Source organism: Eleginops maclovinus, chromosome 21 (genome assembly GCF_036324505.1).
Source record: "Eleginops maclovinus isolate JMC-PN-2008 ecotype Puerto Natales chromosome 21, JC_Emac_rtc_rv5, whole genome shotgun sequence".
Lineage (NCBI taxonomy): Eukaryota > Metazoa > Chordata > Actinopteri > Perciformes > Eleginopidae > Eleginops > Eleginops maclovinus.
The window spans coordinates 10,836,943-10,964,461 of record NC_086369.1 but is presented as its reverse complement, the minus strand read 5'-3'; the positions used below and the strand labels follow the sequence as shown (position 1 = coordinate 10,964,461).

General features: G+C 43.0%; 3 protein-coding genes across 6 annotated transcripts; all 3 read left to right on the top strand.

Annotated features, from left to right (window-relative positions):
* Positions 1-12,591: 12,591 nt before the first annotated feature.
* On the top strand, positions 12,592-69,291 carry nrp1a (neuropilin 1a). 3 transcript variants are annotated; one of them, XM_063912867.1, is made up of 18 exons: positions 12,592-13,083; positions 14,314-14,727; positions 16,104-16,278; positions 32,105-32,286; positions 38,531-38,758; positions 41,210-41,365; positions 43,797-43,963; positions 52,787-52,942; positions 54,799-54,943; positions 58,205-58,536; positions 59,772-59,916; positions 61,951-62,040; positions 62,717-62,767; positions 65,606-65,749; positions 65,867-66,144; positions 66,249-66,345; positions 66,457-66,510; positions 66,626-69,291. In XM_063912867.1, the coding sequence occupies exons 2-18, from the start codon at positions 14,661-14,663 to the stop codon at positions 66,910-66,912; spliced, it is 2,754 nt and encodes a 917-aa protein (XP_063768937.1). In that variant the 5' UTR covers positions 12,592-13,083; positions 14,314-14,660; the 3' UTR covers positions 66,913-69,291. The 3 variants fall into 3 exon arrangements, with proteins under 3 accessions (XP_063768937.1, XP_063768935.1, XP_063768936.1); XM_063912865.1 differs by having other exon boundaries at positions 61,951-62,061; XM_063912866.1 differs by lacking the exon at positions 12,592-13,083 and having other exon boundaries at positions 14,061-14,727; positions 61,951-62,061.
* Positions 69,292-73,047: 3,756 nt separating this feature from the next.
* itgb1a (integrin, beta 1a) lies at positions 73,048-100,494 on the top strand. Of its 2 annotated transcripts, XM_063912755.1 has the most exons (17): positions 73,048-73,383; positions 90,723-90,789; positions 91,147-91,232; positions 92,087-92,330; positions 92,429-92,599; positions 93,333-93,571; positions 93,858-94,013; positions 94,107-94,202; positions 94,679-94,768; positions 94,986-95,126; positions 95,718-95,920; positions 96,002-96,240; positions 96,325-96,547; positions 97,325-97,560; positions 97,723-97,889; positions 98,772-98,849; positions 99,295-100,494. In XM_063912755.1, the coding sequence occupies exons 2-16, from the start codon at positions 90,723-90,725 to the stop codon at positions 98,847-98,849; spliced, it is 2,436 nt and encodes an 811-aa protein (XP_063768825.1). In that variant the 5' UTR covers positions 73,048-73,383; the 3' UTR covers positions 99,295-100,494. The 2 variants fall into 2 exon arrangements, with proteins under 2 accessions (XP_063768825.1, XP_063768826.1); XM_063912756.1 differs by lacking the exon at positions 98,772-98,849 and having other exon boundaries at positions 73,049-73,383.
* A 640-nt stretch (positions 100,495-101,134) lies between these two features.
* LOC134884109 (ras-related protein Rab-18) lies at positions 101,135-111,508 on the top strand. The gene is made up of 7 exons (XM_063912773.1): positions 101,135-101,345; positions 103,399-103,454; positions 108,584-108,645; positions 108,937-109,009; positions 109,969-110,087; positions 110,455-110,521; positions 111,102-111,508. Exons 1-7 carry the CDS (start codon positions 101,278-101,280, stop codon positions 111,269-111,271), a joined length of 615 nt encoding a protein of 204 aa, XP_063768843.1. The 5' UTR covers positions 101,135-101,277; the 3' UTR covers positions 111,272-111,508.
* The last annotated feature ends 16,011 nt before the right edge of the window (positions 111,509-127,519 follow it).

Here is a 127,519-nt window from a genome sequence, read left to right as displayed (position 1 = left end):
ACTGGATGATAGGGGCGGCCTAATGGGAAAAGAGGCGGCAGAGCAGACAAAAAGCCATATAGCTGAGGAGAACTCTGCTTTATATAGGCCTCATTTGGAGAGTTGTTGGATTTGCTGCACACAGTGTGATGTGACACTGATTACCACCAGCATGTCAAGGCAAGATAACCTCTGAGTATGTGTCATGCGGGGTGTGTAGAAGCATTTGTGCCTCAAGGGCCCATTGTGAAGGTGCCAGAGTCAGAGAGGCAAAGACCAGGCCTGATAAAATAGACATAGGCATATCGCTACATCACACACTGGCAGTGAAACAAATGGGGTCACAGAAGGTCAACAACATCACAATGTCAGTCTGTCTGCCTCCGGTATGAATGTTAGTCTCGCAGAAACAGGACATGATAAACCAACAGCTGATTTCTCACACGCCATTACAAATCAAACACAGAATATTAACTCAAACTTCGGCATTTGTTTGAAATCAGTGAGTTTATAGAGCCTGAGATGATTTTGTCCGAAATGAAAGCAACAGTTTAACAAGAATGCAATGTGTTGGGCGCAAGTGTGTTTGTGTTGTTCTCGCGCCAGTCCTCTGTTTTTAAAGCCTTTGCCGGAACCTTGTGGCGATTACACCCAGCCATATGTGTAGTCTGTGAGCACTGCAGCTTCGCAGCCATCCAATCCATTTGGCCTTTATAAAACAGCCACTCTCATCAAACGCGTTATAATTAACCATAAAATATGACTGGAGGAAGTGTGGTGGGTTGTTGCTTTGTCCTCCGTCCAAAAAACAGGCCTGGCTTCCTCCAGCAGGAGGATTTTATGAGACTTCATAGCAAATTAAAACCGAGTACTGTGACTGTGCAGCTCTGTGTGTTTATTTCCTCCCAATATCTTGTAATAAAAATGGATGTAATGGAATCTTGTGAATCATATTACAATTCTTCCCAGAGTCTACCACCAGACTAAATTCTGTATTTGTGTTTTCAGCCCACCCCCCGCAGCTATCTTGAGAATCGTGTCAGAAAAAGTGAAAAGACCATATCAACCGGTGTTTCAGGTCTGTAGCAATAAACATGCACTTCTCCGGGCTCGGCTCTCAGAAAGGTGATGTTCACTGGGGACACAGTGGGTTTTCCTTTTGATAACAGTCTCTGTTTAAGAAGCCACTAAATCTCTGAAAGCTCTGAAACTGGATGTGTTGGTAGTCCCAAACGTCACGCTGTCTACTCTCTATGTTTGTGTCTCTGTCTCCTTTATCTCCCTGTATCTGTTCAACATTCTCTTTCTCTATAACTATAGTTATATACGGTATATGGTGTGTATTAAGTACATCAATTAAACATTTTGGCAGTGCAAACAATGGAAAGAGCAACATACAGAGTGGCAAATGACTATATAACATATTGTGTGTGTGTTCATCGGAAATAAGATGGGGATTCAAATAAAGAAGTCTGCACCCTCTCTGCGCATATTTAGTTGTGACCTCAAAGAATAATTCATTATTTCTACATTATGCTCAAGCAAACTTTGCATCCACCCAGGGTAGAGCCCACTCTGCATCGTTAGCTCTTACATTTTAGTATGGATCTAGTTTAAAACACTTCTTATGTATTTTCAAATACTTAGTACAAATGTGTAAGTATTATAATTCCATCCACTGCTCTCTATTCCTATACACCACTGCACTTTAATTATTTACAACTTCCGTATCCAACCCTGTAGAAATGAACAGGCCCCTGTAAAGCTAATTTTAAGGTTCATAGTTGTATTTGTTGCCTGTACTGTGACATTTACATGGTCTCATGTTCAATGTTCTGCTCTGATTGGTTAGTCGACCTGCTCTGTTGGTATAGGTTAACCATTTAGAGATGTCCCGCCCCTTAGTTCATTTACAATGTGTTGGTGTGCTAGCCAAAAGAAGTGTCAGTGTTACATAGTGATGTCACTATCAATCGAGCTGTTTCAGTCAGTTGGGAGTGTGTTGGAGAGAAACTCCCTCTGTGGGGAACTTGAGTCTGTGGACGCAGTTGAATGTCATTAACAAGTCTAGTGCATCCTTGAAGCCTGCAGTTTCTCTCTAGTCTTAACCAATTGTTCTCTTACCTTAACCAAGTGCCTAACATAACCATAACAACATAAATCAGGCTTTAGTTGCTATGAAAGGATAGTGCTGGGAAAATACCAAATAGAGAACAGGTCTTTATAATGTTTGTATAAATGATGCCTTTCTTTCAGAATGCGTTAGCGGTTTCAAACTATTACTATATACATGTTATTTCTAGGAAATTGGGTTGCCCTAAGGTACAGCAAGTAGCCCCAAGCCTATTTAGTCCTACTGCAGATATGAATCATTAAAAACAGTTGAATAAAAAAAGCATTTCCTGTTTTTAAAAACCATTAACAGGAGGAGATGCATTATATTGGTGGGGACTATTTTCACCTGCGGATTAACATAAATGTGGATCAATAAGTTATATTTACTGCAGTAGGGGGGTGTACGTGGGATAATAGGAAAGTAAACTGTGTGTGTGTGTGTGTGTGTGTGTGTGTGTGTGTGTGTGTGTGTGTGTGTGTGTGTGTGTGTGTGTGTGTGTGTGTGTGTGTGTGTGTGTGTGTGTGTGTGTGTGTGTGTGTGTGTGTGTGTGTGTGTGTGTGATATGGAATGGCCATGTCTCCCTGTGTATGGTTCATTGAGGTGTTTTTTAAAAGTTTTTGCGGTAGCAGTGGAATAATATATCAGGCACGGAGCCAATTCACTCTTGCAGCACCCCAATTTCACAGTAATATGAAACGTTCAATGTTTTGTCTTTCATGGGATAAGACGAGCCTCGGCCTTAATTTGAATAGCCCTGAATATTCTGCAGCATCATTTTGGCTAAATCTTTCAAAGATGTGATTACAGAACACTCCTCTGATCCACTTTCTAGTTTTCTCTACTCCACTCCCCTGCTCTGTCTCTCTGTCTGCAGCCAATTACATTTTTCTCCCTCCCTGTCAACCTCCATTTCTCTCTCCCTCTATTTCTGTCTGCATTCAACTCCAAATCTCTCTATTGCTCTCCTACTCTCTCCATTGCTGTCTCTGCTGAGCACAATTCCTCCCTGCATCTCTCTTTCTACATCAAATTCCATTCCTCACTCTTGATGTATAAACATTTCTCACTCTCTGTCCATATCGCTGCATCTGACTGCGAATAGTTTGATCCCTTTCTCTTCCACCCATCCTGTCTCTATTTGTCTATGCCTGTCTCTTCTTTCACTCCGTCTCTGTCCAGCTGCATCACTTTCTCTCGCTGTCCCTCTCTATTTGTCTGAGTGGACAGGTTGGTTTCTCTGAGGGCTGCACTCTGACACGGTGAAATGGAGTTAGTTTGTTCCTGCAGCAATGGCGGCACTTTGCAGTCAGGATAACAACTCCACATATTGACGGAGTGGAGGTAGTGGACTTCAGGGGTCAGCGTGAGCAGGCGCTTTCTGCTTTATCGTTGGCAGCCAGATTAAATCAATCTCTTTTTAGTTTGTTTATTTCATTTCGCTTCAGCAAGCAGTTTTGGGCTAATAGATTATTTTGTTTGTTGATTTGGCCTTGGTTATATTGCTTCAGTGTATTGCTCGTTTAACTTAACTGTGTCAGAGTAATAAATAACTTTCTATAGACTTCAATTCACTGTAGTGTTTCCCACAGAATTAGGTTATTTCTGTACCGTTAAGGGTATTGTTATTGTGGTGGAAAACCCTGTGAATGGTCTTTCTAAACCTTAATGCTGTTCTCCCACCCATTGGGGGCTTTGCTGGCCCTCTTTTACATGCTGGAAAGGTTTTTTCACTCGTTTTTCTCGTTGGCAGTTATTATCTGTGTGTGGGAGTAGGCTACAGTATGGACTCTGAAGTGGGTCACATCACAACAAATTCCAACAATGAAAAGTTGGGGCGATTCAAAAAAGCAGATTTGTTTTTTTATTTCAAAAGTCTTTGATAACTTTGTCCCATTAAATGGTCGGAAAGGGCATCAAACAATCTCTCAGACTGGTCGTCTTCCTGATGGTCTACTCAAGGTAGGAAACTATTGCCCAGTCAGGGTAAACTGGTCCGTCTGGATCAATAATTCTGTCACAGGCTGGTTCGACCTAGAAATCAAGACCCTTAAGGACAGGTCACCTCAGAACAAGTGCCCTAAAGATGTAACGGAGCTACAGCTATGCTAACGATATCGGTTAGCATTGTGTTTCCTGCTCCAAGTTTCTGATGTCAGTGGATTTTGTTGAGTAAAGAAAACACAAAACAAGCTGAAAATAGCTAATTTCTCTTCTCTGTTTCAGGTAAAACCCAAGGCTGAAGTATAAATCACACCTACGCCATAAGTATCAATGGCAGGACGGTTGCTAAGCACTTGCGTGCGTCTGTTCTACTGCACACTTAGTCTATTCTTAGACAGTAGTTTATGATTGCCTTCCAAATAGGAACATGGCCAGTTAACTTGATGCCAACGATACGCTGTGTCACAGGAGTTGTAACTTCAACACCCTATTATGACTGTCCTTTCAGACAATTCATCATTTTTATGAGATGGAAATAAGTGTCTAGGAATATGATGAAGTAATATAAATGTGGATATTCTCTCTCCAGGCATTTGAAGTAACTAAGCAGATGTACTCTTCTGCACATTTAAGTTACTTCAATACAGATCAAATGGAGAAAGTGACCTTCTTTTCTCCAGTTCACCAGTTATTATTAAGCTTCTACATTAAGATCATATTTGTCTTTAATAATCTATTTTTGTGATAATGTTATAAAACAAAACAGGTAAACCAGACTTGTTATGCGACTCCTTACAAGGAAAGCAGTGTGGAGTTGGGTCTCGGAGTTAGCAGGCCACCAACTGGTGATATTTAATTCCACTCCAACTTCTCACATGGTTCCACTTAAAGAACTGTTCAAGGCCTGCAGGCCTAGAATGATCCAATATTCCACAAAACAGAGCAGAAATTCGGTTCAGTCCAAAAACTAAAAACATCTGAATGCATCACAATGTATTGTCTGTTCTATTTCTCTCATTAATCATTTCAAGACCCCTCAGTTTTATCTTGTGACCCGTTTTAGGGGCCTTACCCTCTAGGTTGGGATATATTGGACTAAAATAGCTAACTTCATAAAGTAGTTCAAACAAATTCCCCCTCAGGCACAAACAGCATTAAAAGTGCAGCTAACACGTTGATGATCAGTATTAACAGTCTGATGATTAACAATCTGCTAAATATTGTCCCCTTCATTAGAATGTATCATTCATTTTCACTTTTTAATTGATAACTTTATTGTCTTATTGCTATATTTGTACTTTTATTTATGTGAATACTTTGCGCCAGAGTTTCTCCTTCAGATGCTTTTGGCCATTGTTGGCACCCAGATTCAGACCCACTGTACCGCAACCCATTCTCATGCATTGTTCATTCATTAGGTCTGGCTACCAGGCATGTTGGAATAAAGTTGCCATAGGGCTGAGTCATTTTGACTTTGTGTGTGACACTGAAAGAAAAACTGCAGCTCTGAACCAAGAAGACCTACTAAAAATACAAAATATGTGACATCCCATACTGTAGGTGAGCTTATTTGTTAAATTGAATTTCTGGTTAAGAGACGGATACAAATGTTATCCATAACTGAACAAGATATTCCTCACTGTTGCTACGCCTTAAAATCCCATTTAGCTGTGCCGTGGAGACCGGGGAGCCTATTAGCTTTTTAGGGTGAAAGCTACATTCATTTAGAAAACTTAATTTTAAGAAGTCTTGCCCATGCACAGCCTTGAGGATGAAAATACATCCTGAGCAGCAACTGAAAGAATATCCGTATTTCTGACAAATTAATCCTTTACTGTGATTGCCTTTCTGTAGCATTCACATTTTGTAGCTACGTGAGAAAACCTCTGAAAGAGAAGAGCATTTAACGTGTGTCAGTATGCTGGTTTCGAACAAGCTTTATTCAGAACTCTGCAACACAAATACATTTGATGTGAAAAGTCCCCTCAGTAGGTCTGCTTTCTGACAGGAAAATCTTTTTAGTGTTTGTGACCATGATTGATCTATTTGGGAATTGTGGTCGTGTGAGCGGCCGTTTGTGTGAATGAGATATCTTACCAGTTGGGTCTGAATCAAACATGACATTTTTCTGCAATGATCTCAGTGGCTCAGCGTCGTAAACCACATCCTGTCATTCTTCTGTAAATAAGCCAAGAATAAATCACCAGCCTGTCACATGATACAGTGTTTTGTTAGCAGCATGACAACATTCAGACTTTGTGACAAAGACACACGTATGCATTTTAAAATAGCTACATGGAAGATATAACATATGTATGTATCTAAACAGTATATATATATTGGAATGACAGAACACATACTGTACACGTGCTCTATATCCACTTACAAGACTCATAAGGCGCCTCCCAACCCTCCAGCAACAGAGACACACACACACACACACACACACACACTGATATACAAAGGCCAGCATCTCATCTTCCTTATTAGCCCATCTCACTGTTTCAGCTAATCTTTACCATCACAGGCAGGCCGCCATTGTTGGGATTTCCTCTTCTTAATTACTAGGACACTGGGCTTTGTGCTTGCTGCGCGGCTGTCTCAGGCTCCATTTCTAACCCCGTTGTGAGTCTTTAACCCCCCTGTGAGTGTAGAGGGCCAGGGGGCAGCTAGGTTTACCACCTGTTGTGGCAATTACTAACCGAACAAAGCATAGTATGCTAGGAGGGGTTTTATTTCACCTGTCAATGCTTGTTTTATTGTAGTCACCATAATTATCCAATGGACTGAAGCTGCAGTAGATGTTTAGCTAATGAAACACAAACTAGCTAAGGAGTAAGTACTTCAAAAAGCGGAACAATGACTGAATAAATTCCACCACTCAAAGAGTAAAGAAGTTAAGAATGGTCATTTTAATGTTGTCCTTTTATCTGGTTTGGGGTTATCTAATCATTTATCCTACCTTAAATGAATGCATGAGAAGTTGAAACTTTCCCTTGCTTTGAACCTTGATGAAGACCTACAAAAATGTCATGTGATTGGCCCAAATATCAAACTATGAGGCCCTTATTTATCTTAACCTTGCACTTGTACGGTCTGTTCAAGTTGGTTCTTTCTCTCTTTTTGAACAAACATAAAGACACGTCTTTGTTGGTTGAGTGGTTTTTAAGAAGCAAACGCACGTCTGTCGACCTCTCATCTCATGGAACAGATAAGCCTCTATTTGATTGAATGTAACTATCCACACATCCGTCGTGCTTTTAAAAAGAAAAAAATCAATAACCGCACACTTTCTTTAACCTCAAACATACCTTAGATTCATAACATGTATAGTATATTATAGAAATGAAGAACTTCAATAGGTCTGAAGGACAACCTTCACAAAAGAGAAGTTGTATGAAAAAAGTTTATTGGAAGATCTTCGGACCACTGTAATGCCAATAAACTGTATACAGTAGAAGAGACACTACTATAGTATAAAGATATCTTTGTATAGATCCCCCTGAGAGAAGAGGGTTTCTACAGCAGTCACCAAGGTGATTTTAAGGAGGGTAATCTCTCATAATTCAAGCCGGATGGATTCACCGGAAATCAAATCAGCTTCCCAGACTGTGAGCTGAGGAGGCAATATCCCAGTGCAATTCTTCATTGACCTACATAGCATTTCTCCCTGACAGTTCTCTCCCGCTCTACACCTCCCCTCCCTCCCCTCCATTGCCCTCATCTCTGGGGCTTCTCCCTGTGCGTTTGATGATGAGCAGCACAGAATTCATCATCTCAGCCTCCGAAGTGGAATAAAAAAAAAACCCAAGTGGAGAATAGAACATTAACCCGAAAAAAAATAAATATATATCAAAATTTGAAATTTGCCAGCCGGTTCGCTCCCCGGCTTTCCCCGAAATGTAATTAAGCTCAGACACAATCACCAATCTGTGTGTCTCCCCAAAAAAAATGATCGCTTGATTAGGTATCGAGGACGGGTAATTTCCATCGGTGATGATGTGAAATTGGGGTGCTGCGAGAGCAAGTTGCATATGTGTGTGTAAGCTCACACATACACACACACACACACGCACACACACACACACACACACACACACACACACACACACACACACACACACACCCATTTGCGGGAAAATGCTGTCACATGTGCAAACACTCATACAGACCCACATGCACACCCAGAGACAGACAGTAGGCTCCCTCATCATTAATTCAGGAGCCATCACTCTCACCCTCCTTCTGCCCCTGAGACGCTCTCCATGCTTCCCGGCAACATTATGCATATTCATTCATACATCCTCTCCGTTTTACTAAATGTCACTGTAAATGTTTCTACTTCCAATGAAGCTATTTCTTTATGTTTTTTCGTTCTAGTCCCTTTACCCCGCCCTCCTCCTCCCCGTCGTCCTCCGCTCGAATGAGGAATATCCCAGAGAACGCTTCAGCCACGTTGTTCTTCTTTCTATTACCATAATGTCTCTAAAACTTCAGAAGCGCTTTATTCAGCCCTCTGCTAATTCCGTTCACACTTAGTTTCACCTCGCCCAAACGCCTCGAAGGAGTAACGCTGCCTTTGTAGCAATTACTCCAGACCTTGATCTGACTGAACCCCCGCACAACCAACACCCACCCCTCGAGAGTCAGCGGTGCAGGGATTTTTTTCAGGGTTTCCTTAGTTTCTTTACCAAAAGTGAATTAAATAGAGCCAGCTGACTTTGGTTTCTTATGTCTTTTCTCCGCTTTGTTTTGGATTCCATTCATCTTTCTTTCCCTTCTTCTCCACCTCCTGTCGTTTCACATTCCCGCAAACACAAAAGTCCTGATAACAAAACCCTGACAGAGTTTGAAGGTGTGTCGTTTGTGCCAGCAAGCCTGTTCAAGAATGTGTGAAACCTTCTTTGGCTAGTTATTATCAGCAGCTCCAGAAAATGTGAAACAGGTACAGCAGCATACCCTATTCACGTGCACAATAACCTTTCAGCTTGTCTTTTACTGCGGTTGTCATGGAAGAGAAACTGGAACATAGCATGATTAGTCAGTAACAAGGTCTTTCTAAAAAGTTCATGGTCTGCACCTCTAATCCACTTTGCAATGCAGTGAAACAAGATGAGAACATGCATTCAAATGTTCCTGCTGGTGAAGGAAATACTCTATCTCTCATCTCATACTGAACCTAAAAGTCCAGAGTGTGAGCCATAGCGATGTGCCTGTTGCACTTTGTGACAGTCAGGGTATTTGTTGTTTTCACACAGGAAATACTGCCAAGATGGATATGGTGTAGCTCATATCATACGGTTGGGTTTCTTTTGTGCATAAATCCAAGAGATTAAATATCCCATGTGACAGCGGCAAGCTAGATTCAGTGTCTCACTGAGATCAATGCAACATTCATTGGATGATATGACGTCAGGACTGGCACCCTGCACCCAGTCATTTTGGGTGCAGAGCTGAAAATATCAGTGCTTGCTGTGCAGCTGCAAGTGAAAAATAACCCAAATCTCTGATTGGTTGGCTCAGTATATTCCCCTCCATTCTGCTAGCTATTACTGCTATGAGAAATATACCCAAGATAGTGATCAGTTCAATGTGGGGGAAGCTAGTGGAGGCAAGAAAAAGTCAAGTTAAAGGTCCTGAAGAGGGTCATATCTGGACTCCTGTATTTTGATGTCGGTTTAGGTCAGACCTCGATTCATTCTTTGGCTAGCTTAGACGTTTGGTCTGATGATCGAAGGTCTGATAAAGATACCACAACTTTATAGAGAGCATTTAAGATTGTGAAAGGAAGTCACTCTCCCTCTTTGTGTGTTGTAATCCTTGATGTTCTTTGCTTTTCTTGGTAGAAAGTCCTGCTGTGCCTGCAGGGTTCTGTACTGTGTGTGTCCCACTGGCTCGCTAACAGCTACATAAGTGATATGCCTAGCCTCCGTGTACTACACCATTAACCTTTTTGGTTTCACTGTTAGCATGTTAGCTGCTTGCGGTTGAATCAGCCATTGCAATGATCCCTCATTCTTAGATACGCTCAGAAATCTTTACAAGAAAACCTATATTAGTTAAATATCCCTACAAAATACATCTATATTAGAAGATTCTTCAACTACCAACGTTGAGAGTCAGCGCAGGATGAATTCACCCTTTGTGTAACAAGCTGAAATGAAGTGTGGTCAGGGTGTATAGTAGTATGTCTTACTTAAATGAAGGTGACAGGCCTGTAATTAATGTTTTATGTTTTCATCGTCCATAAAAAAGTTACCCCAACCTTGATAAAGTCTACTAATTGCCATAGTGCCATCGTATCTTAACCTCAACCAGAACTCTTGGCAGCTGACTCCAAAGACAGACTTTTCAATCAGACACTCGGATGGAATGCTTACACTGACTTGGTGCCAAATGGATTGAACCTGTACATTTCACTCTGACTCACTCAGTTTGGTGAATAAAGGCCAGGCTAATGAAATCAATTCCACTGCTCACAGGAGCCATAAAACGTCTGCTTTTGTACCAGAGCTAATTATTCATCAGGGCTGTACTAAAGATTAGTGCAGATATATATGAAGAAGCAAATCCTTTAAATGGCTCTTTTATTGTTCCCGTACACCTCCCTCCTCATTTCAGATACGGCACGGGCAAGCACCCTTGTGAAATGGCTCCAAGCCATTGTTCCTGTGTTATCCTGAGGACACGAAAGGCTAGTTAGTGCTGCCTTTGATAGAGATGCCCGGCACCATTTTAACATTTGTGTTATCAGCAAGACAGAGAATTACCAAGGCTGGGATGGGAATAAAGCCACTCTGTCTCCCTCACTTTCTAGGAGCGGAACATAATAATGTGCAGGGATTGTAGGCTTATCTGTCTCTTTTGTGTCACAAAAAAATAACTTTTAAAACGGGGGACATCTCAATACACTGTGAATAAAACATGGCAACCTTCTGAATTGACAGCGCTGCTTACATTCCTTGAACACAATGATTTATTACTTTAAAAAAGTAGATGATAATACAAAGTACATGACAATTAATTCACCACTCATATAGAGAGTAATGCTGTTAATGCTGACGAATGGAAAGTCTGACTCAAATGTATGCTGAATATAGTGATTAAGTCTGCAAAAACCTTAAATCAGTGCACTTGTTTGTAAACCCAGCTGTGCAATCTCAGGGCTTTACAGTAAAATGAGCTTGAGGAGTAATAGGTGGCTCTCTGTGAGCTGCTCACCACCTCTGATGCCCCCTACAGGGCAGAAGCCTAAACACCACGGCGAACTGCAGCTGGAAACCTCCAGTTATTGCATCCTAAAACAGCAGAGAAGTCCAGCAGCAGTGTGCCCCAGTGACCGAAAAGGGGTCAGGGAACTTCCACGCGGAATACTGTTTAAGTTTCATTTCCCCTTACTGGAGTTTCACAATGAGAGAAAATATGAATGACCAGAGGTTCTGCTTTCTTAAATGTTAGTTTGAGGGAATGTTAATGATCTGTTGTATCTAACGTCTCTAAGATATGTCATAGAGCTTCTTAGGAATCATTTGCAAATGAGGGTTCATAAATGCATTAATCAATACAGAGTCTTTCATAACTCAAACTCTGGGGATTTCTGGTGTTTTTTTTATAGATCTCAGAATACTTTCATGTCACCTCTCCAGTTCATACATGCCAAGTCCAACACATGCTTCATTTAAATTGCTGTCGATCCTGTTTAAGTCTTTGTTATAACCAAATATAGGGAATTTTAGCAACTTCACTTTCCCTCATGCACCTTTAACGCCACACATGACAAGATCTGCTCAAAATGACATATGCTGTCATTCAAGAGTGTGTGTGTGTATTTGTGGTTCAGGCTGAGGAGTGTGACAGACAGATTGTCCATACACCAACAGAGAAAAGCTTCTTTGTTCATGGAAACAACAGTGAGTATCTCAAGGGCCCCTATAGACTCCCAGCAGACCAGCCTATATAGGACCTCTATGATATGTGTAAGATATTTTCTATAGGAAGCTGTATGGAGCTCGATAGTCCCTTCAATATCACTTCAATAACCCTACAATGCTCCCAGGGACTTACATGATTACTTTGATGTTCCTGTTGCATCCTTAGAAAACTAGTTCCTCACCAGAGCAGAAGACATATTTTCAGTGAGTGATCAAAAATGTAAACTGATCTCATTCAAGATGGCTCACAGGCTCAAAGACGCCATCACGTTAGTCTATTTTCTGTCTAATGTGACTTTCTGATGTAAATGCTACAGGCTGAGAGAGAGGCAGCTGGGTAAAATCTGCATCTCTATTGCAGACACCCCTTCCACACACGTCAACACACACACACACACACACACACACACACACACACACACACACACACACACACACACACACACACACACATACACACACACACACACACACACACACACACACACACACACACACACACACACACACACACACACACTCACATGCATGACGACGATCACGCGCGCCCGTGTACTCATCTCTCGTAAAGGGGCGTGTGGGTCTGGCAGGGACTCAAACCCTCTGCATTTGCATCAGCGGAGGAGCCGAGAGCGGTGGCGCAGGGAGACACGGATCGGAGGAAAAACTTATATTAGATCAACCAGGACTTTTCTGCATTATTCTTTTAATCCCTTTGACAATTCTGGAACTGCTCATTTTTACCCTCACTGTTGCTGGATTTCACATGTGACAGCGCTGAATGACAGGCAGCGAAACAAGCGAAGAGAGCAGCGGGGAGGAGGCTAGTGTGTACGCGGAGAGGAGAGCGAGTCTCCGGGCATCGGCTGTGCGTATTTGCGCGCTGGGGACCTACAGGACCGATTCAGACTGCGCTGTGGTTCTCCACCGGTGTACGAAATAAGGATTTGGCGGCTGGAAATAACTTGACTTGCTTCTGTGGTGCTCTTGAGAAGATCTGCTGTCATTTTTTTTACAGAATCGCAAGAAGCATATCGGATCACTCTGCTCCACGCATGTTGGAAGTGGGGAGAGGAGAGCCGGATGTCTGCGGGTTTGCGAGTCCTCAAGACGCAGGTGAATGCAACTATTTTTATTTCACTTACGGATAGGAATTGAGGAAATATCGCTGCGTTTAGAATGCACTGAAACGAGCATGGACCTTTAATCATTTTCCCGTAATTCCACAAACTATTGTAGGAATTTGGCTCATATGATCCTCTATTGTTTTACAACCCTTTATTTTTTTGGGTTTCAAAATATTCAGATTACAAATGATGTATATCAAAAGCATGTTTTATGTATCGCCACGTAATATATTCACGCAGGATTGTGCACTATGTACCGGTTGAGCTTTGTTGGATAAAAGCCTGCTCTGTTCCTTTTGGTGCGGAGTGACCCAGTAAGGGCAGCCTTGAGTAAATGACTCGAGGCTTCTTTAATTTATGCTTTAATTGATTTCTCCTAAATTACAGAGTGCCAGTTTAATGGTGTCACTGTTGTGGGGCAGACAATCAGGGCATCTGGATCACTACTGGTGCATAAAAGAAACCCCTGAGAGGAAGGGAAAAACACTTTCTATTATTTAACTCCTGTGCAGAGAAAAACGGGGCCTACAATAAGCACTGCAGTACAGATATGGTCCCATTTGAGCTGGCGATCAGTGTTTTGAAGGATTGAAAAAAAAAAAAAGGGAATTTCTGTAGAGTTCAGTGTATCACATCAAATGATCTGTATCGGGTATAAGGAGGGCGGCCCGAGGAAATACCCCATGTATTTCCTATCATCTAGGTTCATAATATTTACAATAAATCTACTTATTTGTATCATCTGTATAAGCCGAACAATGTTTGAAAATGTTCCGGGGGGGGGGTCCTGTTCTGTTACATCTCCTATTAATGTCTACCTCATTTTTTTTATAAGAGGAAAGAGAGAGGGAGGAGGGAGGGGGGGGGGGGTGAGTGAGTGAGTAAAAGCGAGGGAGAGGAAGAAAGAGAGGGAGTCATGTCACTTAACGGACTGCTGGTACTCTGTGACTCAGTGTGCAGCTCCGCTTACATATAAAGACACCGGGCTTTTCTCACATAGGTTGGCTATTTCTAATCAAGCCAATCATCAACCTCTCCCAGTCCACACTGAGCCTATAGAAGCGAAGTGGTCACAATTTTGGGGAAGGGGTGTATCCATGCTTTTATAGTCTTGTTTATATCAGTAACAGTGCGTTTAGACAGATAGGGGAAATGTCCAGAGCGCACAGCAGCAGCAGCACACATTCCTAACCTGTTCCCGTCTCTTTTCACTCCACAGCCAAGGATTACCTGCATCCAGGGTACAATTTAACGGAGTAAGGACACAATAAAAAAGGAGTGTGACGTTTCTTCATAAATCTTGGCTTCTTTGAAGAGGATATGGCACGGTCGGCGCTGGAGAGAGGAGCGCAGCCGGCGCTGGAAAGGGGAAACAGGAGCTGAACGACAGGATGCAAGCGACCTGAGTCCGCTCTCAACTTCGTTAAAAGAGACACTTCTGCTTTATTTTCTCGAGTTCAGAGACAGAGAGAAGATACTTGCCACAAAAAAAAACTGTTGGAGGAGTTTAATTTCGGAGTTTTTTTTTTGTATGCATAATTTTATTTTTGTGGAGAGGAAACAAGGATGCATTGTGGATTAGTCTTTATCCTGTTCATGGGAATCCTTTTGGTGGTCAAGGCTTTCAAAAACGGTGAGTGTGACATCTGATATCTGTATAAATACAGCTTTTATGTACTCTGCAAAGCCACTAATCCCAATATTTCTCTAAAGGATTAGCCTTCTTTGATCACCGCTGATCTTTTTGGCAAACTTGCAAGCGCTCACCTGCCCATTCAGCCAGCACCTTGGAAAATCTGTTTTATTGCATTTCAACATCCTTAGGCGTTATTGCTCAATACTCACGTCGGGAAAATTATTTTGGCCCTCTTTAATTCTCTTCCTTTGCTTAAATAATGGTTATTTTGATATTCCTGTTACACTGTTATTTCTTACCTTGTTGCTGGTAGTGAGTTTTGATATTCCCTGATACATTAAAAATATAACTTAATATCTTTTAGTTTGTATTAAGGTTATTAGGCCTGCTTGTTATTATTTTAGGCTTGTAAAATGTATCATAAACTGTTTTTAGAGCATAGGCCTACCGTTAATCCGTTTTTGTGTGGCTATCGGTTACGGTGGTCAGTGTTTTGGCGGAGTTCAAAAAGTCAGCCCGATTTACTGAACTTCCCAAGTTTGTATTATTCTTCGGGCAGCAGTTTCGTTTCTACGTTGCGCTTTGATCCCATACTCGTGTTATATTCCGATTAAATTGGTTTTAAGGAGGCTGTGCAGGTTAGAGCAGCAGATGGTGAACGCGTTGATGATTAAAGGATGAAAACGCGATGATAAATATCAGTAGCGGGGCCTTGGAAAACAAAGGATAATCCCCTTTTAGTGTTGAAACTCATACTGTATCAGAACGTTTAAAGGAACATAATCTTGTGACTTTTGGTTCCGGCAGAACAAACACTTTTTTTCAGAAACTTCTCCATTATGACTTTTTATATGAATCGTTCACACCCAGCGCGTTTCCTTTTTTTATAATGTGTTTTTACCGGACTTGCTTTACCTTGTTATAACGTCATTAAGTATGCCAGGCATGAAAAATAAACATAAGAGCTCATCATATACAATATGATTATTATTATTAGTATTATTATTAGTAGTATTATTATTAGTAGTAGTAGTATTAGTATTATTATTATTTGTAGTAGTAGTAGTAGTAGTAGTAGTAGTAGTAGTAGTAGTATTATTATAAATAACAACTACATACTTTCGCCAAATCAAGCTCTATGCAGACCCTTTACCATGACTTTATCTTAACCAATGAAACACTGATAGATAGATAGAGAGAGAGAGAGAGAGAGAGAGAGAGAGAGAGAGAGAGAGAGAGATTAACTGAAACTTTTCTATCTGTAAACTGCCATCTAGCCATTGTAAAAATGGCTAGATGGCTTAGAAGCTGCAGAAATGTGGAATATGTTTATTTTCCTATTATTAAAGAGCTCACTTTGTTCTCCTCTGCAGATAAATGTGGAGGCAACATCAGAATCTCAACGGCCAACTACCTCACCTCGCCCGGATACCCCCTCGCTTATCCCCCTTCGCAGAGATGTGTGTGGGTGATATCGGCGCCTGGTCCTCACCAGCGGATCCTCATCAACTTCAATCCGCATTTCGATCTGGAGGACCGGGAGTGCAAGTAAGTAAACCGTGATCTCGTCTACGAAAAACAGATGTGCTTTTGGTATGAAATAAACTCAATCATTCAATCAGGTCCTGTCCCTTGGGCACCAATCTGATCTAAAGTCAGTTGGTTATAAAGATGGATGAATTGAAACATCTCTGAATATACTCTTTATGGTTTTATCCGTTGAATATGGGTGGATTCAATAACAGTTTTATTGTAATTAAACTGTCTGAGAGCTTTTTAAAGTGCCCATTTGGCCCCCATACTGCACTGTAGGGGCCACTACACCATTCGACCCGGCGTTAAAGATGCTCGCACATACATACACATCTATAGGTTTATATTTGTGTTTATAGAATGTACACATGAGGGATTCTTGTATGTATGTGACACTTTTCCCCCCTTTCCCCTCATGCATATTGCACATGAAACTGCGCCCTCTAGTGTCCACAGGATTGCTGAAATTGTCAATGCAATCCTGCTCTGGCACCTCACAGGGCAGCAGGAATGTCTCGCCCCTGCCTTTTGGTTTTGGAATGTCCTCCCTTCTTGCGTCTGGAGGAATGAAGTCACTGGGGTATTTTATTGATTTGAATTGGAGTACTTTGAAAGAGGCATTGAGGGAGAGTCGTGGGTCCAAAAGCTCACCACAGGCCATTGAGTGTGATTACTTTATGCACTGCAAGAAGAAAATATCCTTCTTAAGGAGCCAACCCTCCAAGAAAGTAAGGAAAAAAAACAAAATAGTTTTAGCTGTTTTTCATCAGGCACTTTTTCATTAGATTCAAACTATGTTTTTAAGGTGAATTTCTCAGTGACAGTTAGTCACTGATCCTTATTTGACTTGTAAGCCGCGAGCTGTCGCATCCAACAAAAGGCTAAGCGGCTAACCTGTTGTCGGATAGATAGTTTAAGCCGATGAAACAGGAGACAGACAGTAATGTGATGAGCCTGTGTCAGGGTGGGTGCCCTGAGGTGAGCGTTGCCTGGGCAGACTGCCTCGCTCTGATTGCCTGTCTTTGTGTGTGTGTGTGTGTGTGTGTGTGTGTGTGTGTGTGTGTGTGTGTGTGTGTGTGTGTGTGTGTGTGTGTGTGTGTGTGTGTGTGTGATTGTGTGTGATTGTGTGTGATTGTGTGTGATTGTGTGGTTTTGGTGCGTGTGTCGGTGCCTCTGCCCTGCTCTGTCTCAGCTGTTTGTTTACGCTGCAGGGCTCGGGAGAGTACAGGGCTTTGCTGGATCCTGTTACTGTATCCTCACTCCACCCAAAACCTGGACCCTACGCTTCTTTTGTGCTCCTTCAACGGCCCCCCGTATATGTCCACAGGGCTTGGTTTTTTAATCCCTGATTTCAATCCCACTTTAACCTTTCTTTACTGCTGTCAAAGATTCACGGCTGAATGGCGCTCTCTGTTAAAAGCTGGATGCTCCTTGACACTTCTTTAAGGTTCCGATTTCATCACCAGAGGGACTATTAAACTGTCCGAGATCCTCAGTTATAAAGAGAGGGAGGACGGGACAGCAGGAGGGGGGTTAGCAGTAACAATGCTCACACTAATCAAATTAGTCAGGAATGAATTTCCTGTTCCTAAACACACGCAGAAAAGAATTTTGTCGCTGCAGGCTCAAGGAAAGCTTTTTTTTCAAGTTGAAAGGAGGGCAGGCTGTGAGTTAAGTGATCCACCCATGTATCATTTACAAGTTAGCTCCGCGCTTTCATTTAGCTGCCACTGAATTTGCTGATTGCCAGCTTGTTGTTAAATATGTTAGCAGATGGAGTTTGTGTGTGTCGCGTCTGTGAGCCTCTCTCTTCTCTCTGCTATTTCCGTATTCATTACATTTGGAGCAGACACAACCATTGTAATACCAATACTGTGGTCAGAAGGTTATAAACCGCTTGTCTAGAGGAAACCCTTACAAATTTCAGTGGCAGACGTCTGCAACTAAAGTAACTTTCTGATTCATGTGGGTCACGCAGAGATTGCACCGGAAAACAGAGTCACCCTGACCTACTGATTTCTTCTATTTTTAACTTGGTGTAGTGTTTCATATTTAATGCTTTAAATGGAGTGGTTTTTCATGGGAGTTTGGTTCCACTTCCACTCCAACATGTATTCCACCTTGTGTGGCTTTAGCAAGGACAGGTAATGAAGTTAAACTTATTTTCCTTTTTTCCTCCTCAATTGCAAATTACCGTGCTATGTAACACAAGAGTGGGTTATTGTGCTAATCGCTGACAAGGCATGTCATAGGTAACTCGATTATGGGGGGGGGGGGGGGGGGGGGGGAATAGTTCCTTATGTATCTGTAGTCAGTAGTTGGGTGTGATTTGTGTTGGACCCATCAGACTCACTGTCACAGCTCCACTCACCAAATCAGCCCGTACATAATGGAAACTGATGAGAGCCAGAATGACTTCCTTATCTGATGGACTGGCAGAGTGGGCGGAGGGGGTGGGGGTCGCAATGCATGCTTCAGTGCACTGCCTTGCAATCTAATTAGTGGGCAAATGGAACACATATGCACCACATGTTCCCCTACATGGCTCTTATCAGCAAACCAAACAAGAAGCACTCAAAGTGGTGCTCGTAAAAAGAAAAACAGCCTTTTACTGAGTCTGGCCTGGGTGGTGTTGTTGCACGTGTGTGCTACCCTTGACAGGTTTGTTTGGGGAAGTGCAGGAGCCTGTATCCTGAGAGCTGGGGGAGGAAAACACTTCATCACAGAGATAAGGGGACTAAGTGAGCCCTGCGATTCTGAATGCGGAACGTGTTTACCTTTCATGCACCGTTGTAGACTTTCACAGAGTGGAGTTTCGTGGGCGGCCTCGCTGCTCTCACAGCTAATGAAGTTTGAGGCAAAGTCAAAGCCCGCATCAAGGCAAATATTTGAAGTCAATTCGCTCTGAAAACAAGTACAATGCGTAAGCAAGTGAAAAAATGAAGTAAATAGATGTGCTCTGCTCTGCTCCGAATCGAAACAAGTGACGGACAGGATTGACGTCAGGCACACTGGGGGGCAATTTATCTAAGATCTTTCTGTGAAATCTGAGAAATGGGCTGTAGGTTGTTCTCTCCATCTCCTGCTGACTGGAGGAGAACAACTTTCTGTAGATATGATGTACCCCTGACAACACCAGGAATCATTGATGCCATCAGATTTGCTGACCAAACCAAAAAACTGTTCTTCAGCACACTGAGATTCCTTGCAGTCAGTCAAGGCTGCACTGTTTGTTTTGGAGCAGAGAGAGGGGTTAAAAACAAAAGGGAGGGAGAGACTGTCTCCTCTTTCTCAGCTCTCCCTCATTTCTTTGCTTTTCTCTCTGTCTGGACGGTATTTTTCTGGACCTCACAGAAATTCCAGTGTGTGCAGTAGATAGAAGGGGGGGATGAGATGTATGGATGGCTGGTACTAGGCAGTGGAGATATTTGAGGAATGCCTTCTCTAGCAGCCACTTTGTGGGGGAGATCGAGGGAACAGTCGGCGAAAGCCTCCCACCTCTCCACGCTTCAAAAGTCTTCGAGCCCCCCTGCCTTCAGGTGGCTGTAACTCAAAGCTTGGAAAAGCTCTATTACCCCATTTTTAATTGTAGTCTTTCTGCCCCTTCCTGACCAATCTACCGCTGAGCTGCCCCTGTGGAGCTGCTTGGCCTGCTGGGAAGGCAAACATTTTCTGCTGTGCAACCTCTACAATAGATATCCTGCCCCTCCTGGCATTCCTGACCAAGCCTGAGATGACTAACAGGAGCTTGGGAAAGGGGGAGCAGGGGTATTACCCTACGCTGGATCCATAGTTGGCTCTCTCTTTGTTATGTGGAATCCCACTAACTCCACTCATATGGTCATAGAGTCCAACAAAGAGTGCCACCTGTTTCTAGGAAGTGAGAGTGGAGGACAGAAGGGGCTTTTGGGGAAGGATACTGTTGGCCACTTTCCCTAATTCTCCTGTTACCCTGCCACCTGAAAAGCATGAAACAGATCCATGATCGAAACTTCAAAGCTGGGGAAGGAAAGAGCAGTAACTCTTTACTTAATCTGAAACCTCCTCCTCTCTCACGCTCCTCTACAAGGCAACCGTGGGCAAATAAGGAGAAGTGGTTGTGCGTGACCATTTATCAGCCGTTGTCATGGAGGAAAATAAATAAGGCAGGAACGCAACATGAGCCTTTTCTTAACAGGCCTGTAGCGGTACAGGCTTTTAAAGAGGGGAAGTGCTGTGACCTCTGGGGATGAGGGTGCGGGGCTTTGGAGTGACATGGATTGTTGGAGATAGTTATGGCCTGTTAGCGAACATTTATTTCGGTTGTCAATGTGCGCTTCTTTTCATAGTACATGTCAGGGAAGAATCCATGCCGGTGGAGTTCAAAGCGGCGCTGCAAAATAGGCACAGCAAAATAAGCAGTGCGTAGGGAGACGCAGCTTCATTTAACTACCAGGTTTGACAAAAGCTGCTGAAATTATGCACCTGGTACTTTCTGAAGCGATAGACTCCAACAGTTCATAACAATGAAAATCAAATTACGCCTGGAATAACATTGAAACAGTGTACTTTGAAAGACTAGCTTGTCAGCAGCGCATCAAATCGCAATCCACTTTGAATATATCTTGTTTTGCACTTCACGGCAATTATACCAAACCTTATTTTGTCAGCATGGTAAAACTTCAAGAGACAAGCACTTTGCATTTTAAATTTCTGTTTACAACACATTATCCCATTTTCTACCTACAAAACGTTATGGCTTCGAGGCAGGTGAGCCAGTCAAAGCTGCGTATAAATGTGAAGTGTACCCCTTGTTAATTAACCAGAGGGCAGAAGAGACGGAACAGCAGACAGAGATGTTGCACAGGGAAGCCGTTGACCTTCACTCACATTACCCTCCTTCCTTCCCATCTCTTTTATACATAAAGGGTGGCTCCCTGGCTAATGAGCAGGATTAAAGTAGGTCTGTGCACATGTGAGCTCGCATGGTGCAATTCATGTGTGTGTGAGTGAACGAGGGGGTTGAGGGTCTTTTTTTCTCATCCGCCGGTAAAGTGTTTCACCTTGGCCGCGGCTTGGAAGGGCAGCCTGATTGAAAAGCTTTCTGGCCGTGGCATCTGCCATCCTCCCCGCTGTTCTGTCACCACTTTGATTCATGCACAACCTGACCACAACCGGGAGGAGAGCCACTCTAGCTCGCAGCGGGAGGGAGGTCCACTTCAGAGCAGAGGAGTAAGAAAAGGTGGAACAAGGGAGGGAGTGAAGCTCAGAGAGAAAGAGAGAAGAGACAAGGCCAGTGCTCATAAATAACACGCTGGATTTCAATCCTCGGTCACATATCTGCGGCAGCTCAAAAGCATCATACGCTCTCACGTGTCCGCCTGTTTTGTTTTTCATCTCGATGTGGGAGTCAGCATCTCATGTTTGCCAGGGATTGAGTGTCACTAAGCTGTTTCTGGCACAAGGATGGTGAATTCTTTTTTCCAGGCCCAAAGCACTACAAGCTTCCAGATATGGAAGTTTCTTGTGGAAGAGAGCCGCGGCCCACACAGCTTGGATGTCAATCGTATGGTCTTTTTCTTTCTTTTATCCAAAACAGATTGTGAGAAAAGGAGCCGTATGGTGAGTCTCATGATTAGAGGACAACATTTTGTAATCTCGGCTCTCTATCTGGACACACATTTATTGATTGTAAGAAAATTCATACTGATTTTCCTTCCAGCGCCAATGAAAAAGCATCAAACACAGAGGCTATGATTCAATTATGCGTTTCTTTTTCCAAAGGACAGTTGGCAATAAGTACTGTCTCCCCCTTCCTCCGTCTCGTATAATATAATTAGCAACAGGTTTTCGCCTTTTTTCCTTCCATCAAATGCTGATTTCTCAGTATATGAGGCTGCATGGAAAACAACAAGAAAGGATAAGGAGGGTGAATGAATGAGGAATATTTTGAGTTCATGGTATGTGGGAGGCCTTTCAGTAGTCAGGGGTGGATAACGTTGAAACAGTACCTCCCAATGTCTTACTTATCCACCTGTCCCAGGGGAGAAGGGAAAGAGAAGAGGCTCTTTAGTTGAATAGATGAGGGAGTTCTGGACACTTTAATGCAGCGTGTCCAGGCTTGTCAGACATGTTTCGTTCAGTGGTCTAACCTTGAATGGGGCTCATGAGTATGATTGATGTGGCCGCGGTGTTACGTGGTCTGTTTGTTGCCCTAACGCCACAGCGCTTACAGATTCACAAGGGGAGGCAGGTGGGAGGGGGGCCCCGGCGACCACAAGGTTCTTTATTCAAACAATCAAGGAAACCCCCAGAGGGGCACTTGGTGAAGCGAAGTTTGTTTGCAGTGGGTAAGAGGGTAGGTTGGTAGGAAGTAGAGCCAATGACCCTCCTGTCTTAGCCCCAGATCCCCGGGGTCGTTTTCGGTCACTGTGTTTGCACACAGCGGGCCGTTGGCTCGATGGTGTTCCTCCACCACTCAACAGGGTGTGATTCGACCGGAGCGGAAAGCAGACAGTGATGGATGGGCGGTACCCCACTGCTCTCTGATTGAGTTAGAGCCACTCACAATCCAGCGCTTTGTTTGCTGTTCACTTGATCTCTCCTCACTAAATTGCCAACATTAGTTGTGGTCTTTCTTTTTTATAGCAGCCGCCACTTTATTTATTTTTTTCTCACGGCTTCATTTCTTTTGTTGCATGGCAGTAATTGTAAAAAAGGATTGTAAATTCAGCCCCACAGCAACCTTCCATGGTATTATCACAGCAGGGTAGTGCTGAAAGAGTTATTAGTTGCTTGTACCTCTGGTGCCAGTCAAGCCGCTCCAGGTTGACCTCTGCCTGGACACGGATAAGTGACAAGTAGGCCTGTCTTCGATGCATTCTTAGACAATCTCCCTGAGGATTTCACCAAAAAAGCAGAGGGAAATGAACCTTCTGGACTGACTTGCCTCCAAGTTGGCAACAATGTTTGATTATTGGGCCAGTAAATGGAAGAGTCACCTTGCCCTCCAAATTCTGGCAGTGGCTGGCCGGCCATCAGCACTTAGATCGGCTCTGCATTGGCAAGCATCCAGCTACACTGCTCGGCACCGCGGAAGAGATAGACCTCTTGGCATGTGGCCCTCATAGCACGGCCTATTTGGCTTTGGAAGTGCTGCGTCATTGGAAAATCAAAAGTTCCTTGCTTGCAGTGAAAACAATACAGCCATCAGAATGAAATTAAGGATATGTGTTTAAACGGTAGATATTGGGTCAAACAGCTGTTCCACATTCAAAGGAAACTCTGGCAACAACTGATCAACCGGCCATGCTGGCAAATATGTGCCTATTGTAAAAACACTTGTTTTTATCGCCATCCTTTTTCCTCTTTCCTGTCAAGAACCAGAAATAGCTTGTTTTGTCTCAAGGTTACGTGTAGTTTAAGGTCAGGTAGCTGATTGTCCACATTGTATATACTTAAGCAGACAATCCCAATCCTCCATGACGCTCTATCAGGGCCTGATCACAGCCAAGTGATTGTGTGTCCATCCAGATGACCGGGTCACACGGAGCATCCAACCCAAACTGCTCTCTGACGCCCCCCCCCCCCAATCCCCCGCCGCCTCCACAGGCTGCAGGGAGGACAGAGAAAAGAAAGAGGACGCTAGGGGGGACGGATGAGGCGTTTAATTGAATAATTCCCAGTGCAGTTATTACCACCGTTGCCCTCGAGCTTCAAAGATGCTTCTAAGCCATCCAAGATAATTGTAGATAGAAAGAGAGCTTGCTTTATAACTCTGAACCTATTTTGGAATACTGTTGGCACCTGGTTGCCAACTACCTCTATCAGATTTGCACACTACTTCTCTCTTTTGTTTCAGTTCCGTTACTTTATCAACTGCTCCACTAACATGCCTTAAAAGTCGTACTTTATCTCCACCTCGCCAGTCGGTTTCCTTCTAACCCACCCACACCACGCTCTTTTTTCCTTCCTGCCCATTGTGGAGAAGAGAATTTTGAGCAGCACCCAGAGGCTTTACCTTTCGTTGACCCCAGTCTCAACTCCCCTCCTCCTCCCCCTCCCTCAGCTACTCTCCTCCTCAGCTCCTTTAGCCGTCTTTGAATATCACATGCTCCTTGCACACACAGCTCATTACCCGACGGGGAGCACCGCTCGCTTCTCACAAGCGTCAGAAACAGATATATGCTTGCATTTTTATATATCCCTCAATTTTGGGGAGCGCATATTGTTGTTTTTGAGCCTGTAAATGGGAAATTATGTAGCGTTCACTTGTCTAATTTTAGTCCCATGTTACGGTCAGTAGGTCACTAGTACAACGTTGTTGGCAATTATTTCTATGTTTCCTCCTGTTTTTTCTTCACATGGTTCCAGCATGTCGTCCTCAGTCATATACACATCCTACACATTGTAGTCATGAACAGGATATCCAGTTATATTCCGTCCCCTAACAAGCACCCCCTTTATTAGGACATACCTAGAATAAATGGGTTACTACTCTCGGAATCCTTTGATTGGGGTTAGGATCCTGGTCTCTTCTGGAAGTTGCCTCTTTTGAGTTTGCGATCAAAAAGTCCAATTGATAGTTTTACATCATCCTAGACCGCTACAGACAGCAATTGACCATTCTGCCTTGGAATGCGTTTCAGCTGTTGTGCATATGAGAATAAAGTTTTGAATCTTGTAGGCTTTTGTAAAGTAAAGCAATGACTCAAGTAGGTGCCAGCCAAAATATTGTAACAAACCCTGCTAAAGGGGCCCATAATGCATTGAGATGAGTCTTATGGGCCTCTAAATGTCCATTATATGATAGATTAAGATGAAATAGACCAATACTTCCTCCCTCAATGCAGGTTGTGTGTGTATCTATTCACAGGAGTAGACAACAAGAATAGGGTGATGACCGCGAGTGTAAAAAAGGACAGTGTACGCGTCAACCCTGCTGTGCCTCTTCGACCCCTTTCTCGCAGTGCCCTGTTATTTTTACCCTTGACTTTTCATTGTTGTAACGGCGGTGTATCATCTGAGCCGTGCCACAGACCCCTGTGGAGGACTCTCTATTCCCTCACCTCTGCCTACCCTGTCTCTTGTGTAATCAGAGATCCTCTCAAATGTCAAGGTGGGACAAATGGGAACCATTCCCTCTTGCAATGGCCCCAGAAATGGTTTGGAGTGCTTCTTGTTCCCTCCCTTTCTTTTTCTCTTCCCCTTTGAGGTAACACACAGGATCTTATTGGCATGCTTCTTTCCTTGAATCTTTCAGACTTTTATGCAGATGTCCTGCTTTTTGTCTTGGTCCTTTGTAAATGATATCACAGAGTTTCTTTGTGGTGTTAACGTGTTAGCACTTTCAGAATATGGGTGTATAAATGACTGAATCATTGAGAATGATCCTATAATACGGCCATTTTTATTCCATTGCTTAACTTCTATGAAGTGTTTCTTAGAAATCTAACCAAAGGGGGTTCATTTGCGAAAGCATACATTCACAAGTGAATATTCAAATCTGCACACTAATATGCTTACAGATCGCTGCTGTACGCTGAGCAATTTCATTTCCGAAGCTCACTTAGCAGGGAAAAGTGCTAAATGTGTATTTCCATTCTGCCATGGGCAGTTTTCTAATTAATTGCACATTCTTGCTGTATTCATGATAACAAGATGTGTGATGGGGAAAATGTGGTTAGATTAATATTCTCATCCCTGCCACAACTGTAGCTTTTATATACAGCTTTCATATAGTCTTGAATTGCATACATCAGATTGATGCATCTCATTTATTATTATTACAATAAATGCTATATTTGTACAGCAGAAGTTGAATTGTTACTTGTTACTTTTTGTGAATACATGTTAACAGCCTATCTTTTTTCATTTTCAATTCAAATGGCACCTATTTGATATTCTAATATTTGTTGATTTTAACTATTAAACATAAAAACAGTTCAACATTAAAATGATTAAACAAATGCAAAACTATACATGAAGATCATTTTGTAAAAAGAACCTCTGGGTTAATTAGCAGCTCCTTGGGTTTTATTTAATCATAGTAAGCAGTTTAAGGCAAAGTAAGATAAATGACTTTGTAAAAGAAACTGCATCTTTTGTTTTAAGTACTTCAGATTTCTATAATCTCGTTATTGTGACCTATTGGTCATGCTTGGCCCTTTTAATGAGGCAAGAAGGTCAAAGTGTGCATAACAGGATGACTGGAAATATGCACAGCTCTGCTTTAGCCCTGTAGGCATGTCACAGTCGCCCATGGGAATAGAAAGTCAGCTGAACATACTACAGCTTCGCCAGGGTTCAGAGGGCAACAGGCCTTACATGTGAGGTGAGCACGGGGGATTTAGATGGCCTGCTAACAATGAGCGCTTTTGTGGTCTGTTTTATTCTCCTGATTGTTTTTAGCTGCTTACCCCTCACTCCCCGCCTTCGTGCAGTTCAGATCTCTGTGAGCCTGCTCTGTGCTGAACAGAAAGGATCCCCCTTGGGGCAGAATTCTCCCTGTGTCAGTCTGTGCTCATACCTCCGGATAAAGGATTATTGTGCATTTTGAAAGGGTGGGGGGGATGCAATAATTGGGTCTAAATAGCCAAATTCATTAATTTGATTGTTGGCGACAGCAGATCTCTCGACAGTGTAATTAGGAGAGCTAATGAATGGAGGCACGCTAAATCCATCAATGCTAATGATAATTGCCGTTCAGGAAAACGAATATGCTTTGCAAACATGTGGCCGAGGCCGCCACAGAATCAGAAACAGGCATCTAAAAATATGAGCGCGTTGAGTATAACCGTATGGGGTTGACACCCAAAGAGGCCAGTCGGAGGGGTGCAGCTGGGCCGTGTGGGTGGGGAATATCCATCTTTTTTATCTTCAATCCATCCATGTGGCAGCGTGGTTGCGAGCAAAGCAATCATGCCCTTCTCCCCTTGTCGACAAGGAACCACTTCTGAACCCATCAGCTCTGATTGGTTGGTGGTTTTTCCTGCTGGGTGGGTTGCCCAAATTTAAGGCCTTCAACTTCTGCAATAATTTTCTGCAGATTCAAAAGTGGAGACACATCAGTGGAGAGTGTGACCGCTTAAAAAAAAATCTATGTTCCAGCTTCACGGTCAAGTTCTGTTTTAGCAATTTGACCATCAATGCAATTCTTAATGTTTGCAAGTTAATTAGGGTTCATGTTTTCAGCTGAGAACATTAAAATATACACCTGGTTTACAGCTCAGATTTTTTCGTACTTCCTCGTCTGTCAAGGAGAGCTGATGCGGGGCTCATTACAGGAAAGAGGGGACATGTTATTCTAGTGTGGGTTAATGAATGTCACATGCACGAGGGAGGCAGTCTGGTAGGGAAAGTAAAGAAAGAAAGACCATTTTATTTCAACAGAGTATGTCCCCTCCAGGCTAGGAAGAAGTAAGTCAGGGATCTGCTTGTCTCGTGCCCCTTGTACAAACATTAATGATGTTTTTTCAAAAACCCAAGTGACGGTTTGTTAGCCGAGACTCGTTAACACGTGAGGTCTCCGGAGTTTTCTGACAGCTGACAACAAAGTCTCTTTTCCTGCTAACCCCCCTGGGCCTCACAGAGCTGTCCCAAGTCTGTTGTTCGGGCCTCCCCACTTGTGTTACCCAGGGATGTTTTGACATGTTGTAGGTGACATGTTTTCGTGCGATAGCAATTTATACTGTGACAGCCGCAGAAAGAGAAATGCCAGAGTGAAGTGCAAGGCATTTGTTCTATACGCAGCTGAACCAAACAGAGTAATGGCAAAGAAAGATCTCTTGTTCTGGGGGTTTCCACAGCATGCTTGAGCTTATAAATGGTCTGATTAAGAAATCTAACCAATTGTACGAGGCTTATCCAGTCTGTCATAGCGTTATTCCATTGCCTCGGATTGTATTGCCTTTATAGAACCATATCAAGCAGACATTTATAGAGGGAGGACAGATTGTTTCCATGGGAAAGCTTCAGGCAATATAACCGTTATATTGTTAGGCCGCTGGTTTGTCGCCTTCTCTTTGGCTTTGCAAGGAGGGCTAATGTTCTCGTTTGACACTAGCGGATTGCTTTCTCTCTGTGCCTGAAGAAAGAAGGCAGGCTAATACATTTGAGTCGGTGAAGCGAAGGTCGTTGAGAATTACATTCACTCCCCCCTTACCCACCCAGCCCTCTCTTTTTTCTCTTTAATTTCCCTACTGGATTGGCAAACCATTTTCACTATTAGCACTGTGCTAGGCAGCTCACTGTGTGTGTGTGTGTGTGTGTGTGTGTGTGTGTGTGTGTGTGTGTGTGTGTGTGTGTGTGTGTGTGTGTGTGTGTGTGTGTGTGTGTGTGTGTGTGTGTGTGTGTGTGTGTGTGTGTGTGTGTGTGTGTGTGTGTGTGTGTGTGTGTGTGTGTGTGTGTGTGTGTGTGAGCCTTTCAGTTTGGGTGTGTGTTGTGGCGTGCTTGCAGGCCCACCCAGACCCAAAGCAGCCTAGACAGATACATAGGTGCATGGCTCAACATGATTGTACTGTCATGAGGAATAAGAAGAACAACAACAAGAGTGATACAAGATAAAAATCCCCCCGCGCGGCCCTGAGAAAATAAATCCACGTTTAAATTGGAAGGTCAGGAGGACCCCACTTCTGTGGGGCCACCTGGGGTTTAAAAGTAGGCCATGTTCTTCTTTTATGATCCCAAATAGATGTTGTTAACCGTCCCCAATGTTCTCTAAGGACTCAAACCTGGAAGCGATCCCCACAGGTGTTTAGAGTAATGGATTAGAGCTACTTTTACACAGCGGGCAACAGGAGAGCCTTTTCAGAGCTCAAACTGCCCCACCAAGCTTTTGCCCTAATGTCTTCCAGATGATAAGGGCCTGGATGGATCTGTGTTAGCAGAGCAAAGCGTGTGGGCCTCCTGGCACACAACCGCTCGAGCTCTGCCTCACACACCAGTTATTCAGGCACAAATAGATTTTGGAGAAGGAGGTCCCTTCACTGTTTTCCCCGCACACAGAGCACAGCGAGAACCCCCAGGGCGTATTCTCTCTTCTATGTGCGTCCTCTCTCCCGCTGTGCTGCCTTTATGAGGGCAATCCGAGCTGATGAGGTGCCAGGGGAAAATGCAATAAACAGCTTTTCTGGAGGTGTGAGAAGTCAAAATATAAAAGAAGATAACAGTATCCGTCTTGTTTGGATATTGACTAAGGCAATTGTGAAACAGGCGATATGAAAACATTGGTTGCCTGCCCATCTGTCCATGGGCACACAATTCAAAACATACTGTCCTCTACATTATGCATAATCCTCTGTATGTTTGCACATATGTCATGCATATGTACACGCCAGCAACAACACTGCAGAAGCACTTGCTCAGCTCCTTCTGCTGTTCTCTCCTCTCCTTCTTCACCTCAATGATCCATCTCAGCATCAATTTTTTAGGCGCCTGGCAGTGCAAAGCTTTTGGCAGTTGCTGGGTGAAGCAGGGTGGGGGGGATAGCTGCAGAAGCAGAGGCTCTGAGGTGAATTATAAGTCTGCTGATAGAACAGACCAGGGCCACAGAAAGATTGATGCTCTCTGTTGTGAGCTGGGAACCAAAAAGATGGAGAGGATAGGAATCAGGAGAGGAGAGAAGGAGAGGAGAGTTATCGGGAGGCTTGAAGCTTAGAAATAGGAAGCAGACTTGTATTTTTTTACTGCAAAAGGATTAGCCTTGTATCTTTGAATTCATAAACATTGTAACAGCAAAAAGAAACCCAATGCCCTATTCAGCTGAGCCCTTAAAACTAAATAACGACTAACTCCCCAACCATTTAACCGCAAAGTGCAGGGGGGAATAACATTGTAAACTCCATGTGCAACTAGTATTTTTTTACTGTGCTGCAGCTGATAAAGTGACTGAAACAAAGTAGTAATTGTGTAAGCCGAGCCAGGCTGTTGCTACAGCTGGAGAAAATAAGACCAATAAGATCACAATATGGAGGAGTAAACAGAGGCCAAACAACCGAAAGACTTCAAGATGTATGAAGAGCCAAAGCACAGGAAGCCAGATCTTTCCGGACACTTTCTGATGAGATCTGTGATTTTAGAGAGCAGCTTTCTTGCCAGATTCCAAACTTTAACCAGAGTCCCTGAAAATCTTATAAAGGGAAGATGAAGATGAGGAGGCACTTGATGCATGTTGACAGCTCCATATCACCTCAGATCATCCCGTCCGAGCAGAAAGAAGAGTGAAGTCATCCATCCTCTGCACCACCTCAGGGGACACAATTTCAGTGCCACTTCTGTCCAGCTCTACATTTAGTCACTCTCTGTCCTTTTTTTTCTCAATAGCTGCCTTACTTTTTCAATCAAGCTGAAACCCCTTCCCTAAATCACCTCTGGTAACCTGATTTTTGCTTTACAAATATATTTTTTTAAAGTGGAGCCGGTGAAGGAAACCGCTTTTGTTGAAAGAGGTACTAAAGGTTGCGTGTGGATACAAGTACGGCCCTACCTGAGGGATTTGGCCCACCCAGAGCTATCATTCAAAGTGTAAATTGCCTTTTTGTGCGAAATCCTGTGCATTAAGTGAATTCAGAATCGCTAAGGAGTCGTGATGTTTTGACAGTAATTTGGGATTCAAGCAAAACTATGGAAATAGGCCTCTTTTGCCCAGAAGGCACATATTTTCTGCTGAAAGGAGGTGGGGACATGCCCGGCACACCTGCAGCGTATTACACCTACATACATCAGAATTAATTTCAGTATTCACTGTGTGAGTTTTACTTGGTTGCTGATGAAGACTGAGTACCGTCACAGCAGTGAATCAGAGTTTGGGGACGAGAATATTTGCTCGATTAGTGGCCTGCACAGCTAAAAGAACTTGTCAGGAACGTGCGTTATGGCCAATTAGAAACTGTGGATCCTGATCCCGAATCTGCTTTAGGAGCCTTGCTCGCCCTGTCACTTAGTCAAAACACTTACACACCAGATATACAGTGCACAAGTGTAAAAACACCTAAAAGTGCCCTTGACATATAAACTGATAACTACAGGCTGTTAAGACCACCCTCATTGGCCAGTCACTCGAATTTCTCCTCGACCCTCTTAGGTTTCACATGCCAGATTCCGTGTTTGTGTGTCTCATAGCTCCTGTTCCCAGTCCCATTTCGAAGCTATTTTCCTCATCTGCTCCTAAACTCCGACTCTATTAAGCGGCTGCTCCCTTCAATAGCCCTGGGTCTGAAATTCCATTTGACTGTGATGTTTGTGTAGGTGTGTGTTGAACAGCGTTAACACCTTCTCTTGCTGTACACCAGCCTAAGCCAAAGGCCACGATATAATCACTTTCAATTCCCATTTTCTCTCATTCAAGAGGCACACACTGTCAGTGTTATCTCACGGTTTAGCAGGAGAAAGACAACTGTTCGGCGTAGTCATAGCAATTACGTAAACCTGACCTCAGTGCTGCTGGGAGGAGCACACCACCTCTGCAGGGTGTGTGTGTGTGTTTGTGCCAGGTTGATATAATGAAAGCATAACCCGCCCACCTGTTCTCCGAGTTTTAACCTGAGACCTCATTAGTACACAGTGTTTTATTTCCGCTGCATTACCTGCGCAATATGCTGTGTTGCTCCTTGTTTATAGGGTCCTCTGAGAATGACATTCTGCGTGTTTATGTCAATGTGTGCGTGTGTGTGTGTGTGTGTGTGTGTGTGTGTGTGCGCGCTTCATATATGCACAACTTGAGCCTAAAACAGTGATAAATGGATTTCCAACAAATCCAATATACAAGAACGGAGCAAGAACAGAACTAAATGAAAACTAACCCTGGGGGAAATGGTTTTCTAAGGATCATTGTGAATAACAGTTTCCTTTCTCCTGCCTTCAGGTATGATTATGTGGAGGTGCGAGATGGTGTGGACGAGAGCGGTCAGCTCGTGGGGAAGTACTGCGGGAAGATCGCTCCCTCTCCGGTTGTCTCCTCCGGAAACCAGCTCTTCATCAAGTTTGTGTCTGACTACGAGACGCACGGAGCTGGTTTCTCCATCCGATATGAGATCTTCAAGACAGGTGGGTGGCCCTACACAGCTGCTGCTTCCCTTTGTCCAACTTTTTGAAATATTACCTTACATGTCACTTACATCAAAAACGTAGACCTACGACACCAGCTTTATGACATGCTTAGAACATTTATTAATTCATATATTTGTATCAAATTATGCATGCCACATAACCTCGTAAACGTGACTATCGACTTTGTTTTATATAAAATGCACATCATAAGTAATTTTAATCTGAGACAAGAAAGAGCCTCTCTGTGTAGTTTCGTGGTTTATTTGTGATTCAGTCAAGGCACCAGAGCATCAAATTATGCAATCCCAATATGGCAGGCAATATGCTCCATTCAAAAACTAATGAATCACAGTCCCATATGTTCCATAATTGTAGCAGTTTTTATCTGCTGAGAATGATTGTACAATAAGCAGGGGCATAATTTGCTAAGCATTGACTCGACAAATGTTGTTTTCAAGTGTTGGTTTATTGTTAGAAGGCAATCCACAGCAAGAGTATAAACCCGCAATTAGAACCAGTGATGAGTTGGTTGTGGAGAAAGTGAATTCAAGCCACAGAAGGAAGAGCTTTCCCTTCACTGGAATCCAATCAGTCGGAGGTTCCTTCCTTATTGTAAATAAGTCCTCTGGGTAATTTTAGTGGGGGAAACATGTATGATAAACCGCAGATATCCTCAGGGGATGTCTATCTTATCAGGACACAACACCCCAGGAGGAAGGATTTCCTGTTGGTTGGCTGCCTTCCTTTGTTTGGACGAGAAGGCGGAGGAGGAGGCGGAGGAGGACAGCACATATCTGGAAAGTGACTTGTAGGCAGACAGGTGCGACAGACACCACTTTCATTAATTAACCTTAGCAGCAGTCTATGGGATGGCCCCCCTTGACCCCAGGGACATGATGAATGTCCTCCCCTCCCTTTTAATCTGGAATAGTGTGTGTTTGTGCTTGTGTTTGTGTGTCCGGGCTTGTGCATGTCACCATCACGGCAGGGCAGCTGGTGGAGTGTGGCTCCATTTACGAGATCAAAGCACCACTCCACCCCGACATACGCAAACTCATCTGTACACACTCCCTAATACCCCTCCATAGGCCAGTTAAATCTACTCTATTCTTCCCATGATAAACATCGAATTTCCCAGTCTAATGTATTAGCCAACACTGATTATAAATGAGGCGTGTTAGTGGCCCAGTTGTGTAAGGGAGCAAACCCATAGACACTGCGACATTAGGAAATGTGGAGATTAGTGTGGATTCTTTTCTTTTTTTCAGTGAATCAATGGGGAATTTAGGCCTAAGGTGTTGCTGTAGATTAAACTCAGGCGGAGAGGAGCACCATGGGTGTTCCCTTGGTGGAATCCAGACCCTCGTTATGCTTTGAGTTCGCTTTGTGTTTTCACTACTGCTGCGCTGGCTGGCGCCAAGAACGAGGCTCTGAGATCAATTAACAGCCCTGTTTGTGAGAGGGAGTGAGAGAGAGAACCGTGCAGAAAGAGAGATTCAAAGTTAGCTGATTAGCACAGCTTATCAACAAGCAGGGTATTAGCTGGGAAAACATTGTGTTGGCTAACACATGTAACGTTAATGATGATACACAGATGCTCTGATAACGGATGGAGGAATGGGAGGCTCGCACTCGTGCATGCCAATGAAGGGAAATGCAAAGAATGCAGGCTGTTTATCACTGTGATTATAAAGGCGCGGAGATCACTGGAAGTCAACATCAGGGGCTGGTACTGCCTTTCATCTGCTGTTACGTACAAGCAAAGGTCACATGGAAGATAAATATATCCACAAAGCAAACATATGAAAACACATACTGCCCTCAGGGAGCATACGCCAACTTATACAAGTATGTTTACATGTGCAAGTTTACCCACTTAAGCTATAAACTATGTAAATACACTCTCGCACACGTTTCAACATGCTGGCATTTGCAGCCCTGGCTTTCGTCAACAGTAGCCTGCAAAGTGTCTAATTGGAAGAGAACAGGTTGTTTTGCGGCTCTCTATGGCCACTTCCACATCAGGCTCTACCCCTCTCCACTCCTCAATCCCATCCAACCATCTTAATTAGCATGGGCAATTTATTTTATGGCCTGCAAATTGGCAGCCTCGCTCCACTGGCTGAAGTCTGGCAAGAGACGGGAAGAACGAGCTGGCGGGGGAGAGGGAGATAGGGAGGAGAGGGATAAATCTGGGAGTGAGGAATATTTGAGTTGAAGGGAGCTCAAGGATTTGCAACATGGTTGTGTTTGTTGTGTCTTTTGGGACACAGTTGGCCTTAATAAAGTAAAAAGGTTGGGCTTGACTTGATAAACAACAGTCATTATGACACAGCGAGGTAGGGTCACCATACACCACAATCCTGGTGACTGAAAGACTGTGTTTATCCTTTCATCAGACAGTATCGCACTTAAAATCCTCATGTGTTTCTGGAAAAGATCCGTCTTCTTAAGTACACATGCGCACACATGCACGACATATGTTCCCTTTTAACAGCTCTGCGTAAGCTTAGAACCACATCAATACTGGCTGAGGGCCCATTGAAGTGGGCGCAGAAGCAGAGATAGTGCCAGTTGTAGCCCCCCTCCCCTCCCCCATCCAACTCACACACACACACAAGCTCATCTCGTCTCCTCACCATTACTCAGCAGGATGACTAAGTGTATTGGACGGAGGCCCATAACGGGTGAAAAATATTTTCACGCAACAGCCTTGTTTATAATGTCGCTGTGATGCGGGCGCTCTTAGCGTTTGCACACACCTGGGAAAACACTTTCAATGATGTGTGTGTGTTTGTGTGTTGCGTGGGTCCTAACAGAGGGCGCGTTCTGCTTTTACGGACGGCACGCCATGATGACATAGGTCACATCTGGCATGGAGACGTACTGTCATCTCACACACACACACACAGCCCTCATGGAAACCTAAGACAACAAATCTCTTTAAAGGGGAGCCAGAGGGGGACTGAGACAACCTCCCCCCTCCCCGTCCCATTGGCACTTTGTCATCCCCTAAAGCAACGTCACACCGCTTAATGCCATGTCAGTATTGGGGTGCCTCAGGGTGTGTGTGTGGGTAAAAGTAAACCTGCCTTTCCATCTGTTTCATTGGCGGACACTCCACAGGCTTCACGTTAATGTTTGATTTAGTGCTGAAAGAGTTCATTCTCCACCGACAATTAACCCCTCTGTACGTGTGGCATAAAGACTGAGCGAAGGGGAGGGAAGGTACAAGAGCAGAGGGGGCAGTAATGGGGGTGGGGGGCTGTGAACTGGGCTAATGATCAGCTGGAGAGCAACATTGAACATAAACAGTGTTGATTTACTTAGCAGTCCAAGAACAACACCTCCAGCCCCTATGGCTCCGGCCTCTAATAAACCATAGGAAGGAGGGTGGAGATGAATGGATGGAGAAAAAAAAGTGGAGAAAAGCAAGAGAGACAGACAGATTTAAAAAATGAAAATAGCAAGTGGCTGTCACATTTAATGCCTGTTCCTTGGCGCAATGTTGTTTTAATGATTAACGCCCAGTCTCTGGTCTGCTTTCAGCACTTAAAGCAGCAGCTTAATAGAAACATAACGGACAAGTCATCAGGGAGAATAACAGTCGAAAGGCGCGCGCTCCCTTTGCATTTATTTAAGATTTATATCGATCGCTAACACTTGCAAAGATTGAAATCAAATCTCCATTAACTATAATTTGTCTGCTACAAATCGTCCTGTTAAACAAACTCTCATCACTCAGGGAGAGAGTCGGAGTGACATTAGTTTACTCCCCCGTCCACAGGCTCAATGTGAACGAGAGTTAAAGGAATCCATTACTGCCCGCTGTAAATGTTTTAACCCCTGGTCGGAGGTTGCTGGTAAATGTTGAGTGCGTTCAAGGTTACTTCTTTTTACTCTCGTCCAACTTCCTGTCGTAAATTCAGCTGTTGGTTTGAGAGCAGTCTTAGTGTCCTGGGTGAACACACTGTTATATCTCAGATAAAATGGGACAACTTAAGCAGCCTTACCTGAGTTAAAACTCTTTTTATTTACAAACCCATTTCTGTTTCCTATTGAGGCGATAAATCCGCCATGTAGTGAGAGTTAGCATGTGGCTGACAAGAGGAGGTATTTCTCTCCTGAAGCGCCTTGTACAGAAAAAGTGTTACTGCTATCACTGAATGGCTCTCACGCAGACATCAGCACAAAGCATCCTGGATGTAGCGAGGGGGGGGGTGGGGACCGAAGCCCTCTCGTGTGGAGACAGTAGATAAAAGAGATCTGTTGGATGATTATCACGCCGGTGGGACCGACCAGAGCGCTCTGTCTTCTCTCGCCGCTCTGTTTTGTTTGTGATGTCTTCACTCCGTCCTTTTTCTTGAGGGGGGTATAAACACGTTCCGCAACACAAACGCTGACAAAAGTGGAGTTTGAGTCTGCCTCAGTCACGATAATTCAAAAATAGCACAGACACAGTAGGACATAATGGTGATGGGGAAATGTGTAAGTTTACTGGAAATAAGCACCATTAAAGCCATACCCAAGATGTCATAAATAATGTATAAAGAAGTCTTATTTTTAAATAAGTAAATACCGACAAAGAAATAGTGTGTAGTTCACATCAGTCTGGTTTTGTGTGAACCATTCCCAAGACTTAATCTGTTCTGGTGAACTGCTGAGCTGAGATAAGAGTCGTGGTGGAGGCTGATGAAATAGATTGAGAGTGGAGTTCGGAGCCAACATCCACAGGAAATTCAACAGACTGACCTGAATTGCACTTTGGGACTGCAGCTGTCCACAGCACAGAGGGACTCATAGGCGTCTTTTTACAAAGAAGTGGCTAGTATCTACAGTTTTTTCCCCAAATCTGTCTGACATTTCTATACAAATATGCCGAACTGTGCAGACCTGCATCATCCAGCAACCCTCTCATCTCGGCGAACGCTCTATCCGGACAAAATTTCTCCATTTTCCCGAGGTAAATACAAAGGGAAGCTGTGAAATTAATGGTGCCCACTGTTCTTGAAAAGCAGCAGCACTAAATGTCAGCTCTCCTTAGAGGCAAAACGCTGCTTGCCGTGGCTTTCATCTTGGGGAGAGAGAAAATCAACATGGCGCTCGTTCCCTTCACGCACTCCATTGGTGGACAGGCTGAAGTGGGACTGATGGTGCTGAATTAGATTCCCAGCGAGAAGCTTGAGTCACATTGGAAAAAGCAGTTTGCCACATTTATTTAAGGTACAATGAGTGTAGCACGGAGGCACTATCTGCCGATAACTCTCTGCAATTTTGGTTTCGATCGGCCCCATCTGCGCCCATCACGCCGGCTGTCAGACTATCATGAAAATGACATTATCCTGTTCCCATTTCTACCACTAATGGCTCTAAATAATTGCCCTGAATGACAGGAGTCCTCTTTTTTTCCTTAGTTGTGTGTGTGTTAGTGTGAAGCCAGGCTTGGCTACAATATGGCCCAGTGCTGGAGCCTGCGTAGTGAATATGTTTTAATGTCTCTTCCTATCAATCTTAGAAAATGTCCTGCAGCTGTAAGCGTCATTTCTTTAAATCGCATGTCACTCATTCTTATTTCATAATCTTGTGCTCATGATGCTCTGAGAAATGACTAATAATGAACATGTGTTAAGGCTCCTCATCAGCTGAAAGGCAGTTCTCTGGGGAGCCTAGTGAATAAATATGTTTACTTTCCCTTGTGTAAAACTGTGCTTAAGATGTGCTGATGTATGAACAGTCATTGCCCTTTATTTTTATCACTGACTGTCGTTTTGCCTGAGTCTCATATGTCTCACAGACATGGACTAATGAGGCTGTGTGTGACAGGTTTTCGCACATATAAAGTTGTTAATCCATCTCTCCCCGATTCTGATGATTGAGTTATTTGACTAATGTTCCTCTCATAGTCCAGATGTTCCAGATTTAACTCACACAGTGATAAAGTAGAGTGAAGTTGGTGCCCAATGCAAAACAAGGCACAAATCCACACAGAGAATGGTTGAGAGACCCAGATGTAGCCTCTGGTGAATAGAAGAACTATCAAGGTGGTCTCCTGTCTCTAGGCCATAAACTGTCCTCCAATCAATAGAACAGCTGGGAGGCAGAGTTCCTTAAGACCCACCACACAAAGACACCTCAAGCAGATCACTTAACCAACAGTGTTTCAAAAGAATCATCCCCACCCCTTCCTTTATCCAGGGTTCGTCTCATCTTCTCACTTCCCATCTGGTTTTCCTCCCTGCAGGTCCTGAATGCTCCAGGAACTTCACCTCCAACAGCGGTGTCATAAAGTCGCCTGGTTTCCCGGAGAAATATCCGAACAACCTGGACTGCACTTTCATGATCTTTGCCCCCAAGATGTCTGAGATCATTTTGGAGTTTGAGAGCTTTGAGCTGGAGCCCGACCCGACGCCCCCTACTGGTGTTTTCTGCCGCTACGACAGACTGGAGATCTGGGATGGCTTCCCTGGAGGTGAGCAAGCAGGGCTGGTTAAGACAAAGACAAAAAAAAGTCACTGGTTCTCTCTTTGATAGATTTAGTATTGCTTGCTTTCTCATTTCTTAAACTACAGCAAAATCTCACAGATTAGAAAAAACTATTTAAAGCTTCTGCTTAGAAATCTGACTTTCCTGTGAAGGAAAAGGGATGAGGTGGGTGGGGGCCTGGTGGGTTTCAACTCCACTTTTCAATGCTCTTTGAGAAGAAATAAACACCTTTACAGAATAAAGTGGCATCAACCAGACTTGGCAGCGTTCCAAGTCACTATTGGCATAAGTGTGATGTCATCGCTCAACGCCTCCTGGTTATGCAATCCTGACACATTTCCTTTGCATTGATTGTACATCTGGGAGTTTGGTCAAAATCTACGCCATGATATTTAGGTTGCTTCTCTGATGTATGAAAAAGTGAAATTGATCTTGTAAGGAAATGACTCTTGAAAGGAATTTCCTTGAGGTTTCCTTGTTTTTCCCACAAGGAGAATTTGGTCTTAACAAGAGCCAACATCTCCTTTTTGCAAGAATCCCACAGCAATCGAGAAGCTTCAGACGACAATCAAATACTGCCCTAAAATGGCATTTTCAAACCATCTTAAAAAAGCAGGTGAGAGACGGAGTGTTCAAAGCAATTTCGTAATGGCCAGAGATGAGGCTTTGAACTCAGCGAGCAAAAATCACCTCTTGAAGTTTCTAGTTTTTCTTCTGGCTATTTTATCACGGGGTGTACGAGATGAAAGCTTTTCTCACCCATCAGTGGCTGAACTATTCTCTGCTATAGTGTTGCAAGTGATAAGGTTGATGGGTAAAAATCAGCGCCTTTTCAAGTGAGTTTGCTCCAAGTTCAATATTCTCTCAGCTCACATCTCGGTAAATTTGAACTGTGCTTGGTTGACCTTTTTATTCCACAAAGTATTCCTGCTCATTTGTATGTTCTGTCCCTGAGGTGGGACTTTTCAAGTTTCAAGATTCGTATTGATTAATGAAAGACTTGGAGAGCTGAGAAAATGTCACATCATTATCACCTTTTAATACATTTTTAAACTAAAAAGTACCTCAGGAGTGTGGAATTGAAACATTCTGTGCCTCCAACTTATTAAGATTCTGAGATTTCTCACTCTTTCTGAGCAGAATGAATGGTAAGACTCACCAGGACCTTTTGTCCAACAGCCCAGCTGAATAGACTATTCAGGGCAGAAAATGGATTCTACCACTTCGGAATGACGTGGCATCACACCCTTCAAGTGTTATTGTATGTGACAGACACCCTTGGATAAAAATAAGCCATGTGAGCAAAATAGTGTGTGGGCTTTTGCCAGGTGGCTCCTGTGGTGCCTGATGGATCGATAGTGCATTAGGGCTGGAGGCATGCTAGCCGTCGTGATGGGAGATGTCCGTGCAGGCCTGTGTGAAGCACTGGGATTACACCTTTCTGTACAGGCGCTGTGGAAGAACAACTTCCACTCCCTTAGTCCCTCTTCACTAAGGAATGGAGAGGCAGGCAGGGTGCAGACATCAGAGTGAGGCTCTTTAAAATTTCATAGCGTTGGGGAGTCATGCAGATAATCCGAGAGATGGCATTTTTATGTTCAGCCCAGGCCTTTGCAGGTTTAAAAGCACACATAGATTCTCACGCACATACTCCAAGCCTGGGTTATGAAGATTAATCGGAGCGATCCCACCCCTGCCCCGCGAGTCCCCTTGGTCTGGCCTTTGCCTTTCATGTAGGAACTGGGCTGAGAGAGTGGCATGTTTTGGATGACAGGAGGCCACAGGGAGGCAGGACTGTCACTCACCACTGATCACAGCATTACTAATCACAGATAAACTCCGGGTCCCTACACACCAACAGGAACACACACTCACAAATGTGCATGGATCATAGCACACATCACAGGCATAGGGCAAGGTCATTGTGCTTTCTTGCTCTTTCTCCATATTTCTCTGCCTCCTCCTTCCACCTCCTGTTTTCCCTCGCACTTCCTCTATTTTTCTCGGTCTGCTCAGTGAAACATGCTTTTATTGCTCCCTTTAATGCTCCCCTATTGTCTCGACCCAGTCTCCTTTACAAAACTCACTCAGCCAAAGCTGTGTCCGCCTCAAGTCAAAAAAAAAAAGGGTGAAGGTATTTACAGCCAGCATATAGACAGAGACCGTGACCTGCCCACACCACAGGTCCCTCTTCCGCTTTGCTGTTTTTGTGGCGAGCAGGAATTTTGGGAGTCTTTTCTCAAGCGTCTTTATGGGGTCGGGTACAAAAAATGCAGCCAGTGTCCTACCACACTGACACACTAGTTTTCACACCTCCTTGGGGGGGTTGGTAGTTAAACCAATGTGTGACCTGGCTGTGGCACACAAACAAATATTGAGTTAACCCCAGTTTCAACACAGTAACAATGTTTCTGCTTTTCTCTTCTTCTTTTTCCAGTCGGTCCATATGTTGGGAGATACTGTGGGCAGAACACCCCCGGCCGGATCATCTCCTACACCGGCATCCTGGCACTGACAATCAACACTGACAGCGCCATCGCTAAGGAAGGCTTTTCGGCAAACTTCACTGTCATCGAAAGAACCGTTCCAGAGGGTAAGCTGGCATAAAAACACTGAGAACGTTACAGATCTGTGTTTAAATCACAATCCAGAAAGATTTGTTCAATAGAAGAACATCTGCCTTGTATTAGACTGAATTAAAACTGAGTTGCATAAGAATTAGAGGGTAATAAAGTTACCCCCAGAGGAGAAGTACTAAAAGTAAGAAGCAGATGTCTGCAACCGAAGCCACACGTGGTCATATTATGACAAATTCCCACAAGTTTAACAGAGCTGAGGAGTTAATTAAATAAACACCTACTGCTTCTTCATTTGGGTAATGTAGGGTACAAGTCTACCACCCATGGTTTACAAGGCCTATGTTTACACACTGTGAGCCTAGACAGGCTCCAAATGGCGGCTTCCCCACCAGTAACCATCCCCGGACACACATCCCTAGAGCTTTGACATGCAGCATCATCATCCCTGGGCTCGACCCCCGACCCCATTTTGCAAAACGCTCCAACAAAACATTTCATTAAGGAAGACAAGCACTGGTAGCAGTCATAAATCTGTTCAGAGACCAGACCACCTCAAACACACACAGCCAGTCTTTGAAAAGTAATAGAGATGGATAACATTCAACAAATCTACTAATCGTCTCTCCAAAAAGGATTTAGACTTGCCCAGAGGGAAGACAGGCGCTGAGTTAATGCACACACACACACACACACACACACACACACACACACACACACACACACACACACACACACACACACACACACACACACACACACTAAACGACCCCAGCTCACATTAATGAGCCCACCAATGATGTAATTTCTCCCAAGTTTCTTCCTAGTTACTTGACTCTCTTTAATCACACATCTTATATCAGATTACGCAAATCAACTTTTCTCTTCACCGTTAAGATGCAGGGTGAACTATCTGACCCGTGATCAGTAAATACCCTTTCCATGAGCTACTTAGTCTTACATCACCAACCGAGACGTTTCCAAGATCTAAACCCGGGCTGCGCTCTTCCAGAGATGTACCACTTGAATCATTCATAATCCCCTTATGCATAATACACGGTGGATTTTCTCGCCTACGCAAAGCACGGGGAAGGGTACACTCAAGCAGAAAGCTGCTGATGTGATGTGATAAGGTGATGAAAGGAGGCCTTGTCTTCTGTTTTTACCCCTCCCTCCAATCAGCCTCCCAAGCCATTCAACAGCCCTGCCTATCTTCTGAGCTATCAGTCCTGCTTCGGTCGGTAACCGACATGATCAGATACCAAACAATGCCTCTTAGTGCGTTTGTTGATCATGATCCAATTATCCAAGTGCTGCGGGTCTGAGTGCAAAACTTTGACAAGTATGAGTATCAGCTGACGATGAGGGCGAAGAAGTGCAAGACATTGTTCTCGGCGCCATACTGAGACTCCGACAGGATAGCGCACGTTAGCGTGCACGCGCGTATGCAACCGCGCGTTGACACTGTAAGGCACACGCTGACCTGGTGACGGAGGTGTGTTTGTATCATGGCAGATGGGAGGACCATCTGTGTCAGCTCACAGGCAGCAGCCACATAGCAGCTCCTCGTCCTGTTCCCTCTGAGTGTGTATGTGCCATGTACTCACAAGCACATGACCGCATTTTAGGGCAATGCGCCATTTGTCTGTAGAAGCATTGCGTTTAGAGAAGCGGTTTATATGGTCGAAGAAAAATAAGTAAATAAACAAAGGAAAGATTAATGGCCTGCATGAATGTGTGAAAGTGTGTCTTCACATACCTCTGTGCTGCCCAGATCAAAAGGTCATGGTTCGTTTCAACCGTTGCTGCAGCGGTGTCAGTTTGTCTGACCTCCAGGGGTTAGAGAGTCCAGCCCCAAGCTGACCCAGCTGAGTCTTTGGTCCCGGAGCCAAGGATGCCTCAAAGCGGCTGTGGCGGCTGTCCCACGTCAACACAAACAAGGAAAGTCACCTCTTCCCATGGTTGGTTGGGCTATTGAGTGTAATATGTGACCCCAGAATACGAATCCAAGCACACCTAAACTCCCCCAAGAGACCATGATGGGGGAAAATAGTGTGCAAAATGATAAACTGCCCATAGGGAGGTGAGGGAAACAGATCGAGTCAGTGGAAGAAACAACTGGAGTGAAAGTCACTTTAACGCCTAATACTGGAGTAATCTTAGCCCACACTGAATGTTTTATGAAGACATTTTTACGTCTTAATGTGAAACGCTTCCATTCCACCTCCATTAGAAACTAAAGAGGGAGAAGCAGAAAGGATTTACTGAGGCGTCGCTGATGTGTAGCTCTTTTTCCAGCAAGCAGTGCTAAGTGCCTGTCGTGTGGTGTCCTTCTCCCCGGAGACAAGCTCTGAATCTAGGGGACACTGAAAGCTCATGCTGAGTACATTCTGGTGCTTTCAGTGCTCAGGATTCACATCTTTTCCTCTCCTCTTTCATTCCCTTCAGACTTTGACTGTAGCGACCCTTTGGGTATGGAATCAGGAGAGATAACATCGGACCAAATCATGGCCTCGTCGCAGTACAACCCCAGCTGGTCCCCGGAGCGCTCCAGACTCAGCTACTATGAAAATGCATGGACGCCGGCAGAGGACTCGAACAAAGAGTGGATACAGGTACCATATTATTTCTCCTGTCACAGAGATTTTTATTGGGGTTATTTGCTTCAAATCACAGAAAATGACATTGGGTATCAGAGGAGAGGTAGAAAATATCTAAAACCATGGCAGTGTAGGACTATTTCCCAACTCGCCACAGTATGTTTTTGGAGGTGAGTCACAGTCTGAGGGTGTATGGTGTATTGGAAAGGACTGCTGCCTGCTTGAACACAGTATGAGTGTTCGGTGTTTGTCCTTCGGTCTCTGGAGGTGCAGTGTCTCCATAACACTTTTAGGAGACCCAACAGTTTCAATGATGAATCTCTGCCGTCCTTATGGACCTCCGGGTGGTTGAGTCCCCACCTCCCAAAAATTGCCTGTGTCCACTCTCTCTATCACTGTCTACCTATCTGTGTGTGTCTGTGTGTTTCTCTCCCTTTGTCTTCCTGTCCTACCTGATAACTTCCCCTTTCCTTGATAACAGTGGCCGCCTCAGGAGATGCTGGGATACAGTCCAGGCATCCTGCCCAGCCTCTCTCACACACACACACACACACACACACACACACACACACACACACACACACACACCCACACCCAACAGGTTCTGTCATATTTTTCTGTCTGTCGGCTTATCTGCACAAAGCGATCATCACCCTTCGGGGAACTTTATGTGGAAAGATTAAGGATTTAGTTCTTCCATCCCTAGATGGGGATAAGTCACATATCCCAAGTCCACTCACAGCAGAAACCCCCCTGTGACAGAACAGCACTACCTGGCTGCAGTCGGAGCATGTTTGATTTATTAACCGAAAGCCTCCAGGCCTTGTAAATGCCCAGACTGTTTTTCTTCCCTTACTGTTTTTTCTACAGTCTTTGCTTCACTGCTGAAAAGTTTGGCCCCCACATATTCCTCAGGGGATAAATAATAGAGCTGACCCAAAGCCAAATATTTGCTCGGGGAGGGCCATAAGCAAGCTTTTCCTTTATTATTGCAATGAAAATATTGTCCTGAAAGCCCCCGTTGCTCCTTCAGACTAATTGAATCAGTGTTTGAGCATGTATGTGTGTGGGCTTGAGTGCATTTTCTCCTATATGGGTGTGTGTGTCCGTGTGTGCGTTCTTGGCTCTGTGGTGAAGGACGAGGGTTTGGCCGGGTCCACATTGTCCTGCAGAGGAACCCAGCATGCATTTGAGTGGATGAGGAAGAAACATAGCCTACCTAACCACTTCCTCTAGCGGTTGCACAGTCTGTTGTAGTAAAGTATTTTTCTCTCTGAAAGGAGAGCCATTGTTCACCGTCCGATTTGTGTATTGGATTATGACACTGAAGGCCTCTTGATTTCCCTTTTTGTCAGCGGAAATTACAAGTGATCACAATGATTTGTTGCCACTCTAGACTCCCCCCCCCCCCCCCCCCCCCAGCTATAGTATTGATCATATTGAGGATTTGATTTGGCAGTAAAATCTGGATGTGCTCTAATGGGCATGCTGATTTCCCAATACTAATCAGATCAAAACCCTGAATGGGGCTTTTCTTATTTTTAATTTCAGACGCAGCAAAGGAGCCAAGTCTGTGGTTGCCGCATAATTTATGTTTTTCCAACGAGTGCGATGCACTTGTGCAGAGCACTCTGAACTGAAGCCCAATTATCACAAGTGGTATTAAAAGAGTAGAATTCTTCATTCGTCTTTCATTAAGCCTGTCCGTGGTGCTACAACAAGCTCAGGCCCCCTCGCGGCACGTACAAATCATCTCAGTGCGCCGTCAGATGCATAGTAATCAATTCATTATTTATTTCATTATCATTCCCCGACTGCAGTTTGAGGCAGACAGTTTTTTATTATTCATGAAAGGCTGCCTTTTCAATCCTGGGCATTTTCCCTCACTCTGCTTTCCTTCTTTTTTTGCTGAACATAATCCAGATTTGTCATCCATTTTAATGCTGCCTCATTCTAATGCATAGAGAGGAGGAGGGCAAGATGCTAGAGTCTGTTCGCTCTTCTCTGGGTAATTAGATTGGTGTGGTGTGGTTCAGCATTGAGTGCTGGGTTAGCCCGGCCATTAATCAGCCCTTTGGTGTGCACAGAGATGGACAGATGTCCTTTGAAGGGGGTTTGCAGCTTGGGGAGGGAGCAAAGAAAGCTAATAATCCTTCAAAACGGACCTTCATTTCATTTGCTCCTTTCAGATCTGTTCCTTTTCACTCCCTTTTTTCCTCATTCCCCTTGAAAATTCTACAGGTCTACAGATCTTTATCAAGGTAGAGGAAGATGTTCTGCATAGTATCTGCCTGTGTGAGCCATGACATGGGGTCTCTACAGCAGTTTGCAGGAAAAAATTAATGATGCTACAACCCCAGAATATCCAACGTATAGCCTGATCCTTGCTTTATGAAGTCAGACTGGCTCTGCGAGGAAAACCCGAATGCCCCATATCACAACACATTCGTCTTTGAGTTGAAGGAAAATGTATTGGTTGCGTCATAGCCTGAAAACTGACAGTTCGTCGTGAACCGTGACAGGGGGAATTGCAAAAAAGCTGACCTAGAGTGGAGTGGCTTTGTCAAATATCTTCACCGAGAGTCACCCCAGCATCTGAATGATGCAATAAAACCCAAGACTGTGTCTGTCAGGCAGCTGCCATTGATCGCACATACACACAACATGAATAATTGAAACTGTCTTGGAGAGAACCCAAGCATCAATATCTGAAAGCCTCTTTATTGAGAACCTCATAATGGCTATACTGTACAGTACGTTATCCCATATGCTAGCTTGAGTTGATTTTGCTCTCCATATCTATAATTTAGCTGCAAATGCTCCTGCCATTATCTTTAATCTTCTTGCCAGGATGCATTATCCCTTAATTACCTCTTTGGTATTTATGTATGTATCAGACCTGACTATGATAGATTATATTGTTGAACTATAAGAAAAGATGTTCCCTTTACTTTTGTCATTTGAGGAATGCTTTCATGTCGCTTGTCTGATAGATTACAGCACTAAACATGAGAAACATGTCAGTGTTTGTTTGCACAATATGGTCCTTTATCTGCTGCATATGGTTCATAAAAACATCTGTATTTAAATTGGACTTTAAAACATTTCGGGGGGGGACCATGTAATTCCATAAGGCAAACAACTGTGAAACAAGGGCCACTTAGCAAAGATAACAGGTTGAGTTCCACTGCCTGACCAAGCAAACAACCACTAATCACACACTTCCTCGATAAAAGCACTGCCCCGGCCACAGTGAAGTTTTCTTTTCCACTGCCTCGAGTGCAACATCAGACGCTAAATCGTCTCACTCTGCCGTATCCTGCTTTTCTATTCATTCAAATGTGCTTTCAATTACCCCAGGTCAATGAGTTGCAGAAATGCCCCCTTCTTTGCGATTGCCTCTCTCTTCACTTCTGTCCCCGTTCCAGGGCTTACCGCCGCGCCGAGTGATGAGTAATTAGAATATGGACTTGTAATTAACAGCAGCTTCTCAGTTGATGAAGTCTAGCAAGAGCTGAGAAGCGTAGGCTGGCATACGGCTGCCGGTGAGATCATCATCACGTCGTACAAATGGAAACAATGGACGCCGTCTGTGCCTCCATACTCCCATGCCTCGCTCTCAATTGGAAAATCAATGAGAGGATAGAGACACACACTCGAGTGAAGTAGCCCAAAAGTGGGACTAGAAATCGAAACATGAGCGATGGCATGATGTAATGAAACAAAACTGCTGCATTTGTACCCTGAGAAGAATTTAGCCGTAATCAGTGTCATTTTCAGTGTCTGCACTATAGACTACAAAGCCTTAGAGCGATGGAGTCATCACTGAGCGGTCACCGGCAGCTGTGTATCCTGGGGAAGGATCATCAAGCGGCTTCCAGACATGACATACCTTTAGGTCACCCTTCTTTCCTTCCTTATCACTGTTTCTGAGTTTCATAACAGTGACTCAGAGCAGTGTCATGTGTGTGTTGCAAGGGTGGGAATGACCCTGGAGTTAGAGTCTTAAAAATGATTCAGAGGGAAGGAAACCATAAAAACCACCCTGTTAAAGACTTCGTTCTTAAAGCTGTTTAATCACCTTCCTCATACAACAATTATTTTATTTCACAACAGTTTTCCTCCGCCCTGTACATCCCTCTTTGTCTGGAACACAGATGATCGGCGCATGGTAACACATGCATAATTTAATGCCACCAAAGAGGTGTCGGGGGGGCTAAAAATAAACTGTGATCCTGTCAGGTATATTGTGATAAATGGGAGGTCGTGAGTGGAGCTCATAGGTCCTGCAGCATTTGAGTAATACAATTTTCACGTAAGGAGAATTAATTACACTCCCAGGTAATAGAGCTATTTTAGAACTGCAGGTAAAATCTGTGAAATGATTGCTGGTGGTTAGTTTAGACTGCATCTGGGGCTAGAAAGGATCTCCTTATCTTCATACCAAACAATGTAATCAGATTTTGTGTGCAAGATGCTCTGCTTGTACTCGATGATTCGAGGCTATCTTTCTTCTAACTATAAGATCCTGTGAGACCCATAAAGGATTTCCAGATGTTGTTTCCAGGACTCTGTCTATGTGTGCTCTTTAACTTTGGAACACATAGGAGCGCTCCCTCCTTCCTCACTTCCTCACCCTCGCCATTTCTTCTTCTTGTTGTTTTTGGAGTGGGAAAACGAATAAACTCATTCCCTGGAGGCCTCGGTTATTCAGTCAGCAGCCCACACACACACATGGGAACCTGACCCCCCCCCCCGTGTGTGTTGGGGGAAGCTGAACAATTGATTTAAAAGAGAGTATTTGGTAAACTTCACCCAGAGTACGGATTGCCGCATACAGCTTCTTGGCAACTCAATTATAAGCCAATCAAGCAGCGAGAGATAAAGCTTTTGAGCCTTTGCTGTTTCCTTCCCCGACCTTATAAACCACATGTCTCCACACTGCACCCACACAAAAATGACTAGGCTTTAGCCTCAATACATGTCATGAGGATTTGCTGGCTGCAGATCTGAGTCATGCTGCACAGACACAATGCACAGAATAATGGATAGACCTAATGATCACGCCCACGGCATCCGCAACTGCTGGGAGATAATTGTAAAATGATCTCTTCCAACTTGTAGAAACATGTAAATACACAACTACCTGTCTGGCATTGACTCATCCCATACTTATACACATGTATACGCTTCAATTATATGGATTTCAGTATGTTGATCTAATAGTATGACTTTAAACGGCTGATGATCTGCCTCTCAGATTTCATTACTGTCTGAAACCACTGGAGCTGTTGTGAGGTTTGAGTCATCGCTTTGCCTCACAACAGGATGGTAGAGACACCCCAAACACACACAGGACTCAAACATATTTTGGACTATTCTGGAGCAGGAGAAACCTCTTTGAGACAAGGACACATTGAAATCCCTGCCCACATATCAGCCTGTCGTCGCTTTATGGAAAGATTCTGAAAAGTCTGGGTGATTTCTTACCCTGCCTGGCATGTTTATGGTTCAGAATGTGTGTGCGTGTGTGTGTGGCCCTCCGGATATAAGTGCACCAGCATGCCCAGAATGCATGGTGTCATCTGTCTATAGGTGGGCTTTGGTCCAAACACGCACTCTCATAGGAGAAATAACAATATGGAGACAGGCTTTCTTCTGTTGGATCAGCGAAGTCCCAAAATGCACCACATCCCTATAGAAGCTGGATTAGGAATCATAATTCATACCTTTCCTGTCAGTGATTACATCACCCATTAAGCATGATTCAGCCTTTCAGGGCTCCATGACAAATAGTTCATCATGCGAGAGTGATATATTTGCCTGGGATCCGCTGTGCACCGCTTGCCATTTCTAAATGTTAGTTATTGCTTTATGCATAGAGGTCAGGTAGGGCTGTCTGTGGCTCTGGGCTAAAAGGAGTCCCACTAGTAATCATTATCATTATGTATGTTTTCACTGTAGTGGTGTGGGATGGACTTTGCTTTACACCCAAGCTCCTCTCCCTGACCCTTGTGTTAGCACATGCTCGGCCTCGTTCCTCCACTGCTAACAAGCAGCCATTAATAAATCACGCTCTACTCATTACCCGAGTCCTGATATCAGCCCGCTCGCTGTGAAATTGATCGAGTGTGTGCGCTTCTTCACTTGAGACCCCATGCTTCTGTCCTTCACATCATGCAAGGCATCAGTCAGCGGCTTGTTTCCGCTCTCAACCTTCTCCTTTCCTCCCTTTCAAGTTCATCCCTTATCCCTACTTTTGTCTATTAACATATTCATTAACATTAAATCCTAGTGCCAAAAATCTTCAAAAATGCACGATTATTCTCTTTGCTTTGGCATCTTTACTGTTCTTGGAACCCTGAAAATATTAAACCACAAAAAGTTTCGGTTAGAGTTTTCAGCTCCTTCAAACTGGCCCATTCACCACGCCCTTTAAATTGATGCCTTTTAAATAAGAACATAAATTTACCACAGCTGGACCTGAATGTTGATTAAAGTCATATATCAGTCCATTCCTCTTCAAACCCATATTTCGGCACGCTCAGGTTCTGAAGTTGTTTGAGTTTGAACACCAATGAGTGTTCCCAATTAGCCCCGCCACTCATTCCATTCCCAGAGGCTCTTCTTCTCCATTACTCCTAATGAGATCTTTTTCAGAGAGTAATCCCAAGGCCAAGTCCTCCTATTAGGCCTTTTTTTATGTAAGCCTTTTCAGTAAGCTGCATGGCCATTGGTGCAGATTGTAAATGAGTCAGGCTGGCTATTTGAACACAGATGTTATAGAGACCTGCCTGGGCTCATAAACGCCGGCACAGGCCGCGCTGCCATCCGCTGTGCTTTCCTCATCCAGAGCTGGCACATATGGCCGCGGAGAGGAATTCAGCTCCTGCTTTATTAAATGAGAACCGTCTGAAGCTGAAGAGATTTGATTTTGTCTCTATTTGTGGACCCAAAAGAAATCTGGGACTTACTGTATAAGCCCCTTGAGCCTGCAGACAGGAACAAAAGTATTCCATCTCTGTATGTCTGTCTTTTTTGTTAGTCTCCAACCATCCAAATCCTATGAGTAGCCAGGAGAGAGCGAGAGAATAGCATGGTGGAACCTCATTTATTGCTCCCATCTGTTTATGTATTTCTTACTCCTAGAAGTGAATTTGAGGCGCACGAATGACCAGCGCTCCGTGGCATGCAGATGTTCCGTTCCTGCTCTTTTGCTTCGAGTCATTAAGTGTGGTTCATACTGTATATAAGGTTGGCCGACAGTGCTAGCTGGCTCTGAACGTATGTTTTTAGCATGCCAGAGCTCGATGGAGATTTTAGGACGCAGGTCGCCCTGGCTGTGATTTTCTCGCTCATTCTTACACACCCTTGCACAAGCACACAGTGAAGATCTGCTCAGTAATCTACTCAAGACTCGGGTCGCCATTCCATCATACGGCAACATCAAAGGGCCTCGTCTCTCATCATGGTCTGGAAAAACCTGCTCCACCACTGCTTCCAGCCTCGATCCCCTGTTTCAACGGCGGCTGCACGAACCACCATTACTCCTCATTAACGTCAGCTCGACCTGTCAGAGACGCTGTTAATGCTTGTTAAAATTAAGCACGCTGCTTCAGGACTGAAGAGTTAGCAATCTTTTTCTAAAGCCTTTCAGTTTCACACTACACTCCTTCTCCTCCGTTGTGGATGAAGGGGTTGTACGGTGGGGTTAAGAAGACACCACAGAGGTCAAAAGGAGAGAATTTGTTATCACTGGTGGCTGAAAAATTCCTTGTGTGTCCCAGAACCAAGGGAAGCTGACCTCCCCTCCAGGGTCCTCATAAGGCCCAGTGAAGTTGGAAACGTTAACATCATCAAAAGGCTATTCTTAACACAGTAACAGAAGCCAGAGTGACATGTGGAGGGCTGTGTGTGCATGTTTTCTCTCTTTCCTAGCAGTGATGCTCATGGTTGACAGACGGACACAGGTCTGAAGCAAACCAGTGACTTCCTCTGCCCAGCATCGGCATACACACACATTAAAATATATACCGAACAGACACTGGCTCACGTGCCTCCCTGACCTCAACGCCTCTGGCTTTCTCCCTGTGAGAGAACAATAGCCGTCCAGTAATGCGCAGCAGTTCATGATTACTTTATAAAGCCCTGCATATTTTAAAGGCCCAATGTTTGATATTCAATCTGAATCTCTCTTTCCTCCTGGCCAATTTTGATAATGTGATTGCAGCGGACCTCGCTCTATTCAACATCCACTTTTATCCAATAAGCCCTTGTCTCCCATCTCAGGAAATTAAGTTGTCAACCTGTGTCTCTTTCATTAATCTGAATATCATTTCATTGCTGTTTATTAAATTCCAGGTAACAGACTCTGGCCAGAGGTGATTTTAATAGTGGGGTTTTATGTTTCACTACCCAACTTGTCACTGCATTGTTAATACACACGATGCATTAAAAGCCCTTTTTCAAGGTAATGATTTAAGGACTATATTTCAGCTGTAAGTAGTTATTTAAAGCGGGCCCTATTGTGTTTATTTTCAGGTTTCATATTTGTATTTTGTGCCTCCACTGTGACTGTTGTGATTTGTCAACCAGCCCCATAGCTTATCACACACAATGCGTTGGAGCACTAGCCAATACAAGTGTAACATAATGATGTCACTTTGTCGTGGAAGTAAACAAAGGACCGCAATCGAGGCGTTTCAGGCTTGGGGGGGAGTGTGTGGGAGAGGCCCACTTTGACATTCTACTGGACACTTAAAGAGAAAATCTTGTCTTGTCCTGTGGAACTTTTTAAGCAGCGTTTCTCAGTTGTCCCTCTTTGTTCACCCTCCACAGGTGGACCTTGGGTTCTTGCGGTTCGTCTCGGCCATAGGTACACAGGGCGCCATTTCCCAGGAGACGCGGAAGACTTACTTTGTCAAGTCCTACAAAGTGGACGTCAGCTCTAATGGAGAGGACTGGATCACTTTGAAGGAAGGCTCCAAACAAAAGGTAGGACACTTTATTACCTTTTATGATCAAGTAATGAAATGATGGGGGAAAGTGACGCTCTTAAAAACGTTTAAAAATGTGTTCGCAACCCCTATCTCTACAGGACAGCAGACTAGTAATAAAAAATGGTTTATTTATGCTTCTGCCACCATCACAAAAGCCATCGCTTCACATTTATGCTACTTCAAATATCCCATCTTGGTTAAGTAGCCTGCTGTCTTGAATTGTGGTGCTCTATTTTGAGTTGCCTTTGGGCTCATCAAAAGGGGGAATACCCAGCTATATGTACTTGAGTCTCTGTCTCCCCAACGTGCAATTACACACTTTCCACTGTTTGGTAATATATCCACCACCGTCTACGTAAGTGGATGGTATTTCCAGCACAGACTGCGTTGCTAATGCAGAGCTGCAGTAGCCATAGGGAGGATTATGTAAGGAATGTAGCCTCTGTTTCATGTCAGGCACCCGTCAACTTGTCGTTAAAGAAGCAGGGATGACAAAAGACTTGACAAACAAGAGTCAAATGGATAGAGGGAAAGAGGAGAGGCTGTCATGTTTGAGCAGCTGGTTGAGAGGGAAGAAGAGGGAATGGCATGCTTGACCGGAGAGCGGCAGCTGTAACCATTGATTGCTGATCGGAACAGGTTTTCTCCATCTGGAGGCAAACAACCCTCCGCTGTGGGTGTATGAAGGGTCATGGAGACATGTGTGTGATGTGTAAATACCACAAGGAATTTTGGATTGAAAGACAGCGAGGCCGCAAGCGGAACAATAAAAGTTCTCAACAGCGACAGAACATCCAAACAAGCCTGTTTGTGTCCCTCAGTACACATGGCCCCGGGCTTGATTATTTTATGGTCTCTCCAGAGTACACAGTCCCGTCTGTAAAGTGGTGGCTTAAAGGTGCCGTGGTAAGCCAGGCCTGTGTTTTTCTGGACCCTAAAGTGCTTTTGTGCGGAGGGGCACCATTTGCTACATGCTGAGCCTGCAGTTTGGCCTCTCAGCGCCAGAGAAAGCCACTTTATACAGTTAGCGAGTGCAGAAGAGACTCATCGTGACATTTAGGAGAGTGGATGACTTTGTTGCAGTCCTTCAGTGACAGGTATCGCTCAGGGACTGGGTTGCAGAAGTGTAGGAAGGCTGTATGGAATAATGGATCATCCATGGTGCTGTTTTAGTCCATCCTAGATTAGCAGAACTGCTTCCTTTCTCTCTGCCTGTCCATCCTGCTCCTCTCAGCTGGACTCCCCTTTGCCCCATAGCTACTCCGTCGAGGGAGGTCAGCAGGTCATATGGTCAGTGGTGTGATTCAATTACGCAGAATAGTCTGTGACGGACTTCGGGGAGTTGTTTTTCTGGGTGGCCGGCCTTTTCGAATGGTGCTAGTAAACTGTCATCAGACCCCAGGGGAGAACAGAGGCATCTCTGACCTTTTAAACAAGACACTGCAGTAAAACGTCCACCAAATGTGGAACTGAAGGACAGAAAAAGGGCATCTTGAGCCAATCTGGTCTTGTTATACACACAGCCTCAGGTTTCACAGCCACATGCCACGACCTGTTACTGCTACATATGGCGCAGGAGGGCCATCTCAGGGGTGATGGGGAAATCCATTTAGTCTGTCTTACATGTGTGTCACGTATGTATAAACACAGCATAGCAAGATTGTGCTTTTAAAGAAGCCATTCAATATTCTAATGCAATTTTTATATTTGACAAAACTTGCAGCATCTTATCGAAAAGCAATCTTTTTCTGCTTTCACGCTCCGTTTCTTTATTCAATGCAGCCAAGGTCTCAGACGAACTTCCGCAAATCGTCATGTCAATAATTCACTTTCCTTCCGCCTGTATCACAGGTTTTCCAAGGCAACACCAACCCAACAGACGTTACCAAGACAATGCTGCCCAAACCCACGCTGACACGCTTCCTTCGGGTCCGTCCCTTTACCTGGGAAACAGGCATCGCACTGCGCTTCGAGGTGTATGGGTGTAAGATATCAGGTTGGTGAAACTGAGATCCCTGCTGATCTGCATACACAAACACACACACAAACACACACACACACACACACATATGGAAATCTCCCTATTCCCTTAAATTCATACTGGCTCTTTCAAGTACTCTGAATACAGTGATGAGGCAAGCGCAGTTTTACTGACCACGAAATGTAAAAGTATGTAAGTTAATTAATAGTACGTTGGTTGGTTCACAATGGTGCCATTGATTTGAAATGACAAAATATAGCTTTATTCTGCATGGAAATTAGATTAGTGTACGGTTTTATGTGTTTTCCCAGAGTTCAACACAGCAATGCATTATACTGCTTATAATCTAATAATACTGAACATCTTCCAAAGCCATAATCAGATGAGTCCACTGACTCGATTTAGTATCTCTACACATGGCCCGGTGTGAGTTTCACTCCCTTGTCTGGCCCTCTTGCACAAACACCTTACCTCTGCCAGGTGTTGGATGAAGCCCTATTTGTGTGAGAGCCCCGCTCTAAGGCTAAAGCTAGCTGCTGCATAATAGACGAGTGGCACACAAAGGAGGATTACCTATTTATGTTACCCCATGTTTAGATGTACCTCATTTATAATGAATGGAGCTAACAGCTGTTAGGCAGAGAGAGCCAGAGCAGGGTGGGATGTATACGGTCCCTTCCCTCCTGCAGGGCCGTGCTCAGCCTCCTCTTTAGCCACAGTCTGTCTGTTGCTTACAGAGCTTTGATTTTGTTAAAGCTTCTCTTATCTCTGCTTTTCCGTTGATGCTATTTTAATGAGTGGTGTATGTGTGTAGCTGACTTTCATATGGTTTCAGCACATCTGTGTGCATCTCTATGGGCTTATGAGCATGTGTATTGAATGTTAATTAGTCTGTGTGTTTCGTATAAGAACAGGGAGTATATCTCACAAGGACAAAAAAACAACAACATGTTATTAGTGTTGTTAGTGCAGCATTAATCCTTGGATTACAATTTGGGTCCGGATTAGTTGTAGCCCGCCAAACATGCTTATCTGAAAGTCTTTTATGTTTGTATGGAGTTATGCTTTACATATGTGAGGCGTTTCATGTAAAAGCCGAGGGCACTGTGGGTACAGCCGGGGTTACAGCTGGGGCGTGTGTCTCAGGCACTCAACCAAACCGCTGTACAGAGCGTAAACACATCACAGGACCGTAGTCACCACAGGGCCTCTGTAAGGACGTAAGCACCCCTGGGTGCTATGAAGTCATTGCCAGGTCCACTGCATGCTGGCAGTGCTGACGGAGAGAAGAACTGCCAAGCTCTGGATGGCGACACAAACTCAGTGACTCACTCTGTTCTACCTTAAGTTCGGATACTTACTGAGAACTTTTGTTGAAAGAAATATTTTTTAGTACACCTCCACCTTTCCTGAAAAACATATACAGTGCACCAAAATGTGAGCTCTATGGAGCTATATGAAACTATTCATTTATGCATTTTTTCCCAACTTCCACTTTAGATATCAAGACCATAATTCAGACATCTGATTAGAGGAGCAGTTGCGCCCAGAATGTTGCAAGATGTTTTCCACTAAATCATCATGGTCGCGTGCCTCTGCCATTCACAACATCTACTCATTAATAAAAAGATCCACTGCCCTGTTGTTTGTAAATATGCCCTGGTGTATAAATATCTCTGATGAACCACTGATGCTCCACCCAAACCCTAAACGCTGGCCGCACCGCCGTGTATCGCCCTTTACACACTCACAGTCCACACGAACACACGTTTGTTCCTCAGGGTGTGTCGTTGCGTGCCTGCCATCTCTGAAGCTTCTCTGATCGCAGCTGAAGTCGATTAGGATCTCCAGATGACCCAGGGAGTTCACCCAAGTGTCTAAACTCAGATCAGACACACAATCGCACACATTTACCTTACTCTCATATACTTTCACTTCAAAGGCTTTCAGCTAGGCTAGGACCAGTCTCAAACAGATTATGGCCAAGATTAAAGAAAGAAGGTAGTACAGTCCAGAGGCTTCCACATCGCCAGGGGTTTCTTCCTTGAGCTCTAGAATGCAGGACCCAAGATTTGTCTCATGGGTCTGCGTAGGAGCTGTTTTTGAGAAAGAAATCTGAATGGAGCCTTGTTCTCCAAGTTTTCACTCTTTTTTTTCCCAGATGCAGCTATGCTATTGAGTCCTTCAGCGGTACAGTGCACACTTTGTTTCAGACAGACACAAAGGATGTAATAATGCACGGATTTATCCCTCTGTGGGAGCCAGATAGTAAATATTTTATTGCAGTCAGGTCCCTGACTTAGTGTCTTGGGATTAAGTGTAAGGAGGAAAGGAGGATTAACCCCTGAAACAAACTGCTATCAGAACATTAGCAATTGCATTAAGGTTGTGAGTTCCATTGGGTTCTGTTTGGATTCAAAAGTCATTTTTACACTCACGAAACCCTAGTTTTCCATTTTTCTCTAGGACTACTGAATGTAACATTAAGGTGTATTAATAGATTGGAATGTTACCTTTAATCTTTTTGGGTGACAACATGTGGAATTTGCCAAAACAAAATTCCTGGTTTTAACATCCAAATGCTTTCCAGCTGTAACAACAGGTTGTTTGCCTGCTCTGCTTTTGAGTATCAGGAAAAAGGATGAGAAAGAATAAGGAAACAGCTGCCTCCTTTTTTGAAACGAATGGGAAAACACATCCAAAGATGCTTCAACCTACAGAGAATAGGCTAGGTTAAGATCCGAGGAGAAACACTTTGAAAATGTGGACAGGAAACAACACTGTGTTAAAAGACAAGTCGCACAGATGTTGACAGCTGTGGAGCAGAAGGTAGATGAGTGCAGCAGCAGATAAAACAGGGAGAATGTGTTTTTATGTGTTTGTATATGTGAGTCTATAGAGGAAGGAGGGGGGTGGATAAGGGAGATGAAAAGAACAAGCACTCCCAGAATGCAGGACGTGGAAGCACCAACCGAGAGGAGGGTTTTAATTGGCTGCCTGGAGACAAGCGCTTCAGGCAGAGGTATTAGTATGCATGAGATCTGCAGACATAGAAGAGGGGAATAGAGGGAGAGATCACAGCAACATCACAAAGAGTTTGGGGGATTGTCCTCTTCACTTGGTGTTCCACTAGTTCTGTTGAACCTCAAACTCACCAAAGCAGGCTTGTAGAATGGTAAATGATGTCGAACAAAGGCCTTTAGGTATTGGTCAAGTCTTTTGTTGCACATCATCTCTTCCAAGCTCAACACCTTTTGCTTTTCTTTTGTCTTTCAGAGTACCCGTGTTCGGGCATGCTGGGCATGGTATCAGGTTTGATCACGGATAACCAGATCACTGCGTCCTCCCACACGGACCGGAGCTGGGTGCCAGAGAACGCCCGCCTGTTGACCAGCAGGACGGGGTGGACCCTGCTGCCCCAGCCCCAGCCCTTCACCAGCGAATGGCTGCAGGTGGATCTCGGGGATGAGAAGATGGTGAAAGGGTTGATTATCCAGGGAGGGAAGCACCGTGAGAACAAAGTCTTCATGAAGAGGTTCCGCCTCGGCTACAGCAACAATGGCTCCGACTGGAGGATGGTGTTGGACAGCAGTGGCAACAAGCCAAAGGTGAGGCTGTTTCTCTGCATGTATTATATGCTACTCTAGAAGCATAACCCTAAAGAACACTTCATGCTTACTTTGTTTGCTAAAAGTTCTTTGTAGTAGTTGGATTTGTAACAGAAAAAGAACATTGTGACATGTTTCTCAGACACATCCGCTCATCGATTCAGATCATGACACATTCAGTCAATTTTCTCCACCACGTTGCGCCTGGCAGTTGTTAGTCATACAGAAGTCGTTGCGAGTCAATTTCAGCAGTGCTTTGAATCACATTAGGATAAGCATCTCAAGTCTCTCGGAGCCTTTTCCCCAGTTCTCTCTTTCCCTGCTTTGTATTCAGCCCGACACACACCGTTCAACCCTTTCAATGGATAGTGAAACCTCTCCAGAGACGAAGGAGGGAGTGAAGGGAGCCGGGGGGGGGGGGGGGGGGGGGGGAAACAGTGGAGGAAAAAAGAAGACGAGGGAGGAAAGAATGCGCAACGTAGAGAAGTGACCCAAGATTTATCTGCCAGTGCCACAGCACGCACGGAAGACACACGCCAACACTTTCCCCTATGCATACACACGCTAACACACAGAGAATCTGCAACAGCGAGCACATATACAACCACACACACACCTCCAAGGAGAGCTGCAACAGCCCGTCCCCAATTACAAGCGTCCCTGACAGGGCATAAATCTGATCCAGATGGGCTGATGGTTGATTTATGAAGGGACTAAGGAGGATCCATATCCCCCCTGTCCTAGTTAGCCGCCTCTCTCCCCTCGCCTGAGATGGTCCCAGCATCTAAGGTGCACCAGGCTCTTTCCAGGTGATCACACCCATTAATCCACTTCCATCATTCCCTTATCTCCTCCTTTGCTTTCTACTTTTGCATCCCACCTCTTTTCCCCTCATTTATTCCTTTGCTTGAGGAAGATCAGAGGCAGGGTTGAAGGAGCCAGAGGTTCCTTTGAGAGATTTGTGTGCCATGCTGTGCCACTGCCCACCCCCCCCCCTCTTCACTTGCCTAAGCCATGCTTTAGATGTCAGCAAGATAAGACAGAGCTGGTCACCTTCTGTTCTTCCTTGCCACCTACCAAGCACATGCCATCCTGCCTCTGGTTTTCAGGAGGCAGGGATAAGTCTGCCTCGGGGTATCTGCATTTGAAGAGCTGGATCTGTCAAAGGCCCAGCAGTATTGTCTTTTTTTTACTCACTCTCTTTCTCGTCCACCTTCTCTTCTGTTCGCTGCCAGATGTTTGAAGGGAATAGCAACTACGACACTCCTGAGCTGAGGACGGTGGAGGCCCTGCAGACTCGTTTCATCAGAATTTACCCGGAGAGGGCCACTCCTGCTGGCATGGGCCTACGGCTGGAGCTCCTGGGCTGTGAGATTGAAGGTAAACTGGAACTTATATTAAAATTCATTGCATTTTCTGTCATCTGTCCATTATATCCTGAAAGATTTGCTGCAAAAGATGCAAAGAAGTGATGTTTTTCCTACCTATTTATTTCTCCACCAGCAGTAATGGTGGTAATATTACTAGCTGGATGAAATGCTGATAACTCTCACCATGGAAATGAAATGTTAACTCCTGGTGTTGACATTATCAGACAGAATATTCATTCTCTACCCACAATGACAGCCTTACCTTGACCCAGAGCGTTTGTTCAGACATTTATTAGCATCTGACAGGTCTTGACGCACACATCTATCATCAGAGCTAATGACAAGTAGCTTGCACTTCATGCCTGGGTTATTTAAAGACGTGGCAGGTTCCGGTGTTGAGCCAACAGCTGTCCCGCCCCTGCTCTTTATCCCTACAAGGGACAGTTGTCTTGTCTTCCTGTTACATCAAAGTTGCCGCCATAGCTAGCCACTTCTAGAGGGGATCAAATGAAAGCCCGCCTGGCCCGGTAGGATTATTGCAACATTGACCCCGTCGCACTCCTCCCAACCCCTGCATGTCTTGCTTCTTTCAAAGGACCGCACACACTTGACTATCTTTAAAATTACCCCTATTTTTCTCCAGCTCTTTATCTGTCTCTCTCAAAGCTGATGTAGCACAGCGCAGCATATAAGAGTGTGCGGCGCGCTAGCTCTAAGTGGATTTACATATTGGATTTCAGGGAGGCCCATTCCGTTGTAAGCCTCATGGACTCCCACCGGGGGCTTTAGTCAGATGATAATGCATGTTTTCAGTGTTAATACCAAACACACACATACTTGTATATACACACAGAGGAACCGCAATCACCCTGCCAAAAATGTGGTTACAGGCTGGGATACACAACCAGGCACTTACACAGGTGCTTCTCTGTGTGTGTGTGGGTGTGGTGTGTGTGTGTGTGTGTGTGTGTGTGTGTGTGTGTGTGTGTGTGTGTGTGTGTGTGTGTGTGTGTGTGTGTGTGTGTGTGTGTGTGTGTGTGTGTGTGTGTGTGTGTGTGTGTGTGTGTGTGTGTGTGTGTGTGTGTGTGTGTGTGTGTGTGTGTGTGTGTGTGTGTGTGTGTGTGTGTGTGGGGCAGGCCATACCAGGAGGGCTAAATCCTCATTTCTGTGAGAGGCTCCCCTGACGCAGCATTGACCCCATCCCTGACCTTCCCCACCCTGAATCTGACAGAGGCTGATCTGCCTCATATTTCATCTCCCACAGGGAGAGAGCGAGGGCATCACCTCACACACACACACACACACTAACATGCACAGATATTGTACACATACAGGCATTTTCCCCCTATCTGTCTTTGCCTCGCTCTCTTTCCACCTCTCCCGTTTATTACTCATTCAGTGTAAACACACACCGCAGGACGGCTGTGCAGCAGCGGAGCAAGGAGTGGGGTGGATCTAGGGCCATGCCCACATCCAAGTCTAGCGGGGCCATAATGATAGGCCACTAAGGCAGCTGAGGGCCCTCCCTATATAGCCAATCCCAACCAGGTTTCTGCATCTCTAAAGTTTTCCGCTGCTCTAAGGACCAGGCTTTATCTCTATTTATACACCCACACCTCCGTAGCATGATGAAGGGAGGGATTTGAATCGCTCAGAAGCCCAATATGTTACTGTGGGCAGAACACGCTGAGCTTCCAAATAACATATTTTCAGGTTTCTTTGTTTTTGTTTCTTTCATGAAGCCGGTGGTAAAATCTACCTTTTCAGATTTCAGAAACACCCCGTGCTAGCACTCCTTACATCAGATTTCTTTGAAAATCCTAAGCACTTTTATTCCAAGATTGTTTTTCTTTGAGATATTCACTTCTAGTTTGATTTCAAACCATGCAGCGTTTTCCCTCTCAGTCTCAGTGTAACGTTAAGGGAACTGATGGTTTGCTTATTACACATTTTGAATATGAACCAAATCACGGAGGCATTCATCCAAGATTGAAATTGAAATCTAACCTATGCGGTCTCCATCTCTTCCTCTCCATCTTTACAGCTCCCACACTCCCTCCTACCACGGTATTCCCGAGCACCACTCCAACGGACGACTGTGACGACGACCAGGCGAGCTGCCACAGCGGCACAGGTGATGACTACGACGTGACAGGTGCTAACATCGCCCACATGAGACTGCAGCTAAACCCCCTCCCCCCGTCTTGCACTTCCTTCTGCCACCGCTCACACTCTATCTGCTTCACTCCTCTCTGTTATAGTCAGATTTGATACCGCAGCTAATCTGCCACCTACTGCGCTCACATGCATGATGGCGCTTACACACCTCTAATTATCTGCAGCTGCATCATCCCTCGGTCTATCCCCTCTTACCTCTGCAAACTCACATTAGAGGATTGTGGCACAGGCTCCAAAGATCGCCAAATGTGCCACACACACCTGCCTCTCTGCCTCTCTCTATCCTTTCATCTCTCACCTGCCTTGTCCACCGGCACCCTCTTTTCCACTCCTCTTGGCCTCATTTCCCACTGACCCAGTAACTCCCTGAGCCTGCACTGCTGCCTACACTCCCCATTAACCAGCAGTCTCCAAAGATAAGCATGGCACCGTCTCAGTCACGTGTTACATGTGTTATATAATGCGTGATGTAGGATATGAAGCAGGGCCTTTAGCAGACTGGAGAGAAAGACAGAGCATGTGTTCTGCTATATTTTCAACTAGCACGGAGACGTCTGATGCATGACTAGTTATTTGCACACAACGTAGCTCTCAGGCTGGGCTAACCATGCTGATGTTTTGTGTTGTCACAGCAGGTACCATAATGCCAGAGACCACTACTGCTGAAGTGGATACTATCCCAGGTGAGCAAAAACACATTTATTACACACATATTCGGCCTGTGTCTTAAAAGCATGATATACATACTGACCATTTGTTGTAATCTACTTATAGCATTGGTTCATTTACTTATTAGCAGTAGTATTCAGAATCAGAAGTACTTTATTTATCCCAAACTGGGAAATGTGTGCGTTGCAGCAGCGAAATACAAAGAGAAGCAAAGCAAATACAAATAATTAGAACTAAAAGATAAAATAAAAATGAATGAAAATGAAATATACAAAAGTACAAAAAGGCAATAATAATATAGTGTAAATGTACAATGTTAAGTGTGAAGGAGTGCATGTATTAATGCTTTATAAGAATTATAACAACACATCAAATCACATTGTATAAGGAGTTATAATGTAATGTATGATAATTGATGGTCATTCATTGGTGATGTTTTATAAATGAATATTTTTTTCACTTTAATTAAACCCAACAATAACCAAATACTATAACCAAACTATATAACTTGGAATCACATTACCATGCCGAGAAGATAATAATGTTTTGAAAGTGTTGGACTTATAATAACCTATGATCCGGAAAAACATTCAGTTTTCTGATACTTGGCCTTTAAAGTCATAAAAAATAATTGGCAGATTAAATGTGATTATTTAGCATTATAGACAGTCATAGAAAGTGTGGCCAATTTATTTCATTCTCTTCGATGATTCCACCTCTCTCTAAATGCTGAACCTGATGCCTTCAAACGTTACATGATGAGAGTGTTGAATCGTGGAGTAAATATTTAACCGCTCAAGGTTTTCCTGAATTAATTTCCATAGATTTATCAAAAAGCGTACCTTAGCCTAATGATTGCCAGCTTGAGGCGGCCTCCCTCCTCTGATGTGTGTCTGTTATTAAAGCTGATGATACGGCCCTGAGAGGCTCCTGCTGACAGGGTGAGGGAGGTTGTGTGATGCAGGGCTAGCTGATGATTAGCACTGGTGCTCTGTGGCTGCCTCCTCAGCATAATCACTAATCACTGGGCCGACTCTGCCACACACTCAACACACACACACACGCCACAACACAAAAACAGAAGAGCACAATGCAAATGACCACAGGAAATTGGATGTGCTTTAGGGTCACATGCAGACACACACACACACACACACACACACACACACATAGTGCTGTTTCCTGTAGCAGGTTGATGAGGCAGCAGCCAGCTGAGAGGCTGTGCCCCAGACTGACCTTGGCTAATGGGCCATAGGCTCCACCCAGCCCCCTTCAGCTGGCTCTGTGGGCTGTCTGCAGTCTGCTGGGCCCCCAGCTATGATAGATGATAGCTAAGGTGCAGGTGTGTGTTTGTACAATTGTGTGTGTATAAACAGAACTACAGTTCTGTAGATAAACACTCATCCGTCTGACTTTTTATTTGAAGACCACGCATGGTAATCAGTCTTGCCTCTCTGTGTGTGTCTGTTGGGTGTGTGCGTGCTCTCTAATCTCCAAGGATCTCTTTTCTGATGGCATTCTGCGAAAAAAAACTATCCTTTTCTATTCATCAAATGGCAGAGTGAGTCATATGGCTGCTCATCTTATCCAGAGCGTGTTGGTAGCCTTAGCAAAGGCCTCCCAAGAATGGAAAAAGAAAGGCCAAAGACATTTAATTGGGATTGGGTTGTCTTGACGGAAAAAAATGGGCTTGGCGTCTCGAATGTGGTTCCACATGGGAATTCCATCCTTTGTGTTTAATGGGCAAATAGAGCCGCTGCCTGCAGAAGCTAGTTAAAACATTCCCATTATTAAAGGGAAAATTGGCTCATTTAGAGAGCCACCTCCCTGTATCTCTAAAGGCATCTCATGCTGGAGTTTAAGGCCGTGGCAAACATCCCAAACATCTTGCTCCCTTGCGTTCCTTGGAAGTCTTTCTTTATCCAATCTGAAGAAAAAAAAACACTGAGCCTGCGCTCCCACACATTTTTTGCCTCTACTGAGACTTACTGAGACACAGCACTGTGTGGGTCTATCCGTGGGGGCTTGCATTGTTGGAACGGGGCCCCGGCACTGTTACCATAGCTGTCTTCAAACCTCAAGTCTCGGCTCTCATTAAAATCGTGAGCTCTCTGCGGGTTGCTGTGAATGCGGCTTTCTCCACTGGACACCTTGTCTAGACCCCATCTTCCTCTTCCCCTGTCTCTGTGCTCTGCCTGTTCTAAGTGTCCCTCTATACCTCTTTATATGCTCCGTTACTTTCATTAAAGAAGTCATTACCGTAGCCAAGACATAAGGTCTGCATGAGGTCTACGCTGTCAGCTCTTCTTTCTGAGCCATAGCTGTCCCTGTCTGGCTCTGCCTCCTGAGTTAGCTGTTTTTATCTCCCCCAGCAATGGGACTTCAAGCGTACATCCCGCAGTTCTTTGCTGCCCTCTAGTGCTTTGTATTGATCAGCTCCAAAGTGTAACCTGCAGTCACATCATGACAGGCCCCCCCGGTCATTGTTCGGGGCAGCCCAGAGCTCCTGGCAATTTCTGCTTTTCTCATAAGTCAAAGTCAAAGTGAACTTTATTGTCGATCAGATCATGCAATTAGTACAAGTAATTACACAGATGATTGAAATTGCGTATCCCCATACTCCAAATGTGCAAGTAAAAATTGACACACAACATATAACATAGTAGTACACACAGATTTAAACACAACATATACAGACAGGCAGAATAGAATATTTAGGTAGTTACTGAGGTGTAATAATAACAAGTGCAATATGGTAAAGTGCAAAGTGCAGAACAGCACCATTGAAGGGAGATGATGAAGTGGGATCTCCTGTCACACGACCTTGACCTTCTTTTTTGACACATTTGCAGCTTTTCTGTGGTTTGCCTGCGACTTCGGCTGGGCCAATGACCCGTCCTTCTGCAGTTGGAGATCAGAGGACACTGGCTCCGGGTGGCAGATCCAGTCCAGCGGCACCCCCACCTTAAATACTGGACCTAACATGGACCACACAGGTAAGGACCCAGTCGGGCTCTACTTTTATTGGTCCAACCTTTTGATGAACCTTCTTTCATTTCTTTTCAGCCTCAAAGTTTTTTGTCTGTCACTGATTCAAGTTATTTTCCCAACAGGTGGATCAGGGAACTTCATCTACACCTTGGCGACGAGTCCCCAGGAGACGGAGGTGGCTCGGCTGGTCAGCCCTGTGGTCAGCTCCCCGGACTCAGACCTGTGTGTGTCCTTTTGGTATCACATGTTTGGGCCACACATCGGCACACTACATATTAAACAGCGCGTACAGACCGCCAACGGACCGGCTGACATCCTGCTGTGGACGGTCAGTGGTCACCAAGGAAACCGCTGGAGGGAAGGGCGTGTCCTTGTGCCACGAACCAACAAGCTGTATCAGGTAAACGATTAATCCACGAGTATATTGGAATTGTACCACTGGTGTTTTCATTGTGGTATTCAAAAAAAGGTTACCAGAAAAGTCACTTTGCTCTTTTTTTCAAGGTGGTGCTGGAAAGTCTGGTGGAGAGGAAGAGCTGGGGCGACATTGCTGTTGATGACATTAAGGTTCTGGATGGACTCAGCATGGCAGACTGCAAAGGTAAGGCTTTCAATATTCATGGCTTCGAGGCCTGCATTCAGCACTCAATCTGCAATTTCACCACACAGTTTTCTTTGACATTGGATTTCATTAGAATTTCTGTTTGAACAGATCCTGACGTGCCCACCGAGCCGATGCTGCCGGAGGATCGCCTCAATGAAATCCGTAAGTCATTTCACACATGGAGGGTTTATTTAGCCGTTTCCCTTTTTGAGAACTATTTGCCCACCTTTCAAAGTTTATATTCACATCTCACTCTGCCTCTCTCTTCCCCCTGCAGTTGAAGACATCACTGAATACCCAGACTTTGTGGAGACCAACCAGATCAGCGGAGCAGGCAACATGCTAAAGACGCTCGACCCCATCCTCATCACCATCATCGCCATGTCCGCCCTGGGGGTCTTTCTGGGCGCCATCTGCGGCGTGGTGTTGTACTGCGCCTGCTCGCACGGCGGCATGTCGGACAGGAACTTATCAGCCCTGGAGAACTATAACTTTGAGCTAGTGGACGGCGTTAAGTTAAAGAAAGACAAACTCAATGTACAGAGCTCATACTCGGAGGCGTGAGACGGGACATTCATGTGACTGTAACATGTGCAGAGCGTGCACAAGACTGCTTGTAGGCATATCCTCTCGTATATCCACGAGGAGGCAGGCTCAAAGGACTGCCAACACCCTCAACTCTCTGGATGAGGGACAGGTTCAGGAACCAATGGGAGGTTAGAACGCTTTTCTCAGGAGCTGCAGTAAAAAGAACCTACCAGTAGGGGACACTGTGTACAAATACAAATACGGAAAAAAAAATATGTACAGATGATTTAGATGATATTTTAATTTTCTATTTTGATTTCCATTCATTTTTACAATCGGATGCTGGTGTTGAGACCAATTTATTAATAATGTTTAAAGTATTTATCGTTTTCTGGGAAAGAAATGTCTTTTTTTATTATCAGTTCAAGGCTGTTGTTTATTTTCAAGGTCGGAAAGAGATGTATCAAAATGAACCATATCCGGCCCAATGCGTGGCATACAGGGTGTGCCCATAACCCAGGACCCTGAAACATGTACCCCTTCCCCTTTGACCTCTGTCACTCTAAAGTGAGGGTCCCATTCATGGCAATGTATGGTTCTGACAGTGCCTTTAGTACATTTCGGTTGGCCTCCTCTGTTGATATGGCGGGGGAATTTTTTACTGTACTTGGCAAAAGTTATGATGACAGGAAACAGGGGGTCATTATCTTTAATACCTGGCAAACAGGATATCAGTCACAGCGCTTTGTTTTGTTTTTTGTTGTTTTCTGTCCAAAAACCACACACTGTAAATACGTTTTAATATATTTTATTGCCCTTTTTAAAGAAAGTAAAAAGGAAAAAAGCTGCAGTATCCCTTTTTTCATGGGTTTGTGTGTGTGCGTGTGTAAATACAATCTTCTGACTGTTTTTGTGGAAGGTGCAGTGTTATGGTTTTTAGATTACTTTGCTCAGATGAGAAATATTTGTTTGATGTTACAGTGATTTCAATGTGCATTCAAGCCATCCGTCACTGAAAACACCCACGAATCAAGTAACAGAAAAAAAACAACAACAAAAAACGAACCTTGCATATCTTCATCAAATCTCTGCTGTGAGTTTGATTGCGGGAACATTTTATAACTTCTAACACACTCATGACAACGGCAAAGGAGGTGATGAAATATATCATATGTCTGCCAGCATACCAAAAACAATCGTCATGACTTTGCTTAAGACTTACGCTAGCTTCTGCCCTCCCAACGTCACTGTGGATTGATCACTGATGAATCTGGACAATGCAGCTTGAATGCACTTTGTTTCTGATTCCCTCCTGATAGGAGCCTATTAACAGAGGGGTAAACACACTAACTGAAGAATGGTGCTATCATTACTTTAGCCAGACACGTTTTTCTGAAGATAAACCCAGTTTGTATTGTTCACATGCTGTATTGTAGCTTAAGGCCTTCTCGGCCCGCAAAGAACTTGTACGTGTTTCACGTGTAGCAGCCATAACGTTCTGATGTCAGAGCTGATGTCATTAGGATTGGACACTGGTGCAGCGGGGGGATCGAGTGGCATCACCTGAATCAGGTCACCTGGCCTCCCTGTGTGTGGCTTTACCAAAGGATGGTCGTCCCCTTCTTTATCACCGGGGGTTTTCACTTACACACATATACTAACAGATCACAGGTCAATAACAGTCATCACTCACAAAAGACTGCTTGCTCGGTCAAAGCCCCCGGGGAGAAAATCAAGAGGGGGAACGTAAAGAAAAGCAATGTGTGACAGTCTTTTTTTTATCTCTTTTTAAGCTTAAAGGAAATGCAGATGTCACCTCTATGTGAACTCTTTGAATCTTTGAGACTCTTGTTTGCAAATGGATGTATGGATGGGCAATTCCTCCACTAGACACTGCAAGGGGAACTCCCTGTGAGATTGACAATTTCAGGACACAATGGCCCATGGGACCGGAACTCTGTGGTTTTTCAACACCACAATAAAACAATCAAAAATCCTGGGAAGGGTGACGTCTTTCACATCCGTGTGCTTTGTATGTTGTGCAGTGGTGAACACATTCTCAGCTTGTTCATTTCCGATTTGACCTCCCACTCCTCTCCACCTCGACACCTTTCTGTCTGCAGCCACACGGAGGACTGTAGCTCCAGCAACGTCTGCTAAACTAGAGAAAAAGGATACTGTAGCGTGGACTCAAAACAAACAATGTTGCACTGATAAATATATTTAAGAGGTTTATGTGTTTATAGCAGTACTTTGCAAAAAAAAAACAGGAGAAAGTCAAAAACACGTGTTCGTTTCTTTCCTCTTTTTTATAAATCTATATATAGTTTCAGATTATGTGATATAATTCTGAAATGTACAAATATTATGATGTTTTCATTATTGAAAAAGGCATAAAAGATTTTCCAACATTAATGTCCCTCCCTCCATTTACATGGCATATTAGCGCTTCGTTTTGTACTGTCATTCAAATTTTGTGCAGATTTTGTTTGGTTTTTTACAAGAACAAGAAAATAAGACTTTTATTTTCAATACTGCTTCTGTAATTTGCTGTTGTAGGAAAAAATGAATAAACAGCAAGGCCTTAAAAAAAAGGATTTGTTTTGTGAAACTCCAACTCTCCTCCCAGACCGAGCTGTGCTGTTAAGGGTTAAACCGGCAGCTCTCTGAAGGCACATCTGGTTTTTGCATCAAAGTAGCTTGAATTACAGCAAGACACTGATATAAACAAAAGCAAGTTGTCCAGATTTTTCTTACAACCATAGCTCTTCGAGACACAAATGAAAAATGTAGGAATTGAACATTTATTTACTATAGGTCATTGTTCAATTACAGTTGTTGCAAGAGATTTAAGATAACATGCAACCTAGTAATTAACTCTGTCAGCAAGTAATAAACAGGGACTTTATTTTCCTATATCTCAGAGCAGCAACTCAAGTGAACTACGTAATTATTACCCACCTATTAGTAAACAGCAGTAAACCCATAGAGCGTAGGGCGGGTACTGACCACTAATGTGAACCTGATGTGAGCCACAGTCGCTCAGCTGCTTTGCTAGTTGCTCTATCATTAACAGAAACTAAACTAGTCTCCACAAGTGCCGCACTGTCTTATTTTAGCAGACTTGGAATATTGGCAATTATTTGTGATGCTTAATGTCTTTAGACATTAGCACATATTAGATAAATAGCAGCAATGCTTATTCCCCATTAACAGAAACAAGCAAATTAGACTTGTAACATCGTTTCTTCGCGCACAATTAACTGCAAGAGATGTGTTACTCAGCACCCTGCCAAATCCTTTTCTTATCTCTTTTAATACGGCCTGAAGCAAAGATCCTACATTATTTAATAAACCAGTCAAGCAATGAAGAAACCAGCAATTATCTACATTTATTTTTGCAAAGAATACATACAAGATTCACAGTTTAGAAAAAATACTGTTCAGTAACTGTCAGTGGTGTATGACTGTACTCCTTTCTATAAGTTGCTGCACTAAATAAAAATGTATAATATGTCGTAAACAATAGAAAGATTAGAGAAAAAAGTCTATGAATCGTTTGACTATGCCTCAGATTAATCTTGAAACCCATACACTGAATTACAGCTCAGTATACAAAGCAAGCTCCAACTCAAAAAGCTACAACAGAAAAACGTGCTGCTGTATTAACAATTGATGAATATTAAAATAAGATATCAGTCACAGGGACAACACCAGTATTTAACTTTTGATTTTTAAACTACATGTTGCTGTGTGTGACTAAAAGATATGGAAACAACATCCACCACTGAATGCAGCGCCCCTGACTGCTGTGAACTCTGCCTGTAGTCCTCCGCTTCACCACTAGATGGCACAGTGGAGTATTACAACAAGGTATGGATGTCAGAATGGAGAGGAGTTGGATGCCGACAGTTAATACAACACGTCACATAGTTTGCTAAATAAAGAGTTCTCATTACACAAAGGGCATTTGTGCCATAGTTAAGTCTACCAGTGCCTGTGTGGATTGTTCTTTTTGTACGTTTCCATCCATTGAAATGCAACAGTAGGTACATCACACATACTGTATAAATAATGGAATTGATGATGACTGAATTCACACCTGATTAGAGTATTATTATTACTAATAATAATAATAATAATACCTGTGCTTTTCCTACTGACACGTCATATATACGTCTTATCTGCTATACAAATAAATAGAAAAATACCTGTTATGATGTTGCAATGACAAGGACAGTTTTTTCTTCTCAATGTTAAAGTAATGGCAGGATTGTTGGATGCTATGAAAGGAAAAACAAGAAAGTGTAAAGGAACTATTATTGCATTTTGCTTTTAAATATGTCTCCATGTGATGACCACAACTCACCACAAGGGGGCTTCAGAGTTCCTGGAACTACTAACGTGTACACAGTATACATGAACACTTTAAATCACTTAAATAAAAGATAACACTGTTAAGATAGAAAAATAGGAATATTATTACTGTGTTCATCTGTAAAGAGGACTTTCTGTCACTAATTAGTTTTACATTTGACCAACTTTTGACCATTTTTAGTCAGAGGAGAGACATTTAATCTGATAAAAAGAATTTCCATGAAGTCTTCCATCCTTGGGTCGCATCCAGTCTGTCTGAACCTCTGCTATGCTCCTGTGTTGCCTTTGGACACGCTGCCTCATCTTTATCACCTCAGCTTCCTGTTACTGGGTCACCGCTCATCTCTTTACTTTTTTGTTCATTTCTGCTCACTCTTCATTGTGATTCATGCAATCCAGCCATTAATTTGTATTAGTGAAAGAACTGTTTCATCTGGATCATTTAGTCATACTTATTTACCTCATTTTCAAACTGTTGTTCATTTTAAAATCCACTCCAGTATTAAAGAAGATGGACAAAATGTAGAGTTTTGGTCCAGCTGAAGCAGATTAAACTTTTCACCCGTCTAAAGGGCAAGGAGATAGCACTGCATTCCCTTGGAAACATTCCCTGGGGACTAAACAGGATTCAAGGGGTCTTGCAGACATGATGCTTTGTTTTCTTTCTCATTTTCTCCACTAAATCTCAAGTGCTGAGACAGAAATAACTTGCAATTAAGTGGAAAGTAAATACATAGCTGGCTGGGATGGTTATTTTCATTGAAACTGATCCAAAAACGGTGCAGTCAAAGCGCCTCTGCTGCTCCTTTTGTTTGGGTTTTTCAAAATTAGAACAAATAATTTAGTAGGGGTTTAATAACTTAATAAAAGAGCAGTGCATTGATGATGATGATGATGATGATGATGACAGACAGCCATTATGATGGAGAAACACATTGATGGAACATTGAATAGACATGGTGCCAGCATCTGTATAAATAGGCAATTGTGTGAGTGGGGGTGTCCTCTACAGTGACGTGGGCAAGAGGGTCAGACTGGTGCTGCTTTCAGTCAGCAACATTAAGCAAAAACAAAACGGGAAGCCCTTAACAGCTGCCTTCAGAATAAAAGCTCTTGAAATGTGTACGTTATGTCAGTCTGCATGAATAATAATTCATTCCCAGTTATTTCATTCTTGTGTTTGCCATTTTTTGCCCTTTTGTGTTTGAGCCTTCACCCAACCATCCCATATAGTTATTTGAATGATTGTCTGTAAAAGTAGGGGTATCAAAGTTACAGCAATAGGTATCAATGTTTAGCCATTGTTTAAAAAAGGCCCTGTTCTAATACTAATTAGTTTTGTGAAATCTGACTTGTATATTGTATATGGTCAAAGGGTACCACAAACAGCAGTTGTAGTAGTAAGAAGTAAAAAAAACTAAAAACAAAACACTGTTATTTCCTTTTAAGGTGCAAAACATGTTGGTAGTTTAGAAGTTCACTAGACAGAAAAACGACACGATAGAAATGTACCTACTTATATCACCATGTTGATATGAATATAGTAAACAACCAGGCTACTGCACATCTACTTAACCACTAGTTTAACAATTCATATGTCAGCATTCAACGACACTACTGTTATAATTGTATTGATTTCCTTTTGATTTATATTATTTCAAGATAATGGTTTTTGAGTAAATGGTTTAAAAACACAACCGGCGTCCACATCTATTTTATTTTTGAAAGGTCTAACCGGAAGCTCTGTGTTCCACTGTGATCCGGGAAGCAGGCGCTCACCTCTGCGGTTTTGCCTCTCCGCTTTCCCCTGATTTCCACCGAGCAAAAGAGGTTCCCGCACGAGCGCTGCTGGGGTTTTGTTTCCCTCTCCGGCTACCAAACGTTTCCCGCATTTGTTTTTAATAAACAGGCTCTACATTTTTCTCTGTGGAGGAAAGTTGGGAAGGGAATGAGCAGCAGGGGAAATCTACCGTGACTTTTTTTCGGAGGAGAAAGTGGCCCCCCGGTGCCAACAGGGCAGATAGTTGGTGCCGCTGTCTGTCTGTCTGCAGCGTAGCGGATCATCACTGGGGAGAAAAGCTAGCTTACTTCTTCTGTATGTCGCCTCGGAAATAACACCACAGCGCCAAGGTAAGAAAGCTTATGTTCATACTTCTATTTTTTATTTAAGCCTTAAAAGATTTTTAAACGATATTTTGTAAAGGTTTGCTATGTTGTCAGTGTAAAATATAAAGTAAACAGGGGTGTTATGGTGCTCTCTCTTCTCTGAGTAACTGCTAAATGTTATATACGGGGGGAAAGTAATTGAGTTTGTGATGAAGTGATAAAGCATAACCATAAAAAGCTTTAACTGTTTGTTTGTTTGTAATTGTCAGGTGGTGGGAGGTGGTTATCATTGATATTATTGCTACAGTGTGTGTTTGTGTGCTCTCAGTATTGCGATACATCTTCTCTGGGTTATTTGTACTAACATTTGCTATTTGATTCATCTGTGTGTATCAGATGCAACAGGCTGTCCATGCACATTAAATGCGGATGGTCATATGAAAGGGCTTTTTTCTCAACAAGTGATCTCACATGATCTATTTGAGTTACTCTGGGATCACTTGACATGTGATGCTGACAGCCCAGGGGGGAAATTGAGTTCAAAAAGGTTGAAATCAAGAGTCAGTTATGAAATGAATCCGGAGCCTTTTGTCGCAAACAGGAAACAGAGGTATGGGTGGGTTGGGTATGATTTTCAGGAGAGGACTGGATGAAAACAATCAGAAAACACAGTATCTGTGTGACAGGACATAAAGAGCTTGACAGGCGGCACAGCATCCATTGATTTCATCTGAAGGAGGGCAGAAGGATGAAGGCCTGATACAGCTGACTCCACAGAGTAGCTAGGGAGCCTCGGCATCATTTTAATCAGCCTAATGGAGACAGGAAGGGAGGGAGGGAGGGAAAGAGAGGAAGTCAGAAGGAGATATGGAAGGCGAAGGGGGTTGAGGAAGGACAGTAAGCAGGGGGGGGGGAGGAAGGCTAACTGAAGAGGAGGGTAAATGTAGGACAGTGGGGGCGGGGTTAAAGACATTAGTGGAGCTGGTAGCAACCAGCTGAATGGATGTGACCTCGGGGCCCCGGGGACCAGCTGCTTCCGGCTCCCACCTCATTTAAGAGGTCACTTAGAGGGGCCACACCCAGGCCTTTCTTCTGGACATGTGACGTTTCCCATGGGTGTGTTTTTCTGACGTACACCTTATGGGCGAACCTTTCCCCCTGAGACAGAAGCGATGAATATGCACCTTGTGATAGTGTGTGTGTGTGTGTGTGTGTGTGTGTGTGTGTGTGTGTGTGTGTGTGTGTGTGTGTGTGTGTGTGTGTGTGTGTGTGTGTGTGTGTGTGTGTGTGTGTGTGTGTGTTCATAGCAGACAGGAGTGACAAATGTGAACAATTGCCCTCCCCGACACATGCTTTGTGCCGCAGGGGGAGATCCCACGCTCAGAGGCGTAAAGCGGTACAAATAATCGCCTGTTACAGCCATTTACCTCCACCACATGCACGCGGTTACACACACACACACACACACACACACACACACACACACACACACACACACACACACACACACACTACCTTGCTAGTTTCACAGCTGATGATCACAGAAGAGCAGTTATTTGTGATTTTTTTTAGACTCTGAACCACATGCCTGACCCACAGCTCAAACTCTGTAGTCTTTCTGCTTTCTAAAGTTTTTTTTCAAAACATACGGTATTCTAATTTTAAGTCCATTTACATTAAATATACAGTGAGGGAAATTTAGACTGTAATTCTGTGCCACGCAAAATCCTGCGCTTGTCTATGATCTCTTGAAGATATTTTGTCAGATTGATATTATAAAGAGATTAGCGAGTGTGCTATACTCTTGTTTGGTTTGTGACCTCACCAGAGCTGCTTAACAAAGCTTATGCGTTGTTGCTCATCTGTTTTTTTTACATTCTGGGCTTTTTAGGAGGGGTCATGTTTCATAAACGACTCTGAGCATTGGTGAGGAAGGCATGTTAAGCTGACCTCGTGCTGCCAATGGTTCTGCTGATGGAGAAAACGGCCAAATCTTGCAGACAGGAATAGTGCGAGCTTGTTGTCATCTATGGTGTCTTCCAGTGACAGCTAAATGTTTACGGCAACGGTTTGAGAGGCGAAAGTATAACCTTTACTGTTGTTCTGCTAGCATGCAAAGACTCAGTTCACAAAAATAGAAGTGAGATTTGGTTGAAATGTGTTATATTCACTACATGATGCTGGTGTCATTAAAAACCAAACTTACAATTACATCACTGTAAGAGAATGGTATTATATGCAATTGGAAAACATGGCTGGTTCCTTATCCATCGCTGGAATAAGTTAAGAGTTTCTAGTGTGAATGTATTAGATGGAGAACTGTGGATAGTGCATGAAATGGAACAAGGAGGACGTGAGTAATATTACCTAAAAGCAAGATGTGTGTAATTTGATTGGTAGTAAAGCTCTGTTACTGCTTCTCTGGTTTAATCACAGGATAGTTTGAGGATGTAGTCCTCTGTTCGGTATAAATAGGAATATACGTTGATACACAGTTAGAGCTATTTATTGTAAGAGTACTAGGAAATTCTAACAGCAATATGGTAAGAACAACTGTGTAGAGTAGCACATGTTGTGTTGGTTAGAAATCCATTTCACTTTAGCTTAATGTTGATACGATAAACTTACTTGTTGATGCAAAACTTTTCTTCAAAAGCAGAAGCATCCTTCTTGTAATACTGTAAATGAGATTTTCGCTCAACAGCAAATGTACTATGCCGTTTTCTTTTCTCTTTGCAGATGGATTTTTAATTTGGATGGTTAAACAATTGGATATTTATTAAGATGCTATGGATATGTAACCTAGTATAGAGTCTTGTTTAAAATGGTGTTCTTAAGGATTTTGATTTGCCTTCATATCTTTAAAGACATATAAGCATGATAGTTTAATGACACCCCCTCTAGGGCCATAATGCAGGGACACATAGAACAGTACAATGCAAACTGTTCTGATCACGTTGGACGTGCAGTTACGCGTGTCATCAGGGCTGTCAGTGAGTCCCAGAAGAGACAAAACACTTTAACTGTGGTTAATGTGAGCTCCATATAAACTGGAGTTCTCAATACATATTGTTAAGCATATGTAGTTAAGTTTGTGACTAAACCAGCCTGCGTTTTATGCATTGGGGTCTTTCCCAGCCACAATTGTAAAAAGATGAAACCTACTAATGAAAACGTTAGTGTAATACAAGATAGACATTGAAAAGAAACAGAATTTCCGTACAAAGTTCATTTAATAGAAACATTCCTCGACCAACAAAGGTAAGTAGGGAGTGTACGACCACTTAATGCTAACTTCCGGCAACATATATCGATTACACTAAATGAAGAAGACTATGAGGTAGCATGAAGGACATAACAAGGAAGTAATGTCGAGTTGAAGTCATAAGATCACTATTTAATCGTAGCACCAGTGTAAGTTAGGGCATGAGCTGGGATGCGAGTAGCTACTTCATTTACAGGGAAACACTCACTCTTGTCAAAATTTACCTTATAGCCTGAAAATGACCCAAAACTATTTAGGAGTTGCAGAATGTCACCAATACAGTTGACTGGATCAGAGATATAGAGTAAAAGGTCATCAGCATATAGCGAGACCCGGTGATCCAACCCAGCCCTGCGCATGCCTGTGAAAAGTGGAGATGACCTCAGAGCAATGGCAAGGGGCTCTATTGCCAAGGCAAATAATAAGGGGGAAATCGGACAGCCCTGCCGGGTGCCCCTCGTCAAGGGGAAGAATTTAGACAGTTGAGAATTTGTTTTTACGCTAGCAGTAGGGTTAGTATACAAAAGCCTAATCCATGACACAAACCGAGATCCAAAACCAAATTTATGAAGTGTAAAGAATAAATAGTCCCACTCCACCCGATCAAAAGCCTTCTCTGCGTCTAATGAGACAATCATCTCAGCATCTGGTGAGACTGCAGGGGAAAGCACAATATTAAGTAACCGTCTGATGTTAGAAGATAATTGACGACCCCTGATAAAGCCAGTCTGGTCCTCAGAGACAATACCTGGTAAACACGGGTCCAGGCGGTTCGCCAGTACCTTAGCAAGAAGTTTGACATCCGCGTTCAAGAGACTTATAGGTCTCCAGCTACTACAATCTTCTGCTTTTTTGCCTTTTTTGAGAATAAGGGAGATTGAGGCTTGTCTTAGTGTTGGGGGTAGAGTACCATTTTTCAGGGAATCATTAAACATATCTAATAAAAGGGGAGCTAACTGGGCCGAGAACTTTTTATAAAAATCTACAGGAAAACCATCCGGGCCTGGGGCCTTGTTATTTTGCATCTTCCTAAGACTGCCAGTTATCTCCTCTAGAGACAGAGGGTCGTCCAAGCTATCACGCGTGAGAGTATCAATATTAGAGATATCCAGACTGTCAAAAAAATGCTCTATATTTGTATTGTCTATAGGGGGTTCAGATGTGTACAGCTTGGAGTAAAATGTGGTAAAGGCATCGTTTATTTCAGTAGGATTCGTAGTGAGGGAATGTGAGGAGTCATAGACCTGTGTAATAAACTGAGAAACTGACTGGTGTTTAAGCTGCGATGCTAAGAGGCGACTAGCCTTATCACCGTATTCATAATACGTACCCCTTGTCCGTCTAAGAAGATACTCAGCCCTGCCAGTGGAAAGCAAATCAAATTTGGATTGAAGCTTACGCCTCTCAGCATACAATTCAGGAGTGGGAGAACTCGAGTACTGTCTGTCTAATTTACTAATAGCGTCAACCAAATCCTGCTGTTCTTTTGTCTTTTGTTTTCTAGAGTGAGCATTATACGAAATAATCTCTCCTCGCATCACTGCTTTAAAAGTTTCCCAAAGAAGGGAGGGGGAGGTGGATTCAGATTTATTATTATCAATAAAAAAGTCTATTTGCTTTGAAATATGCTCACAAAATGTTTTGGTAGCTAACAGGCCTGTATTAAATCTCCAGGGCCCACACCTTGGACTAGGGGAGAGAGATAGCTCTAGAACAAGAGGAGCATGATCAGAGATGACGATAGCAGAGTATTCAGTCAGTCCAACAGAAGACAGAAGGGCTTTATCTACAAAAAAATAATCAATGCGTGAGTAAACACGGTGAACTAGAGAGAAGTATGAAAAATCCCTTTTAGTCGGGTGGAGAAACCGCCATGGGTCAATACAACCCACCTGGTTCATAAATGTGGATAGTGCTCGAGCCATACAAGAAGGGGTAAATCTTTTGGGACATGACCTGTCTAACTGTGGATCAACTACAAGGTTCAAATCACCCCCGAAGATGAGGCGGTGTGTGTCCATATTTGGTAAAGAGGAGAAAATTGAGGTCATAAAATTTGGATTATCAAAATTTGGGGCATATACATTAACCAAAATCACTGGGGTCTGATATAGCACACCTTTGACTATAATATAACGCCCTCCGGGATCTGAAGTAGTTTGTTCAGCTGAAAACTGAACACGTTTGTGTATTATGATGGCTGTGCCCCTGGCTTTAGAATTGAAATTTGAATGAAAAACCTGCCCCACCCAAGGCTTACGAAGCCTAGCATGGTCATTCACACAAAGGTGCGTTTCCTGGAGAAAAGCAATATCAGTATTGAGACTTTTTAGGTGTGAGAACACTCTCGACCTCTTAATTGGTCCTCCCAGTCCCCTGACATTCCAGCTAATAAATCTAACAGAGCCTACAGACCCTCTCTGACCTGTATTCTGGTTAGTCATTAATTAAAATCATCAACCATATGTAACATAACAAGCGTAGTGGACAAGCATCATACACACCAGTAACATTAGATATTAAAAACAAAGACCCTCCCCTAGACAAACACCCAACCTTTTCCCAAAATAACCCTCTACTGAAAAAGAAAAAACACATATCTTTGAGGACAAATGAAAACAAAGAAAACCTTAAGCTCAACATTGCGGTTAGCAAAGTGAGTAGCAGGATAAACCTTTGCTAAACAACCAGTTGACCACGCAGTGGTATCCCCTCCTACAATATCAAATTAAATTAAACACCACTAGAACGATTCTGTTTTTAGAACAGACAAATTGGCAACGATCTACAGTCCAACAGAACAAATGCTGGCAGGTGACTAAACACCAGCAGAGGACAGTGCTGCACTCACCCGGAAAAAATGATGAGTCCAAACAGAAAAACACGGGCTTGCTGGGCTAGGCTAAACGGAATTAGCCTAGCCCAGCAAAAACACACCCGTAGGCAACAACGGAGTTATCAAAAAAAGTAAAATCAACCCGTAGCGAAATGGAAACACGGCAGCTTAAGTCTTATGAATGCGTTCTTGATAGAAGCGATCAGCCAGCTCGGGAGTGTCAAACAAGTGGACCATACCGTTGAAGGTGACTCTCAGCCGGGCGGGGTAAATCATGCCGAATCGCACTCCTTTTTTGTAAAGCTGGGACTTCACATTATTGAAAGCGGCTCTCTTCTTAGCAATAGTGGCGCTGAAATCCTCGTAGAATTTGATCCTGTGCCCTCGGTAGGACATCTCCCGGTGTTCCTTGGCCCATTTCAAAACCTGCTCCTTCTCAAAGTAGCGATGGAAACGGACAATTATGGGCCGAGAGCCCTGGCTGGGTCTGGGTCTCAGGCTGCGATGTGCGCGATCGAGCTCCGGGCCGGAGTCAGGTAAGACATCTCCAGCCACCTCCTTGAATAACTGAGACATAAACTGCCTAGCGTTTGCACCTTCCATATCTTCAGGAATACCCACGACTCTGAGGTTCTGACGCTTGGAGCGCGATATCAAGTCCTCCACTGTAGCGTGTAGCGCTGAGTTATCATCCGACACGGAGGCTAGCTGATTCTTCAAGGTCGCCACGTCTTGCTGCAGGCTAACGATGTCATCTGAGTGGGAAGACAGTGTGCTCTCGATCTGTGATATGGTGGCGGTGTGAGTCGCCACAGTGTTGGATATAGATTCAAGTGTTGGGAGTATCGGGGCCATGGCTTCCGACAAGGCAGCGTTGAAATCTTCCTTAAGACTTTCGCTCAATTTCTGGAGCTCAATGATTAGCATCTCAGCCGTTAACTGTGTAGGCCCCGTCGACGACATTTTCTGCTTGTCCTCGAGTCCCGGGAATGAATCAGTCATTCGCTGCTGGGTTTTACCGATCCGTCCACCCTTGCTCATCGTAACGGTGTGCAATATTGTTCCGTTTAACTCTATCAATGTAGTCTGTACCAAAGTTTAAATAAAATTCGGCGTTATCTTAGTAAAATATTATGAAAAATGCGGAGCTGATAGCAACTGCGTCCTCCTTCTACATGCTCAAACCGGAAGCCTCAGTTATTTGTGATTTGTTAGACTCTGAACCACATGCCTGACCCACAGCTCAAACCTCTGTAGTCTTTCTGCATTCTAAAGGTTTTTTCACAACATACGGTATTCTAATTTTAAGTCCATTTACATTAAATATACAGTGAGGGAAATTTACGACTTGCTCATTTTCTGTGCCACGCAATAATTCTCTGCCGCTCTTGTCCTATTCCTTTCTTCTGAAGATTATTTTTGCCTCAGATTGCATATTTTTGAAGCTAGATTGCGATGTGTGCCTTACTCTTGGTTTTGGTTTGTGACCTCCCAGAGCTGCTTTTAGCCAAGCCTTTGCTTTTTTCTCCATCTTGTTTTCTTCTCTACATTCTGGGCCTTTTTAGGAGGGGGTCTTGTTTCCAAAAACAGCCTCTGAAGCATTGGTGAGGAATGGCATGGTTAAAGCTGACCTCTGCCTGCCAAGGTCTGCTGAGAAAACGGGGCCAATCCTGTTGGTAGTAAATAGTAGCAGCTTTTCGTCCTCTGTCATACTATGTTGTCTGTTGTGACAGCGTGAATGTTTAACGGCAACGGCGTTTGAGATGGAATATAAACCTTTACTGTATGTGCCTTGCATACACAAAAGGACTCAGTTCAAAAACACAGAAGAGATTTTGTTTGGAGATGTGGTTTTATTCACTCACATGAATGCTGGTAGTCTTCACCACACTTACAATAACATCACTGTTATTGGTCATTATACTCCAATGGAAACATGGGGCTGGGTGTCCCTTCAATCCATCGCTGGTACCGTTAAGGTTTCTAAGATGTATTATTATTAGATTGGAGACAGTGGACAGTCGCATGAAATGAATACGGGAGGATGTGAGGTAATATGTAACAAAGCAAAGTATGTAGTGGTAGATTTGATTGGATAAGATAAAGCTCTGTTACTGCTTCTTGTGTTTAAATCAAGGGATATTTGAGGATGTAGCTATCCTTCTGTTTTGGTTAAATAAGGAATTTCGTTTGAATAAAAGCAGATTAAGAAGCATTTTTTGGTAAGAGTACTGAAACTCTCATGACAGCAATGTTAAGAACAACCTGCTGTAGAAGATTAGACCGTTGTTTCTGTTGGTTGAATAATCCATTTCACTTTTTAGCTCTAATGTTTGTATTTACTTAAAAACATTACTTTGGTATTGATGCTAAAACTTCAAAAACAAAGGAAGCAAATCCTTCTTTTGGTAATACTGTAACATGAATGATTTTCGCTCAACATGTCCAGAAATGTGATGATCAGCGTTTTTGATCAGTTCATTTTGCTCTTTGAGTGGTATTTTATTTTGAGTCATTTACAAATTGGACTATTTATTAAACCTATGATATGTAAACCTTATATATCTAGATGTCTCTGTTTACAAAAATGGTGTTCTTAAGTATTTTGGCATTTGCCTTCATATCTTTGACCACTTACTAAGCACTGATCAGTTCCAATGACCACCCCCCCTCCCTCAGGGCCCTATATGCATGGACACATAGAACCAATACAATGCAAACACTGTTCTCTGTCCGTTTGGACGTGGTCAGTTACGCTGTTGTCTCAGGGCTGTTCAGTGAGTCACCAGAAGAGACAAAAACACACTTTACCACTGTGGCTTCTAAGATGAGCTACTCATTAAACCTGGAGATTCCTCCAATATATATCTGTTAAGATATGTAGTTAAGTGTTGTGACTAAACCAGCCTGTTTTTAAATGCATTGTGGGGTCTTTCCCACCACAAATTGTAAAAAGATGAAAACCAAGATGCTAACAGCTTAAGTGTAATACACAGATAACACTTAAAAGAACAGACTGTTCCCCTCAAAGTAATGAAACACTTCCTCCGACATACAAAGGACGTAGTTTAAGTTGCTCACGACCCTTAATGGCTAAGCTTCACGGAAACAAATTCAGCATTACACTAAAATTGAAGAAGACTAATGAGGCAGCATGTAAGGAACATAACACCACGCTGAAAGTAAATGTCAGAAGGACTTGAAATATAGATCACTCATTTCTCTTCAGCACCAGCTGTACACTTCAGGGACGTGAAGCTTGAAAGTTGTATAGAACTGATGAAAGTAAGTCTGCTGTTCAGAATAAGTGAAACAGCAGAGCTCAAACAATGTTTTAGAACATGATGTCCCTCAGAACGCCTTGAGAATCAAATATGACAGATATTCCTCCGCTGTTCCCAGGAGGAGTAAACGTGCACTGCTTACTGTTTCAGCTCTGCAGTTTTCCCTCTCCCATGGTAGCGGAAACGGAGGCCCTCTAGTTCAAGTGTCAAGTCGGGGGCCTAATGAAAGACATCTGCGCGTCATTACTTCGCCAGTGTTTGAGCATTAGGGCCTTGGCAGAAAGTCAGCAAAGGTGTCCACAGCTGCCCTACTGCTGGGTTTAAATTGGATTAAGACCAATCTTTGACATATCTGTTTGTTTAGCGCAAAACAGAACAGTCTGGGACTTAACGCAGCAGTTTCCACATAGCTTCTGTTGGACGGATTGTATACTGGAGTTTGAGCTCTGTGCTGCTGTTCTCAGAGAAAGTGATTAGGCTGTGTTTTCACCTTGAAATGTTGTGCACACACTCATCCAGCCCTTAGGACAAAAGGATTTGTGATCCTTTAACTTTTCACCTCGAAACGTCATCAAATGGTTGTACTTTTCTGAACTTACACTACAGTTCTTGTGAACGCACCAATAGTAAACCCTACTCTATCGTCGCAATATTGATATCGAGAGCGTTTGAACAGAAAATGATGAATTTAGATCAGACTTAAGGTAGAGTAACAGTCTGTCTCCCAGTAGCAGCAGCTCCTCTCTAGCAGACTGACTGTTAGCTCTGGTCTCTCTCTTCATCCCTTCAGGCGGGTGAATAATCGCCCCTCTGCTGTAAATATTTGTCTTAGACTGCAGACTACTGTCACGTATCTACATTACTCCTCTTTCTGTCGCTGCAATGCAGGTGGTTGTGCAGATCTCATGTCAGACAATTCACATCTGAGACAGCTGTTTATTCATTTTCACTGAGCTCTTTTGGATATTTTCATAGCATTGCATGGAGCAGTTTCCAGGCTTGTTTAGCTTTGAGTTTAGATAGCGGTGACTGCCTGGTAAGGGAATCAGACATGCTCGATTCACAAAGACAATAGCCTCCGTTTTGGCAGCTAAAGGCATTTTCCACTCTATTAGACAGAGCAGTCTGTTCTCTCTCTCTGTGTTTCGCGCCAACATTTGAAGCCAAATAAGTCATATTGATGAGGGGGATGTGGCCACGATGTGTGATTCAGATGAACTTCCTGTGTCCCAGCAAAGGAAGGGCAGACTCAGCAAAGTTATGGAGTTTGGGGAGGCTTACTGTACAGCAGATCCATTGTCCCAACCAGGAAGCCCCGTAAGATCCCCCAAAACTAGCTTTCGTTATAGCCTGGTGGTTGGTGGTGAGAATTTGATGTTCTGCCATGTGTAATTCTGTGTCTTTGGGACATTTTATTGTGCTACACTAACTCCTGTTTACATCAACACATGGTAGGATGTGGGTTGGTCTTGTCTCTATGGGGTTGAGGAAGATGTGTGTCTCCTGTGATTTAGTGCACCTTTTGGGAGTGATTGCAGAGGCCAGGTGGAGCGGACGAGTCTGAAATAACTTGTTAGCACTGCACTGCTATTTTCAACACAGAGACGTAGCCTTGAATAGTGGTACGGACTTGGCCTTCTTCCAAAGCTTGTGGCTTTGCCTCTATTGTTTTGACTGAACCGCTGGGGGAGGACATGTTGCGATGAGACGTGAACCCTGTGCAATATGAATGTATTTTGGATGCTAAAAGGAAACCAGAGCTGCCAAAGTGTTATCGATTTTCTGACTGGAAAAGTTAGAAAGTCCCTGCAAGGCCCCCCCCCCCCCCCTCCCCAGAGGTGTATCTTTAGCCTCCTTTGCACAAGGGGAATGTTGGCAGGCTCCAAGCCAACGTATGTGGCTAAGTGTTTTGTGTGGAAAGTAAAGCAGAATTTTGAAGCTTTCATTGAGCTGGAGTTTAGGCTGCTACTGACTCTACTCTTTTGGTAAATCTTCACAAAGACGATGTCTATGGGTCACTTGTTGAACCAATTTGGAAACTGATTGAAATACTTGATTAAAACATGTAGACTATTTGTATTCCTGACCGCCTTGTCCAGAAAAAATCAGCAACCTTTCACTACAATGATGTTTCACCATTTTAAAGCTGGAATATTTGAATGTTTGCCCAAGATTTGCGGCTTCAAGGCTTGCGCTTACTTTGAAGAATGCACAAAGCAATGTACAGTGCATCAGGGGCAAGCTGTGTGAATTCCTTCCATTCCGTTTCCATGCAGTCCAACCACCAAGTTTCCACGTCTGGCTAACTGCATGTGGATCTAGAACCCGGGGAACTTGCTTGACTAATATCTTGTTCTTGTGATTATGGTTGACAGACCTTCCCGTCATTCAGCCACTTCATGATATTTCTCTCAACAATGCTAATTATCCTGTAATTGTCAGTCTAAACCTATTGGCTGCTGTTTGGTCCTATCAGTGCTGACATAAACTTGTTAGATAATTTAACAATGTGTCTGTATATTTCTTTGGGGCTTAAATCACCAAATGACAAACTAAACCTGTAATGCAAACTGAGGGAGAAGAGACAGACTGATGACCCCCGGCTAAAACTACCATCTTAATTTGTATTTTTACATTATCATAGCACCAGATGCAGTAGAGGGGACTTTTGCTGAAGTCTGTCTGTATTTGGTTTTTTCCTTGCGTTTCCTCTCTCAAATTCCCCTCCACGTTTCACCTCCTCAAACAAGTTATTCATCACGTTTCTTTCTGACCAGGCTTTTGTTAGAAATACTTAGACATCCTGAATGCTGTTGTAATGTAGAAACTATGATGACATTATTCAAAGTATTTGGTTCCTTATCCCAACTGCTTCAGTCTTTTCAAAATGTTTTTTCTGACATTGGATTATCTGCTCATGCCAATGTCCTAGAGGCACAGAAGCACCGGATGATTCAAGACATGAACATGTGCCTCATTAGTATTATTTATCACGCTGAGGCTCTTCTGGCCAGGAGTGGACGGTGAGTGGGAACACTTAAAGGATCAAACCCTCTGTCATGGTTTCACAGGGCAGCCTGATTCATTGCTTTTGTCTGCTATGAGAGGGTTCTTCGGATGCTGGTGGGGGGTGGGGGGTGGGCAGAGACACAGGCGGACACTGTTTGGTATTCTCCTTCAGTTCTGTCGGGAGGCTTGTACGTCTCTCAGCTCAGACATGTTCTCTGCGCTGTCTGAAGGGTATGTGGAGTCAACAGGGCCACTGGTTTGGCTCTCAGTGGAGGGAATGAACTGAGCAATTGTGTGTGTGTGTGTGGGGGGGGGGGTCTGCGGAGGAGGGAAAGGAAACAAGGCAGAGAAAAAGGGAGGATGGGAGTATGGGATGCCAGAGATATGCCAGACAAAATTAGAGTGACATGATGCATCTTAGAATGTTTTAATTGAAATATAAACTAAACTCCAGATCTGAAAAGTCTGAGAAACGTTAGTCGTGCAAATCACTTCATTTTCACTTATTTGCCTTCACCAAATGAACTCGATAATAATCCATTTACATAAAAAAAAGACAACCAGACTGACTGTATAAATGAAGAAGCGAGGATTAGGCTAGGTGAGACTAAATGGATTTGTTACAAAGCAAAAGCAAGGAAAGTCTGTAAGTTCCTCTCCTTTGGACTTGAAGCACCGCTTAAGTCCGAGCTGTGCACCGCCCTTTCCTGTTTTTCCCCCTTTTCCATTCCTTCTTTTCACGGCCGGAGAAGAACAGGCCTTCTGAGCGAAGGAAGCCCAGGCCTTCACCCTATAAAGAGCTCTAGGACTGAGACGCCACCTTCTTTACTGCGGCAGTGTATGCTTTACTGTGTCTTGCTCCCGGTCATTATTCATGCCTTGCTGAGAAGTACTTCTAAGCACTTGCTAATGCAGCTCAATTTAAAGGATAGTAAATCCACTTCACAGCTAAGGTCTAGTTGGCTCCATTAGGATGGGTTCTACCAGTAGTTTTCTCGAGGCGTTTTCTTCAGGGTACACCTGGGGAGCCCAAGCATGACACGTTTTAATGAATGCTGTATCATGTATCAAAACTAAAAGGGTTCTTCAAGTTCAAAACACACATTTTTCATCAATTACTTTTTCAGGTTTTGTCTAAACTGGGGAACAGGAGCGCTGCACACGTTTTCGGCATGCGCCCTCATACCAAAATGCCAATTTTACCCATAAATGTTCAGGTGGTGCCAGAAAACAATATTTCTTGCCGTCAAAAATGTTATAATTACTCGCCGTCAGATGGCATAGACAGCTTTGTTTTTAAGGAGCTCCGACGCTGCATGGTTGTTTACGTACGCCGCGCCATCTTGTATCCGGGCCTCATGTTTTCACGAGAATGGATATATCTTATTTGCAAGATCAGCGTACATCGGCCTCATACTATATTGCATTACAGATGAGCTGAAAATAAAATTGAAACTAGAAACAAACAGTAAATATGTCAGTAGTAAGATAAGGGCAATATAAAGACTTAAAGTGGTTTCCGGAACTGTTGGCATTCTCACTGAATGAATAGCAACAGGCTGGGGAAAGAGCATTGTGGGAATCATGGTGCTACAAATACAGCATCCCTTTAAGGCTCCCACAGCTCACATTTCCCCACAGTGCGGGAAGAGTGTTACAGGTTACTATCCTGGTCATACAGCGTTCCGTCTCTCAGGAATGCCTGAGATGCTTGGTCCGTTTTAGTCACGCACCACAGTGTCTGCCATGCATCAGCTTCCCCTTCCAACTGATAACGCTCTGCAAAGCCTCATAGAACACTGGGATGCCATTAGTCACAGCTCAGGTGTGTGTGACAAGTGGACAGGCGTTGAGAATTAAAATGTGTGTGTATACATGCTAGTGTCATGCTGAGAGCGTGGGAGCTAGAGAAACTGCTAGAGAAACTGTCTGGAATGTATCTTTCTTTTTATTATTCCCATGGATAAATACATCTCCGCATTGTGGTTGTTATTCAAACCTCTCCAAATAGACCTTGTCCCTCCCTTTTGCACATTTCTGATCTCCATGTGTGCCACAAACACAATATTCAAGCTGTTTTTTAAGTGTACTTACTGGAGCACTGTTCAACTGTCATAAATCAAGCTGACTGTTTTATTCATCGAGATGTCTGTTGATAATACAACATAATGCTTCCTTGGCATTATTATGCTTTGAAAATGAATGTTGGTTTAGTTTCCTGAGTATGCCTCCTCAGGCAAACTTAGTTTTGTGCAATCTAAGGCAAATAGTGTTCCACCAAACTAAGCTGAACAAATCACTGTTACAGTACCACACCTGAGGAAGTCAAACGTATGGGAAGGGTAGAAAATATCATAAGTGCTGTTGTGTCAAATTTCACTTATCACATTGAACTGTTGTGTATTCCTGCGCCGCTCCAGTTGAGAAAGGTTAAATAAACAACCTTTTAAAGAGCTTGAAGCCAACAGGAAGTCAGCCATTTGTCTGTTGCTTAAAACTTTATTCTGCCTTTTTATTTGCTCAATGGTAGACTGTAATACATTTGTTTGAGTGGCATGTTAACCAAAACCAGCTTGAAATGCTGACAAGACATCTTCACAATGTCTGAAGTCTGAGCTTTGGACGAACCATTGAAGGCAGCATAACATCCTGCTCATCGCTCTTTTCCTGCTCTCGGTCCTCTGCCATATTTTACAGTAGTTATTCATTAAACATTCCTCTGTGCAGCTGCTAAGCTTCGGGATCAAGGACAACGTGGTTATTTTTTTCCATCTTGACACTTCCTCTGGCGTTTTTTAGACGTGGTTTGCATTTGAATGATTCCCTGGCGAAGAAAATGTGTGGTTTTGTTATAACAGGAATGTGAACCTAGATTCCTTCATTTTCTGCTAGTTTTTCCCTGACGGCAGTAGTTCATTGTTCATGTACATACTTCACAATGTGCTGCATGTAGAAATACTACTTTAAGTTAACATTTTGTGACAGTTATTCCCTTAAAATTCTATAAGTTCAGTGTGGTGTAGTAATATTGGTGCACCATTTGCAGAACCAGGTATAATGCTGTATGTATCTCAAAACTCAAGCTAACACACACACATTTAACCACTGCCCATGTACACCAGTGGGGATTCAAGCCAGCTGATCTAATCTGGGGGGCTGTAGACAGACCGTCTGCCCCTCTGTGTCTATATAAACGGACACACACACACACACACTGGAATGCATCACTCAACACTGTGCACTGCGAACATCAGAGCTTCCATCACCACAGTGTGAGGGAATGTCTCTTAATGTAGCCTCTATGTATAGACAGCCTCTGGTCGAATCTTTATCACTCTGTCTGCCTCTAATTTAAACCTCATGCTTGGATATCCAGTGTGGTTGACATTTGCTTCTGTGGAGACGATCTTAGAAAAAGGCTCCCATGAGTTTGTTATTTATGGTCAAGCGGGATATTGTTCGACATTCCACTTGTTAATTAGATTCGGCACACGCTGATCCCTTGCCAGTGCACCTTAGCACAACACTAGACCATTGATTCTCTCTGCTGGAGCCTTCCCAGCTGTCGCTTGTAAGGTCTGCCAATAAGAGGTGGTGAGAATCCCAGAAGTGTGTCACTCAGTGATGACCACATCTTTTAAGACAGCAGCAGTAATGTGGAATTTCCATTGATAGAGTGGCATGGGTCGCTGAAAATTCCATGTCCTTTTATTTACGCTAGAGTACAATGTAAATAAAACCTAAGCTTTGGTTAGATCCTTGAGAGGATGTGCCTTCCCAGTATTTGTTTTTGGTGCTGAAGCTTTATTCCTTAGCAAGTTTGTTTTTGCATAACCTTAGCTCGCTTCCATGATTCAGCTTTAACCTCAAGAAGGTCTTCTCAGGGAAAATGTAGCAGTTCTTCAGTGAGTCTTTGACATAGCTCTTCAACCATTTGATGACTTTCAATGGAATAATGTAAAGACATTCATGGTCCCCAGAGGGTGTATCCTATCTTGTCCATGAGAGGATTTAATGCAACAGTTGGTCAACATTTTAATAACTTAATACATATTTTAATAATAACAATGCATTTTATTTACAGAGCACCTTTCTGGAAACTCAAACACACTTTAAAGGGTAAAAATGAATTAAAACAACACACTTCAAATATATAAAACACAACATTAATTACAGACTAAAAGCCGTTCTACAAAGGGAGTTTTGACATCGAATTTGGGCAGTCACGGATGTGGATATGTGGATTTTGGTACAGAAATGCATTGCTCTACACACATACACATACATCATACTTGCTAAACATCATGCTAGCATTGTCATTGTAAGCATGTTATCAAGCTTTTGCGAAGTACAGTTTCAAAGAGCCGCTATCAAGACTGTAGATCGCTGCACAAATCAGCTGATTAGTGCCGAGAAAGGTCGTTCAGCGCACTTATCCTTTGTAAGTCATAAGCTTTGCATTAAGAGTAGGACAAGGAGCATCGATAGGGCTGCCAGAAAGGCCTGCACACAGACATGGAATCAATATACACAACCAGAGAGGGGCTGACTCTGGGGAACGGATTCTATTTACAGTAAAAGAGATGGGAAAAGGGAGGTTGCGCTCCAAGCTGGTGTGAGAGTGTGTGTCTGTACGTGAATGTATGCATGTGAAAGTGCTCTGAATTGAATTTGCTGCCTGTTACCCCCCTTTGACCGGCTCAGAATAGCCAAGCCCCTGCCTTCAGATAATTTATGATCTCCAATAATAACCGAGCCATTCACACATTAAATCTGTCATCTCTCTGGGACGCTCGCTCTCTTCTGGACGCTTTTGTCCAGGAAAATTATAAATTCAAGCATTCATGCTACCAAGCACACAAGCTATTGTTGTTAACAAAGAGATATCCATGAACGACATACGGCTTCTCAAAACACCAGTAGCTTATGGATGAAATGACAACCAATCTTTTTTCTTGTCTTATTTCAGATGGACCTGAAGCTGCTTTTGGTATCCACATTGTTAGGAGTCTTTTGTTTCAGTAATGCTCAGAAAGGTAAGATGACGTTACATACTGTGTAGCTTGAGCATCATTATTTTGTCACATGATGTCATTTTGTTGCATGCATAGTAAACTCACAATTCATAGTGATGACCACCTCCCCGGAGAGGGAGGCCGGCTCCTTAATCTTAATGATGTCATTGACCAGAGATCCATCTACAGAGAATAGAGGATAATGCAGAAGCGGGGATATTCCGTCCCTGTCTCTAATTACCACCGAGCTTCAGAGTGTTCCAGATGAACTGATATATAAATATGGGGGGGCTTAACAGGCTGCTTACTTTGCACCGCCTGTGCTGTGACCGTGCTCCCTCTGACTCCCCCTCTCTCCTCTCTTTGTTTTCCATCCAGAGGGGAACGAGTGCATCAATGCCAACGCCAAATACTGCGGGGAGTGCATCCAGGCTGGAGCCAAATGTGGCTGGTGCAAAGACCCGGTGTGTGAATCACAGCTGTCAGCTGTAGTTGTGCTTAGACATGCATTCGGATGCCAATATGATGCCATTAGGCTTATAGCGATAGTTGGAGACCTTGCTTAAGTGTTGGGGCGCAGCTTAAGATTTCTTTATTTGATTTTCTTTTTAAATAATCAATTACTTTTAGCCTATGGTATGTCAGAAATGAATGAACAACACTGTTGTGAGGACTTTAAGTTCTTACTTTTCTAACAAACACAAAAGACTTGTATTTGCAACAATAGAGACAAAAAGAAACTAATCCTCAGATGCAATTATTAGTTGATCCTTGATTTATCCACAAAAAAACAACAGTTCATCTGCAATTACCTGCAGTAAACAAATAAACAAACAGTTCATCTGCCGCTTTTGTTCAAATAAGATAAGACGTACTTTATTGATCCCAAATTTGAAACATTTTTATTGCAGCAGCATTAAACAAAACAAGGCATTGCTCATAATTAGAAATAAAAAGAGTCGAAATAAACCATTTAAAATAGAAACATCTCAAAATAGAAACAAACCAGTCGTTTGACAAGTCGATTTACATTTGACATTTGTCTTAAGACTTCCTGTTGTGCTTAGTTTATATTATTGTAATTAGAATATATCTGGGTAACTTGGTCAGATAACATTTAAAGACATCACATCTATATAAGAGGGGTTAGGAGCATTTTTTACTAATGTTTTGCACAGAATTATCCAGTCATCAATCAATGTAATAGAAGTGTGAAATACGTATACACATACATATATATTGTATTTGTTGAGAGCACATTTGCTCTGCTAAGGTAGATGAATTGTCCCATTGATTCTCCCTGTGCTGCTGTTTCTAGGACTTCCTGAAACAGGGTGAGACCGTGTCGACCCGCTGTGACGAGCTGCAGTCCCTGATAAAAAGGGGCTGTGATGATGCAATGATAGAGAACCCTCGCGGGGATCAGAAGACCCTGATGAACACACCGGTGACAAACCGTGGAAAGGGAGTCGGGAAACAAAAGTCCAAAGCGAGACTGAAACTGAAGCCAGAGGAGATCACTCAGATCCAGCCACAGAAACTCAGCCTCACCCTCCGATCCGGTGAGAACACGTTCTAACAAACCATTCCTGAAACCATTACCCACCTTCTTTTGTATCTGATATGATTTCAGTTTGTTAATGACGGTAACTTCATATAGGTGAGCCCCAGTCCTTTGACTTGAAGTTCAAACGAGCGGAGGATTACCCCATCGACCTGTACTACTTGATGGACCTGTCCTACTCCATGAAGGACGATCTGGAGAACGTCAAGAACCTGGGAACCAGTCTAATGCTGGAGATGTCAAAGATCACTTCGGACTTCAGGATAGGTGAAGATATACATTTTCTCAAGCATGATCACATTTGACACTATATTTAGGTGAATTCTAGGGACAATATCATTGTTTTTATTCAGTGTTGCAGTCATAGTTCTCCGTGCATCTACATCTCAATACAAACTTGAACTGCTAGATTCCAATGCTTTAAATGGTGCCAATTGGCTTGGATGTAAAGAAATAAATACTGAAAAAATCGCTCAAAATGTAGCCCAGTCAGTCCCAGGCCGTTTAGTTATGGAAACTGCCCAAAGCTTTATTCATTCTCTAAGTTTTCTGATTAAAAAACTATAATTCCTCCCTAAATATGATTGATTTCATGTTGCACTACCACAGTATTGTTTTGCAAACTACTTATGCTCAGGGTGTCCAATCAACATTGAATATAAACATGTTTTTGTGGAAAACCTGTGCATACAGGGGAAAAGTGTTTATTATTATGTCAGTGTGGGGCAGTGTAGTCGTCTGACCACAGTTTCAGACTTTGAAAACCCCAAAGTAGTTTGACTGTCTGTATTTTTAGGTGTAGTGTTGTAGGAATGTGGTGCCACCCAGGTTTGACTGACCTTTCTGTGACCTGTGCAAACAAACCAAAAAAGCAAACACCCAGAGCTCATCGACTTTCTCTGAATGATGTGGTGTCACATTACCCTCCGACTATAGCACCTAGACTCACACCAAGCAAAAGTTGTTTGAATGAATTACTAAAACCGACTGTCCATCAAAGGTTTCGGTTCCTTTGTGGAGAAGACGGTCATGCCATACATCAGCACCACCCCGGCCAAGCTGCTGAACCCATGCACGGGCGACCAGAACTGCACCAGCCCGTTCAGCTACAAGAACGTGCTGAAGCTCACCAGCGACGGCAACAGGTTCAACACCCTGGTGGGCAAGCAGCACATCTCTGGAAACCTGGACTCTCCTGAGGGCGGGTTCGATGCCATCATGCAGGTTGCTGTGTGTGGGGTAGGTTACAAAAGAGAAGCTGTTTAAATAATCGTTCTCAGGTTTTCCCACAATTACGGCACTTGCTTGGAGGGATACAGCGCTAATAAATGTGGTGATGTGTGAAAAGGGTATTTTATGAGTCCTTGGTGTTTACAAGAAGATTTTTGGATGCCGTGATAATCAGAAGTTCATGTCTCACGTTACAACCTGCTCATATTCTCCCTTAGTTTTTATTGAGGGAATGTATCCCTTTTGGCAGACCTTATTGCTGGTATTTTTGAAGTGTTTTTTTCTCATTTCTCAGGACCACATTGGGTGGAGGAATGTGACTCGCCTGCTGGTGTTCTCCACCGACGCTGGCTTCCACTTTGCTGGCGATGGGAAACTGGGTGGCATCGTCCTGCCCAATGACGGAAAATGTCACTTGGAGAATAATATTTATACCATGAGCCACTACTATGTAAGTTGCCATGGCTTTTTACACATGAGGGCAAACGCTGCTACTTCGTGTTACATTGTAAAGGTGACTCCTCTCTCCATTCTGTTTTTAAAGGACTATCCCTCCATTGCTCACCTGGTTCAGAAGCTGAGCGACAACAACATTCAGACCATCTTCGCAGTCACAAAGGACTTCCAGCCTGTTTATAAAGTGAGTTCTCTGTGTCTGGCACACTTTTCCTTCGTTCTTATCCCCTCCTTTTTCTGCATACTTTTCCTCATTCCTTCCTGTGTGTGTGATGATGGAAGCTATAAAAATATCCATCCTGTCCAATTCCTCTGCAGCCAATTATGGTAGCATCTCCATAAAAGCTCTTAATTGTTTCCTTGTGCCATGCCGTACCATCTGAGTTTCACTAAAGCTCTTTATTTATCACAGTGGCTTTTGTGTGCAATAACAATGACATCAGTTCAAGGTTGAAATCAATCTTGAATCTATCTAAGTCTGTAATGAAATGTTTAATCTGATTTCCAGGCTGTAATTAAATTCACTCACGTCATTCAGGTGGAAAAACAGTCTCTAAAAGTGCATTGAAAAGCTTTTTTATCTTGTGTTGTTACTGATAGAGGTTTCAGATATCACAGGATTAATAGAGCTCTTGTGAAGCTTTATTTTTCTCTCCACAGGAGCTGAAAAATCTGATACCAAAATCTGCAGTGGGTACTTTATCTGCCAACTCCAGCAATGTCATCAACCTCATTATAGACGCCTACAATGTAAGTACACTGTTCAGATGGTTGACTTTAAGTGCCCTTGTAAAAAACTTTGATTGACTTATCATTTAGTCACACGGGCCCTATTAAGTCAAATATTTTCCCAAACACATACTGTCATTTAGTGCTCAGCTAATCCTTTGTGTACCGTACGCTGCCAAAACAAAGCTACCAGAAGAAATTCCAACATTCTCTTTGTTATCTCTTGGTTTTTTGGCAGTCGCTGTCCTCCGAGGTCATTCTGGAGAATAGCAAGCTTCCAGAGGGAGTGACCATAGCTTACACATCGCACTGTAAGAACGGAGTGGTTAATGAGGGGGAAAATGGACGGAAGTGCTCCAACATCTCCATCGGAGATCAGGTGAGGATAAGAACGTTCCTCTTTTTTTGTTGTAAGTAGAAAATGAAACCTAGTTTTTAATGTTTTAGGTCATTGTGTATTAATGGAAATTAGTCTTCTAGTCTGATCTAAATTGCCTTCTCTCGTGTCAAGCATTTTTCTGTGAGGCAGGTAGATAAAACGTTTCATTTTGAAAAATACCTTGTTTTTAGTTGTGATACTCATTTCAGCCACAATAGTTTTAATTCCCTTGGTATTCAATCCTTGAATTGCACCTGGAAGAAAATCAATGACGCTCAGTTATTATCCAAAACAAACAACACAAAAACATGACACTCCTTTTTATTCACTTGGCACTCTTTGTTCCCCTGTTCATGAGCCCTACACACATGAGAGACGTTTTCAGACGGATAATATTTAGAGATCAAACACCAGAATGATTTTTCTCACTTTCCTCTCGGGGCTTCCATAGAAAACTTGATTCATTTTATCCAAATCCATCAGTCTCCCACTTTTGTCAGGCTTAAATTATGAGATGTGAGGTCACCAAGTCTGCTTCTTGGGCCTGCAATCACATCTCACACACTTCCTTTTTTCTTCTTTCTTTCCCAGGTCATGTTTAACATCAGTGTGACATCTAAGGGCTGTCCCAAGCAAGACAAGCCTGAAACCATCAAGATCAAGCCCCTGGGATTCACAGAGGAGGTGGAGATCATCCTCAACTTCATCTGTGAGTGTGAATGCAACAAGGACGGCATCAAGGACAGTCCAGACTGCCACTTCGGTAACGGGACCTACGAGTGTGGAGCCTGCAAGTGAGTCTGGAAACATTAACCCCATCTTTATCTGTTTTGGTCTTAAGAAATGCTCCAGAATCACAACCTCTTCCATCTCAGGTGTAATGACGGGCGCGTGGGCAGACAGTGTGAGTGCAGCAGCAACGATGTGGCCACAGAGGACATGGACCGGACCTGTAGAAAAGACAACGGCACCGACATCTGCAGCAACAACGGAGACTGTGTGTGCGGCACGTGTGAGTGCAAAAAGAGAGATAACCCCGAGGAGAGGTACAGCGGCCAGTACTGCGACTGTGACAACTTCAACTGTGACCGCTCTGGAAACAAGCTGTGTGGAGGTGAGCAAAAAAAAACAAGAACTAAAGAGGCTGACTGTACTCAGAGATGGTTTAATGCAAGATGTTTCTTCTCTCTTTCCTTAGGGCATGGACGCTGTGAGTGCAGAGTGTGTGTCTGTGACCCCATGTGGAACGGAAGTGCCTGTGATTGTTCCCTGGACAACAGCACGTGTATGGCCAGCAACAAGCAGCTCTGTAACGGCAGAGGAACGTGTGAATGTGGAACCTGCAAGTGCACTGATCCCAAATTCCAGGGTCCCACCTGTGAAACTTGTCCTACCTGTCCAGGGGTCTGCACTGAACACAAGTAAGTCTGAAAGGAAGACATGTCACTGTTTTTAAATGCTGATGATACTAATATTGATGTATTGATACGTGTGCTAAGCATACGTTTCTAGTTAGTTTTTGTAGTATAGCTGCTGGTTTTGCTCGCTTACCAAGATGTTCAGCAGTTGCTGCAGCATTGTCTCTTAGACCTAGCTTTAAAGTTAGGAACTGTAAATCCCATAGCTCCAGATTCCAATTATGTTTGTCAAAATCTGTCAAATCTGAAACCACGGACATGCATATGCCTTTATTTAGATTCATTGTGAACTACACTTCGACAAGATTTAATTAGCTCTTCCAATTTTGAAATAGCATCCAAAAATCTTCTGAGAAATAATTCAGAAAACAGCCTTCTTGGATTTCCAGAACCTGTATAAGAATCATCAATTTAATTTAAATCATAAGCCAGTGATTGCTATCTGCAAATCTATTGGTTTACGGCAAACAGGAACCGCTAGTGGCTAATTAGGGACACTTTCAATGGCGCAAATCTGCTATAATGAAACAAATATAGGATAAAAAACACGGGCCCAGTGTTACACTTTGTGAATCCTGGTCTTAAGTAACAAGGACAATTTATAGAAAGGGATGCTGCTGTTTAATTTTTAATGCCATTGTTCAGAACACAATGTCATTCTATTCACCTCCATTTTCATGGAATGTAGGCAAACATTTTAGATTTGTATATGATCTTTTGAATTTGTGAAGCAAAGAACATTTCACTGCTTATCACTAACAAACTCCCTGTACCTCACAGAGAGTGCGTCCAGTGCCGGGCGTTTGGTACAGGTGAGAAGAAGGAAACATGTGAGAGGGACTGCAGCTACTTCAACCTGATCAAGGTGAAGGACAGGGACAAGCTGCCCCAGCCCAATGACGCCACCTACCCTGTGATGCACTGCAAGGAGAGGGACGCCAACGACTGCTGGTTCTACTACACCTACGCCGTCAACAACAACACGCAGAAGGAGGTGCATGTGGTGGACGCGCTGGGTAAGCAGAAAGCTGGGCCAACACGAGCCAGGGTGTGGAAGGTTTCTGTTACAGAGAAAGCTAATTACAGGGGCTGTGGCGGGGCTGCCAAAATAGCACTTTTTGTGAGGGTATGTTATTCCCATGGTTTTGTTACCACCGCGGCGCTCTTTTGTGTTTCAGACTGCCCCGCCGGGCCTGACATCATCCCCATCGTGGCGGGCGTGGTCGCCGGCATCGTCCTGATTGGCTTAGCCCTGCTGCTCATCTGGAAGCTGCTCATGATCATCCACGACAGGAGAGAGTTTGCCAAGTTCGAGAAGGAGAAGATGAACGCCAAATGGGATACGGTGAGTGTTTGGATCTGGCTCTGTGAAAGTCTAGCAGGATAAATATTTTTGGGCTGGTAAGGTTTTTTAAATGTGGAAAACAGGTGTTCTGTAAAGCCACAACTGTCAGGGAATTAACTTGTGAAGATGATTTGTTGTTCTAAGCAGGAGATGAGATTTGCAGACTTGTTGATATCAAAGTGTGTCGCTCACATTCTCACCAGTCTCACAACTACAAAGAGATTAAATGCGGCGCTCAAAATAAAAAGGGAAAATGTCAGGCACTGTGTGGACCTTTTTGGGGAATGTTATGCAGTCTGAGCATAGCTGGACTTTTTCCGGGGAGTGGCCACAGTTCCTCCCTTCCATGCTTCCTGCCCATCAGCCAACATCAATATGACTTCGGCACTACTCTATTTGCAGCTCAATGGCGCCTCCCAGTGGTGTAATTGTGCAACTACCTCAGTATAAATACAGTATGTAGGTTTGGTGATGCAGATGTTCCTGATCAGAATGCTGGGGTCTTTCTAATTACCATGGGCCGGGCAACCTATGGCTACACATCCCTTTAATTTTGAGAAATGAGAGACTGTTGATGAAACTCTGCCCTGGGTTTCCTTACAAAAGCAGCCATAAGGAATCCCAAAGATGCTTTGTGAGCTCCTCATGGTTACAACCACATCATCCTGATCTCTAGCCTCCACAGTTTGGGTTTTTTGTGAGTAGAAATAGATTTGGTCAAGGTTCCACAACGTCATTTTCTCCATTGTCCTCCTTTCGTCACTCTTACTGTTCTTTATTCATTCTTTTCTCCCTTTTTGTATTGCCTTTTTTATTCTTTTTTTTCCATTGTTCTATTTTTTTCATGCTCAACTCTATTCTGTCCTTATTCTTTACCCATAGCAAGACAACCCAATATACAAGAGTCCTATCAATCAGTTCCAGAATCCAAGCTATGGACGTAAAGCTGCTGTCCTTTAAGTTTGTATTTTCTCTCCTTTCCACGTCATTTTCCTGCATGGGCTGTTTATTATGTCTCGTTTTCACAGAGTATCTACTTTTTCCTTTATTTCACCGGCCTTTTCACACTATAAAGTACAAGTGGAACATTAGGAAGAGACATATTACTTTCAGGTTGCGTGAAAAATGAATGCATGAGTGTGCTGTGAAGCTCAATGCAGCTAAAAGTGTCCACTGGCCCCAAACCCTCTGGTGAGTATGAACTGTGTTTAAATACGAGACCAAATTTAGACCTCCTGATATTGGTGTGAAGTCGCAAAAGCATGACTGTGTGCTAAGTGTGATTTAAACAAATGACCTACAGCAAAAGGAGGTGTAGTAGTGTTATGCCTAATAACAAAGTGTTTTCGCTAACTGTCTGACTAACTAATACCATGATTATAACTTCAATTTTTTTGCTTTCCAGGGTGAAAATCCCATCTACAAAAGCGCTGTCACGACTGTGGTCAATCCAAAATATGAAGGAAAATAATGGCATCACAGCTTTTAAGAACTCTGCTATCAAGTATCCGACAACTGCAGTATTTACCGCAGGTCTGGGGAGGAACCTGTGGTTGAGTTTCTGTCATTTCTTTTTGTTGCTTCACCTTTATAATGTACCCAGCAGCCACTGCATCTGTATTTTTACTAACACCTATGATTTATATGCATTTGTGATATTTTAGATGTACAGTATACAGTATGTGTATATACTTTTAAGTTGCATATTTGCAATAAACAATGACATGGTGTTTTGTTCCTGCCACAGGACTGGTAATGGCAGAGGATTATTTTTTAACAGCACAATGTGGACACTATGGATATTCAGTTATTCTGCAGCTTCTGTCTCGTTCTCACAGACTTCTCTGTCTCTTTGTCTCTCTGTGCACTGACTTCCTGTGTGTCTCTGTGTGTCAGACAGGACCTGAGTTAAATATGTAAATTGTTAGCCATAGCAGCACATAATGTCAATGTGTTTGTGTATATATAGAAATCAACTGAAATGTTAAGTATTGAATAATATTTCACATTCAACTTAAATTTGACCGTTCTATTGAAACACAGTAGGCAATGCGGTGGTTGTAAATGTAGTTTTGAGCTGCAGCTTCACATTTTGTTGCACTCTTTGTGAGTATTGTTCTGAAGGAGTAAATAAATACACAATATGAAGAATTGTTGTTATCACAAAGGGACTGTATACCACTTGTTGAAATGATGATATTGTGGCAGTGTCGAACGATCCACAGATTTGTATAGTTATGATACAAGTTTAACGTTGAACATTGTTTTACTTGCTTACTGCATTAACTGTATTACTCTTTCTCAGGTCCTTTCCTGTGTTCTTGTCAAGTACGCCAAAAATATGTTTTATGTTGGCTTGTTTTCGTAGACCGGTGAACTCATATGTGAGTCAATTCTGTCAATTTTTAGATCGTATGACTGAAACAGAGTGTTTTCTGTTCCGACGTCACATGAATCACCTATGGATTTACTTTCACCTCCCAATGCCTATGAAGTACCACAGACAAGCCTTTACAGTATTGTTTTCAAAGTGCCTTTTATTTCAATACCTTGTTCTCTCCCAATGCTGTTTGAGTTATTTATTAAATAAAGTTTAAAAAATGTTGGTATCTTCCTGTTTCGCTTACTGTGCCTATGAGGTAGATCGTCCCACTTGTTCTGAAAGAAATGGACCAAAAGCCTAAAGGATGGGTCATGCTCCAATGTTTTAAAGATGTCTGATGAAACTGAAGAGTATTAGTCCATATTAACAATGAGTTACATAGATAAATCAAGTCTAGAGCATAACATTCATTATATAAACTATACTGCCATGTTGTCTGTTAAATGTTATTGATAATATACTGCTTCAGGAATATTTGAAAAATTGAAAATAGGAAAACAATGAGAAAGATTGATGCAACTTGGACATTTTATTTTACTGTTATATTTGTATCAACTTCATGAATCGAAATTAAAACATACAATGAGAGTCCTTTCAAATGCATAATTAGTATTATGAATATATTTAATAAAAGTAGTTCAAGGGCATAACAGTAACCGTGTAGGTGTATTATGTAACTGGTCAACACTAATGGATTAAAAATGTGTCGTATTGTATTAAATAACTCAAACATATTTCACATGTTTTTATTTCTATGCAATATATAATCATAATCCTTTGTGTTACAGGGTCTGCTTTGTCATGTAATCAATAGCCCAACACCTACAAGCGGAAGTACCAAAAATCAAACCGGATATGGATCGAGTGAGGCGTCTTCGTACCAAGACATGAACCACTATCTTTGTAGCAAGCTGTAAACAGGAACGCAAGTGACCGAGGAACGCCGTTTTAAACAGGCTGTTTTAGCCGTCTATCAAGAGTAACACCGCTCACTATTCAAGAAAAATGGAAGACGATACCCTAACGACGCTGAAAATACTGATAATAGGGGAGAGTGGTGTTGGGAAGTCCAGGTAAGCTGTGGTTATGTCAAAGAAAATGATGTCGTGGCTCATTACGTTAGATAGCTAGCGTTAGCTTAGCAGCCAACCAAATGGTGTGATATTCAAAGATAATGCGGAATTTTGAAATGACTTGGACTTCTCCGCTTTGGTGGTTTTCTTCTTTAATGTAAAAGTCACACCTGGGTATTACGTTATGAAATAAAATAAAGCTTGCTGTGTTGGCAGCCAAGCTAACCTAAGCTAGCTGACAGTATCTGTGTGTGACATCACCTATTTCATGTTGCTTCAAGATGTTGCAATCGAGATGGCTATGCATGAACCATTCCCTATTTCTAATCTTACTTTATCAGAGATCAAGAACACATCATTAGACCAGAACTAGTAATATCTAAATAGAACAGTTACATTTAAAATCCTGCTTTTTCATCACATTTTATGTTGCCGTTATGTGGTAAACAGGTCCTTGTTAGCAACCACACATCTGCCTAATATTCAACGTAGAGTAACATGTTTCTACTGAGTCAGGCAGTCTATTTTGGGTATAATGCCAACTTGGTGAGGTTTTTCTGGTATCCTCCGCTGTGGTCCAGACTGCATGAAAGAATCTTGATAGCCAGCCTGATCCATCAACCATCACATTGCAATCTATGCTATCTAGTACGGCATGCCTTCCATAGTCATAGCACGGTACATAGGTAACGAGCTGCCCAAAGCTTTATTGTAAGCCTTTTGACATGGGAAATGTCTGGCTGAATAATCTTGTATCACTGCAATCTGATGACAGGGCCACATATTCTTAAAATAACAAAGTGTAACATGAACCACAAAAGTGTGCAGTAATCACAAGAGGGAGATCTTCAGCATGATCCACATGAGATGGTATGTTAAAGGGAATTGAGTATACCCTTCAGCTTAATGATAGTCTAGAAGGTTGTACATGATCTCAAATTTGTGCACTAATTCATGCATGTACCATCCTCAAATGTCAGCACAAATGTTACTCTTACCCCCATATTGATTGTTATTTTGATATGGGTTTTTGTTCAAGATAAAAACAAATGAGCAGGGTCATTCAAATCTTGAACCTGGGCCTGTTTTCGTATAACAGTAGCAAAGTCTTTTTTTCATTACCTCTTTTCCCCAGTAGTGCTGTTAGTTTTCTTAATGTGATGGCAGCTCTGTAATGACGGAGCACAGAGGAGGGACTGAGATTATGCATCATTTATAGACCTAGATTTGCTTATAGTTTGAGAAAACAGATACGTTTTGTAGCCAGCTGTATGGCTTTTAGTGCATTATTGAGCCAAGGGGCTTTTTCCAGAATGCTGTTTTGTATTATTATTATTATGAAATAGGCTTTACCTTAATACAGTAAACTTCAGTCTATGATTACTTTCAAATATCATGATTTGACTGATCCTGAGCCAGCTGTAGTATTGTCAACATGGTACACTGACTGGAATGTTTTTAAGTTGCACGCTGATATTTAATATGTTTCCCTGCAATCTGTAGAAGCCCTTAAATCATCAGGGATTGAATACACAATTTTAATTTTACCGTAACAAATGACCTACACAGAACACATGTCTCACTTGGCTGTTTCCTAGCATAGCTCATCAGTTGAATGCACCTCTAACAATAAACAGTCACCACTCCAGCATCCCTCCTCATGGCCCATGAGGAAAAATAAGAGATTTAGGCTTGGGTCAGGGGAAAAGGGTGCGCTTATTCCATCATCAGCGCTGTGATTATGGCGTTAGCACTTGATTAGTCATAGTTAAGAGATGAACCCTGTCCTCACTGCAATCTGACGGTGATATCATCCGCCGCATGTATGTGTAATGCAAGTGCAGAGCTAAGACATCAATAGAAAGAGAAACAGAATCCAAATTCGACAAGTGAGATGCCGCTGATCCTGTTATCTAAATGGCGCAAATTGAAACCTGATCCCAGACCACATGATATCTCAACCGGTGTGGAATAGAATAACTGCAAAAACCTTCTGCTGTGTTTGTTAGTGATTTATTATGTGATCTCATTATGTTCTTCTTCCTGTCAACAGCCTTCTTTTGAGATTCACTGATGACACATTTGACCCAGAGCAGACAGCAACAATAGGTGAGTAACACATGAGCTCAGTCAGAGGAAGAGTCAAATACAGTGGTATGCAAAAGTTTGGGCACCCCTCTGAGATTTCATGACAATTTGCTTTTCCTTTATAATAGAAGATCACAGCAACAACATTTGTTTTCCTACAAAGATGTAGACGTTTTAGTGTTTTCCAGACCAAAATTCTTAGGGTAGCATTACATAGTTTTATTATAATAAAATAAAATGCAAAAAATGGGATGTGCAAAAGTTTGGGCACCCTTATAAATAGCATTCATTTCAACACCTGTACGGATTTATAGCTGACAGGTTGCTGCACAAAATTGCTTTGATTAGCTCATTAGACCTTCAATTACAAAGACAGGTGGAACCAATCATGAAAAAGGCTATTTAACATAGGTAATAGCTGGCTGTGCCTGGCCTAGGTTCTTTCTTAGGGAGTGGCAAGATGGGGACCTCAAAACAACTCTCCACTGACCTGAAAGCTAAGATAATCCAACATTATAAATTAGGAGAAGGGTACAAAAAATTATCTGACAGGTTTAAACTGTCTGTCTCCACAGTCAGAAACGTAGTTGTGAAATGGAAGGCCACAGGAACAGTCCGTGTGAAGGAAAGATGTGGTAGGCCGACAAAAATAGGGGAAAGGCACAGGCGAAGGATGGTGAAAATGGTCACAGAGAAGCCACAGACCACCTCCAGAGAACTACAACAACATCTGGCTGCTGATGGTGTAGTTGTTCACCGTTCCACAATCCAGCGTACTTTGCACCAGGAAGAGCTCATTGGAAGGGTGATGTGCAAAAAGCCTTTCCTGAGTGTTAATCACAAGAAGAGTCGCATGAGGTATGCAAAAGCACATCTGGACAAGCCAGAAGCATTTTGGAACAAAATACTGTGGTCAGATGAGACCAAGATTGAGTTATTTGGTCATAACATGAACAGGTATGCATGGTGAAAAAAACACACTGCATTCAATGAAAAGAACTTGTTGCCCACTGTAAAATTTGGTGGAGGATCTATCATGTTATGGGGCTGTGTGGCTAGCACAGGTACTGGAAAACTTGTTAAAGTTGAGGGCCACATGAATTCCTTACAGTACCAGGAGATTCTTGACAAGAATGTTCTAGAGTCAGTCACAAAGTTGAAGCTACGCCGGGGTTGGATTTTTCAGCAGGACAATGATCCTAAGCACCGATCAAAATCCACCAAGGAATTCATGCAGAAGCACAGGTACAATGTTCTGGAATGGCCATCCCAGTCCCCAGACCTTAACATCATTGAAAATGTATGGATTTATTTGAAGAAGGCTGTCCATGCACGGAGGCCAAGAAACCTGACTGAACTGGAGACGTTTTGTGTGGAAGAATGGGCCAAAATACCACCTGCCAGGCTTAAGGGACTTGTCTGTGGCTACAGGAGGCGTCTACAGGCCGTTATTGCAGCAAAAGGAGGCAATACTAAATATTAATGGAATTATTTCTTAGGGGTACCCAAATTTATGCACATGCCTATTTTTGTTTGAATGCACATAAACATGTTTCTGTTTGACCAATAAAAGTTATTTCACTACTGAGATGTTTCTGTTACCATAAGGTATAACATATGTTAAAATGAAGTTGCTGCTTCAAAAGCTCAGCAAGTGACAAACTGATGCAGTGGTTTTCCTAAGGGGTGCCCAAACTTTTGCATACCACTGTAAATGTACGGTTTTGTTTTGTGGAAACAGCGAGAGCATTATTAAGGACGTTATCAAGTCAGAAAATAAAAGGGGAGTCAAAGGAAAAGCACACTGTAATGCATCACTCTTCACTCTCTGTTTAGTCTCTTAAACTCTGGAACAAGATCTTTAATGGTACACAAACAAGGATTTTATAGAACTAAATCATTTGGGGGAAACAGGGTAGTCTGGAACGAATCGGCTCATGCTATATATTTTAGCTGATTGATTGCTATTCATACCCACACATAATGAATAATGGATGAAGTGTATCCATGGATCCAACCTTTTGTTTTGAGCCTTGGTTGTGGGATATTTAAGATACATTTTCAGTAATCTGAGGGATCTTGAGTGCAGAGCATTGAGTCATACGTATGATCTTTTCATTTAGTTTCTGTCAAAAGCCTGGATACCGCGTTTTGAACCAATAGATGAGGAATTACAGTTATCGAGGCAGGTAGAGATAATAGCACGGCTCATGTGTTGTACAATTCGTTGAGGCAAAGCTGGACATACTTGAGTGTTACATTGTAAAGGTGTACCTAATATCGTGACCAGGTTGTGTGCATTAAAATATATATTTCACATTGATTTGTGTGATCATTGTACAGCGGTTAGATTGCAAAGGAAAATGCTAGCTCCATTAGTTGGCAGAGAAAGCTCTTTAGGTCTGTCAGAATATTTACTCCTGCCAGTAAATCTTCTTGACCTGGAGGTTTTTGGAATTATAGACGACTATTGTAGAAAACAATTGCTTCCACATTCAGTAAATTAGACATAGACTGTTCTTCACTCTGCCTCGTAGCTGGTAGGCCCTGCTGAGGTTGCTGGCATATACTCCACATTGTTCTGAACAACAGTCTATATAGTTACAGAAGTATTGTAATCGCTTCTTGTTTCAATTACACACCCAGCAGGCTTATAATTGCCAAACTTTTTAAATCACTTTAAGTTTCAAGATGATTTTATCCTGAAATCAAAGTCAATTTGAGGTCACTGTACAGAAGTGTGGCTTTTTAGAAGATCTGCTAACAGCAGGAATGAGCACATGGCGAGCTGGAAGTAAAAGTAACCACGATACCACACACACTCTGAGCCACACAGATATTTGTTTTATTTCAGACTTCATGAGGAGTTAGGAAACAATCTGCAGTAGACCAGGCTATCAATCTTATCTGGTGAAATTGTGAACTTTGACACACATTTAAGCAATTCAGTCGATGTCTTTCCAAATTGTGATGGATCTACAAACAATATCAGCTTCTTTTAATGATGTAAATCATTTAATGCACACAGGACACACCTGTTATAATATAAGGTTAACTCAAGGCTGAACCTTACTTGTCTTGTTTAAGCATTCAGCAAATCCAGATTTACAACGTTATTGATGAGTTTTCAGGAATTAACTACCCTATCTAATGCGGTTTGGTAAGGAGCTTGTAGCTCACAGTGCTCTCTTTGTTAAAGCAGGCTAAAGACACAGATCCCAGGAGAAGTTGAAACAGTTAAAACACTTTCCTCTTCTCCAAGGTCAAGGCATGGATCTCTGCGGGGAATCGCTGCCAAACAGATGTCTTTATTGGAGCTACGCCTCCATCATTGACTGAAGTTCCTTTATTCAGACCGAAATGTAACCCGGCATCACTTATTATTGCAGTTTTCATCCCTGCCACACCTAAACTGTATGACTGAGTGACATTATCACATTAGCAAACAGTGTATTGAAAATATAACATCATTTTGAAAAGAAACCAAAACGTTATCGTCTTTTTTTTGTAATAGTTGCATCATTTTAGAATGAAATGAATCAAATATAAACTAAATAAAAAATGTTCATATAAATATAAGCTCATCTTGGCGGCTCCCATTCAAAAAAACAAGTGAAACAAACGGAGAAATGTAATTTAGAGCCGGAAGAATTCATTAATAAATACATGTATTCTTTATTCATAAATGATGAAAGTATATGTTATGAATTAAATCATGTGTTGATACAACACCATGTGCGTGCGTAAGATTTGACCCCCCCACCCCCTCATGTTATTGATCTGTTTGTAATGTGTGTGAGCAGTATCCTTACATATGTCTTTGTAAAAATATTTTAAAATATAAGAAGTTAAAGCAAGAAGGTCCAATAAAAGATTACAATAAAATAGAATGAAAACATTTACATAAATATAAATGTGCACGTGATGTTTTACATATTACTTGCAGACGGATGAGCAGCAGGTCTGTTGTGGAAAAACTTGTATCAGTAAAGTTATTGTCACCTCTCTCTGGGTTCAGTCATTATAAAGGGTAAAAAAGAGACAAGACGGGGTAACGCGGACGCACCTGGTTGTTTATTATACCATATTTCTATTTAGGGCTGTTCTGAGGCCTGTAGAGATGAGCCCCGGGTTGTCTTCCAGCAGCAGGAGCATCTTGTTGTGTACTACTCACAGATGTGTAACTATGTTCTCTGGGAGAGATCCGTCTGGTCCAGGGTTAGGGAAACGTTTAGCATAAACTCCTCTCCACATGCTTTTGGCAACAGTATCCGAGCAACCCTGCTGGACTTGAGCTAGTTGTTGTGATTGACTGTGTGAACAGACTTTTTATTTGTGTGTGTGTGGTATGCATTCTAATGTCATATATCCTCAGCCTGTCTTCGTGTCTCCCTTTTCTCCTCCTCCGTTTTGGCTCGGAGCTGTACTCTCCTCCCTAGCCCCAGATGTAAAAACAAGCCCGACACAAGTGTACATTTCCCTGGTAAATCTGTCAGTGGATGCTAAAGCTCGGATCACGCAGATACGACGAGACACTGCACAAAGGCAATAGAGGAGATTTACTTGTTGAGGGGAAGGGGGACAGAGTTGTTATTTTCATGTAAATGTCTCTTCCTCCGTGGCTGGATTTTTCAGGGTGAATCATGGTTCCCTGAGCCGTTTCGCAGGTGCTGGATTCTCTAATACAGACCTTTAGGACATTAAACCACACACACCGTCCCTTTTTGAGGTGGATATGAATACACAGTCGCACTATGATTTAAAAAACAGGACATGGGACGGGCACAATGCCAGTCTGAAAAGTTGGGGTTAGCAGAAGTTCAGAGACATAGTGGTGTATATGATCGGACAATTCATCATCTATAATTATAGGCTGTCAGGGATTTTATATTATTGGCAAATCTCCATACTGGGATTCAGGTCTTAAGCCCCTCTAAACTGCAATTCAGCATTAGGATCTTAGTAATATGAATACACCACTGTGTATATTATAATACATGTTGTGCAGTATATGGCAGTACCATGTGCACATTTATCATTATTTTTTATTACCTATTTTTTAAATTTCATGTTGGTTATATGTATATTTTAATTAATATATTCTGATTTATTTTTCAGCAAGGTGACTGACAGGCTTTTTCATTTCATAGGTGTTGACTTCAAAGTGAAGACCATCTCTGTGGACGGAAACAAGGCGAAGCTGGCGATATGGGTAAGTGTCACCTCGGTTCTCTTGTCTTTTATCCCTCCTCAAACTAAAATGTGGCTCTTATCTGTAAATTAGAGGAGAGAGATGAACCATCAAGCTCCCCCAGGACTCCTAGCTGAATGTTCCCTCAAGTGTCCAGTAGATGGCGCTGATGTAACACCGTACCTAGCTCCATGCTCCACTCAGAGGACTTGGCCTTGTTGTTTATGTCCGTCCACCCTGCTTTCCCTTCTGTTGGAGCCTCCAGATTTCCCTGCGAGTGTGTCTCAGTGCTGAGCTGCTTGTGTTTTGCAGGACACCGCGGGACAGGAGCGCTTCCGAACCTTGACGCCCAGTTACTACCGCGGAGCCCAGGGAGTCATCCTGGGTAAGCCGAGCCGTTGACGCCATCATTGCTCCAACACCTGGTGTGTGTGTGTGTGTGTGTGTGTGTGTGTGTGTGTGTGTGTGTGTGTGTGTGTGTGTGTGTGTGTGTGTGTGTGTGTGTGTGTGTGTGTGTGTGTGTGTGTGTGTGTGTGTGTGTGTGTGTGTGTGTGTGTGTGTGTGTGTGTGTGTGTGTGTGTGTGTGTGTGTGTGTGCTCCATTTTCACTTTAGAGTCAGGCTCCTGGTTGTTAAGAGAGTGATGGCTTTTCATCCTGTGACCCACACACACGCACACTTTCTTACCTCTCTCTCTGGAAGTTAGTTTATGCCCTCAAGTCAGACTTCACATATGGACATGCATGTACAGCATGAATATGAACACACACACACACACACACACACGAAGGAACTTAGTTAAAACTCTTAAACAGACTTCCTCTGCAGCTTATGGTTTTTGACCACTCTAATGATGTATAGAAACACAAGGCGCCCTGCTATAACGCTGGGATTAGGAGAGCTTCCCAGTTGATATCACAAGGCTTTAGTTCCTTTGTTTTGATCTACCATGTGTTTTTACGTTAATACCTTTTTATTTTAGCTGGTTATTTCTATCTTAACTTGTTCTATCATTCCCTTTTTTTACATGTTGAAGAAAATCAGGGTTATGGAAGTAAAGTGTTATCACGTTCAGTAAAAGCAATGAAATGTTCTTTATCACTACAGGGAAACTGTGTTAAAGGTAATATTATAGTCTTTTTTATATAGAATACATAGAAATAGTAATAATTTGTGTCATTTTGAAGGAATATAGGACGCTTTTGCAGCAGGAGAATGTCTGTATCATGGATTCATAGGAGCCTCTCACATGGTCTTAATCAGGACCTAAATGCACTTATTAGAAAATGTACGATGTGTCTGTTTGCCTTTTTTATTCTGAGCCTTTTTTATTTGGTTCGTCACAGTGTATGATGTCACACGACGGGAAACCTTCACCAAGCTTGACAACTGGCTCAATGAGCTGGAGACGTACTGCACCAGGAACGACCTGGTCAAAATGCTTGTTGGAAATAAAATCGATAAGGTGAGTGGTTCTGCAAACAACGGTTTCGTTTCCACTCATAATCCATTATATAGGATTGTTCTTTTACTGTAAAATACATAAACATATATTTCAGAGAACAGGAAATTAAATTGCCCAAATAAGTTTCCTCAAAGAACTAAAGACTAGTTACTGAAGTAAATGACTGTGGCAGACACACTTTCATATTTCTGGCAGCTTCCTTTCTAACACTCCACCAGGATAGAAATGCCCACTAAGTAGAGCGTTACGAATGTGTTGTGTCCTGTTCTTTGTCTGTGAAAATCACTTTTCCTCTGTGACGACCACAGTAGCTGAGAGCTCCGCCCTGGCAGACCTGGAATAAGCCATTACCTCTCTTTTGTTTTAGGAAAACCACGATCTAGACAGGGCAGAGGGGCTGAAGTTTGCACGAAAACATTCCATGCTTTTTATAGGTAAGTCGGGAGGATTCCCTGCTCTACAAAGGGCTGCTGGGCAGGAGTAACAGCAGGCCGTCACACAGGGGAAACAGCGTTTGAAATAACTACCATAGTTTCTGAGGAATGCTTGCATACCTCTATTAATAAGACGGGCTTCATATATCGTGGTCCATGCGCTCCTCTTCTCCCGGTGCTTTCAGATTTTAAATATTTTGTTAAAATGATCAATCTGAAGTTCTCCTGGGCATTTTCTGCATTAATTCTGATTAGATTTGGGAACTTAGATTGATGTCTTCCTGTGGCTATTACCATCCTAATGAGTCTGGATGTCATCATGCTGTGCAGCAGGTGTTGACTTTATCCCCTATTAACCTCTTAAGGTTCACTATTAGTGTCCGGGGTTGACAGTTATTGTTGAGACATTTTCCACCACCCCCCCCCTTTAGTCCACTCTGTGAGCCTAGCATTTGATGATATCAAGATGCAGACATGAACACTTTCTCTTTTAATCCATTCCATCCAATCGTTCTTGTTTTGCCTCCATTCTTTTTACCTCTTCTATCTCTTATTTATTCCATTTTCTTTTTCTGTGTAGAGGCGAGTGCAAAGACCCGAGACGGTGTTCAGTGTGCGTTCGAGGAGCTGGTGGAGAAGATCATCCAGACTCCGGGTTTATGGCAGAGCGAGACCCACGGCCGAGGAGTCCAGCTCTCCGACGAGGACGCGGGGGGAGGAAGCTGCGGTGGCTACTGCTCCCTGGTGTAGACGACACATACACAGACATGCATATAAACACACATGTTCAAACACACATGGAGATGCCACATACAGTGCCATACAAACATACACAAGAACAGACCCCCGCCCCCCTCCCACTGTGTGCTGTCCTGAGCTGAGCTCCCTCCTCAGACATGAAGGCAGTGGAGGTCTCCCGTCCACACACACACTACCTGTGTCCTCACAGACTTTTTGCACACTTTCTAATAACAGCGCTGCGCTAAAAATGCAATTTCAGCTCGGCCTTCCTCAATGTGATTTGAGTGAGTTTCCCTCCTCTGTTTTTTTTTGCAGTTATTGGTCCTTGGTCAAAGTGTTAACCATTCTCACTTCATACAGAGGATTTGAACAGTGGTGGAGTGTGACTAATCAACTTCTGGACTTTAGTTTATTATATTGATTGATTTATTCTTTCTGCTCTAGGAGGAAGAATACATTAATGACATGATGTGTTTATATGATTTATACAACGACTAACCCACCTGATAGAACAGTATAAGCAGGTATTCAAAATGTTGCTCCTATGGAAAAGAAATCCCTTAAAATCTCAAAACAGAATAATACAATACTCTAATAAAAACAGAAAGCCGATCTGCAAAAACAAGTACATTCTTGCTGGTGATATTTGTCTACTTTTACTGAAGTTACATTTTGGACTCAGGACTTACTTATGTAATGGAGTATTTTGAAACTATGGTATTACTAATTTCACTTAAGTATAGGACCTGAGTACTTTTTCCATCACTGGATTGAAATGAAGCAGGGCAGTGAACGGAGTCCAAAAGTAAAAACCAAAGTGAGTCAGGCATACGGCTTGATGTCTGAAGTGTGATAATGAGAATGGAAACACAGTGTTGACCGAGGGTTCTGTCTTGTCTACAGCATGCTTATTGTCCTCGGAGCACCTCGCCTTAGTAAGCACATCTGTATCAAAGCAAGGCCGACTTTTCTCAGCGTTCGTCTACCCCCCCCCCCCCCCCCCCCCCCGCCCGTTCTGTTCTGTGCTTGATCCTGCCCCCAGACTTTCTGAACATTGCACTGCTGCCTATGGAGAAGCTTATCACGCCAAGCCATCTTGTAATCCATCTCAGCACAGAGTCGAAAGGCTTGGTATCATGTGTCTCTGTTGTCCACACCACTGCCTCTTTTCTTCAGAACCTAATAGAGTTACCAACTGTCTGGAATGACGTTTTACAACTTTTTATTGACTTGGACTTCAAACTTTTGGTGTGTTTTTGAAGAGTGCATAAATCAAAGAGATTGGCACCAGCGAGCTTTCCACTGGGTGCCGAAGAAGACTGAACCTCTTAAAATTGCACGCCTTTGTTGTAACGAGTTGCTTTAATGGAGTGCGACCTACTGGCACCTCCTCACTCAGACAGATAATATCAGTAATAACACTACTAGGGTTTTTCATATGGATCCCTCTGACTGGACAGACACAAAGGGAAAGTGTTCAATATTAAACGGGACAGTGAGTCATAAGGGTGTTTCCACTGAATTTGGAAAATCAGAGAAAAAGCTGTGTGCTCCCAGTGCTAATGGATTTTACAGTACTCCTATCTATGTGTTGGTATCTGAGAAGCAGTTATAAGTGTACTGTACCCCCGGCCTCTGAACGTTTTTGTAGTATTCGAGTGCTGGTGTGTCTTCTGGGAAAGGTAGTTCTGAAGGTTTGTAACAGGGATCGTGAAAATGACATGGATTCAAGCATGTCGCATCCCACATTTACTTTAATATTGTTTAATTGCATGGGAAACTCTGCGTGCCATTTATTTGTGTTTGTTTGTCCAGTGAATGGCCTTCAGAGGCCTTTTACTGTAAATATTTTAACTTGTATTTAGCTGCAAAATAAAACATTGCATACCATTTGAAATTAATGCTTTAACAAAAACAAAAAGGAAGTAGGCTTTTACTTATTTAACCGGTATAGCTGTCTTCAGAAATATCTCGAAACGTGTATACCTTGTATATTGTGTGTATTTAAGGAATTTGGTGGGAATATTCCTGTATGAATTGTAAAGCTGAATGTCACGACAAACCGCCCTATGTATTCATCTAAATAAAGGCCTTTTTTAAATGAAATCAATTGAGTTTGTTGCATGGTTTGATTCTGTATAATCTGTTAACTCAAGGTGCCAGGTGGTTCAATGCATTTGATTTTTGAGTTATGCTCAAACGTCCATGCTTCATCAGAGATGAGCAATGAATTTGCTGTCACGGTTGCGATGTTGGAAATGTCACTGTTGGGTGATGGGTTTTTCACTCTGCACCCTTCACATTCCTTTGTCCTCAGAATGATGACTTGTGTTTAAACAGTGTCCGAGGAACCTCAGACCCCAGACGTGTGATCTGTCTAAATCATCTTTTTGGCAGGCTTCTCAGGAAACACCGCCGCAGCCATAACTCACTCTACCAGTGCTCTAACTGGGATGTGCCTAATTCCTGGGCGATTATGAAAGGGTCGGGGCTGGCAGCGAGAGCGAGGACTCTTCGCTTGTAGCATATCCCTCATCTCCTTCAGCAGCCGTATGGAAATATGTCTCAGTCAAACAACAACAGAGCAATATGGCATATCAATGCCTTCATGTGGTCCAACCATGTGCTGAGCTGTAGCACTGCTGTTTCCTCGTGCCTACACTGGGAAAACATCAGCTACTGAAGGAGCAAAGCTGACACATTCTGTATTTTCTGAGAATAATTTACAAAGATGGCAGATTTACATTCCTTTCATAGATAATGAGAGGAAGGACAGTGTGAAGGTGCCTTCGTTAAAGCCTGGTATTATGATTTGTATCCTAGTTTTGTTTCTTATTGTAATTATTTTCCCGATTCCGACATAATATTCACTCTTCTCACCACATTGAAGGTATTAACTGAGTATCGGAGAATAATTATATTTCAGGTAAGTGAAAACATTCATTCAAACCTTTAAAAAAACACAGTTTGAGATGGCTTTCCAGCTTTTAAAGGTGGGTTGACAAAACAAAAAGAAATCTATTTGGTATTGCAGAGGCCATGGGTGCTCTAACGGTTTAAAGGACACGCTCAACATTGTTTTTACAGGTAAGTGTCATAAAGTATAGTTTGTTGAAAAAAGGCAGAGTATAGCATGTCGATATTTTTTTTAAAAGACTGCATATTATATAGTATAGTATGTTTAAAATATATAATGCATAGTAGGTCGATATTTCCAGAAAAAAGTCATTGTCTATACAAAAAGAAAACACAGTATATGTCCATATGACCATTTTTTCAACATGCTGTATTATGCCTTATTTGGACATAGGACACCATGCCTTATCTCTGCATTGTATTCGGAGTCGGTTTTTAGCCATAATATGCTAGGTCATGTTTTTCCAAAAAATGCTGAAAAACGACTGCGAACACTGCGCAGGGGTTAGGAACAATCCTGTCCAAATAAGGCATATTACGGCATGTTTATTTTTGACCAAAAAATGGGGGAAATCAACATTCTAACCCCTTTCGTTTTGTTTTCCTCCCTTTTTTCGAAACAACATTATGGTCAAAAAAGCTCAAAAAACACCGAATACCGCGTAGGGGTATCGGTCTATTCTGTCCAAATATGGCATAAAAACAGTGTGTCCAAAATGTGAAAAAAACGATATAGCTAAAACAATATAGCACAAAAAAAATGTGATAAACATCACAGTATGGATAATATTATTATATATAATATTATTATATATAATATTATACTACCACAGAGAAGGCCTTCTATGGTGACAGACTACTACTTTACTTTTACCAGTCTTTAGTGCAGCATACACATCCAGACTCATTAACGTGGCAAACTGCAGGGGTAGCTTGATGGACCTTTTTTCTATGTCTGATTCTGAGCATGCATCCAGGCTATAAGCTAGCAGAGCAGATCTGGCTCTCATTTACACAGTCTTTTCTCCCTGCTCCTCCTCTGCCTGTCGCAGCGTCAGGATGTATGGATTAACGCTTAGACGAGCCCCTCAGGAGAGCAGTCATGCTGTCATGTCTAAAAATGTTATGAGACGTCGGGCATCGTTTCATATGGTGTTGGGTTCCTAGCCGTCAGTCACTTTGTCATGCTCATTGTCGGTTTGCTATCAGGTAATTGTTTTGCCATGCCAACTTATAATAGGATAGAAGTGAGTGAGGGGATGATTGGAAAGATCATCCTCAGTCACAAACACCTGAATTGTATATTTCAGTGCGGAACTAATATATATTCCCCATAAGGTCAGCCTTTTGATAATTAGGATGTCATGGGGTGATAGTCCTGAGGTTTTTATCTATTGTCAAAAGGGATTTCATTTTTGTTTTCCCTCACACATACAAAGGCATTAGAGCAGGCAGAACTACGACACACTCCATGACTCTTGTGTGTCTGCAGATGAAAGGACTCAGAGTCATCCGTTTGCACAGCACTTACTTCAGTAGTTGTTTCCCCATCCTGCTGATCGTCCCGCCTATGATGAGGTTTATTGTTCTGTAAAAAACAAAAGTAGAATGAGTTAAGATGAGTTGAGTTGAGCCTTGACAGAACTGCTGCTTTGTAGAGTTCTCTGGAATTCAGCTGTAAGGATCGAACCAATATGGTTAAAACCCTCTGCCCTCTCTCACTAGATGAACTTCCTTATCCTACTCAAAAATATTCAGAGTCACCTGTAGGTCTGCAGACTGTACACTGCTTAAGTTCTGAGCTAAGGTAAAGGGAAAATTCCCCTTTGCTCCTGCTCTTTGCTTCCTTAAAGGTCAGCCAAATCCAAGCTCTGGCCTCTCTTGGATTACCCTCTGAACACCAGAAGTCTGTGAGGTAGTGACCGGCATGCCCAGACCTGATGGCTCTGTCACTGCAGGTGGAAACACTTTAATTATGTGGAACCTTGTGTTTACATTGTTGCACCCGTTTACATTTAGACCCTTTGACATTTCATCAGGCAAAGGGAGCGTCTCGTTTCAGAACTCTGATCCGTTTTGAGCTGTGTGACCTGCCGTAGGCCTTAGCGTCCTTTGGGTTACAGAGAAGTCAGTCAAACCCACATTCTCTTGACTCACCATGACAAACTTTGACCTTCTTGTGTGGGCTTTGCAGTATTTTTTATGAAATAATATGTCACCTTCCGACACTACCTGAATGTTCAAATGTACAGAGTAAAAACATCTTCCCCATCAGGAACACTGTGGATTCTGTCAACACATCCGCACACCTACACCCTCAGAAGCGGCAGGCCTGTAGGTGTACCTATCAATCACACCAGACCCCCGTAACTTAATAAGAACAGGCCCCAGGTAAGCAGGAAACTTCTATCCTTGTTTGGTGTGAACCTCTGGCCTCGGATCCTTGTAAGTCAATTCAGCAAGTAATAGAGCTGTAATTGAGTTTCCTCAGATTTGATACTCTGTCAATCTAATTTAAACCTAAATGATTGAATTGTAACCCAATCTTGTTATTTTCAAAAACACACTGCCCTGTGTACAGGTCCTAAAGAAAACACGAAATAGCAACTCCTCACATTAAAAAAGTAAACTCCTCTCACTGCGGGGGTTGCTTTCATCCTGGCCTCAGGTTACTGTGGCAATAAGCACAAGGGCCAAAAACATGCCGACGGCAGGGGCACTGCTGCCCTGTGGAAACAATCTGGAAGGATGAGTAACTTCACTCACCGTTCCACCACCCGTAATTCCCCTTGTTCACGGTACTCATGTCCCTGGCCACACGCCGCTCTTCCTTCTCAGATTCCACGGCCCTGCCGTCATTCAGCATGTCAGGACGCCCAGCCGGATCTCGCTCATGCTACCACTACAACATGGAAGCAAATACCCATGTACTCAGGCCATTGGCTTCTATAATAAACTAATCACTTTGTGTCAACATGGGATTGGTGTAAGCTTTCCACATGCCTCAAACACACTCTTGGATTTGACGCATGCTTTTACTGCAGTGATTTGCTCACAGTGAAAAAAAAAAATCCACATTAATAAACTCTCTTTTGGGCGAGATGATTGGCATGTATAGAAACAAATTCATTATTTTGTATAAATAATCTGGCCCCTGTGTTGTAATTGCACTGCTTATTTTCCTTTGCCAAGCTGATCTCGATTTTGGGGTTGGACCAGACAATTTGTTGTAAACCACCAGCTCTAAAGACCTCGATTTCACTGACTTTGAAGAGACAAGGAGGTCTGAAAGGCCCCAGGAAGATCCGCTGTTTCTTGAAAGACATGTTTTTCCACCAGGCCAAACCTCAGCCTGGCTGAGTTAAGTAACAGAGTTCAGCGGATGAACTTGTTGGCACTTTCCCTAGGACTTACAGGGTCTTGTAGTTTGAGTCCTTAACCTTATTACAGGTCCATGTGTTTTTTCCTGACCATTTGCAGTCCTTTTCGCCTTGGATGTAACCCGAGTTTAGGTCTATTACTGCGAACCACAGGAAGCTGGGGCTCTTTGACTGTATAGGGGACAATTGAATTTGAAAACACAAAACTAACCTCTACCTCTCCCACCCTCCCACCAGCAAGCTAAAGTCAAATAAAGCTCTCTCCAAGGAAACCCTACCCAGTTCACACAAACACAAGACACTTCACATGTACGTTTCGTTTAATTCAGACTGTGTATCCTCTATTCACCTTGTCGCAGGATTCCCTTACAATCAGATTATGTAGAATAACAGAGGCGTGACAAGTGTTTTGTAATCACATAGCTTGCGACAGCCATTTAGCAGGGTTCAAGCACAGGTATGCCTGTCTTTCTAATGGACTGAAAGAGGACATTGTTTGATCTCTGGTCACTTAAAGCTACTTAAAGATCAAGGAACAAGGAGTCAGGTCTTAAGTGCAGATTTGTCTCTGTTGTCCTTGTCAGAATGATCTTAAGTGCACAAGGTTCAGCTTGGTTGTCACGTGCTGAAGAAACATGTACAACTCTCCAATTAATGAAGAATATTCAAGAATAAGCTAAGGTAGTATGCTACTAACTTTATACATTTTTACCTTCATCCTGATAAGGTTAACTTCTGCCTAATTTCTGTGGGATACCACTCTGATGTCAGATTATTCAAATATAAGCTAATGTTGAAAAGAGCAGGTACATATATACTTTTAAATAGATAAGGCTATCTGAGGGTGTAGGGCTTTGAGGCCTTGGAGTGGAAGTTATCTTGAAGCTGTCTTTGAATGAGATTTCTTAAAGCCAACTTATTTCTATGGCATTATAATTTGTTTAGTGTTAAACTGCCAAAAATGCTTCTGTTTCCATCTCACTTTTAACTAAACATGCTGTGACTGTTTTGCCTTTGTAGGGCACTACCGTTTTTGGAATTTAGGGAATAACTGTTTTTGATTGTTTGTCTCAGATCTAGATGTCGGAAATCGGACACCCCCCTTCATACCCCAGACTTGCTAACCAGATGTCCATGCATGTGAACAGGCCATATGCCCGCCTGCATGGAGTGTTTTCCTGACCGTGTCTGTGTGTGAAAACAGTGGGGTGTAATAGCTACAGTACCTGGGGTAGTTATTTTGTCTACACCTCCCCACCTCCAGTTGCAGTATAGCTCATGTTATTACCCTGCTGAGCTCCAGCTTGCTTTAATGCCAACCAACACAGGCTGTCTCATCTCCCATGCCTTGTTTTCTTTAGCTTTCTAAAACACTGTGCCCAAAGTGGTCTTGTAATGAAGGATCAACCTCCCGTTAGGCTTAATTACTAGTTGAACCCAAACGCAGAGCACAGAACCCTGAGACAGAAAGTTGAGTATATTTTCTGATACTTAAGGATAAGATGGAGGGGGTTCAGCCAGCCAGGTAGGGGAGGGGGTCCTTGGCTTAGGGGAGTCCAGGAGTAGAGGGTGTACAGGAGTCAGCAGAGATTTCCAGGAGGGAACGAAGACAGGAGTTAGGCAGGGTAACTGCAGAAACAGGAAGCATGAGTTAGCAACACTAGATAAGCTACTAGAGCACAAAGTACGAGACATGAACGAGACCAACTAACTGAGTAGCAGAATCAACGATCTGACGGCATGGTGGAGTTGGAGCCCAGTATTTAAAGCCAAATTGATTGGGATTGGCAACAGCCTGGCACCTGCACACCAGATCCCACTCCTGTAATCAAGCACAGAGTAACAGACACAGAGGGGGAAGGGAGAAGAGAGACTCCATGTTAGGAGGGAGTAGAGGGCCTGACATATCTTTCTTGCACCCTACAGCTGCTTTGTGGTGTGTGGGTGAAGCACACATCTGTTTACCCACAGTATCAACCTTGGCTTCTGGCTTGCAGGGCCTGATGTGGCTCCAAAATTCACTTATGGTGCTGGATGCCTGAGCCCGGCCTCACGGCAGGCAGCAGTGCTAGGCTTAAATATTTACACATGTCCAATCCAGCAGCAGACAGTAGCAAATATATATATATTTCAGTGAAATTATGAGTTGCCTTCCATTACCACCTTTACTGCGTGTTGGACTAGCTCCTAACTCTTGACAGGACCAGATGAAAAGGTAAAACACTAGTGACAAACATCCTCAATGGTCTGAGCCTAAACACAACTGGTTAGCTCAGTTTAGCATAAAGACTTTCAAAAAGTGTGAAACAGCTTGACTTTGTTTTATGGTTTGTCTATATATATTGGACTACTGCTAGTATCAAACTTGTCATCTAACTCTGAGCAAGTTTCAGCGTATTGACAAAATGTCAGTTCTAATGCTATAAATCATACATTTCTATCAAATGGAGCTAATAAGCGGTAATACATTTCAGTTAGAATAGCATATTCCGGCTCTTGGTCTGCTCCTTCTAGTTTCAGACAGATTTTTGTTTCAGTACATGATGTGAACTGATTAGCCTCCTTGAACACAAACCAAATGGGCCATTATGGTTTCTCTCAGTTGCTATATCTCACTTGTCTTCATACTGACTTTGCTGCCAAGGGTGCAAAAATTATGACACTTGTCTAAGGTAAAAAGAGGAATATTTACTTTTTGTTATGGCAACATCGACAAGTTCTAAGTTGCATACTGTGATCTGCCACCACTGGAACAAAATGCGATTTCATGCAGTTTTTCTCTTTTAAGTCACATGTGAGGGAGGAATCCGTCTTATGGACCCTTTCTCCTGCGGTGTCATCTCTGCATGCCCCTTGTTAGTAATGCTGATTCACAGGGTGGCCTTCTCTCTGTCATCCCAGCTGCCCTGAACTTAAGCCCACATTGGTCACAGCCAGGCGACTGTAAATGAAAAGGATATTATATGTGACCATATTTGTCCTCTTGAGGTGGTCCCAAAGCTATCTGCTCCCAAAAATGGTATAAAGGGTGATGATTAAACTTAGAGGAAGAATTCAGACTGTTTCACAGTGTGTACTCTGTAGGCAGTCAAAGGGCCATATTTTCCAAAGGCCTCCGGAGGTCTCTTGCGCTCCTTGCCAAATGGTACTAAAGTCACGCAGTGGGCTATAAAGTGCTACTGTACACATTGCTGAGGTCTCAACTGAGGCACGGCTGAAGATGAGGCTCCTGTGAGTCCAACAAGAGGAAGCCATGCAGATGTCCACTCTAGAAATTGGACTTGTTCTTGGAACTGAAGTGTGTTGATTGGCTGGTGCTCACAGCCATTTATGAGTGTAAAATACATCAAGAATTTGGGAGGAACTGGTTATATTTTAGATCAGATCACACCAATCATCCAATGAAACACAACTCCAGAAACATCATATGCTAAAGTCTGCTTTGGAAACACATGTGAGTTTTGGTGAAACCATTTCAGAAAGTAAAATGACAAACATTATAAGCAAGGGGTGCCAATAAGTGTAGAAGGTAACCACAGAATACAGCTTTTTGTGCAGCTAGAGGAGGGGAGATTGTTTTAGATACCATGCACATGACCTGCAAACTGCAAATTCTATACTTTCTGTAACTCCAGATTTTATATTTATCATCCAATCATAAATGTCCCAAAAAGGGACGTACAGTAAACACACCATCAGTGTAAAACACTAACAGCTGCTTCAGCAAATGATCAATAACAGCTGCTTTCTATTACGGTTTACTCACTGTGAAAACACAACACTATTCTTATTACAGATGGCTTGAAAATGTGACTAATAGTTCACTCCGATATAATTTTAAAATGATGAAATTTGCTTATTTTACAAATTAAAGCCGGTGAATAAAGATACATTAGTTATGAGAGAGCTGCATAAATATAGATGAAACAGTGGGATAACATTTTTCTAATGTGTGTTATTCCATTAGAGGCATAAATTGAGACAAATAATCCCTTTCCCCAACGTTGATAGGCTGTGCTGTATGCGAAGAAAGTGAGCCAACCGACACTCCTGACTTATATTTACCAACCCCATAACTATACTTTTGGACACGATTAGGGATCTAATTAATGTCAGACCACTTAAGCAGAATGGTTGCATTGAGTACAGTTGTAAACTGACTTCATCAAATTGCAAAATCACCCGTGACGATATTGTGAATCCAGACAGCACCACTCCAGGATTTTACGCCTAACATGTGTATATATTTATCTGGTGGGGAGACAGGAAAAAAAAAATAAAAACAAGAGTTTCATAACTCACATCTGGAGGATCGGGCTCCGGCGTTGACCAAGTGTGCCCATTTGGTTCCAGATTTATGGTAACATTACAGTTTTGGCTCTGGTAGTAAGCTTGTGCAATGTGAGGCCTATTTATTTGCTGGCCTTCAAAACTGGCTGCCACACTCGTGCCATGCTGCCTGCCAGGTCTACAGTCAATCACTCTGTGTATATGTCTCTCTCCCTCTTCCTCTGTGTATTTTTAAAATCACAATATGCTCTTATAAAATGGTAAAAAGGTGTGTGTGTGCGTCTGCACTTAATACCTTTAAAATACTGGTTCCGTAATGCCATCCTTTTAAAATATGCCCTGGGACTGCACACAAGTAGGCTCGCTTTGTGTGGTAATTTTCCATATGACTATGAAGGGGATTGGACCCACCACCCGGTCCTTTTCAAACACACACCACACACACAGCATGAGCAGACACATCAGATTGTATCCCGCTCAGTCCATCAACAATGTATCTTTGTGTTTCCAAGCACAAAGTGTTAACGTGAGAGGACCTTCCAGTCTCTCTCCAGGCCTCGCCTGGCTGCCAAACCACATTCCTCCGGCAGCTGCCATTTCTTACATCTGCTGCATTGACGTGGTTTCACTTGACTGTAGTGAGGAATTTATTTAGTTTTTCTATGATGAAATATTACACAGAGACACCAGGCCCTGTTCTCCTCTATGTCTTATTTGTGATCCCCCGGCTGTCATTATGTTATGAGTGGTTGTGGCTCCTGTTTTACTCTGCTGTCTGCCCGCTGCTGTTGCTGTTTTTGCTGCTACAACTCACAAATGGCTTGTGGAAATACTTTCTGCCATCTGAAGACGTCCCAACAGCGACCTAATGTGGACTTTGGCTCCAAAGCGTTGTGTAAAAGCAGATTGATCAAAAATAAAACCACTTCATTTAATCCTCAACCCAAGTAGGTGCTTAAGTTGCCAGTCAACAAGTTAGTTAGATTTAATGTTTACACAAAAATGACACATTACTTAACATAGGTAAGTACAAAATACTATCAAACAGGCCACAATATTATCTAAATATAACTGTTGTGTTGCAGGGCTTTGTGGCGAGACTGTGATTGGGATTATGTCAGTTTGTAGCGGGGAGGTGGAAAGGTTTTGTGTGGCTGGAGTTTGTGTAAGCGTTGTCTCGCTGACAACACAGCGTGGCGCATGTACGATCAACTGCGGTCGATGAAATCAGGAGAACCCGACACCAGGTATCAAAGCAGAGATTTCCTGCATTCCCTCGCCCCCAAAGACCCATTCCTGTTCCACACAATAATAAGTGTGTCTCCCTTTCAGTGAGAGCCGTTTACTCTGGCAGCTGAGCAGAGCGTTTCTAAACCATCTACATTTATCCATGTCCCAGTCCCTTTGGAGATGTTGTTGATTTTAAGAATTTCTGAGGAAAACCCTGTTTCCAAACTGCATTGTATGGAACTGGCCTTATCTTTGGGTTGAGTCTCATCAGTGTGCCTTTGATGAGATACAGTTGAAGTTGCTTATTTTGTCCCACATTCTGAATGAACTTCTAAACTCAGGTATGTAAGTAATGCTAGAAGTAATTATTGCCTGTTAAAACTCCACTTATGCAGAGGTTAAAGTGGTACTCCTTTCTGAGGTAAAAATACCAGAACTTCTTTCTAACTGCACTGTGGATGTAGGGGGATGACACAGCCACCTCAATGAGGCACTGTCTGCGTAAATTGCACTTCTTTTGAGATTTCCACTTTCTTTAACAGCCCAATCCATCAGGCTAAAACCAATGTTTTAGTGCCTGGTTGAGGGCAAACCCAACGAGAAACGGGCAGGCCAATCGGCTTTTGAGGATGCGCTTTGGAGGGCAAAGTGATCTACTGGTGACACCACAGAATGCGAAAACAACAATCATGCAATCATGGCATATGGTGCTGCCGTGACTGTTATTTTGGAATAATGCTGCCTCAGCTACTGGCAACACCCAAACTTCATTCACAGGAGCTCAAATAAGACTGAAATGAGAGGTTCCCTCCAATGCAAAAATAATACCTTTTTGTACTGAAACATTCTAAACATCAAGGCCACGACCGTTGTCTCTAAACCAAGTCTTCCAGAAAAAGTAAATCCCCAGTTCTCCCAAACTGCTATATAAAGGCCCGTTTAAGGAAACATTTCTTGTAAAACCTCATCACAAGTTTTAGCTTTAATTTGGTCCTTTGCAGGATTTGGGTTTGGGGATTTTTAGAGGCATGAACAGGATTACCAGTCCGGTTTTTAAAAGGTTTAAAACTAAAAACAAACTGAGTACTTTTTTATCTCTGAGGTGTTCGGGAAATATGTGGAAAAAGAAAAGGCAGGATGACATGCACACCATATCAACATAATTCTAGCCTGACTCAATCTTCTCTTCCTTTGCATTTACAAGAGCTTTCAATAGCTTTAAGAAACACCACCTGAATTAGGTGTAATCTTATAGCAATCTGTCAGGATGTGGCTAATTAAAAAAAACTGTGGCCAACCAATGGCGGTCTAGAGTAAAAACATTGTTTGCTTGTAGGCTCAAAGATCAAATGTGACTAAAGAAATTTGAGGATAAGGAGCCAAGCACGTCCAGATCTGATGTAGCATTTTAAATCCGAGGCATCGACTTTCCTTGGCTCATTTTTAGACATAAAATGAGATGCAAGTACTTTGGTGTGGTTAAATCTCTTAAATCCAGCAATTTGTTCTGTGAGTTCCAGAGCAATGACTGGAAATGAGCTGAAATGTTAAATAAAAGAAGAGTTCAAAAACTTTCTCATGGGTAATTTTGATCACTGAAACGCCGACAATGGGGGAATTGATGTGAATATGATAATAGATACGTCATTTTAACTTGAGTTTGCACCAATAGAAAAAGACAGAACTCATTCTCACAAACAGCATGCGTAGGTTCTTCCGCTTCGTCTTGATCCCGTGTTGGCAGCATGCTCTGGCGTGGACCCACGATACCTCTGGAAGGGGTCTCATTGTTTGTAGCAGCGGTTTAGTCGGTCTGTCTCAGGAGCACAGAGAAGGACAATTAGAAGGATTTAGGCAGTTAGGAAACAGCTGAGCAGCAGGCAGCTTCACCGCTTGCTGTCCAGCCCTGTTGCTGTGTGTGCGTGTGACTCTTGGATGGACTGAGACAAGGGATCTAGGGAGGAAATTCACAGACATTATCCTCGAATAAACAAAAGGGAGATCTGCCGCATGTGGCTGTGCATGGTGGGCCGGTTTGGACGTTGGAGCATTAGCACTGAACATGAGACCTGTTGTGTTGCAGGGCTTTGTGGCGAAGCTGTGATTGAGATTGTGTCAGTTTGTAGCCGGGAGGTGGAAAGGTTTTGCGTGGCTGGAGTTTGTGTAAGCCTTGTCTCGCCGACAACACAGCGTGGCGCATGTACGATCAACTGCGGTCGATGAAATCAGAAAAACCCAACACACAAAGCAGAGATTTCCTGCATTCCCTCGCCCCCAAAGACCCATTCCTGTTCCATTTCATGAATCCATCCTTTCAGTGAGAGCCGTTAACTCTGGCAGCTGAGCAGAGCGTTTCTAAACCATCTACATTTATCCATTTCCCAGTGCTCTTAGGTCAGAACAATGTGCATGCCTCCACAGACAGTTCTTACAAGAGCAATTGACCCTTTTTGTTTAAAACTGGCATGTGTCACATTTTTCCTTTTCAGACTCAGACTCTTTCACAACAAAAAATAAAGATGATGTCCACCTGGAATAACAGCCGGCATGTCCCTGTTTGGCCAAAAGCAGCATTTACTTGCGGTTCCGTGTAAGCATAACGTTCTCCCTCTTGTTTCTGGTGGTTTCAGAAGAGGTTTATTATGAGTAATGAAGACAGGAAATATTTTTCAACTGCCTTAGGTTAGTTCAACACGAAGGAGACTCAGAAACTGCCTCTAAAAAGAACTGGTTCCAAAAGAGGAGAAGAAAAACAGGCTTAATACAATAATAGAATCAAGAAGACAAAAAAGGAAGGTATTCCTCACTTTGAAATGAATGACTTGAGGAAATGAAACATAAAGGGATATAATAATATAAAAGTCTTGTCTGAAACAAAAATTGTAATCCAGAAGAAAGGCATAGGGATCTTATTCCTACTTGGGTGAGAAAAGTCTGGATCAACAGGTTTTCTCCACTCTGAACATATGCATGAGCAAATATTATCAAAGAATACTACATCTTTGCAGGAAATCCAGGAATCAGAACTAATAGTGCAATAACACATTGTTCCCAGCGCATTCCTCCTTCATTAAAGTAATTCATTTAGTCAGTAATCTTCATAAGCACTGTGCAGTGTTAGCTAATGTTTCCTATAGTTTTCATCAAGTGAAAGTTCCTGGTATCATGCAAACTCAACGTGCACTCATCTACAGACATGCCCATTGGGAAAATATGCTAATTTCAGGGTAATTTGTCTGCAATGTAATAATGCTTCTCTGACCCTTTGTCTGCTGTGTGATTAGCTCTGGTTCACACAGTGTCCACGATGTGAGCAGTGGCCTGCATGCATCACCTCCTCAAACATCCATGAAGTTACAGCTGATCTAAAACAGCCCCCGGTCCCGAAATGATTGCAAGGCCAGACCAAGTTTTTAATCAGTCAATTCTTTCAGGAATCTAACAATTAGGGTCGGCAAATTTTCTCATATTTGTGTCCAAGGGCAGGAATAAGCAAGACAAAGTCCTGGCTCTAATGAACAGGGGCTCCTTGGAGCATCATTCACAGCAATGTAACTAATTACTTCAGCATGCCACAGGAGTCATATTTCCTCATCAAATGGGAAATGATTTTCAGGACGTCTGCGTTCTCGGATTTCATTCCGTGTGGTTTCGCCCGCTGTCGGTGAAGTTGAGTTTCTGGCGGACTAAATAGCCAAGGTGAAGTCTGGAGTCTGTCAAGGCCCGGGCCGCGCCAAGCGAGAATCTCCTCTTGTCCGTCTCCTGCGCCGAGATAACCGTGCAGTTCCACAACTTCTTTCAAATCTGTCAGCAGCGCAGAGAGGAGGCATGGATGAAAAAAAAAAAGAATTGAAGGGAGAAGCTATAGGCAGCATGGAATATCACTTAGTTTTCCAATGGAAAGTGTGTCTCATGAAGCAAAGGAGAGGAGAGGTCAACAAACCTGATAGGATTACTATAGGAAGTTTAAGGGTGAGCCATCTCACAGGGCCACGCTGTAGTACAGAGGCAGCTGAGTCACAAGAAAACCAGCGGGCCTCTTGTAGAGTGTCTGGCAACTCAACAGGATATGTCCTGATTTGTTCTGACTGACAATGGAACCAAAGGACACAGGACTCTCCAACACTGGGCAGCACTTACAGTTTGTGGCATTTGCCGCTACCAGATTGAGAATAGCTGCTGTCAACATCTTTATTTCTGTCTTTAAAATTACTTCTTGCAATCGTATTTTCTCCTTTCTTCCCCCGACATAAGATGGGTCTAACCTTTGTGGCAAAGCTCAGTTTCAGGATGAGCGGTGGCATGGTAGAGCCATTAATATACAGGAAAGAGAAGGGAGATTGAGACCCGTGGAAAGAGACACACCTAGGAAGTACGAGACATAAATTCACTGCTCCCCTGGCCTCCCTGAGATGCCTTCGGCTTCAGACACTGCACAAAG

Bases quoted from the DNA above. Each gene is read 5' to 3' on its own strand.
- nrp1a (XM_063912865.1), top strand. From the start codon at position 14,661: ATGCATTGTGGATTAGTCTTTATCCTGTTCATGGGAATCCTTTTGGTG. The intron at 43,964-52,786 runs GTACCATATTAT...CACCCTCCACAG, and splicing joins CGAACAAAGAGTGGATACAG to GTGGACCTTGGGTTCTTGCG. The intron at 62,768-65,605 runs GTGAGCAAAAAC...ACACATTTGCAG, and splicing joins TGAAGTGGATACTATCCCAG to CTTTTCTGTGGTTTGCCTGC.
- itgb1a (XM_063912755.1), top strand. From the start codon at position 90,723: ATGGACCTGAAGCTGCTTTTGGTATCCACATTGTTAGGAGTCTTTTGT. The intron at 94,769-94,985 runs GTAAGTACACTG...GTTTTTTGGCAG, and splicing joins TCATTATAGACGCCTACAAT to TCGCTGTCCTCCGAGGTCAT. The intron at 97,890-98,771 runs GTGAGTGTTTGG...CTTTACCCATAG, and splicing joins TGAACGCCAAATGGGATACG to CAAGACAACCCAATATACAA.
- LOC134884109 (XM_063912773.1), top strand. From the start codon at position 101,278: ATGGAAGACGATACCCTAACGACGCTGAAAATACTGATAATAGGGGAG. The intron at 101,346-103,398 runs GTAAGCTGTGGT...TCCTGTCAACAG, and splicing joins AGTGGTGTTGGGAAGTCCAG to CCTTCTTTTGAGATTCACTG. The intron at 108,646-108,936 runs GTAAGTGTCACC...TGTGTTTTGCAG, and splicing joins AGGCGAAGCTGGCGATATGG to GACACCGCGGGACAGGAGCG.